Below are 125109 nucleotides of genomic sequence, written 5' to 3'. Positions count from 1 at the left end.
ATCAGTTCTCACTTTAAGGTGATTCTTAAATAATCTATGCGAATTCTGAAAGCAATGGGAAGGCGGGCTATTACTTCAAGTCCCTTAAGGGTGTTGCCTATGTTAATCAAACCAAATGCTTCTAAACTGTCTGGTGGATGTAATTTGTTGCATTTCAAGATAAAGCTATGTGTTTGCTGGATAGCCTTCATTTATATTCCCTTTGATCATGACTTACCATGGGTTACTAAAGATAAATATCTTTGATGGCACAGAAAATGAGTTTTCTTGGTGCTCATGCTGGGTTTGGAAATCAGGTTGCTAACTGCAGATCTCCCTTGAAGAATTCCAAAAAAGTTTAAATTGCTCATGTCATGTCTGGAGAATCTTTCAAACATGTGAAAACATTCAAGAAAACCATGTTCAAAAAGGACTACTGCGATGCTTAAAAAAACAAACAAACATGGTTTATGATATGTTTCTGGAGGTTAGGTCGTTTTATCCTTGTTTTCTCTCTTAATACACTGAAAAGTGAATCATTTGGACATTTATTATGGAAATCAGCTTAATGATTAGTCCATGAACACTGGTGTTCATGCTCTGTAATGAAAACAAAATTTAATAAGTGTCAGTTCAAATGCTGTCTAATGACCGTTAACGTTTAGGTGATTCTTATCTCTCCATGTAACACAATGAAATCTAAATTGAAATTTATTCCATCTCTTGATTTTAATGGAGTTAGCTGTTTTCTTTATTCTGCAGGCTATCCATACAGCCATGCTTTTGTTTTCTAATGCCCAAAAAATGAAAAGGCCTCTGTCAGATGTCAATTTAAATAAACACAGTTAGGAAGCTGAACACATCTAATGAGGGAAATTGTGCATCACATAATCCCAAGCTAACTCCAAAAGAATATTCTAAGACTATTCTTTATTATAAGGGAAAAATTAATGGAACAGGTATGCAGGTCCAACCTCAAGGTGTTGATTGTGGGAACAGGAGAGAGTGTGAGCTGGGTGGTCAGGTAGCTTTCTCTGGGTACCCCAAAGTCATGCCCCAACCTGGTCCAGCCTCTTAAAGGTCATTGGCTGAAGGAGGTTCCCCATCACCTCCTCCTTTTGTCTAAATAAGAGAGTTCCAAACCCAATACAAAACTATATATACTAGGAACAGATAACAAGTATAAATTAAAATTACAACTAGCATAAACAATATTAAGCAAGGAACATAAGCTAAATGTTTTTAATAAACATTCTATTCTAAGGAGTCTAAATCCTGTATCAGAAATGGCTTAGCTAGATCATAAGAGTACAGTAACTATGACTATCTAATCTTCAACCCCATCAAAGGCCTGAGAAGGGAGATAGTATTACTTGAGTAGAAGAAAATGCAATCAAGCAGCTTACAAAATGTGCGGTAGATGGCAGAGACAAATGGCTACTTGGGCAATCATCCTAAGTATCATCTACAATGTTGAAGTAGCCAACTTTGGCTAAGGCCTAGAGTAACTGGCAGACCATTTTCAGAGGCAGGAACGACTTTTAAAACCATCTTATTCTGTCTTGGCAAGGTTTGGCAGTCTTTTTCCTTGTGTCCTGCTTGTCCAGTCTGGACTTCAGGCACTTTGTCAGTGGTCGATGCATGGGCAGTTCCTTACCCAAAGACCAGTTCTGCCAAGAAGGAAACAAGCTCCCAGTATAGTGTCTTCGGTGCTCAACATTCTCTCAGGAATAGATCAGTGTTGCCAGGAGTAATCATGTCTCACTTCAACGGAACCTTAAGCTATTTAAATGCCATGTTCTACAGATCTTTGAAGGGGTTGAACATTACCTATCAATGTGAAATACAATCTCTATGTATCTTAACAACCTAATTAGCCTGACTATAAGAAATATAAAGACTACTGACTTTTAATACTTAATACCTATATAACATAAATGCTAAGACTTTATATCAGAATAATAAACAATCTTTAAATAACTGTGCAGTAAATAAGAACAATGAAATCAAAATGTAAACAATGTACAGTATCTTGATCAGAGGTAGAAATATATAGTGCAATATGATAAACATACCCTAAAATTGTATTAATATACAAAATGTCTTAAACGGAGGAAGAACTGTGCATGCATACAATCTGACAAAATAACTTTGTATAGGTGTACAAATATTGTAAGCAGAAACAGATGCATATTTAATATAACAAATACACATATGCACGCTATTGGCTTTTTGGTGCGAGCTAGCAGACTTTTCAGGGTTGGTTTTCTGTATTTAGTCAGATGCATGCTCAACACAAGAACAAATGAATGGACAAGAGACCACTTCATTATGAGCCACACCCAATTGCAAGCATTTTACACGCTCTACCTTTGTATTTAAGCTGGGCCATATACTTTGACGTAAGCAGTACCGTGATTCCCTTTGCCAGAAAAAATTGAGACAGATATATGTCAAGAAACTTGGTCAAAATTAAATTACTACCAGGTGGTCAAACTAGGAGCATTTAATTAATTAATTAATTCCAGTTATTTGAGACAGAATCTTGCTACATATCCAAGACTGCTCTGTCTCATACTAAGTGACTCTAGTTGGTCTGGTACTCATGAATCTACTGCCAGAAGGCATCTGAGTTCCAGAGTTACAAATGTATAGTATCACGTTCCAGTACCGAACTAGGATTTCAACCTGGTTCTTTCAAAATATTAAAAATTGGTTGCACTTATGTAGTATATGTATGTCCAACACATGCCACAGTGTTCATGTGTATGTCAGAGGACAACTTCCAGGAGTCTACTGTCTTATTCTGCCATGTGGGTACCTGGGGTAGAGCTCAGGTCATGAGGATTGTGACCCAACATCTTTGCCTGCTGAGCCATATTGCTGGCCCCTAACTCAGTTCTGTTTTACTCCAATCAATCTTAAACATTATGTTACACTGCAAGGAACCACCATTTTGGTGCCCTCATTAGACAGGGGAAATTATATTCTTTTCTATGAAGCAGATATTAACTAATAGACATGTTTTTCTGTCTTTATATTTATGTCTTGCACTGTATTATAAATTTCAGATCCTGGTTTTCCATTATTCAAGAAGGTCCAAGCTTTTGTGGGGAAAAGATTCTGACCTTACCATTAATTTTCATTTTCCATGTGTGCACAGGCCTGCTTTAACTGCTCAACATTTGTTTTCATTTAAAATGGGAAGTAGTATATGAAGCGTTGGTTTAAAAACTTTTAAGAATGAATGAATAACTAGAATATTTCACTGCTGGAAGTGCTTTCTAATTCTAAACTATTTGTAAATGATTAAGTGATTGGGTACACAATTAAAAGTACTTATATTAATTATTGGATGTTTGATAGTCACTAAAAAATGTTTCATATATTCTTTTGTTCTTGTTTTTCATTGACACAGTTTCTTTTAATCTAGACCTATTGGATAAATACAAAGTATGCTCATTTACCCCTGTCATCCTTAACCCCTCACATAGTAGTAGGCACAATTCTTTACTAAACTGGCTTGATACTGTAATATTGATTTTATTGCAAGTATGCAAAGGAACAGATACCTTAAGTGACATTTAAGTGTTATTAGTAAGCTTGTATCTATTGAATCTGCCTAAGCAACATTTCTAAAGGGAAGACGAAAAAAGAGAGATCTCATCTGGCAATGTTCCAAAAAAGGCAGGCAAAACAAAGTGAAAGAGGAAGAGGAAACATGTTGCACAATTCTGAATGAGGAAATGTACAGAGCAGAAATGGTGAGAGTGGGCGTCAGCCAAACACAAAGGAATCTCTCTCACAACCTTCTGTCTTCAGATCATAACCAAATGACTCTTAGAGACAAAAATGGAAGGTTCAAGTGAAGACTTCTTTCTTGGAAAAAGGGACTTTCAATACAAATTCTGAAGAGTTGAAGTTCCAGGCACAAGGCATCAAGAAGTGGGGAGAGGAGCCATTTAAGCAGGTGATGTCATTCTTTAACGTTTACTATCTCAGTTCAGACAGTCCTTGAGGGGTGGGAGACTGAGACCAAAGTTATCAAGTATCTTTAGATCTTTCAGTCTGAAAAGCAGAGTGGATAGAAACTATCACCTGACAGAGTTATGGAACAGAGAGCCTGTGGTGGTCAGCCCAGGGTCAGAAGTAAAGAAAACCCGAGGATATGTTTTCAAATCAGAGACAGTCAGCCAGCTGATGACTGTTCTGAGGAAGGATGCTCATATCAGAGAGAGAGAGAGGGAGAGAGAGAGAGAAAGAGAGAGAGAGAGAGAGAGAGAGAGAGAGAGAGAGAGTGCGAGCGAGCGCACTCACAACTGAGCAGTGGTGTGAAACTGCACACCCATGGCTACCAGAATCCCCTTTATCTTCAGGGTTGGCTTTGACTGTCTGATTTCAGGGCCAACAGTAGTCCACAAATGCTTAATGAAACATATTAGAAATAAGCAATTCACACGATTTAAGCAACTTTAAATGCAGCATATTGTTATAAATACTCTGTTAGCACTATTAAATATTATTGTGTTGAGTTTACAACTTAAAGAGACACTGGCCCCCTACATTTAGGAAATAGCATAAGGTGTAGGATTTTGCACAAGCCTTGATTTCAGTTATTTGATAGTGGTCTTGGAATTTTTTTTCCTGTGGATACGGGAGCAATGGCTGTAGTCTGTAAGTATGTTGGGATGATTAAAAAGAAGAAATAAAGAATGAATGGGAAAGAAAGCAGGAAATAATGATGAGAAAGTTGAGGCATTTATTATTCTTTATAACCAGGCTTATACTCTTCCCTCATATAGACATATCTTTTTCTTCATATATTTCTATTTATTTATTTATTTATTTATTTATTTATTTATTTATTTATTTTGAAATCAAGAGCCCCTATGATATTCTGGGTACCTCTTCATCTGAACCAGAAAGGTACATTGTGTTTACTTAACTCATAGCAATAGCCCATGTCTTACAGCAATAGCCTTAGTCTCCAGAGAAGTCCTAAAATAATCAACAAATATCATTTCTCTTTCACACTTTCTTGAGCAATTATAAAAAAAAGAACTTAAGGAAATTTAATTTTAGCCCAGAGGCTATCTTTAAACACTATAAATGTAGGCTAGGAGAATATAAATTTATATTGCTAGTTTCAAAAATATATTTTTATTGAGGGTAACTTAGTTGGAAATACATTATCTTTTAAACATTTTAACTCATGCCTTTTAAAACTGATTTGGTTGTGTTTTATATATAATGTATGTTACATATGTGTTAAAGAGTTTCCTAAATTTTCTTCAGTTCAATTTTCTTATATAAAACAATGATAATAATGTAACACAATTCTAATTAATATTATTAAATAAAAACCCAGAGGCAGGTAAAATCTGAGAGATCAGTGAAGAAGAGGAGGCAACCACTAGTTCTTATTTCTACAAAATCCTCAGACCGAATGGGATATCATGTCACTACAAGTCCTCAAACTGAAGTCTAACCTTAGACTGAATCCTGAGTTCCTGTCTTCTTCTACCTTCTATTCCTCTCTTTGTCCAGTCATATCACTTCCTGTCTCCACCTCCCTACTGCTGAGATTAAAGGTGTGAGCCACCACTGTTTGGCTCTGTTTCTCTTTTAGACTAATTTAGTCTCATTGTAGCCCAGGGTGGCCTTGAACTCACGGAGAGCCATACCATCTGCCTCTGTTTCCCAAGTGCTGGGTTTTAAGGTGTGTGCCACCACTGCCTGGCCTCCATGGCTAATTTCTGAGGCTAGCTCCATACTCTATTCTTCAAGTAAGCTTTGTTAAAACACAAACAAAATATTACCACATAATATTATCAGCTATATAGATTTGCTATAAAATTACATAGAGACAAAATGTTTTAAAACAGTTTTTGGTACAATATAGTGGTCTAATTCAACCCATTTAAAACAAAACCCTGATTTATCAGTATTCATTTTTTATCTATCTAAAAATACTTTAGGGTTATTTTTAAAACTTATGTTAATTTGAAAGTTATAAAACAAAGAAAGCAAAATTTCTAAAACATTTGAAATGATTCATTTTCTGTGAGTTTATGTCTCCTAGTAATGTCAGAAACTACATCCATAAAATCTCATTAACACAAGTGCCTAAGCATAAGATGACCAAAGACAACAAAAAAGATACGCTCATGTCAACAGGGAAATCTCATCCCTATACGAAAAGTACAAACAACTAAGGAATTCAGGAAGATAGAGCAACAGTCTTTAGGGAAGAGCACATCGATTAGTTATCCTATACCGAATGGTCAGCCCTAAAAACACATACACATGTAACATTATACAGACTGAGCAGGATATACTTAGAAATATATATGTATACACACATATTTATATTATAGATATTATTACAAATTATATTATACTATAAAATATATACATTATAAAATTATTATAAATATATATATATATATGTGTGTGTGTGTATGTAACAATTAATGAGAATATGCCATGAATTAGAAAGAGAGCAAGGAGGGGTCTGTAGAAGGGCTCGCGGGGAGAAAAATAAAAGGGGAGTATAAACAATAAAAGTCACAGTCTGAAAATAAAAAATAACATGAAAAACAATAATAAAACGTGAGGACACAGTTCAGTTGGTAGAGTGCTGCATTAGCAAACAGAAGCCCTGTGCTCAGTCCTTAACACTCTATGAAATTTGACCTAAGAGCTGGAGAGATGGATCAACAGTTAAGAGATCTAATTGCGTATGTTGAACCAGCCCTGCAGCTCTGGGATGAAGCCTACTTGATCATAATGGATAATTTTTCTAATGTGTTCCTGGATTCGGTTTGCCAGGATTTTATTGAGAATTTTCGCGTCGATGTTCATGAGTGAGATTGGCCTGTAATTCTCTTTCTTGGTTGTGTCTTTGTGTGGTTTTGGTATTAAGGTAACTGTAGCTTCATAAAAGGAGTTTGGCAATGACTCTTCTGTTTCTATATTATGGAATACATTAAGGAGTATAGGAATTAGCTCTTCCTGGAAGTTCTGGTAGAATTCTGCATTGAAACCATCTGGTCCTGGACTTTTTTTGGAGCACCGGCCTGAGTCCCCCAAGATCCAAATGAGGAGCATAAGGACGAAGAAAATGACGAAGGACTGCGAGGGATACTATCACCCACTGATACAAGGGGTCGGATCTAATGAGAGTTTACCAAGGGCAGTTGGACTGCGACTGAACGAGCACGTGATCCAACCAGATTCTCTGAATGTGGCCGGATTCTCTGAATGTGGCTGGCCCGGAGTCTTTCTGAGAAGCCATGGACAATGACACTGGGACTAGTTTCCTCTGCATATACTGGATTTTTGGGATCCAGTCGGTTTGGATACTCACCTTCCTGGACCTGGAGGGAGGGGGGACGAACTTGAACTTCCCACAGGGCTGGAAACCCTGACTGCCCTTAGGGGCAAAGAGGGAGGAGGAGAGGGAGGGGGGGGAGTGGGAGGGTGTTGGGAAGAGGGGCGTAAATGGAAACTTTTATAATTTAATAAAATTACTTTCAAAAAAAAAGAAAAAAAAGAGATCTAATTGCTCTTGTAAAGGACCAGGATCAGTTCCCAGTCCCCAACGAATGCTCACAGTCATCTGTAACTCCTGTTCATGGGAATCTAGTGCCCTCCTTGGGCTCTGCACACATACGGTACATATACACACATTTGGGTAAAGCATTTGTACACATAAAATTAAAATCCAATGAATGAACATACCAAAACCCTTGACCTGGTGACACATTTCGAGAATCCTGGTCTTCAGGAGGTAGAGGTAGGAGGATCAGAACTTCAAAGTCATTCTCAGACACATAGTAAATTGGAAGCTAGCCTGCACTGTATGAGTCCATATCTCAATCACCATCATCATCATCGTCATCACTATCATAATTATTACTATCATCAGCATCATCAGCATCAGCAACAACAGCAACAGCCTCAATATCTTACAAACAAGAGTCATTTTTCTCTTACAGGTTGAAGGTATAGTCTATATTTGGGTGACTTATTTTGTTTTGCTTTTTATAAAATTTCAACAAAATTCAAAGTTGAAAGCCTTATTTTCTTTTTCATGCCCCATGTGTGCTTGCTGTTCATTTGTGAAGGGTGAAGATTCAAGATTCTTGATCTACTTCAAATGGTGGCTAAAGTAAACACTCTTAAGTCAAGGAAATTGGGAAATGGTTTCTTCCAGAGCACATTTGCAAAGGTGGAAAGAACTCTCTGCAATGATCCATTGGGCAGAGAGACAGTAGCATCCAATGACACCAGTCCAGGATACTAAGTTGCAAAAGTAAGACACTGTAGTCTGCTTATCAGTCTTTCAGGATATGATTCCAATCATATGTAAGGAAAGGGCACTACTCATCAGGCTTTGGGGAAAATCTCTCTGCAGATTTGAATGCTGCAGTGTCGAGAGAGTAGCTCTAATATGCAATGCCAAGGAACCAATGATGCAATACTCATGTATTATGCTAAGGAGCTTATAAATGGAGAGACATATTACAGTCAATTTGCATATGTATGCAATTAATGCATCACTATATGCTTGTGTATTTGCATGTATGTCTGCAAGCTATAAATTTTATGTGTGCATGCATAATAAAATGTTTTCTATATGATCAATGTAAACACTGTTGATACTAGTAATGCAATTAACATAAACACAAGGGATGACTGAAGTGCTTTCTAGCAGCTGACTTTCTTAGAGATGAATCTCACCTTATTCCAAATGCAATAAATGCAATGTAGACAGTGTTATATCGCTCCACCAACCAAACCCCTATTAAAATTTCAGCTTCCCATAAGGTATTTAAAACACATGTAACTTGCATTAAAAAGGCAACCAATTGGTTAAAGAATCTTCCTCCAAGAAGATGCGACAGTTAGAAGGCCATCTGGGGTAGGTAGTAAACGTGTCTGGGAGCCTACATGTGATGCGTGATGCTTTTTAAGGGAACACGTTCGTGGGTGGTTCTTTTTTATCCTACCATTGCTTTGTGCTGGAATCCTCCCCCACATTGTTTCATTTAGTTGCACTTTAAGAAACCCAAAGTTATGAAAAGATATATATTTCTCTTTGTCCTTTGCTGAAGCAGAGCCTCTTCTTATTTTTGGACACTGTCATAAGGGAATGTTGTAGAAACACTAAGTTTTATTTGCAGAGAGGGGCATCATGTTCCTCCTAACTTTAGAAAAATATGAAGAAAATTAAATCCTACAAAACCAGAATTTCACGGTCCCTTGGAAGGGTATACTGCTGTTTCTAAGGTGATGTGGTTCTGGGTCTGTGGGTGATAACCTTTTGTAGTATCACCCAGGAGGTTTTAGCTATTCTTGGTAAATTCTCATCATCATCATCAGAGCCAGGCATAACTCTTTACAGCCCAGACTTACAACATCCTAGGAAAAAAATCCCAACGCATTCCTACTATCAAGCATTTTTCTCTTGAAAGCCATAAATTGGTGAAAAGGTGGTAGGATTATTACAAGGACTAAGCCTTTCTTCTTGTCAGAACATTGATAATGCATATAAAAGTGTTTGTCTCTTTCCAAACCTATGGTGGGCCCCATACATCACACATATCTTGAGGTCATACTTCCACAACAAACACATGTACATTTTATTACTATATTTGTCAGAAGAAAACATCAAAATTATGTATGTTTCTAGAGGTAACTACCTTTCAGAGGGAGCATTAGTTTTGAATAAAAGATGAATCACCACAGTTGGATTAGATTTAGGTATCTCATAGTATTTCAATGTTTATATTGAGTGCATCGGTCACACAAGAACAGATCTGTACATATGTACAATTTTAGAAGAACCTATATCAATGACCAAAATTTCCATTCCATTTATTTGCTTCTTTCCCTTCTACATTGCTTTCATATTCAGTTACATTTCCTGGTTCTGTTGCATACCGGGATTGCTAAAATGAGGCAAGAAAGGCAAGTTCTAGCCTTACAGGAAACATATTCAAAAGTTCCTGCAAGAAAAAAAAACCCATAAAGCTATTGTGAAATTTCTAATCCAGTTGTGCAATCTGAAAGTTTTCAGCTGGATAGATACAATACTCTTGAGACAGGTGAATTGTCAGGATTTTGAGTTCAGCCTGGGCTATAGAATGAAAACAATAAAACCTTTTCAGTTTAAACTTGCCTATGTGCCCCACAGGAATCTACAGTTGGAAGAATCTATATGTTGTTTCGTCTCCTGAAGAGATGTTCAGACCTGAGTACCAAGGGGACTGGCCACATCTCAGAGGTTTCTGTGGCCCATTTTGTTCTTTCGTGTCCCTTAGGAGAGTACTCATGCTCTGGACTCAATGATTTCGATGCTGTGACTTATTTCTGACATGTAAAATGATCAAATGCATACCATAGAATCTACTCTTTCCTTTAGAACATATACTTGTATTAAAAATTCAGATAATAAACAACTACAAAACGAATCACATTGACAGTGTTCAAAGGACCAACAGAGCCTCCTTGGACTCTGAGCCTAAATATTTACTGAAATAAAAAGAGACTCAACACATTATTTTTTTGTACTTAATTAGGCTGGCATTACAGGAAGAGAAAGGGCTATTATCTGGGATTAAAGCACTTCCATTTTAAAGCAGAATAATCAATCACTTTTTCCATCTTCTTACCCCGCACAAAACAGCACATCAGCAGTTCTCTTAATTGTAGCAATCTGTCCCTTTCCTCCTGTCTTCGGAAGATTGTGTTCTGCTCAGGAATGTTATCTTTGCAGTCTAACCGCTATAGCATTTTTGTGGAAGGTACAGTTGGGATTTTCCTTTTCTTGTTCTTTGGAAATTGCTCTTTAATGGCAAATATCTGGATAAGTTCTATGTTCCCCCAAAGGACATATTAGTTTTATATACATATATGGCTTTTTGTAAAACGTCAAATATAGCCAAAAGGACTGGGTATTTGTCTGATAGTTTCATAAACAACAAAATTTGCAATTTCAAAGCATGATTATAAAGATAGGCTGTATTAGCTAGGTTTTTTTTTAACAGTTTGAACACAGCTAAGAGTCATTTGGGATGATGGAGGGAACTTTGAATAAAGTATTGCTAACTGGTAAAGTCTATGGAGAATCTTCTTGATTAATGATGATTAGCGATAGTCTTTGATAGTATAGGAAAGCAGACTGACTAACCATAGGTAGCAATCCATTAAACAGCACTCTTCCATGACCGCTGTTCCACTTCTTAACACCAAGTTCTTGCTTTGGGTTCCTGTCCTGATTTCCCTCAGTGATCTAGGAGTTGTAAGATATAATATACCTTTAATTTTTCTAAGATGCTTTTAGTTATGGTGTTTATCATAGGAATAGAAAACAAACTAGAACACAGAGGGTCATAATTTTACACTTCATTTTACCATTCACTGCTAGATAGCATGGATACTATCAGTTTTTGTCATAGTCTTGGCCTTTAAACCCATGCATGCCTTTCAAGGGGAGTCACAGGGCAAAACTGTAAGGTCAAGGCCTGCCTGTTGTGGTTCTCTTCTATCATTACTTCTTGAAAACAAGAATATTGGGAGTCTGATTTTATTGAACTGGGGCTTTAATTTGATACATATATGCATTCACATCTTCCAGCTCTCCATATAAGCAGAAGCAGGGCACAGTCAATTAGTGCCAAAATTAAAATAGTAAATATTTTATCAGACTTATGACTGTATATATATATATATATACATATATACACATACACACACACACACACACACACACACACACACACACACATATATATATATATATATATATATATATATATATATGTTTTATAACATTAGCCTGAAAAGTCAGCAAACTATTCATATTGCTAAGTGCTTGCTGACAAAGTTATAAATAATTTGATGCTCAACCTGAAATTCAAATGACTGTGCAGGATTTTATAAGGTTTAATAGTCTAATGCAGTCAGAAGGAAACAAGTGCTTAGTAAAATGAAACTAGTTTTTGCTCTCATTTTACACATAGATTAATAGAGATCTCAACCTCATCACAGAAGTTTCTTTCTACAGGAGATGGTGATTAACACAGAGATCCAAGGTACAGAGAATAAGCCACTGCAGAATAGTTAGCCCTAAACAAAACATCTACATTACACCCACTCCTCCCAAGACAGAGGATCATTTTAGAAGAGGGGGCAGAAATCCTTCCAGAACCAAAGAAGTGAATGTGTCCCAGGAATCAGTGTCTTCTGGATACAGTAGGGAAGTTGTGCACATGAATTCATAGCAGCTGTAACAGCATGCTCAATACCTGTACAAAGTCATGCCAGACAAAATCCTACTAATAAATGGTGTGGGAGAATTGTTTGTATTCTGTCAATCATATTTTAATAAAACGCTGATTGGCCAAGCAGGCAGTATAGGCGGGAAAGCCAGACAGGAAATAGGGGTGGAGCAAAGAGACTGGGAGTATTCTGGGACACAGGAAGCTCCCTCCGTCTCTCCTGCGCAGACCACCAAAGAGGCAACATGTAAGCTGACAGCTGAAAAAGGTACCAAGCCACGTGGCTAACATAGATCAGAATAATGAGTTAATATAAGCTATAAGAGTTAACAAGTAGCCTGAGATAATGGGCCAATCAGCTTTATAACTTATAGAGATCTCTGTGTGGTTGATTTTCTCTTTGGGGCATGCCGGCTGTGGGGTACCGGGCGGGACAGATACCCCAACAAGCCGGCCCTCATGTTACAAATAAAAGTAGAGGTGGGCACAAAGTGTCACCCCTATCTACCTGAGGGGCTTTTGACACTTGATACCTGTTGGGAGCAAGCCATTTTCCTTTAAAGTATGACTCCTGGTAGGTCAACTGCCTACCAATGGAGGTCACACATCTGAGTGTGGCCCTGTGGCATCAGCTGTATGTGATGGGTTTAAAACATGAATCAAAAGAAAAGTGAAGACGCAAAGTTGGGTGGGTAGGGGTGCAGGGAGTGTATCGAGAAGGACTTGGGTGATGGATGGGTGAATATGATCAAAATGCATTATAGAAAATTTCCAATGAGCTAAGAAAAGCTGGGGGAGAAAAAGAAAACTCAGAATACTAAGTTATTTGTCCAAGGTGTGGGTGAATACACATGCAAAAGATGGGGCATACAAGGAGAGATGAGCATGGTAGAAGAAAAGCCAAAGAGCACTGTAAATAAACACTATAGATAAACACTGTAAATAGATCCTCTCTGGAAAGAGCTGAATCTCTGAGAAACCCAGGACTAGAGAGGATGCAATCATCTATAGTCTACAAAGGTTAACAGTACCTGTCTCTCTGTCTCCCTCTGTGTGCGTCTTTCATATGATTATTAATAATATTAGTATTTTTATTTTATGCCTATCGGTTTTTTGTCTGGATGTATGGTTGTGCACCACATGCATGCCTGGTGATGACTGAGGTCATAAATGGACATCTGATGCCCTAAAACTGGGGTTCACGGATGATTGTGAAACACTATGTGGATACTGGGAACTGAACCAGAGTCTTCTGCAACAGCAGTAAGGGCTCTTAACTGTAGATTCATCTCTCTAGCCCCTATTAATAGTACTTTCAAACAAAATTAATTATGCTTGCAAAATGTAATTTCAAAGTTGCTTTAAGATTTATGTGAGGAGTTTTTCTATGTGCCTAAGTGTGTCTGTGTGAGTGTATGATTGTGCATGTGTGTGTGTGTGTGTGTGTGTGTGTGTGTATTGGGTGTGGGTGTCTTGGGTGTAGGTGTGTGGGTGTGTGGGTGTGGAGGGGGTTGTAAAGATCAGGATGTTTTCGTCTACCACTCTTGACTTTATTTTGTGAAACAGAGAATCTCACTGAACCTGGAACCACTATTTATCAAGAATAGCCCCTAAAAATACTATTTTAAAACTTGATTTAATGTCCTTTAAGCATGTTGCCTTAAGGACCTTGTATATGATTAACCATTTTTTCACACACAAAAAAAACCTTGTTACTGGGGAAAGGCTTCGATGGTTCGTGGCAACTCCCAATTTTCTATGAAAGCATCTGTCCACACTTAATTCTCCCCTCAACACCCAGTCACGTGCCCCCAGCTTTACCCGTCAGTGTCTGAAAAAACTGCTTGATTCCTTCCTTCACTTCTATCATTCCACAGTTCTCTCCATTTTCTTAGCGCACGTTCTCATGTCTCAACTAAGCAGAACCCTTCATTTCGCTGCCCTTACCTATCCTTTGGTGGCTGGAATAACTTTTCTACAGATACCCAATTTATTTGTTCAAAAGCACAGGAGCTTTTTGTTGTGCTCCTACTAAGACAACCTTTACGGCTGTTCAATATTCCACAATAAACCCGTTAATACGAATCCATTTCCATTCTCCTCAGATGGATTCACGCTTTCTGCACACTTCCAGGGCAGTGGTCCTTTCTCCTGACCCTGCATTCAAGCGTCCTCTCTGTTCTACTTTGAATGTTTCTCTTTGACACATTTACCTGCCTGATTTGTTTCTTACCTTCCTGAGGATCGTAAAGGAACTTCTCAAGGACAGCCTATGGAACTTTCGTAACCCTTTTGGCAACACTATTTGAAAACAAGTGAAAGAAGCCTAGTCTTTAGGAAAAGGGTATTGCTGAAGCAGGTAAGGCAGGGCACTTTCTAATGGAATACATACACAGCACTCCAAGTTCCATCTTAAGTATTTTACTAATATTCACTCATTTAAACTTTGCAGCAGTTTGTGGGCTAGGTAGGATGCTCCCTCTGCTTAAAAGAGAGGGAGATTCGTATGTAGAGAGCTACAGCAACTTAATCAAGGTCATACATAGGCAAGGATTCAAAACTGGACCATGTAACTCCCAGCGTTATTCTCTTGATGACTTCAAAACTGTGTAGTTCTTCTTGAATGAGGGTCTAGGATGTATATGGATCCAGGGAGCTTCTGACTGGTGAGGTTATTGAAGATTGGTTGCCGAGGTATTAGGCGTATTAGTCATTAAATATGTGGAAGTTGAGTACAGTAGTCAGGAGTTTCCGTTGACCTGCAGAGTTTGCAAGAGTCACAGAGGTTTATGATCTCTTCACTCACATGATACAAAACCCAGAACACCCTGTTCCCGCTGAGCTTAGTTGCTCCCCATGTGGAGGAGATAGCCAGTCCTCGTTAAGCTTTATGAAGCTGCATGTTAAATGGGAGCCAGGTTGCTTGGAGACCAGGTATCCTTATATCTTCCCGTTGCCCAGGACATTTCCTGGGGCAGAGCTCAGAAGTTGAAAGTCCACAGCTTGAGGGTGACTTTCTCTCTTTCTGTGAAAATTGATTGAGAAGTCGTCAAGCAGGTTCTAAATATACATATATAGGCTGTACATAAATCATGACTCTTTTAGCTTTGTTTCTGTTCTGAGATGTGTTACTTCACAATGTGAGTGTGTGGATTGGTAGTTAAGAAACTAAGTCTGGGGGTCAGAATCAGAATTTGATGCAAGCTGAGTTCAATGTACTAAATAATTATTATTTTACAAATCTAAGCTAATCATTCTATTCATGTTCCAACTCTGTTCTTTTTACCTGATTATAAAATTATTATATGTCTTTCTTTTTTTAAAAAAAAAGACGTTATTCAAGAATCACAGGGAAGCAGTATGGGAGGATACATGGAAACTATTTTCTAACAAAACTATACCTACTATCAGGGGATTCTTTTCTGTCATTGTTAATTTGTATCCAAGCAAGTATTTATCACACATCTGTGAATAAAAACTTTAACAATTATATTATTTCACAAATTTGGTTTTGGTATTGCTATTTATCTGAGAACTAATTATTGATGAAAAATTCAATCCACTTAAAGAGTACTAAGTCATATACTTTCTATTAGATATGTAAATCTCATAATTTAACATATAATTTTATATTTCTGAAGGGTTGTATAATTTAGTAAATAAAACAACCAATCTTTGGCATGAAAAACGTTTCACCCTTAAGTAAGAGAAATTGCCATCTCTTTAAATAAAGGGCTTCATGTACTATTCTTGTTATGTTGGTGAGTAGTGTATGGACATTATAAATTATGCAGAGATTGCTCTGTCTTTTTATTTTAAACACATGCAGGAGTCAGCCAATTAAGCTGCATGTTGCCAAGACTCATTTACGATTCCTACCTATAGATTCAATTCTTTCTTCCTTTTCATCCAAGGAACTTTTTATCCTCTATCACCAAAATAAATCAAAGCAAGAAAATCTCTCTGAACAAACACCTAAAAATCTTTTATATAATTTCCCATTAAATTTTTATAGCCAAGAAACTCAATAATTCAAACTTGAAAAAATAGACACAAAGAGAAGAGCTGGAAAAATGAGAAAAATGATGATGGTTAAGGATAGTTGCTTTGTTCTTGGAACTTCTACAAGCCTTCACTATTACATTTGTAAATATGTTACACATACAAGAGAAATTTTTCATAAAGGATAACTGTCTCTTAATAGAAACAGAAACACTCAAACAGTATCAGGAATGGATGAACACAATAGTAAAGGTTTTCCTGATGCAGGTTTGAAGAACACAGCATCACAAAGGAGAGTTCCTTTTTTTGTTGAGTCTCTTTCCATAATTAAGTTTAGAAAGTGTCTCAGTGCATAATGTGACCAGTTATTTCAGAGATGTGCAGATTACCGAATTTAGCTATATGAAAGATTTGCATTATTATTTATTTACTTAGTTTTAGTGAATGAAAGGCTAAAGTCATGGAAAGATATCTCAAGAAAGTAATGTGTATTTATTTATTTGTTTTTGTGTTGTAGGGAATGAAACTGAGGGCCTAATGTAAGCTGGACAAGCAGTGAACTATAACACCTAAACACAGGAGTTAAGTTTCACCTATTTGTCTTCATTTTAGGACTCATTTTATGTGTATGAGTAATTGTTGGCACCTATGTATGTGCACCAAGTGCATGCCTGCTGTCCAGAAACAAGAAATGTGTATCAGAGTCTCTGGAACTGAAGTTAACGATGATTTTGAGTTGCCATGTGAGTGCTGGGGATAAAACCCTGGTCTTCTGCATAGGTAGCAAGTGCTCTTAAATTAATTTCTAACACGTTTGAGTTCAAAGAAATAAATCAATAAATTTTCCTTCATTGGATGGTATTGATGATGACTAAAACTATGACACAGTGTAGAGTGAAGCTTCTGTCCTCCCCAGGCCTAAAGAAACACCCAGAGGCTTATTTTAATCATAAATGGTTTGGCCTATTGCTCAGGCTTATTAGTAACTAGCTCTTATGACTTAAATTTACTCACAATTCTTATCTATGTTTAGCCACGTGGCTTGGTACCTTTCCTCAGTAAGGCATTCTCATCTTCCTTCCTTGTGACTATGTCTCTGCCCTTCCTCTTCCCAGAATTCTTAGTCTGCTTGCTCCACGTATACTTTCTGCCTGAAAGTGTACAAAAGCATTATCCACAACATTCAGCTATTATCGTTATGTGTATATATGTGTGTGTATATATATGTATATGTAGATATGTATAATTATGTACATGAACACACATATAAATGCCCAAACATATGCATATAATCTGCTGAGTCCATTTGATGTTGCTTTTGTATATGTTTTCAGGTCTAAAATCTTGTTATTGGATAGTCAAGTAGGCAGGTGGCATATCCCTGGGGAACATTATTTTTCCCACTCCAATTGTGATATTAAACATCTTTTGATCATTGTCAAGTACATTATACACATTATCACATTTCATCCTTACAACAACTTCATTAACATGAAACTTTCAGTTTTCTTACTTTACATATAGGGAGATGGTGACATTAAAACTATTCAAGTATTAGAGTTCTTTAGGTTGAATGTAAGGCTTTGCTTCCTAAAAAGATACAGCAGAGCATTACAGGGTGCACAGCAGTGCATAGACTGAGTTTGTAAAGACTTTGCTAATTAATGACTGTCAATCTTCTCTTACTGAGTTACCCATTTCATTGTTTGAGTATATGTGCTGCAAACTCTGAGGCTGACGGTGAAATCCTTTGTGATAATACAAATGTGATAGCAGGCATGTGGTGGTTATTGGTCACTGGCTTTGGATTTGGGCTTTCTGATCAAACACAAAGGTCACAATTTCTACACTTTGCTTTAGACAAAAGACTGAAAGGCGATTTAGGCCACAATCTTTAAGATGACAATGTCATTTGTTTTCTTTAAATGTTTACATAACTTCTATCAACAGCTCCCGACCCGACCATTGTTGCACACAGTGACAAATCCCAACTCATATTATAGAAGCCTAGCTTTGAGTCCATCTACAATGTAAGTCAATATGGAAATCTTTTAAAAAACTAAAAACAAACTAATGCATAACCTATTTATACCACTCCTGCATATGTAACCAAAGGGCACTAAGTCACCATAACACACTTTAAAATCTGTCTTTATTTTAGAACTTGTCACAAACGTGTGATGGAATTGATCTCAGTGCCTATCAATAGATGAATTTGTATAGAAAGTGATATATAAACATACGTTAACATCAGATATATGTATGTGTATATGTATATCACATATATTATATAGACATAAATTAATATCAGATATATGTATGTGGGTATGATATATATATATATATATATACATATATATATGTTTATTGTACAATTGTATTTTATTCAGCCATAAAGTACAAGTACACCATTTTCAGTGGATGCAACTGTAGATCGCTGTGTAAAACAAATTATCTCAGACACAAGATGAAAAATAATCTTTTGTCACAGTTTTGGATCCTATGTATGCACATGCAGTATGTATGCATGTGTATATAAAAAATGAATGTAGAAATAAAGGTTTAAGCTTTTCTGGAAGAAGTAAAAAACTACTGTTAAGGGGTGGGAAAGAAGGTTGTGGGATGAAGGTGGCCAAAATGCATGATGCAAATGTATGAAAATTACTTTATAAAATTATTCACTAGTTACCATAATTTTATGAATCAATAAGTTAAGACAAAACTAAAAGAGTGTGAGAAAATTTATCATGGTTGCAGATTCAATACAGAAAGCTATAGTTTGGCTTCAGAATTATTCAATCTTTCAGAATTTCATACATGCATACCATGTAGTTTTATCACATTGGAGAGAACTGCTGTGAAACAATGTCTCCTGGGCCCTTGAGAGTCACTGGCCCTGTGAACTCACCAGATGCCATTTCTGAGGTTCAGTTGGCAAAGTAACACCAAAAGGCTCTTCCCTAATAGTTACACTGCTTCATTCTATTCCTATGAAATAGCGAATATAAACCAAGGGCTGACATTTTCATGAATGATCTTATCTTTGCCTCCAATTGACCCAAGATCCTGACAACTGCAGCATTTAATTGTTGCAGCAATACCCATAGAGAGGACTTGATTATGTCAAAGTTTCTTAAGCTGTGTGGTTCCTCATAAAGTATGATCTATTTCTCCGTAGAGGGCTTTATTTATATTGTCTATAGTTTCTTGTCTATGTTCCAACTTTTGTATTTGTGTGGATGTGTATAGTTTAGTTTATTTGTTATTTATATTCCTTTCATTTTTGTATGTGTGTAAAATGCTCTTGCATGAGTGCTCATGTGTGTACAAGTGCATGTGCAAATTCATAGGGATGCCAGAGGATAATATCAACATCCTTTTTCAAGAACCATCCATTTTCTTTTTGAGACAGTGTTTTTTATTGGCCATGTGAATAGCCTGGGCTGGCTGGCCACTGGACTCCAGAGATTCAGATGTCTTTGTTTTGTAGGTAGTTGCTTGTTCATTTCCCTGCTGCCCAGATTCCCGAAATAACCACACAGAAACCATATTATTTAAATCACTGCTTGGTGAATTACTTAAACACATTTCCAGCTAATTTATATATCCTGAACTAACCCATCTCCATTAATCTGTGCATTGCCACATGGCTGTAGCTTACCAACAAAATTTCACCATGTCTGTCTCTGGCAGGGGCTCCATGGCTTCTCCTTAATCCCATCTTCTTTCTCCAAGCATTCAGTTTTGTTTTCCCTGCCTAGCTATACTCTACCTTATCACAGACCTGAAACAGCTTATTTATTAACCAATGGTATTCATAGCATACAGTGGAGAATCCCACATCACCTTCCTTTCTCTTTTTAATGATAAAGTAAGGCCTTAACTTTAACACAGCCAAATTACATATAACAAAACAGGTATCAAGAAAGAATTACAGTTACAATATTTATATATACTTTATTTTTATTATAACTAAGGAAAACTATAACTATAATTATATATGCTTCAACTCCAGAGGAATATAATATTACCTAAGTAAACAGGAAGTACATTGTAAGTGATTTCCAAAACTCTAAAATTGACAGAGATATTTCACTGCCTGGACCCAAAGTTCTTCTGTACCATTGGGATATTCATCTTCAGCCTACAAGCCTATAGTATCCATATTTTTCCATGAAGCAGGAAATTTCAAGGACAGTTCCACCTATATTGGCAGTTTTTCAGTCACTTTTTTCTGTGTCCTGCAGAATGTCTAGCAGACTCTTTCATGAAGCAGGAACCTCAAAGGACCATCTGACATTTAGGCAAGTTCAGCAGTCATTTCTCTGTGGGTTCTGCGTGTTCAGTTCATACAGCATAACATCAAGCAGTTCAGGCAAGAGCAGCTTCTTTCCAAAATGGCTAACCAACTCTATAAGGAGTCTTTTCGATGCCCATCATTCTCTTGAATTAATTGGTGCTGCCAGGAGCAGATGTGTCTCATTGTCATGAAAAGTCCTAAGCTCTTAAACATTTTAAATGCTATATTCTGAAGGTCTTTGAAAGATTTGAAGAATTCCCATCTAACTGAAATAGATCTCTACATATTTAGAAAGTCTAACTAACACGACAAAAAAGCTTGACTATTATAGATGATTATCTATTAACCTATATTTCTTCATTATACATTACATTTTAGATAAGCTGCACAAATACAATACCTTAATCAAGAGCAGATATATATATATCCAAATACACACACACACACACACACACACACACATATATATATATACATATACACATATAACAAAATTGACCTTAAATTTGTATCAATAGACCAAGATCCTTACCAATGCAAAGTATTCATCTTTATATCATCTCTCCTTCTTCAGAATGGAGATTTCCAGCTTATTATCACATCAAGCATTTTAAAACACGGTTTTGGAGATCAAAACTCAGATCCTCACATTTGCAAGGTAAGCTTTTCACTCACTAAGTCACATCTCTGGTCCCTCTATGTGTAAATTAAATGATATATTTCCCATTCCTTTTACTGTTACACAAAGTTTTTAAGGGTAGAATTTACTGTTTGGATGTATAGGTTCTTACACTTGTTATGTCATAGCTCTATATAAGTAAGCTCTCAGAACTTGCAGAATACATAAAAATTAGAATTATTACTGATTTTTGTTAACAACTTAGATTTCATTATTAGAGCCAACTGTTATTTCAAATTTTTGAAAGTCTTATTCTTGCAAAGGTAGTTTAAATTTGTATTTGTCCCACAGGTCTTGTTTTTATGAATTCATTTCTAATGGTCCCACAGTAATGGTTGCTTAGAAGGAGCATGGCAAGAATCCCTATTATATAAAAATATTGCTTGTGAGCTTGGTTTGATTTGTTTATAGTCAGTGCATCTTTATTGCAGTAGGTTAATATTTTGTTGTCAATTTCTAAGGATATTTTTTTGCAATGTGACATGAGACTTCTGGAGAGTAGATAAGTCGACTGGGATGCTGTTCTGACAACATGTGACTAAGGCTCTGTACCAGTAGTGTGGGGTCATTTTCCATGCCATCCAGCAGAAACGATTTCCAGTATGACAAGCTTCATGTGATCTCAAGGTCTTTCCTCACACAGAACAGCAAAGTAACCTTGTAAAACAAAGATGCCTATAAAATAAGCACATATTTTCTTCCTATGGTGACATCATTTTCACATGCATCTTCATCACTCGGACGCCACTAACATTATTTTCATGCTTCCTCACATTATCCGTAGCTTCGCACATCTACAAAGTCAACATTTAAATTCGGATAAGGGAAAGAGTGGGCTTGTTTGTGGCTCTTTCAATGTCTGGCGAAGGAACAAAAGAGCTTTAGGCTGAGCAGATCATAGTTACTGATAATGTATCCCATTTTTCTACTGAGGTAAGGCACGTAGAATGAAGCTTCATTTAAAGATTTTACTCATAAGGGAACAGAGAATACTCAGCCCTGGCATCAGTAAATTTCAGAGTTAATAAGGAAAGGTGCTTCGCAACACACCTTGCTAAATGTCTTCTCTAGGAAAGGTCTATAGAGCTTTAAGATAGTTGTTAAGGTTAGTACATTAATGAAAACTGGTAGCTGAATTGCTAATATACGCTGTGAGTGATTATTGGTTATTTTATTACTGAGATCTCCTTATCAGGTTTGAAACTTGCTGAGTTTGAACAAATTAATGAATTGCCCATGTACCAGTGGATCATGTCACACACATGCTCATATGGACAGCGTTAACTGGATTTAGTGGATTATGAAGATGTGAAGTTGGGAGGGAGACAAATGTTATTTTGAGAGAAAACTGGGGGGAGTGGGAAGGGGTAAGTGAATGTGGCTAAACTGTATTGTTTATATCTATTAAATTAAAAAGATTCATTGAATGAAGACAGAGCTCACTCTGATGCCTGAACAACACACACACACACACACACACACACACACACACACACACACACACACGGCATCTAAGAGATGAAAAACAACCATTGTGATAATCACCTATTTTCTGAATTATTCAGATTTAAAGTTTACTAAGTTTCTCAGATTTGTAGTTTTGGTTTTGAAGCCAGCACTATTGTCCACAACTTGATTCTGAAAATGTCTTGACAGATACTTCCTTTAGCCTGAACAAATTCTCCATATCTGAAGGTCACAACAGGTAGAATTCTTTAGGAAAGCCACCTATATGCAAGGATAAAGACGTTCACTTGACTGTAGGTCTTCAGGAAGGAAATGGAATTTAGTACTGATGTTCTTTCTCCCAATTTCAAGAAATGAAATAACAATTTTCTTTGAGAAAAGGATGTAGATATCAGGAGAGATGTTCCAGTGGGTATGTGTGTATAACCCTCTTGGCGAGGGAAGATTAGAAATCTTTTTACAGTGTCTGCCTCGGGTACCTACAACCCTCTGTAACTCCAACTCCAGAAGATGTGGTGTCCTCTTTTGGCCTCCATGTACACATGTGCCTCATATACACACATAGAAACACACATTTGTGTTTTTTTAAAATGTCTTTTTAAAGAAGAGTTTTATAGCAAAAAAAAGAATTTTCTCCGTCATTGGCAAACAGATGTGTTTTATCTATACATTTATAATAAATGAATTTTAAATGCCATGAAAACAGAGGTCCATTAATTCCTTGATGTCATCAGATATTTAAAATGGTAATGTCTCTAAATAATTCCAAGGTTCACCTGGAAAGCTGTATCATGGGCTTTGCCTGTTTGATTGAGTCACTTTCTGCAGCTGATAGTGTCCTTCCAATGTGTGAATCCATCATGCAACATGTGTTAGGTTACTTTCTCAATGTTTCTGGACAGCCTGTTCTGATTTCAGAACAGCACAGTGTTGCTTTGAACGACCAGTCTCTCTCCATGTTCATGTTCCTCTTGTGTTGCTTCAGGTGACATTCTATCCCTGGGGATTACATCACAGGTATGTGACTATGATATAGATATATCAATCTGTCAAGGTTTACCTCAGCAGTATTCAGCGACAGCTCTGTTTACTATAACAAATAAAATTTCATTTTTAACATGGTAAGGGGATGGTTTTAGTACAAACAAGTCCTTATCTGACGGGTTTTATTCTTCCAACCCATCTCTTTTAAAAAATCCCCAGAAAATGAACTTCCTCCATATCTTGCCTCCCCCTTTCTTTCTCTTTTCTCCTCTCCCCTACACTCTCCTGTGCTCTCTCCTCTCTAGAAAAAAAATCACTTTCTCTTCAATGTCTCCTTTCTTTAGGCTGTCAAATAGATACAGTAATATACCGAAAATTAAGGCTACTTACTGGCCTCTAACTTGGTCTGTTTTCTATATATATATTTCTTTTAGTATTAGAATCAAAAGACTTGTACCAGTTGCAGGGCTGTTTCTAGGTTCTATGTCAACAAATATAGTATCAACAAATCTCCTCAAGAAACTCTATTTGGGTGTCAGAGATTAAAAACTAGATAGCCCCCATCAAACAGCTAGAATTGGACATTAATTATAATTAACATTTTACAGGAAAACTCATGTTGCTCTCTGGATACTTGTCATTCTATGTATTGTGATATTTCTAATAAATCTGCAAAAAAATACTTATTTTCTTATTTATTTTAATTAATTAATTATTTTTAAAAGCCCCAATCTATTTTCATTTTACATACCAATCCCTGGTCCTACTGCTTCCCCTCCTCCCATTTCCTCCATCTCCTCTCAACTCCACCCCCTACTCACTCCTCAGAGAGGGTAATGCTTCCAATGGGGAGTCAACAAAGTCTAGCACATCTTTAAAGCAGGACCAAGGCCCTCCCCTCTATATCTAGGCTGAGCAAGGTATCCCTCCAAAGAGAATGGGTTCCAAAAACTTATTTTCTTATCCTTTAAGATTATTATGTTAAATTATTCCAAATCTATGTCAAAGACCCAGAAGTATTTATCCTTTTAACTTTAAGGCTGTGTAGATTAGACATCAGGAACTAAAGAGTATAGACTGAGGGGCCTATTCTGCTAAAAAGCATTTTATTGAAAAAAAATACTTATTCATGCATATTGTCAGTTGCTGTTGTGAGCTCCAACGCTGTGATCAAATAGTTCTGTCAGAGGTCACATGCAGCCCATGAAACCTAAAATATTTATTGGGCTCTCTTTTTAGAATAAGCGTTCAACAATGTCTGATATAGAAAATTAGCTTCTATTGATTTAACTGAATGTGAAAATATTTATTCAACAAATATTAGCAAGAATTTCCAAAGTTTCAGACACGGGAGACAGGCAAATATTTTTCTAATAAATCCAACAGTCAAGTTAAGACTGGCAAAAACATCAAGCACATTAGCTTATAGTTTTTGAAGAAAACCCTTAAATATTTCAACAATTCTTTTCAGGGAGGCATCGCAGAGATTTTTTTTTCCAATTCAGCTTACACATGAGACTTCACAACGCTGTAGTCTCTTTGAACTCTCAGATGTCCGTGTGAGTGTAAACAGCAGAATCAAAATAAGAATTTCTCCCCTCTTTGACAAAGACAAAGCAATAAGCTTATTTTTGAAAAACCGACAACCCCAAAATCCATATTTGTTTCCATAAGGCAAAAATTAATTTGGTGTTTTAGCATTACTGTTTCAATGCTGAACAGCTGTACAGATCGTTGCAATGTTTTTTGTTTTTTTTTATTAAATCATAGGGATGTGAGAGTCAGGATATGTCTGGATTGGTTTTTTTTTTATGAACAGTAAAATTATCTGTTAAATCCAATACAAGCCAGGTGATGGAAGTATTGCTGACTCTGTCCTTCATACAGCAATATCAATGCTTCCCATTCCGAGGGGCTCACAACTGTACGATAGGTCTCTTACTCACAAAAACAAACAGGCTGGAATGTAGTGCACACTAATAGTGTTAGTTTTTATGAACCAAGAATGGATGATTTGTGTTATGAAAGTATTAGCACACACGTAATTTCATGGGTAGCTCTTTTCAGTAGAAAACTAAGCTTGCAAAGATGTGAAACGTCCAGCCAAATCTTCCCCTGCTAGAGCACACATGAAGAAAAGCTTTAGTATGCACAGAAAAGATCATTAATCAGTTTAGTCATAACATGTCCCTTCTCTCCATTGCTTCATTTGAGAAGATGACATGAAGAATAATTACCACCGGTCATGCAGATTTCAGTACCCTTATAGAAGAAAGGCTTGTTAACATCGAGTCTCAAATACAAAGAAGCATTTGTAAAAGTTTGTGTCTGATGTTGAAAAGCAGGGAATGACTTTCTCAAACTCCTTAAAACATATTCAGCTATACAAATGAAGTGCAACAAGATAAAACTAGTACTAATGGAGTCTGTTCCTAAATCTATGAAAGCTGTCCAACAACAATATCATTCTCTAGTCCTAAGAGATGAAATGAAAACAATCACTAAGAACTTGGATCTTCATTTGAGTTCCTACCATTTCTAGCTATGCTCACCAACAGGAAACTTTCTGAATGAGCAACTGAAGGCTAGACAATATCACTAAATAAGGATAAACTGACCATTCTATTTTACTTTCTTTGACAGATATGGACAAACATTGAGTTTGAACTAACCCCTCAAGCCCATCAGCTTGATATAGTGGCTCTCTAAACATACAACTGACCTATTATCTTAGATCAAAGAGAAGTGCAAGCAAATCATTATCTTAGATCAAAGAGAAATACAAGCAAGCCAGTATTCAATCACTTGTAGGATCCAGGGGAAGAGTACAAAAGGGGTATGTTTAATGTGGTTAAATACAATTTTATATTTAAGTACCATGACAAATATGTCTTTTTTATGACCTGGATAGTGAGATTTGAATTCAGAATTTTGAGACTCTTTAGTGATTCTTGCTGGTGTATAGTAAGGAGAACATTGCGGTCACTGAAACCTATTTATTTAATTTTTCCTCTTTATAATCCTTAGACAAACTATGAAAGGACTTGCATGTAAACACTCACACTTGAGATACAAGGTCTTCTCTACTCCTAAGCACTGAATAGGTAGCACTAACTAGAAACAGTTGGGTTCCCACAACAGTCACTGAAGTCTTCCTCACAGGAACATCTCCAATAAACTCCTTCTATGCTGCTCCTCTTAAATATTCCCAACCTCAATGTTAAGACTTCATTCAACACATTAACTCTACCATAGGATAGAAGCATTCCTAGAAGCAAGCCAAAAGTCATTGATCAAGAAATTCCTGAATTTAGAAGCTTCAAATGCAGTGCAGAAGAAAGACAATCATTTCAGGAGGCCGTGGCTTCTTCCTCCATCCTTGCTCTATGTGCACAGTTATACACAGAGTAGCAACAGGACGGAGTCCTCTTCCGCTTAAATTTTCTCCAGGGACTGGTTTGACTTCTCAAATCTAAAGGCAGTATCTCTCAGGTTCTTTGGTAGAGATACCTCCATATCATCCCAATACATCATTCCTACTGGTCATTAAAGCGTAAAGTAGAAAACACAGCGAGAATGAAAAGGAGGTCATGAGGGATGTGGATTACAGAACAGCTTTGGGTGGATTGAAGCTCTGAATCCGCAAGAAGACATCAAATGGCCCACGCCTTTTGGAGTTATTTTGTGAGTGGTTTATTGAAGCTGTCATGGGTTTCTTGATCTAGGCCATGGTTGAAGAAAACATGGATTCATCTTTATTTGGAGTGGTGTCTCTGTCCTGTATTTTGGAAGATGATCTGGGCATGTATCTTTCTGTGAATTTTGCTCTTTGTCTTCTGTCTCTTCACACTGAAACTCTTTCTGTGAGACTGTTTACTTCAGAACAAACCTTTTCCCTTTCTTCTGTTCAGAGAGGAGCTCCCTGATGTTAGTTCTTGCCTGTCTTCACTTTCCCTGATCCTCTTGTCAATTTTGGAGCCAATACCTTCCAATTCTTCCTATTCTCATAGTTTTACTGATGACAGAGAAATGGGGAAAAGAAGTGGATAACAGTTGATAATCATCAAACTTCACAAACCCTTGCATATTTACATTATAGGTAGTAACGGAGTTTGACTGGTAGATTCCTGTTTAGCTCTCCAAATCATTTGAATAAAATATGATACACTAGGAGTCAGGAGTGGAATATGGAGTGAAGAATGAGAATTCATCATTAGCAAGAAGTTACAGAAGAATTAAATGTTAGGTTCTGTTAAATAAGCATGGACTTTGAGGACAGTTCCCAGGTGAAACTGTTTTCACCAGCTATTCCTCTTAACACATTGGGAAACGATTTCGATGATCTATCCATTTGCAAGAAACCATTTGTTTTTCTGGTTTGTATTCATTTACATTTTTGATCACACGGATTTCAAAAGTAATTAAGGGTCTGGGAACGTGACTTTGTTGGTAAAGTACAGGTAGGAGGACCTGAACTTGATACACAACTTCCATATGAAATGCTGGGCATGGTGACAGGTATTTGTAATGCAAGCACTCAGGAGCAGGAAAAGACAGAAAGATAATTGGAGCTTGCTACTCAGTCAGTCTAACCTAACTGCTTATCTCTAGGATAATGATGTAGATATCACTTGAAAAATAACTCCTGAGGATGTCCTCTGACCTCGATATGTATGGATACACATGAGTACATGTACTTGTGGGCACAGATGCACCTATGTAGAACAATCATGCGATATAAATGAATCAAATGCGTGAAGGATGATGACAAGCCAAACAAACTCATCTTAAGATAAACAAATTCATTATCCCCTAGGTTCATATATAAATTAGCACAATGAAAAATCCAAATACAATATGAATACATTAAAATTATGGGGATCATGCCCAATATTAAGCATATTAACTTGAGGTCAGAAACTATCTTTTACCTTGTATTATTCAGTAAAATAGACTATTGAGTATATCCACTTCCCTAAATTCATCCCAAAGAAATATTCTTTAATAAAAGGAAACCAGTGTTTATTACAGAACTTGCTTATACAAACTATGATTTAGGGATTTACAGGAATAGACTGTTTCCCAACCTAGGTTGTAAACCAGGTTATATTTATCCCTGAGTCATAATAAAATAAAATCTTAATCATTTTTCTGCGTTTTGCAGAACTATTTAATACTTTTTAAAGAGTTATACTGAATACAATTCATAACATTTATGATTATTAAGTGGACCTTAATCAGTGCTAAGCACTTTTAATATCCCATTAAATAATCATTGTGGTTCAGGTGCTGTGGCTATCTTTATTTAACAGGTACATACTGGGAAGATCAAAAAGTTTTGTTGACTTAGTCAAATACATTCCTTTTAAAAATGCTAAAATCATTTGAGCCTAACTCTGGATGTCTCTACGAATCAATCTGACTTTAGGACATGAGCTAGTTGAATAGACCAGTGCAATTTCTGCCACTGCAACAAAACTCTTGAGTGTAGATTTATACACAGAAAATAAATTCATTTACTTCACTGTTTGGGAATCTCAGTGTGTTGTACCTGCCTCAGTATCTACCAGGAGGACCTTGTGCACGTATCTAGCTAAGTGGATGGCATCCATGCAGAAACATATTTATGAGCAAAAATATAAAAAATAAACAAATAAAACATAGGGAGGGGAGACTTGTGTGTGTGTGTGTGTGTGTGTGTGTGTGTGTGTGTGTAAATAAACAGTCATTAGCAAGAATTAACGAGGATCCCATAAAAATCACTCAGGTCTTCTCTTAGGGAAGTATCTGCCATGACCTAGGCCTCATTTCTTAAAGGTTTCAACCTCAAGAGTTAGCCTTCAACACATGAACTCTTAGGGAGCACACTCAATCCATATGCAGAACAATATGAACCACAATTCTTGTTGTCAAAATAACATTGGATTTCTCTTTATTTCTTATTTAGGGTTTCACAGAACATCACAACCAAAGCAACTTGAAGACGAAAGGGTTTATTAGGTTTATATTTCACATGTCACAGTTCATCATCAAAAGTGATCAGGATAGGAATTCAAGCAGGGCAGGGACTTGGAGGCAGGAGCTGATGCAGAGGCCATGGAAGGAACTGCTTACTGGTTTGATTTGCATGGCTTGCTCAGGCTACTTTCTTATAGAACCCAGGACCACCAGCCCAGGGAAGACACCATCAATGATGGAAAGGTCCTCTCCTTAAATCATTAATTAAGAAAATGCCCTACAGTATTGGCTATAGCCCCAAACTTACTGAAGCATTTTCTTAAATGAGGTTCTCTCTTATAAGATGTCCTTAGCTTAGGTCAAGTTGACATGGAACTATCGGACACATCTTACTGGGATCTAGTTCTGATACCATGCCGCAGGATTGTTGCTGAGCCCTGATTGACAACCACATTCAGCATGACAGCAAACTTAAGGCTTTTTCTAGGAATTGTTAAGACTTGCTTGTTGAATTACTGTGGTTTTCATGACACAGGGTCATGCTGTTCTCTTTTGTGGTTCACCAAAATGTGGCATAAATCTATGAACAACCCCCACCCTGCAGCAGAAGCAACATTGGTTGTCTGCCTTCTCTGTCTACTCTAGGAGTATGGGATTACAACCATTCATCCACAACTTCTAACAGCATCCAAGCACTTGGACAGCACATCTGCAGACATTAAAAAAAAACATGCACAACGGAGTCAGGATATATAGATTATGATAGGCAGCAGCCCCTACTTGTAGGGTTGCATTTAATTGTCCTTTGAAGGGGTTTATCAACTTAGTAGCCAATGTTCAGGTCAGTGTCCATTCTGATGAAAACACAATCTCATCTAATTTAAGCTAAGCCTTGATAAAGTTGCACCCTCATTTCTAGAATCTTCTGCACCGGTTATTTCATTATCTCTGTATTTTATTGCCTAGGTTGGTGGTCTTGCATTTTGAAACCTGTAGTTGTTAGACATGTTACATGGGCATATCTACCTGTCTTGGAATGATTTAGGCATTTAGGTACTCTTTAGAATCACTAAGACTAGAGGCACATAACCTTTCACAAACCAAGGGAACGACACATTCTTCTATCTTATTAAAGCACATCTGTTTAATATGATCACCATAGAAAGTAATTACCTTTACTTTAATTAATTAATTAAGGTAAATTAATTAATTTACGTTAAACTAGAGAACCAATACATAAATACTAAATAATGCAATTATAGTATCCACCTACATGAAACAATATCATTTGAGATGTTTCAATGTCACCTTATTTTTCTTTAAATAAGAAGAAATTTTGCTTTGATTTACTTATTCATCTCTACTTGGTCCCTACTTATTTTCTGAAATATTATATAAATACTCCACTGTTGGCTAGAGTTGAGGAGGGTTGAATAGGACGAGTTTGTCTTATAACGCTAATGTTTTTATCAGAGGTTTGATCTCTGTATCATCTTTCTTCCACCGAGTTGCTGACACCATGCTTATCAGCGAAAATTTGCCCTGGCTGAGAGTACTGTCTGAACTGCTCACATGCATCATGTAAAGGATATGACTTTATGTGAGAAAACAGGGCAATTTCCCTTGAATGACTCCTGCGGTCCATTTGCTTGATGCTCTTGCACATGCAAGAGCATGCACCATGCGTGGACTTACCCTTAGATGCTGATCATGAACAACAAGGTATAAAGCTTTCCACCATCCTTACCAGCAAAGACTTTCTATAACACACACTACATTTCAGCAATATGAATATATTATAAAACAACGGATACTACCTATCATTTAGTTACGACAACAAAGCTGTGGACTGCTGTCCTTAGTGATACACTGAATAATCCAACCGTCTTTCCAATCATTGTACAGAATGCATCCATTTCTTCCTTCAGCACAATGTCAGCCCAGGGACTATTTAACTATCTTCCAGTTTTCAACTGTTTGTTTTAAACACTGGAATAATAGTGATATCAATCTCCCTAGAAGAATAGAGCATTTTAAAGAGACAGAGAAAAAAAAAATTAGTCAGACTGTAACTTGACATCTACAGCAACCAAGCTAGTTCTTGGCTCAAACAGAACTGATTCCAAACCTTCAGCAACCCCAGTCCTCAGCTACAAGTAGTTAAACAGAAACTAATAGACTTTAAATGTCGTGACATTTAATTTTTAAGTGGACAGTTGCTTATTTCCTCTGTAGAATTTTAAAGAGCAAAAGTAAAACAAACCAAGTCAAATAAACCAAATCTCTCCTCTCGTAAATATAATCATGGCTTCATCTCTTTCTCCAAAGACCTCACCCTTCTCATCCACAGATATCAAAAACTCAAATCACAAAACCAAGAGGCAGTAACAACACTCACCAGTGCAGTCTCTGTTAGGGGCGGTGACAGGAAGCATGCTTTACATAGGAAAATGAACATCTTAGTCATTTGCAAAGATGTGATTATGCCTTTCCTGGGAGCAGAACCTGTGGAAAGAGCTCCAGGAGAGGAATGCTTACATTTCTGATTCTCTGCCAGGGTAAAGCCTGCTGGGCCAGTTTATGGGGACTGTGCTTGAATAGGGTATTCTGCTGTAAGCAGGAGTGCCCATTTCTGGCTCAGTAGCTTCCCATTTGGCAGGTACCGTGTGTGTTATTTGCAGAGTTTATACCGCAGCAGCATAGATTAAAAAAAATGAAGAAGAAGAAGAAGGTATTGATAAGCAGGATACATCTAACGATTCCACCCTAGAAATCACTAGCATGACTAAGTGACAAACTACACCTGTAGGTGGTTTAGAAGCTCTGCTTGAGGCTGAATAGTGTCCTGAATTGTGACATCCAAAAATAAGAGAAAATTCAAACCCAAAGTGGAAATGGCCTGTGTAGTACTTTTGACTACACTCACAAGGCTACAATACTTTCATTAAAGTGTATCATGATGGAGAGATGGCCCAGTAGCTAAATGTATATACATATATACATGTAAATATATATATATATATATATATATATATATATATATATATATATACTGCTCTTACAGCCTACTTTAGCTTAAATCCCAGTATCCACATTGGGCAGCTCTTAATTGCCTGTAACAGATGAGTTTTCAGACACCTGAGTTCACACACACACACACATGCACTCACACACACCACACATCAGACACCATCTCACATAATTCAAAATAAAAATAAATTTAAAACAGAAATGTATCCCACTTGCCACCATATCGCATTCAGAATAAGCAACCTGAGCGCTTCAACTTTGTACTTGTACGACATTTGTTTCGTGTATGCTCAATGAAATGTTTCACATAGTCTCAATTCATCCACTTCTTTGGTATTTTCCCCTAACAGAAGAAACTTAGAAGATGATCTTACTTCCCATAACTTCTGTATATCAAAGAAAAAGGAAGGACGAGCTGCCTATACACCGAGTCTTAGAGAACTCTCCTCAGGATATTAGCTTTCTTAATGGAAGGACTCCCAGGTTCTCACACTGTTAAGGTAGGCATTGGCACGCTCCTTTACAGACTGTGGAGGATTCAGTCATTCAAACATTTGCTTGGATAATCTTTGACTCAGCCAGCCCATTTTCTATGCAATGTCTTCGAAAATTCCTTTTATGTGGGCAAGTTGGGGAAAGAAAATAATTGGAAGGAATAATTCCTTATCTTTACCATTAGTAAATAGGTTCAAATAGTTACTCCATGTTAAATATGTAATTTCTGGTATCCTGCTGCTTAATGCTGTAACACATCTTCTCAAACATACAGGCATCCATGCGCACACACATACATACATGTATGGTCATTATTTACCTGTATGAATGGAGAAGAACACTGGTGGGGAACGTTTCAAACAGAAGACAATTTCAACTTTGTGTATGTCTATAAAGCCCAGAGTTTCTGGTGCCAGTTTGCCTTCCAAATTAGGTTAACAATGCTCAGATGAATTTGCATGCTCTGAGTAAATCCTAGACAGGCAGAGAGATAGGAGCGGCGAGTCTGGGAGGAAGCAAAATAAATAACCTGCTAGGATTAGAGAAGCCTGTAGAGGTAAAGGGACTCTTGCTGCCCACAGAATAAATAAATCACAGAGTCAAGGGTTTATTGCTTATTTTCTGTAATAACTGTATATTCATGTTTTGATCCCATTTTATTTTTCTTGGGAGATCATTTCTTTAGGGCTGGGGAGATGATTTAATAAACAAAATGCCCGCTGTGCATGGATGGGGATGAGGTGTGGCCATTCTCTCCTGAGGAGCGGGTAAAAGGAGGATCCCTGACGCTCACTGGCCACTCAGGCAGCAAATCAGTGAGCCCTAGGTTCAGTGGGAAAGCTTGTGTTGAACACTTAAGTGAACAGTGATAGGGGAAGGAATTCCCTGAACTTTGAACTCTGGCCTACACCCACCCCTGTAACACACACATGAGAGAGAAAGAGAGAAAGAGAGAAAGAGAGAGAGAGAGACAGAGACAGAGAGACAGATGACAGACAGACAGACAGACAGACAAATAATTTCTTAAGCTTTTGAGAAAAAAATGAATACCAAACATTTGTAATGTAGTCACGTGCTCCATGATTATATGGTAACACACTGGGAACGATCAGATTCCACTCTGCCTATTGCACATACCTCCTTGTACAGAGGCAGGGTCACATTTCGGTCATTCACCAGCTTGACTCAGCAGTGAACCTGGGGATAAAAGAAACCATGTTGGCATTCTTACCTTCCGATCCGAAATTAATCCTAGGAGAAACCAGGCATGGTTATCAGCACCACAGGCTGCATCCTGGCTACACATCTATGAGAGATCAGTTAGGACCTCTTGAAGGAGGAATCCGAATAGTGTATCTCCAAACTCCCAAAAAGGATGGCCATGGTGAGAGGAAACACTGCCAGAAGCCACTCAGTCAAGGACTGGGGTTCTCTGTGGTAGTCAAAGCCTAGACGAGAAGAAAACGTAAACAAGGCACATGTAACTCTCTGCTGAACTGAATAGCAGTAGGCTACATTCCTACAGAAAACACCGTTTCATTTTCACTTTTTTTTGTATCTGCTAAAACACAATTGTTGTGGGGGGAGGGAACAGAAGAAGAGAAGGGAGGGGAAATTGCAGTCGGGATGCAAAATAAGTGGAAAAAATAATTAAAAAGAAACCACACACATTTGTTTTGTAAGTCTGCGTGCGATTTTTAGTGTTTGACAATTTTGAAAAGATTTGATTACACCTTGTGACCAAAATGAGCAATGGAGGTAAGTTATACCCACCACCTTGGAATCCCATAATTATGTGTTTAAGTAGAAGGAGTAAGGTGAGATTGGATAAGCTTTGTTTTAGGGATTTAATACAAAACACGGAGTGCGACTGAGGACATATTGTATTTCTTCATCATGAAACTTGAGGTTTATCATGCGACAGCTGCAATTTAACATGTCATATGCTAACAACTGGTCCAAACATGGAGGGGCGTGTGCAGAAGGATGGGGGCCTAGGAAGGATATCAGGAGTCCTACACCAAGGCCCTCTCCATACATACAAGACAATGCATCAGGAGAAACTGGAGAGGTTTTGTAAGTTCCATTATGATTGTAATAAGGGTCTGGAGAGATAGTTGAGTCTTGAAAGTCTAGGCTCACAACCAACAGATCAAGGACACAGCAAGATGACCAGCAGTACTTAGCTCCTTCAGCCTGATGTAAGTGTGTTCAAGTAAGAGGGCACTTTTGATCTTGAACAATAACTGTTGAGGGACAGTCCCCTCATCTAAATTTATAATCTTCACAGGGTGCTAGTGTGGCGAAGGTGATTTTGTCAGCAAATCATGAAAGTCTAAATCTGGATCCCCATTGCTCAAGTATAAGCCAAATTCAAGCGGCTCCCTTTGATATAAGCTCTGGACAGAGGAAGACAGAAGATCCCTGGGACTTGTTGACCAGGTGGTCTAGACAAACTGTTGAGGTTTAAGTTCAGAGAGAGACCCTGACTCAAAAATTAAGATGAAAAGTAGTTGAGGAGGACATTTGTTGCTGGCCTCTGTTCCCATATACATGCTCACAGATGTGCATGTGCACCTCCATGTATGCAAAATACACACACAGACACACACAGAGGTTTGTGTTTGTATAATAACACTTACAAATGAATTTTGAAACTTCTTACTTGGCTTTAGAGTGCTGGTTGAAAGTAGCTCTAAATTGCACTCGGTGGCTCTGAAAATAAAACAAACAAACTAAAAAGAAATATCCTTTAAAATCAAACCTTCTAAATAGTTGCAATTTTCATCTTTGGAACAAGAAGCAGAGAATGGTGAACCACATTTTGAAACGTGAGCCATCTTCTACTTCTGTGAGACAAAGTTCCCTTAATGGGACAAAGAAATTGTGGACCAGCTCCAGTATGACAGCTTCGTCACTATTAAATCCAGCAAGTATGTTTCTTAAGTCCACTAAAAACAGCTCAAAGAATTAAGCCATCTTGTAAAATAATGATTGTTCAGTGTCATAAAGAGAAAAAGAGCACATTTTAACACATTTTTGTTTATTCATTACGTTCTCTATAAATCTAAAAGGCCATAAAATATTTTCACTTCAAAGACAGAGAAAATATCTATAAAATTTGTCAAAATGATGTTTATGAAATTGTAGGAGAAAGGATACCACCATGTCAGTTTCTGTTTTACTGTTTTTTTGGATGAGGTCTATGATTATTATTTCAACTTCATGTCTATAATCATCTCATGCATTCTTCTTTTCTGTAATCATCTTTAAATACACGAGGAGAAGAAGATTGCAGATTTAGTAAATTGCAGAACGTGAAATCTAGCATTGATCTTTTTGTGTAATGAAGAAAAAGAGGCAGTGCTGTGTGTTCATGAGGGTGTGTGTCTATGCACACCCATGCGTGCCTGTGCATGAGAGAGGAAGGGTAAAAAACAGACAAAAATATAATACCGCAGACATATAAGAACATGGACTCCACTAAGTTTGCAGGAAGATGTGGAGATGTGGTTGAACTTTCTCTTGACTGTTGCTGTGCCTTGTGCAATAAAGACACATGCTGTAAGATACTGATTAAAGTCTGAACTGCATGGACTTGTGTGCAGCTGGCCCAAACTTCTTTTACAAAGTTATCTGTGTGAAGGCCTCCTCATGAAACTATTTTATATTTTATCTTATATTTCACCCTGTCTATGAAACATAGAAAAGGACAAAGACCAATGCATAGAAGTCAGGCGGGACAAAGTGCTAGTGTCTTTAAAAAATATGTACGTGTGTGTGTGTGAGGGGGGTGATATTAGTGATCTTGCCTGTGTGGGTGAGCATGAGTAGAAACCAGAGGTTGACATTAGAATGTCTTCTTCTATGACTTCTCCACGTTATTACTATTATCGTCATCACCATCATCATCATCATTATTATACAATTTATTCCTTGAACCTGCAGCTCATTCTTTTGACCATTTTTCTCGCCAGTGAATGCCTTTGTCCCCAAGTGCTACTTTATAGACCTATGCCTTCATACCTGGAAAATTTTATATATATATATATATATATGTGTGTGTGTGTATATATATATATATATATATATATATTCAGTTGCAATCAGGACTCACGTCTTCACACTTAAATCTACAGCAGCCATTTTACCCATTGAACACTCTCCACAGCCCTTCATGCTTCTTCATTGTTAAACCATCAAGGCTTGCAGAAAAAACTACTTTGTGAATAAATTACACTGAACTGTAAAGCTTCAGAACTAAATTTACGTATCTCCATCATTTAGTTAGTGTCCAGCCTGGAAATCATATTAGTATTAAAAAAATTGTTATAAATGCTACCAAATAGGTTGGATACCATCACTGGTAACAAAAAGAGAATTCATTATCAATTTTCTAGCAGGTATTTTTGTTATTTGCTTCTTATTAAATCAACAAAGAATACGTGGGAGAAGCATTGAAGAATATAGAAAAAGGAACCTGACTCTTTTGTTTGCAGACTTCCACATTGACTATTTCCCCCTCAGGGACATTGCACATCCAAAGCGTTCACAGTCTTCCTTCTTATTTCATATATGTTGAGAAAGCTCTTTGGTTACTTTGCTCTTTAGACAGATGAGTTTCTGAATTGTCTAAACAGATGCATATGAAAAGAGGGAAAAAAAGAAATGCTGTGCTACTGAGGTGGAAGATGTGATGTGTACAAAGGAGAGGGTAGCATGGGCCAAAAAGGACTGAAGTCCAGAAGCTAAATTATACTATATTGGTTCTTTTCCAAGGGTAACTCTAACACAGGATTTAAATGAATTGTTTACCAGATTGCACTCTTCCACTTCCTCTTTCCTCTGTTTCCCTCTGCTCCTCTGCTCCTCTGCTCTGTCTTTTCTTCTTTTTCCTTGTCCTCCTTTCCCCTCCCCTCTCGTTCCCTCCCTGTTCCTCTCCCCTTTGTTTCTCTTCTTATTTTGTGGGGTAGGTGGGTGGATAAGTGGGTTCTAAAACTCTATACTATTTGCTAGGCCAGTGCTGTATCAGTGAACCATATCCCAAGACAGTTTTCCTCTGTCCCCCTCCCTCTCTTATATCTTTTCTTCCTAGTCCTTTTCTTCCTGAAATATGAAATATAAAATGTACAAGTAACTGAACACACTTAATGTCTGATTCCAAACTTCACTGGAAACGAAAAGACAAAGCAGCATGTGGTCTCTTTCCACTCTGTCTGTCAGCTCCTCTTCCTCCAGCTTTATTGAGGAATTAACTCCTAAAAACGGATACCTGATACTACTTAAGTTTGAGGTCAATGCAAGTGCTTTTCTTATAAAAATTAATGATGCAATACAATTGAAACACCTAGAAGGTTAGGGCTCTGGCATTTTAAAGCTAAAAATCAATGCTGTGGATGTGATTTAACATTTTCAGGAAAGGAGATTCCCCCATCCTGTTTCTACTGTTTCTTGCACTGACTGGCAATAAATAGCTTCCCAGAGTACAGGTTAGGGTAAATTTAGTCATTTTCAGGATTTTCCTTTCCTCTATTGACTCTATCATTTCACGAATATTTCAATGTTTCAGATACCCTGCTTGAATTGGGACAGAACACTGGGCAGAGCCTTTGTCCTTGGCCTTAGGCTTAAGATCAACAAGGCTTTAATGTAAGGTAACACAGAACCAGCCTGAAATTCCGACTTGTGTGATATTAGTCAAAAGGCTGCTTAAGCTGCAACAGTAAATAAAAATGAGGCAAGTCTAGGGAAGAATAATGAACGAAAAGAGAAATTCTCACTTTTAGATAAATACCAAACTTTAATTTGGGGATTCACCTTGAAGATGGCAGTGTATTGAGGCATTAGAAAAAAGGGGGACAAGTGTTCCCATCCATATTTACATTAGTGTGCAAGAGGAAGTGCAGAGAAGGAAACTGTTGGAGAATCACCCACTCTGAGTTAGTGGTCCATCGAAGATGACAGGGTCGAATGTTTTGCCTTTCACTCCTGGCTTTCTCAGGTAACCACTATGAAACACAGGAAGAAATCACGTGTCCTGGTCTTTTCTCTTGTGATAATGGTACTTAGGTTATCAGCATGTCACATGGACTAAAAGAGTTATTGGATACAAAAGTACTTAAAACAATCCATACTATGAGGTATTTGCCATGGAAGGGTTAACTGTAGATAAGCTTCCCAATGGTCATGGGATCAGTTAGAAGAATGCAGGTTAAGATAAGATAAAATAGAAATAATAAAATGATTTTGAGTTATATTTCAGGAAAACCTATAAACCTTGTTAAATTCATTGGATGCAAAGATTTAGAGAGAAACAGGACACTCAGATAATCCCTGAGTGTTTGAACTTTTACCCTGAGGTGCCGTGTGGTTATATACTTTGCTGTAGGGAACACACCCACACCCACAAAAGTCCAGTAAAGGGGAGAGTTTTGGAGACTAGCTTGGAGATGTCTTCGCATTTCTCAGTAGAAATATCCAATAGGTGATTGAATATCATATTTGGAGTCAGAAGAAAGAAAATCTTGGCAGGACATATAGGATTCAGGGCCTTGTAGTACTTTAATGACGAGTGAGAGCATGGGAACTGAGGAGGTCATCCCAGGGAGTCAACTACGTGAGAAGGCCAAAGAAAGCACACTGAAAACAAGGAGCGCGAGAGTGGAAGCATAAAACCCACACCAGAAACCAAGAGGGAAAACTGAGAGGAGGGAGTGCAGCCTTGGACGGCACTCTACTTGGTGGCTCTGCCCATTGTAAACAGCCATAAACCCAGACAAAACATATGAAATTACACTTTGCAGATGTGAGATCTGGGAGCCCTAGGAGAAGAGCATTGGTGGGCAGCACTGTTGCCTTGACTTTCTTCCTGGAGGTGTTTTCTAAACTTTGGGACCCAAAGGTGTCTAGTCTGAAAATAACAGCCTTGCTGTGGTATAAAATGGTGGACTTGGTGAATACCAATGCAGCGTTACTTTGTGTAGTAGCGAGACAGAAAGTGAGGGGTTAGGGAGATGACTCAGCAGGTAAATAGATAAACTTGGGGTCCAGAGTTTATAATTCCACATCCTAAGTAAATAGTGGGCAAGTGTGTCACACATCTGTGATCTCCAAGCTTGAAGGCAGAAATGGGGGTCTCCTGGACCAGCCAAATCAGAGACCAGTGGTGTCAGTGAAATTCTGTCTCAATATAGAAGGTGGCAGGTGAGTGAAAAAGTCACCCCTGGCATCAGGCCCATGTGCACACACACGGGTGCACACACGCCTACCCCCACAATACTGATATGTAGATTCACATGTATACACACCGTGCACACATGCAAAAGAAAAAAAAGCATTACAACCACTCCAAACATCTGTAATGTAGTTGGCGGAACACTAAGTTCTTGTGTAAGATGATACTCAAGGAATCTGGGAGATGTGCAAACGTGGCGTGATAAAAATTACTGGGAAGCTATGAGCTATAATGATTACATTCAGGACTTATCTATGAACTCCAAGTCTCTACCAAGCAGAGTTAAATTCAAAAGAATCAACAACCTTCTTTTATTCTACAGGATTATATGGTTTTCTTGTGGGACTCCCAACAGTGGGAGTAGAGGCTGTATCCTTCTCTTTACTGCTTTTGGAACCACTTCCTCCTACTCACTTGCCTTCTCCAACCATACAAAGAGAGGAGGTACCTACTGCAACTAGATATGCCATGGCTGACTGAAAAACAAGGGAGGCCTGCCCTTTTCAGAAGAGAAAGGAGGACAATTGATGGTGTGGTGGAAGATTGGGGGAGGGACTAGGAGTGGAAGGAAAAGAGGGGAAACTGTGGTTGGACTGGCAAAAAGATTAATTAATGAACGAAAAATACCACGCAGAACAGTTTGAGTTGGCAGTAATTAGCTCTGTCAGGATGGCTACCTATTTAGAGAAAAGCCTATTTAGACCTTCCTTAAAAAACTCAGACATAAACCTTAAAATTATCAAACTGACTGGCATGAAAATCAATCCTTCCCCAGAACACAATTCAATAAGGAGGGGGCCAAACCTCCAGACAGTCAATAGCTCATATTCTTGATGTTCAGGAACTATCATTTGGTGAAGCGCTGTTGCAGGGTTGTTAAAAAATACAAAACAGTAATTCTAGAGGTCTTGTAGTGCCTGGGTGAAAATGAGAAGGGGGCCATAATCAAAATAACTGTGCCTGCTGAGAAACAAGTAGAAAGGACCTTAATGAACTGGAATACAACTGGACTCTGAAACCAAGCGATAGAGCTGTAAAAGGATCTATATAAAATAAATAATTCAGCTGCGCTAAAGAATTAAAGCCAAATATGAAACTGATGACTGAAGTAAACTGAGTTTTGGTACTAAAATTAAAAAATGATAAAAAATGGAAAATTAAAAATAACACAAAAACCATAATTTAACTTTTTTCACCAACATTAAAATAGTTATCATTATTATTTTTATTACTTTAAAAAAATACCAATCCAAATTCTCATTTCCTCCCCTCTTCCCACTTCCCTCCCACTCCCTCCCCACACCTTTTCCCTACTCCCCTCTAGTCTTAAAAGAGGGCAAGGCACCCTGCCCTGTGGAAAGTCCAAGGCCCTTTCTACTACATCCAGGTGGAGTAAGGTATCCATCCAAAGAGAATAGAATCCCAAAAATCCAGTACATGCAGTAGAGACAAATCCCAGTGCCATAACATAATCTAACTTACTAGGTAGATTACACAGATGAACAGATCCTAAGGAGTGACCTTGATTCTTCAGAAATGTTCCTTACAGAGTGAAGACATTTAACTTACTAATTCTTCTCTAGTTGCATACATCCGATTGGTAAAAGCAGTAATTTGAAGAAGCGTTTGTGTTCCTGGGTTGACTTCCACCTTCATCCAAACAGCAAAGTAGCCGAAGCAAGTTGACTAGTGGCTGAACGGATAATGGAAAACTGGAATACATATGTAAGAGATGTTCGTCCCCTGAAAAGAAAGATTGTCTCACGTGTGTGTGTGAAGCTTGAAGACAGTAAGCAAAGTGACATAAAGCAGTCTAAAACGAGGATAAACAGTGCAGGATTTCCATTTCCATCAGATAGCTAGGAGTCAAATCCATAAAAGTAGAAAAGAGAGCACTGGTTCTTAGGGGCTGGGAAAAATGAACACGGGAGCTCTAAAGATAGATGCTGGAGATGTTATACAATGCTGCGAGTGTACTTAGTGCCGTAGAATGTAACAGAAAATAGTAGCTTCATCTTTAAAAGAAATGATTTAATAATACCTTTACAATTATACTGTATTTATTTCCTTTTCAAAAATATGATTGAATATTAAGAAGCAAAAATAAATAAAACAACAAAACAAGCAAAAAATAAATTTCAAGGACTTTCTTCAGATTTCCATGTATATAGAATAATACTGATACAATTTCCAAATAGGTTATCATTTCAAGAAAAGATTCATCCTGAAAAGTAATACCTAGAGATGGGCAACAAATTTAAATAAATAAAAAGTGATAAAAAGTGATTGTAGAAGCAAAAAAAGAATATGACTTTACCTTGTTTAAATTTTGTATTTAAACTGTGCTAACTATTGAAAACAATGTGAACTCGTGAATAATAAAGACTAACCAGAATTAAGCAAAAGAAGAAAAATATATGGTGAGTAGTAAAAGCAAAAACAGGAACCAAAAGCTGTGAATCCTGAACCTTCTCTCTTGTTCTTCTGGTTTACTAGGCTAAAGGTTTGTCAGTTCTACAAGGAAACAGTACCTTCTGGACATTTTTATAACTAGTGTAGCTTATGTCTTGGAAACTGAACATGCGATGTCGCCCATGCCCTGTGAATATAGTCCCAACACATAGTCCCGGCTGGACATGCAGTTTGAGGAGGTTGTGATACCTTTGGGAGAAGGTGTCTTGCTGAAAAGGAGTTGGAAGGACACATGGCCGTGTTTGAGGGTGGTAGCTTGGCCCCATTTGGGTCTTAAACTCTCTCTGCTTCCTGAATCACCATGCAGTATAATCAGAATCACTTTACTCTATAGCTGTTTTAGCTGTGAGTCATTCCTAACACCATCTTGCCTTCTTGGCCTCATGATGGACTTCGTTTTCTGAAACCATGTGCCATAATAAGTCTTTTTCCCTTGAGTTTCTTGTTAAAGGTATTTTCTCACAGTATTGAGAAAATAATATGCTGGACTACAAATAGAATTTTTCTTTACATTTTCAGCAAAAGTTAGTTAGCTTGTATGATTTTGCAGCACTATATATTTTATTCTTGCTTATCTCGGTTTATAATTATGAGGTTTGCAAATATATGACCTTATATGGCTTTGTCTAACTTCAACAACAAGTATTGTTCCCTGTCCTTTTGGGTTCACTGTAGCATCACCAAGATTTACATAGATGATTATTAATAAGCATTTGGTGAATGGATTTATGAATGAAAACTATAAATTTATAGGAAGGGCAGTATTGAGTTCAAGACAGGCTGAATGACAATAAAATTATTTGATGAAATGTCCAAAGCATTTATATTTGGAGATGATCTTGGAGGAAGGGTAGAATTTATTAGACCATCACAAAGAGATAAGCATCCTGGGAGATGCCAGTTGTATGCCTCTGTATAAATATTGAAGTTTAATAGGAATATGTAGGGTCACATGTGAAAATTGGGGCTGAGGTTGATGCATAAAGTATCTGCAACTAGATAGGAGGATAAAGTAGAGAACATTGGATAGATGCTTATCTTTTTTTCTAAAGAAACACTGCATTATGAAGTAAATGGTTGGAAGTGAGAATGAGTCTTAGAATAATGGCAGACATGCTTCTAAAACCTGAGCTGACAGAAAATGTGTGAAGTTATTAGCCCCAGTCTGGAAGGCTAGAAAGACACACGACATCATCTTTTCTCTAGAACAAAGAGTGCCCAGAAGGCAGACAGTGACATGAGGATTCTGGGGGCTGGGGTGAGAAATATCAAACTTTTCTATAAGGTACAAGAAAGAAACATAATTGATTTACTCGATACTGGAAAAGAAGGTCAGATCTTCCTCCTTTATGATACCATCTCAGAGGCAGGCAATACATTTGCCTCAGTTTCATTTCTGTTGCTTTGATATGAATTAGTTTAGGAGAAGAAGGGTTTATTTTGCTTTGCAATTCTATGTTACAGTCGATAATTGTGGAGAAATCAAGGTAGGACCATGAAACAGCTAGTCACATCCAAAGTCAAGGGCAGAGGGGCAAATGGCAGCCTACTGAATGAGAAAAGATCTTCACCAGCCCCACATCAGATAGAGGACTGATCTCCAAAATATATGAAGAACTCAATAAACTAGACATCAAAATATCAAATAATCCAGTTAAAAAATGGAGTACAGATCTAAAGAGACTTCTTTCTCAACAAAAGAATCTCAAATGGCTGAAAGACACTTAAAAAATTGCTTAATATCCTTAGCCATCAAGGAAAATGCAAATTAAAACATCTCTGAGATAACATCTTACACCAGTCAGAATGGCTAAGATCAAAAACATCAATGATAGCATATGCTGGAGAGGATGCAGAGTAAGGGGAACATTCCTCTGTTGCTGGTGGGAATGCAAACTTGCACAGGCACTTGGGATATCAGTGTGGTGGTTTCTAAGAAAACTGAGGATCAACCCACCTTAAGACCCAGCAATACTACTCTTGAGCACATACCCAAAGGATGATCAATTGTACTACAAGGACATTTGCTAAACTATGTTCATAGCAGCATTATTTGTAATATCCAGGAACTGAAAACAACCTAGAATAGATAAAGAAAATGTGGTACATTTACACAATGGAGTGCTACTCAGTGGTAAAAAAGAATGACATCTTGAAATTTGCATACAAATGGATAGAACTAGAAAAAACTGTCCTGAGTGAGGTAACCCAGATCCAGAAATTCAAGCATGGTGTGCACTTACTGATAAGTGGATATTAGACATAAAGCAAGGCAAAGCTAGGCAACAAGGAGAACCCTAAAGGAAGCATACATGATTTATCCCTGGGAAGGGAAAATAGGCAAGATCTCTTGAGAAAATTGGCGGTGTAGGGATGGGGAGAGAAGGGAGGGCAGAAGGGAAGGAGGAGAGGAAAAGATGAGTTGGGGAGAACCTGAGGGATGGAATGGATGATGAGGGGGGAATTAGAGGAAGAGAGAGCAAGGAAAGAGATACCTTGATCGAGCGAGAGATTGTAGGGCTAACAAAAAACTGACACTACGGAAATTCCCAGGAATCCAAAGGCTGACCCCAGTTAAGACCCTAAGCAATAGTGGAGAGGGTACCTGAACTGGCCTTCCCCTCTAATTAGATTGATGACTGCCTTCGTTGTCATCATAGAACCTTCATTCACAAACTTCTAGAAGCATATGCAGAGATCCACAGCAAAGCACTGGCCTGAGCGCCCAAAGTACAGTCAAAGAGAGGGAAGAGCAATATGAGTAAAAGAGGTCAAGATCATGATGGGGGCACCCACTGAAACAGCTTAACTGAGGTAATGGGAGCTCACTGACTCCAGACTGACAGTGAGGGAACTAGTATAGGTTCAAACTAGACCCTCTGAGTGTGGGTGAGAGTTGTATGACTGGGTCAGCAGTTTGTAGCCGCACTGGCAATTGGACCAGGATTTATCCCTACTGCTTGTACTGGCTTTTTGGAACCCATTCTCTTTGGAGGGGTAGCTTGAGCAGTCTAGATATAGTGTTGAGTGCCTTGGTCCTGCCTCAAGTGTTGTACTTGACTTTGTTGACTCCCCATGGAAAGGCTTACCCTCTCAAAAGAGTGGATGCAGAATGGGGTGGGGTGGACGGTGGGGGAGAGAGAGGGAGGACGGAAAGGAGTGGGAACTGGAATTGATATGCAAAATGAGAAAAGGTTAACCTTTTAAAAATAAATAGTAAGTTTTTTATAAAAGAAAAATGAGCAGATGAGCAGAGAAGGTATCCATGCTTTCTTCTGAGCTCAATTTCTCCATTCTCAGACAACTGAGTACCCGAAGTCCAGAAACAACGCTGCCTATGAGGAGCTAGGTCTTCACACATAAACAAGATAATTGTCATAGACATGCCCACAGGTCAACCTGAGCTACACAATCCCTCAATGACACTCTTTTCCAAGTGATTCTAGATTGGGTGAAGATAATAATTAAAACTAGCCATCATAATCTCCACAGTGGAGTCAGCAGACAAAGCCAAGTTTCAGCCCCAATGCTGGTGTAAAGCCCTTTGGTTCCTCACAGAACCAAAGTTACTGGTCTTGCTAGTGGTAAGACCTTTCTGTTCCTGCTCAGGGAACCTGAGCTAAGGACAAAGGGACAAACTGGGTCTCTCCTGATAAAGGATATGATAAGCCTTGAGTTATGTGGAATACTCAAGGGGGAACATCTGGAATGGATCATTGAGTTGGAAACCTTTTTGAGATATATGATTCTCAGTGCCAGATAACAAAACACACCATGACACCTTATCTGCTATCTGGATAGTGATTTTGGTCCATATATACTACAAGTTAGGATTTGATTACAAAACTTGAGTTAAGTCTTTTGTTACTTATTGCTAACTATATAAATGATGCCAAGGAAGGAGTGCTGGTGAACACCTGCCCATGATGTTTGCACTGACAATTTTTATTTTCTTTATAAGAGAAATACAGCACTGGGAAGCCACTGATATATGAATATGCCTGACATATTTGTTGGCCAGAGAAACAGGATGAGTGAATAAGAATGAAAAGAGATGGAAGGAGATGTATCTATGGATATTTAAGTTTTTATTCAGTCATATAGAATCATACCCATAGTTCTGCAGAATCCTAGTAGGGCATATAATTTTTTTTTCAAAATTGTTAGTGGTAGTACGGTATGAGAGGTCCTTCTGTCTATGTGTTGTTTTTATTGGTTAATTAATAAAGAAACTGCTTTGGGCCTATAGCAGAGCTCTAGGGGAACAGAGCTAGGTAGAGAAAACTAAATGGAATGCTGGGAGAAAAGAGGCAGCGGCAGAGAGACACCATGGAGCCATAGTCAGAGACAAATGTGCTGAAACTTTTCTGGTAGGCCATGACCTTGTGATGATATACAGATTAATAGAATTGGGTTTAAATTAATATGTAAGAGTGAGCTTATAATAATAATGTGATTATTTCAGGTCTAAGCTAACTCAGTGGCTGGGAACCAACAAGTGACCTCCCTTCAACAGAGGTACTTAGAAAATGTTGTAGGAATATTAAGGAGAAGAGTCTCTTGTGGGAATGAGAAAAGTGGGGTAGATGACCAAGATAATTAGTAAGAAAGTAGCTAGACATAATCAGATTTATTGGAACATTTTGTATTTAGAGTCCATAGGATTTGCTGCACAATGTAAGAAATAGGAGAAGGAGATATTTCAAAGAAGAAACTCAAGGCATTTGGTGAGTGAATACAGGATTGAGAATTACTACAAATTAAAATAGGAGGGATATTTTTTCAATATCAGATCTGAAGTTTGCTGTCTAGACATGATTAGGTTCAGATGTTCACACTGTGTCCCATGGGAAGTTTCAGATAGCCAGCTGGAAATATAATTCTAGATATTCAGGGAGGAATCTTACTTTCCCAGGCAGCAATTATATCTGCTCTCTTCATTTCTGGAGTGAATATAGAAAAGAAATAGAGGGATACACCAAATTGTTCCTCATTGATGGATACATACTGGGGAGTGTTGTAAGGAGATTGTTAGTTTGTTTCCCTGCTGTCCGGCAGCTCAGACCCAAAATAATCACACAGAAACCATATTATATAAATCACTGCTTGACCCATTAGCTTCTTATTAGCTAACTCTTACATATTAATTTAACCCATTTCTACTAATCGACGTATCGGTACATGGCTGTGAATTACCAGCTAAAGTTCTGGTGTCTGTCTCCTGTGGGGCTACATGGCTTCTCTCTGACTCCACCCTCTTTCTCCCAGCATTCAGTCTACCTTTCCCTGCCTAGTTCTGTTTTACCCTATCAAACCAAGCCACTTTCTTTATTAACCAATGCTATTCACAGCATACAGAGTGGAATCCCACATCAGGGTAGTTGAGAAGTAACAAGAAATGGTCACTGGAAACTACCCAAAATATAGAAAAAATGATGTGACTATAATACCCTAGAAGCCCAGATGTAGGGGATAGTGAGCAGTATCTACTGAGGAAGTTGGCATGGTTGGTTTTCAGTGAATCACCAGAACAAGAATCCCTCAGTTAATCAATTGTCTCCTTGTAAGCCTTGTAAGGTTATCTGTATAAAGCTTCCTTGACTAGCTTAACTGATATGGGGGAAAACACCCCAAATATGGACAGTGTCTTTTTGCAACATCCACATAATAAAGGACCCATAAGAATGAGGATTATTTGACTTTTGCTTACATGGTTTTCCTTTTCACAACTGAGTTAATTTCTGCCGTTGGCACTGTTGTGGATTCCAATGCTGATATTATAACCTGTTTTTCTGGTCTCCCACTATGGACTGAAGACAAATGATTATCCAGGAACCCTCAAGGCATCTGGTATCAGATTGAGACTGCTGAAGCACCCAGCCTTGTTGGCTTGGTAACTACAAGGTGTCTGTGCCTTTCCATGTGACAGGCATTGTTGGACTAATCTGACTGCTGATCCATAAAGATGTAAGGACTGAGTAATTACTGGGTTCTTGGCCTCTCAGGTATGAGTGACAGAAATTGATGGACTGTTTTTACCATGTTATGTAAACTGATTGAATCAATTCTTTGTATATGTAAATACGCACATTTGTATTCATGTTTATGTTTATTTTATAGGTTCTGTTCTTCTAGAGAATTCTGACTAATACAAATTGGAAGTGATGTTTTTGGGACTGTGAATGTGTAATGTCAGTCTTTTAACAGGGTTGCCCCATCAGGTCTGAGCAAGGTCTATTCACATTCACTTGAGACTGATTACATAGTTGAAAATAGAGCTTTGGCCCCAAAGGGTCTTCGAAAGCTTCTAAAATTCTCCTTTTGTTTATTCTCCAAGATTTCCTGCTTCTCTTTCGTTTGATGAAGCTGGCACAAAACAGAAAAGAAATGAAGACACTGGCAGAATTATAGATCCCCAACTCTGCCGTTAATATCAGAACATTCAAATAAAATAAGAAAATCATCTGCATATCAACGCCAGATGAGACACAGATGACACCTTGTTTCTTTAGTCACAATTATTATCGACAGATACACACTGCTATTATTTCAGCAAGTGTGAATTATTCAGCTGCAATTTGAATTTATGCAGACACCATGTGACAAAACTTACACATTCTCCATGTAGGAAAACAGGCCCAGCAATGGCAGTGTTCAGAGCTTGGGTAATAACAAGAATTTACCTCTGGTTCTCACTTGAAGAGGAAGCAGCCCAGTGATTTTTGTTGGCCACTAATCATTTTGGTGGCATTACCAATAGAGATTGATTGTAAGAGTTCATGGAATTCTCAATCATCCATGCTGGGGTGAAAGAAGGGCTGTAGCTATCTGATGAATGGATTTCACACTCAGTGATTTTTTTGACCTCTGAAGAAGTAAAATGTGGCTTCCTTTCCAATGTAAATACTGGTCAGTTCCTATCCCATTAAGTGTTCTTATTCTTCTCCCTGAAGACATAAATCCAGGCCTATCCATCATAATAACACTCCCATTAACTCTTAAGCAATGTTTGAATAGAAAGCTTGCTCTCTCCCTCTCTCCCTCTGTCTGTTGATGATTTAGGAAGAGTAAGACTTCCAGACTTATCCTGAAAATATTTACTCAGCTTCTTTCAAGGTTTCATGTTAGCACTGGGTCACGAAGGCACATGTTTATCTACAGCAAAGGTTTTAAGGATGAGATATCCACAAAGGCTGAGAAAATCTAACATTTTAGTAGAAAGTGGCAGAGAAGATTAGAAACTGACGTTGAGGAAGTGATTTAAATTCTTTGCTCCACTCAGGGAAATCAAAGGGAAGATACAGCATGCTCATCAGGTTTTATCAAATCATCTAAGGCACAGGTTTGCCTACTTCACAAAAAATTGGCTCCTTCACCCATTTGTTTAGTCTGGTTCTTCTTTTTCTATCTTATGATGACTCTTTGAGTACTTAAATTCAACACGTGAGGTTAAAAGAACAATATGGCCGGTATAGCAATATTAGCCACATGCATGCTCTTTCTTACCAGTAGAGAAAACAAGAGAAAAAGTGATGACTTGAAGCTGACACTCTTACTTGGGGTTTCTATTGCTGTGAGGAGACACTGTGACCATGACAACTCATAAAGGAAATTATTTAACTGGGGTGACTTGCATTTTCAGAGGTTTAGTTCATTATCATCATGGAGGGACATGGTGCCTTGCAGGCAGACATGGTGCTGGAGAAGAGACTGAGAGTTCTACATCTTGATCCACAGGCAACAGTAAGAGAACTAGGATACTATGCATACTTTATGCATTGCATACCTCAAAATTCACTCCCACAGTGGCACACTTCCTCCAACAAGCCCACACCTCCTAAGAGTACCTCTCTCCTTTGGGCGCCATTTTCTTTTAAATAACCACATTGACTTAAGTGATTTTAAGTGTAGTTATTGGGAACACACTGGTGGGACATGCACAGTGGTCTTGTTAAAAGACACTTTTATGGTTATAAAATAGTTATATTATATATATATATATATATTATTGTCAAGCGATGTCTGTCCAACATGATGAGATGCTAAACTCTTTTTGAGGGGTATCTCATAGGTGTAGTATGAACAGCGGGCCGCTTCTCACCGCCTGCCCAGCTAGCTTTACCCAAAATAATTAAATGGAAACTGTATTCTTTTAAACACTGCCTGGACCATTAGTTTCAGCCTCTTATTGGCTAATTCTCACATCTTGCTTTAACCCATTTCTAATAATCTGTGTAGCACCATGGGGTGGTGCCTTACAGGGAAGGATCTTAACCTGTGTCCGTCTTGGAGAAGAGAGCTATGGCGACTGCCTCATTGCCTTCTTCCCAGCATTCTGTTCTGTCTACTCCACCCACCTATGTTCTGACCTATCAAGCCATGCAGCTTCTTTATTAATTAACCAATGAAAGCAACACCTATATCACATAGGATTATGAGTTCTGAAGCTTCAAGAATGCAAAGGCCAGAAGGTAAGGAGAAAGGATTTGAAATGATACTGAGCATGGTGAAGCTAAGACAGTCACTTCTGATCTTACAACAGCTGCAGCTATTTGCAATAGCCCTGAATAGGACTGGGCCTGTCAACAGTCCAACATGAATTGGCGAAGACCCCACTCCACCTGGCTGCATTACTGGTTTTTGTTGGATTCTGTAGTTACAGTTTTTAATTGTGTTCCCAATGTTAAACCTACTAGGATCCAGTGGGTAGTACAAATATATAGTCACAGGGACAACCGTGATTGAGTTTAGTGGGATTCAAATCAAAATAAAAACACTCGACTCTAGCTATGATAGCTAATTTTGTTGTCAACTTGATTGGGTCTGAAATGAACAAAATCACTAGCTGCTGGGCACTCCTGTGAGGAACTTTCTTGAGCACATTATTTGAAGCAAGAAGACTAACCCTAAATGTGGGCAGAGCCTTCTAGTAACAGCCCAAAGGAAAGGATATGGAGAAAGGAAACATCTCAAATGGCTTGACTACTTTCACTCTTCCTGGCAACTTAATCTATGCTGTGCCTATGGCTGTCCTTTGTTGATATTAGAATGAACTTCTTGGGGCTTTCAGTATAGACTAAAGGCCAGCAATTTCCAGGAATCTTCTAGTCTTTAGCACCATACTAGAAATACTGAGCCATCCAGCTCCATGGAGTACGGAACTACTGCATTCTTGGCCTCTCCATTGTGAATCAGTCACTGTTAGATTATCTTGTAAACTAGTCTATTAAATCTATTAAAGTATTTCTATTAACTCTCTTCCCTGACTAATACAATGGGAAATGAACTTCTGGAGGAAGGATGAGAGCCATACTAGAGAGGGAACAGGGTATTACTATAATCATCATGCACTCTTTTTATGCATAAAACTGTCAAAGAGTAAATTCAATAAAATTTATAATAAAACGAAATCTTATTATCCTTAAATGTTGAGCTATATCTCTTAATAGAAGATACTTATCACCTAAAAATATGACATATGTAGCAAACTTGTGGACCTTCACTATTGATGGATCTTTTCTTTAAAGCTGATATACTCCATGAATCATCCTGAAAACAGTGCTTTAGGTTAACACGTAAATATTTAGTATAGAAACACTGAGTGGTAGTGAGGAATTACTTTCTTAAGGAACAATGCCCTCTCAGGTAATTCAGATCACGACTTCAAAGTGGAATAACCCCCGTCTTATTGGGCACACTGTTCTTCTTATTACATGGTATTATGACAATATTATGAGAGACATTAGAGTAGCCAATTAATCCTATGATATCATGGTAGAGTTTGATTACAGGATGTAAGACTAGTATTAACATGCAGTCATAAGAAATGGGTTATTTTTCTTCACCTTTTGTTTTGTTTTTCACAGGCCAAAAGTAATAATACTGATTTATATATTAGAACAATTTCTTCAAGAATTTGAACCTTTGATTGCCCCATCAATTTTTACTGAAACACAGTCCATAATATGTAGCAGATTTGAAAGAAAGAAACAAAAACTTCCAATTCTCAAGAGTTACCTGGCCATAAACAATGAACAGAATGTACAACAAAAAGATATTTGCTTTCATGCTGAGAAAACAGTGTCAAGTCAGATTGCAGAAGAGGGATCTCTCAAAAGCAAAGAAGTGAAAAAAGCAAGAAAGGGAATGAATCAAATGATCTGTATGTGAAGATAATAGGAAAGATAAAAAAGCCAAAGAAACAGGCTTTGTCTAAACTGTAAATAAGAGTGTCATTGCTTGCAAAACACGTACTTTTAATTAATGAATGTGAAGATATAGTGTAAAGGAAACAAAGTATTATTAAGGAGAGGTGGGTAAGAGAATTCTGTAAAAATCGTGGACTGGAGAGGTGGCTAAGTGGTTGAATGTGTGCTGTTTTATCAGAGGTAGAGAATTCAGGTCCCAGCACACACTGGGAGGTTTATGACTCTGCCTGTAACTCCTCTTTGAGGGGTATCCTCTGGCATCTGTAGTCACCAACATTAATGTGCATGTCCTCAGACATAAACAGATAAACACTGTTAAAAATAATAAAATACATCTTAAAATAAGTAGACTCATCTAGTTGCTCTCCTGTGATATCTAGCTAGCAGTCTAAGTTCTCCATATTTAGTGATAGAAAGCATTCAGTTAAAGAAGAAACATTCCATGACCCAGGATTCGGGAACAAAATGCTGATCTTTCTTAATAAAAGAGAGTACCATGAGGTCTTGACTCTCAAATTCAAAATCTATTTATCAAGGTTCAGAGATTTATCTTTTGAACTGAGCAACAATACACATGTTGAGGGTGAGGGTTGGAAGACAATTAACAAAGTGCCAGTGCCTTCAAATGACAGTGCTATGTATTACCTTACATAGGATAGATGAAGCAAGGATTGATTTGGGAGTAATAAGGCTGGGTGATGGCTTAGGATCTCTCATGAGATCGCTGTCAAGCTCTCCCTGTGTCTTTAGTCACCTAGGCATCAGGCCCTGCTTGCTGCTGGCAGGAAGACACACTTTTCAGAGCCACTTAAGTATTTTCATTGCATGGTGGTTGACTTACTCCAGAGTAAGTCTTAATTCACAGTGTCTTTTATAAGGAGATTCATAATTCAAACATCAGCAGTTCACTCATTTTATAGGTGAGTCCTATTAAATGTAGTCACAAATTCTATAAAGGCATAAACCTAAAGGGTAACAATCCCCAAAGATCGGCTTCAGAGTTTGCTTATAATATTTAAAAATCAGATACTTAAAAACCCCAAATTTCATACCTGTTTTAATTTATTTTTAAAACAAAGTTATTTTCTTTTGCAAAATATTTTCTTGTTAGTTTCTTTATAATGCCCAGTGAGGTTCTAGTCTAGACAATAAAATCATGCATCTAGCCAATATTCCATATGCATAATAATTGAAGCATGTCAATATAATTTATTCTTATCAATAATCACTACGTGTCCAATTCTTTTGCTCCATGTGTTTCTCACAATACTAATGACCTCTAAACCAAAAATGGGGATGGAAAGGCTGAGAAAAGTGAATATACTCAGTTTGTCTAAGTTCACATGGAATAACAGAGAAGCGAGAGAAATGAATCCAGGCAGAACTAACAGAGTGCATATATTTGATTACAGACACTGGAATAAAGAGTGGTTAACAGACAATTTGGAAATTTGGGTGTGGGTTTCATAAAGGGATTGTTGCAAAAAAGGAGATTGTGGGTAGAACCTACAATAAAAGATCACTTCAGCACCTGAAACCATTGGTAGGAATTCACCTCTGATTTTCCTAATGGGACCATAGGGAGCACATAATGTTATTAGCATTGCCATAGTTGACATTTAATATTGTATTTCTGGAAATACCAGGTGCAGGGAAAGTTGATAATCACTTCACATTTTAAGTTTTTGTTAGTAGATACGAACTGTGCAAAATAATCATCTACACGTGCACACAATGAGCTTTAGTCGTGTTCACCCCATTACTCTTTCAATCTCTCCCAGAATTTTACATGATTACACTCATTTAACTTCCCAAATGAAACACATTTAATAAAGTTAAATAAATTATGTATCCCATACCCGGTGCCCTAGTTTGCTTTCTATTGTTGTGATAAAAACACTTTGACCCAACAGCGATTCAGTTGTGGAAAGGGTTTTTTTGTTTGTTTGTTTGTTTTTTGATTTTTGTCTTATGCTTCCAGGCCACAGTCTAACACTGAAGGAAGTTCGAAGCCATGGTGACATGTGTCTGACTGGCTCACTCAATGGCTCTAGCTCAGCTAGCTTTCTTGTACATCTCAAGCCCACTTTCTAAGGAATGGTGGCACCCATTGTGGGCTGGGTATTCCCATGTGGAACAAAACAACTTCTCATAGCTTTGGTCACAGGCCAATCTGATTTTGACAGTTCCTCCAGAGAGATTTACTCCTCCCAGGAGGCTCTTGCTTGTGTCAACTTGACAAAAAACTAAAGACCTTGCCCAGAAAATGGTAAAGATAGAATCTGAAGCTCATTATAGTTGCACTAGAGCACTGATTCTCAATCTGTGGGTCACGACCTCCTTCAGTTGCATGTGAGATATCCTGAAGATCATATATTTACATTTGATTTATAACAACAGCAGCATTGCGGTTATGAAGTACAAATAAAACAATTTTATAATTGGGGGTTACCACTGCATTAAAGGGTTGTAGCATTAGTAAGGCTGGGCACCACTGCTCTAGAGCCTGTATATTCAACCACAGTTCTTGATTGCCCCTACTTCTTCCCCTCATTCCTGTAATTCAAGTCTGAATAAATAACTCAAAGAGAATTCATGAGCACTTCTCATATTTTCGATTATCACCCTCTGCTTGATCTTTCTTTTATTTTTCCTACCTCCCAAATAGATGCTTTTTGTAAATTTGTAACTTGCTCTGTCACCAAAGAGTGTTTAAATCATCCATGATTTAAAGGTCAATTTGGAGCAAAACAGTGGGCATTCTAGAAGCAACCCCAGGCATGAATATTGACAACTGATATTTCCTGCAAGCTTCTAGGTCATTTTGGAACTAGTTTTCTTCTTTCCTATAGTCACTGGATACCAACATATTTCATAACCATGATTAGTTCAGAAACATTTTCTGACTTATACATAATTTTTTAGAACAATGTAAAGGATTGAAATGTCTGAAAGATGAGAAAGTATGTCTGTGTCATTAACTCTCTACACAGTTCATTGACACAAACTTGCATAAAATGTTGAGAGAATAATCTCTTCCTTGAAAGTCTATAAGCTGCAGAAGTCCCATGTGTTTGAAGATGCCCACAGTAGACATATCTATATTTGGCCTTAGTCATCTTGTATTACATTTTGTCATTAGCTTGGTTCTGAATCTTTCTCTAGGAGAGAGGGGTAAAAAGTCATCTGTATCCATGGTACCACATCTCATTTTTTTCTTTTTATAGATCCAAATCCAATTTCAAGTTTCACAATGATTCAGACTGGTGTCTATACTACGCCAACACAACTCGTTAAAATAGGGGGAAAATTCAGTGTAATAATGGTGTAGCTTAGTTGACAAAATTTTAAATAAAGTAAAATTCTACCTATTTAGGACTTTCTAGGACTGAGACATTATAGAACCTTCTGTTTTTCTTTTTAAGTTATAACATTAGGCATCACTACTTCAAAAATAATTCCTAACTATCCTTAGAAATCCTTCTCAAATGCTTGCTAGAATTGTATTTTATTGTCAGTGCACACTAGATCTAAATACATTTTATCATGGTACTTCTTGATATTCAAGGTAAAATGAGAGAAATATCCTTAAAAATCAAACAATGAAAGTTGGAAAACCTAGAATAGGCTGACACTTTTAGAGGGTACTAAGGACCCTGGTGTAAGGAATACACTTGAAAAAAAAAAGAGAAGGCCTTAGGCATGTGCAAGGTGAAATGTTGTATGTAACAACATCAGACAAAATTAGGGCCTTTGAAGGATTACCATTATAATAACAGAGGCCATCAGAGAAAGTCCACACACAGTAGAGATGATAGAATGCCTTGGATTTTTAAAGAGGGAATGCCATGGAGAGTTTGTAACTGTATTCCATACCTAATGAGATTTCACACACTGGTCCACACTACTCTGTGGTCTTAAAAAAACAATAAATCATTATTATATGTATATGTGAATATACAAGGAAGAATCCCAGTTCACAATTTCTAACCTCAACCTATAGCTCTGGTGTCACAGTAGATTAGAAGTACTATAAATAATGATTTCACAATTAAATAATTCACAAGGAACCTATGAATATTTAAAGTCAAAGAGAACATCTTCCAAACAGCAAGAGATGATAGGCAGGTTACTTATAGAGGAACACCTACTGTATAAAGAGACATTTGTTTATAAGAAAAAATAACTGACCAAGGAAAGCATACTATCTCTCAAATGAAAGAAGAAACAAACAAAACTACCAGTGCCCTCAGATTCTCATAGTCAAATGTTCTATCGTTTTGTTCTTATGCTGTCATAAAGTACTCTGACCATAAGCAATTAACAGGAGGAAATGATTTATTTGGCTTATATTTCCACGTCATAGTCCATCACTCTGGGAAGTCAGGGCAAGGACTCAAGCAAGAAATGAAGTAGAAACCTTGAAGGAACACTGCCTGTTGGTTTTTTGGCTCATGCTCAGTCAGCTTCTTCCTTCCTTCCTTCCTTCCTTCCTTCCTTCCTTCCTTCCTTCCTGCCTGCCTGCCTGCCTGCCTGCCTTCCTGCCTTCCTGCCTTCCTGCTTGCCTTCCTGCCTTCTTGCCTTCCTGCCTCCCTGCCTTCCTACCTTCCTGCCTTCCTTCTTCCTTCCTTCTGCTCTCCTTCCCTCCCTTCCTCCCTTCCTCCCTCCCTCCCTCCCTCCCTCCCTCCCTCCCTCCCTCCCTCCCTCCATCTCTCTCTCACTCTCTCTCCTTTCTCTCTCTCTCTCTCTCTCTCTCTCTCTCTCTCTCTCTCTCTCTCTCTCTCTCCTTTTTCTCTCTCTTGCTTTCTGAGACAAGGTTTCTCTGTGTAGCCTTGGTAATCCTGGAACTTTCTGTGTAGATTAGGCTGACCTCTAACTCTAAGATCCACCTGCCTCAGACTTCTGAGCTCTGGGAATAAAGGTGTCCACCATCACTGCCTGGCTATCTTTCTTATACAGCCCAGACCTACCTAGAGACGATTCTCCCCACAGTGGCTTGTGGGGGTCGCTCCATGCCACAGGGTCAGCATCACCACCCAACTCCCATGAGTTCTATATTGTCCTAGGGGTTAAAACACAAGACGTACATGGCACAGACAGAGAGTTCGAGTCATCCTCAAGAAGAGAATGTCCAATTTATTCAGCTTAATCTGGGGTTAATATACCCTTTTGCTCCAGTAAAGAAAAACTCCTCCCATCCAGAGGGGGCTGGGGAAGCTGGCGCCTGAGAGAGCTTCTCTGCAGGCAGGTAGGTGGTCAGGGTTCAAGGCAGTGTCAGACAGGGTAGATGGACCTTGGCGCCTGGGCTCTTCCAGGCAGGTTGAGAAATTACCATTTTAAAGTGATATAGAGCCCTAGGCTATTATACCAGGCTAGAGCAGAAGCAAGCACAGAACTTAGCAGGAAGCTTAGCTGGTTAGTGTAAACATTTCTTGCATCCTGTGCTTTGACCTCGAGGAACAGGGAAGACAGGGCCTCACCGTGGGTTGTATTCTTCTCTACCAATCACCAACCAAGGCAATTTCTCATTGTCATTATTACTGGTCAATCCAATCTGGGAAGTCTCTCAATTGATACTTCCAACCCCAGCTTGTATGAGGCTGATAGTCAAGTAGAACACCCATTCAATGATGACTTCAAGATAAATATACTATTTTTTTCAGTTATAACAGTCTGACACTTTTCATTGGCAGCGTTTTAAACTAAAGGAATTTCAAACCTTGCTGCAAGGGGTTTAACTTGGGCCAGAACCAGCAACAAAGAGATTATTTAGTTAGTTCTGGGGACATAGCATCTCATGTCACACTGAGAACTTTGTAGGATCTTCGTAGGAACTTTGTAGACTTAAATGCATTTGTGAGTCATGTAGTGATCTCATAAATGTGCAGTTCTGAATTTAAGAGATGTAGGAGATTTAACAGTTCCATCAGACTTCAAGCTATTAAAACAACTGCCACATTTTGAGTAGAAAGACTAATTAGGAAGAAGAAACTGCATCTCTGAGCAGAATTAGCTAAGAAGAGGTCATGTTGAGCAATGACGTTGTAAAGTGTGAGAAAATTTAACTAAATGTGCTTATCAAATGATGAAAACAGCAGCTAATTTGATAGGTTAAAGAAAGAAGTGTGAAGAGCCCAGGCTGTAGTTCAAATTGTAGAATACTTGCCTACCATGCATAAAATTTAATACTTATTACTGTGTGAATGGAGTACGGTGCCTTGTAATCTCAACACTTGCAAGATGGAGGCAGGAGGATCAAAAGTTCAGAAGTTCAAGGCTATCCTTGGCTACGTAGGAATTCCAGGACAGCTTGTGCTGTAGTGACTAGGGGTGGGAAGAAGGAGCAGGAGGGAAAGAAAACGAAATACTGGAAAATGAATGACACAGAAAGTTCATAAGGACATGGAAGTGTAAGATCCTCAAACAATAAAAGATAAACTTTTTAGGTATTTATATTGCACATATAATTCTGCAGAGGAAAATAAAATTGGTTCTATTTACACCATAGAAGATAAATGTTCATATATGCTTTTTTGAGGATTGAGTATTAGTAATATCATACTCCGTCCTACAATGTTCTTGTTATTAAATAATTTTCCTGAAAGGATCCTTGAGGTCCTTGTTATGCTTCTATGCTTTCTCTTCTGTGCTCTTCTGCTGTGGGACAATGGTCTTTTATCCTGTCACTTACATTATTTTTAATAAAAGGCTAATTGGCCAGTAGCCAGGCAGAAGTATAGGCGAGGTGGCCAGGCAGGAAGTAGAGGCAGAGCAAACGAGAATTCTGAGAAGAGGAAGTTTCAGTCTTCAGTCGTGACCCAGATGTAGAAGACACAAGATGAGACTGCCTTACCGAAAAAGGCACCAAGCCATGTGGCTAACACAGACAAGAAGTATGGGCTAATATAAGTTATAAGAGTTAATAAGAAACCTGAGATACTAGGCCAATCAGTTTATAATTAATGTAGATCTCTGTGTGGTTTTTTTTTTTTTTTTTTAAGGACTTAATGACTGTGGAAACCGGGCAGGACAGAAACCTCAGTCAATGCTCTTCCTTTTCACCTTTTATGATAGTTGGTCTGGGGATTAGAGTGATGGATTAGGGATTAAGAATGTCATCTACTCTTTCAAAGGAGCTGAGTTTGATTCCTAGCTCCCACACAGTTTACCACCACTACCCCCTGTTCCAGCTTTTTCGGAACTGACTGTTCCAATTGTATTCGTGATGCACTTACATGCATGTAGGCTAACACTCTTGCAGAAAAAAGTTAAATAATTTTTACACAGTAGCTTTTTAAAAATACAAGTTTCTACAGCTCCATGAAAAGCACTGATATAATATCTCTGGAATTGGAAATGGAGAGATGGTTTAGTGATTAAATGCATTTACTGCTCTTGTATAGTACCAGGTTCAGCTCTCAGCATCCACAAGGCAGCACCATACTCTGTAACTCTAATTCTGGGGGATCAGATGCCCTCTTATGGCCTCTGTGGGCTCCGTGTGCATGTGAGGCATGTATATACATATATGCAGGCAAAACACTAATACAAATCAAATAAATAAATAAATCTAAAAAAAATAAGATTTCTGCCATTGTGGGCCACAAAAAGGTGATCACTATTTCTAGTCTTACTACTTTCTCAATTCACTTCATTAAATGGTTTCCATTAATTTAGAAAAGAATCACTTAAATATTTTTCTTAAAAGCAGATCCATGAATGCCCTCACTGTGAGTCTAACAAGACTAGGTAGTTTGGGACCAAGGATAATTTCTTTTCAAAGATACAACCTGCATTGCATTCAGGTATGTACAATGCAGTGGACATCCATTTATTTGACATACAGCTGCATAGTTTTTTTTTTAACTCTTCCCTTTTCCATTAACCTTTGTAACCTACATATACAATACCTACCAAATATCATCACTTGAAAAAAGTAAAACTATGTCTTCTCTCACACTGCAACGCAAGGCACACCAGCAATTTGGCCTCTTCCCCTGGATGGCTCTACTGTCTCACTATAGTTTCCTCCTGATCATGGGACATAGTTATGCACAATGAACACATGCACCCACTCTATTATAAGACTGTTCAAATAGTTAAAAACAGTGCAAGGAATGCTCGGAAATAGGACCTATGTTCCATTTTCCATGCCTCTTTCCAAGACTGTAAAACTTTTTAAACGGATAGACTTTAGTAGTGGTCAGTACCATCTTAGCAACAGAGGTTCAACGTCTCAGCCTCTTCCATCATCTCTGCGCTCTCACACGCCCGCATCAAGGTCTTTGCTAAGTCTTGTTGCATCTGTCTCCAAAATTGCTCTTCCAACCCCCTACTCAAACATAGTTCACTGGCAGTAGTTAGTCATGACCACCAGTTCTCTTTTACACTCTTTGCCCTGTAGACCTTCACTTTTCTCATTGGCTCTTTTGCACTGTACAAATATTACCTAGTAATTACAGAACACTAATTAAATGCTAAGCACCATGATGAGTGTTATACCTATAGAGAATGTTATGATCTGCCTTTTGTTTTTCTCATGAATGGACGGACAAGCCTTTAGGATAAAGTAATTTTCCCTGACTGTCAGATGAAAAGCAAAGGAATCACTTCATGTCATCTGTGTATGTGCTAAATCCGAGTCCTTATATTTATGGAAATAAACCCAAGTTAATACATTTTCCTTTATAACTTGCCCAATTTCGGTATTAGTCCTATGCAGTTGTGTTTAGGGCTGCCTGCTTAAGATTTTAAATCTACTGGGGGCTTGTCTCTGGTGATGACTCACTGTGTCTTTTAGCAGCCACTGAATGATTATAGCACCACGTCTTGGGGTGAGATATTTCGACGTTTTCCCTATCCCTGATGACATGGTGTTATAATAAGTTAAACCTAGTTGGAAATATTGTTTTTCTTCTAAAGACCCCATTTTTATTGAGTCTTTATTTATGATAAATAATATCACACACACACACACACATATATATATATATATATAATCCATCTAGTGTATATATGTGTGCATATATGTAGGTACATATAAACATATGTATGCACATATATGTATCTATAGACATGCATGTGTATGTATATTCACATGATAGAGTGAATTTTTCTGATCTTGAATCCTGCAGTTTCTGTTATTTATTTACATATTTCTCATAACAAACAAAAATTTTTGTAAATCAAACTATTTATACTGCCATAAACTCTTCTTTTGAACATTTGTCATTCTTTATGAATAAGTTCCTCATTCTATTCCCACTAGCAATAAGCCTGCTGCCCAACTTTTACCAGATAGTGTGCCAGGAATTGCAGTTCTTTAAGTTTACAGGATAAAGTAAACATTCCTTTTGCCTTTTAAAGTATCACTGAGTTTGGATTTGACAATTTTAGATCTTATCCCAATAGTTCAGGTCCCAGCTTCTTCAATTCCATATCCTCTTATCACTACTCTACCTGCCCCTAAATTAAGTGTGGATTATGTACTATGAGCCCCTAAACATTTATTCTGCTTATTTCTGTAATGGTTCCTTTCTTCTTATTATTTTGTGTTTGTGAGATATTGTGGTTACATAAAGTTCACATCCAAACGTTTGCCATGTTTTCAAATAGTGAGTGTCATTTCTTTTATTAATTATCTTGTTCTATTCATGAGTTCTCTGTTCAGCGTTTCCATGCAGTTAAAGCCTGCCATTCAGTTTGTCACAGCACATTCTACACCTTACTCTTCCTAAACATGTACATCAATTTTGTTTTTTCTTGTGTCTTCAAATCTTTACCGTGCTTTCCAACTATTCAAATGTATTAACCAAGACATCCACTCTCTGAATTTTCAAAACAATTCAACAATTTCTAATCTGCATTGAATCTCACTTACTATACGGAGCATGTTTCTCATGTATTTCCTCATGATGATAGATTAATGCCATAACAATTTTATTCTACATTGAGTAAAATATTTTCATAATTTCTCTATGGAAAATTATTAATGATCAGACTTTCAATCAGAAAATAGGATTTATAGAATGAATAACATATAAAAGAAATCAATCATGGTTATCTATTAGTATGAAAGAAGTGAAAAAGTCAGTTAAACGGGAGCCACGACTGTTATCACATTGTGTTTATGACACAGCCAAATAATCTTTCTTAATTAAACTACTTTGAATTTTCTAAAAAGAAAAGAAAGTCAAGATAAAGATGGAGAGAGAAGAAAAGAAAAGAGAAAAAAGAAAAAAGGAACAGGAAGAGGAAAGGAAAGGAGGGAGGACACAAAGGAAGGAAAAGAGTGAGAGAGAAAGAAGTGGACATGTCACTGCATGTGTCATGTTACAATTCCACACTCATCAATAGAGTTCATAATAGCCGGACCAAAGAACTTGGCAAATGTTGAGCAACAGCATTTTAAAGGTTGGCTGTTTGACAATGAATTGGTGAGCTTTTCCTCAGGAAAGACTATTTCAGCATTCTATAGCTGCCCATAGCCCTTTGTTGTTGTTTGTTGTTTGGGTTGAGGCATCTTGAGCTTTTCACCATCCATGTTAGCATATCTATTGTTGGTATCCTTGCAGGAACATTATGTAGACTGAGCCAGTTGTACTGGTGCATCTGGGATATATGCACATACTTCATATAGATGCATATAACAACAGTTAATGAAATAAGTGGTTGTGAACTTGAAGGAGAGTAAGACAGAGTATGTGGGTGGGTTTGGATGGAGAAATGGAAATGGGTAAATAGAGTATTTATATTATGATCTCATAATCCAGGATAAATGATTTTAGAAAGAAAAATATGTAGTATTTATTATCATTTATACTCAAGAAAATAATGATGAGACCGTTAATAGTGAAAATTAAAGTTAAATACAAGTAATCATTGTAGTATCCACTATGGGTAACATAATACATTGGTAAATGCTTTCTAATCTTAACGTGATTATCTCAGTAGTCACCTTAAAAATAAAGTTCTCACGTACATTCAAGTTTATATGTAGAGAAGTGAACTGATTGTGGAGATATGAAGTTACTATTTACCAAATGGGCTGGATAATATCATATGGCGCTTACCAAAGTGTGATCCTCCTCTCTTCATTCTTAGAGTTTTCTTGGTTATCAGCGTGAATTGTCTTATACTTGGAAGATTAGATTTGAATCCTAACTACTTCATTTACTAACTCTGATGCCTTGCAAAAATATTCTTTATTTCTTAAGTGTATTAAAAAAGGTATTTGTCAAGGAAGGATTCTATTTTCACCTAAATTGCCCTGTGCATGCTTGCTGAGTAGAGTTTGCTGTGCTGAAGTCAGACAGACTACAGGAATGGCTTTTTAGCATTGCAATTGTTGCTTTGTTCTCATTTTGTTTGGCATAAGTCTTATAAGCATACTGTTAAAAGGATAAACACATCGTATATGTGTCAAATGGGCTTGTGTGTAAGAGGCATTTGGCTCTAGAGACACAGTGATGAATAACACATGGAGAGATCTGATTTCCAAGAACACTAATATTCTGAGCAAAGGAAGTAGATATTCAATTAATAAAACATCAACCAAGATAATGCAGTAAGTAAGTAGTTATTAAGTGACAACATGACATTTCAAATGTTATAGTACTCTGTTAGGAAACATCTCTCTAAATAAGTGAATTGTAGGACAAAATTTGAGTGGTTATGTGACCCACAGAATAATAACTCCATACCCCAGTTCAAAATGGGTACACCGTCTTACTCTGGAATCTGATCTTGCTTCAGAAGAGCAAAAGAAGACTGTAGATAAAAACCAAACTAGAGGAATAGATCAGGGAAATTATCTTGGGTGTCTGGATTGTCTCAATCTAATCACATTCATTCTTAAAATCACTGGTCTTCTTTGTTCCCTTGGTGACAGAAAGAAACAACATCAATGGCATTGGAGACAGGAAGAAGTATGCAAACTTCTTCCTTTAGAAGTTGCAAAAAGTAAGAATGTGGGTTCTCCTGCCACAGGTTTTATAAGGACTACCCCAAAGTCTAGATTGTGTCCTAGAAAACTGTGTCAACCTTTTAGTGTACAGAAGCAGCCAATAAATTTGTATCATTTTACAATGTTGACTTTGGATTTTTACAGCTAAAGTCGCTCAAATAGAGGTGCAAATGATGAGAACAAAAATGTTAATAAAAAGTAAAAGCACAGTATTTGCAGTGGTAACAACCCGGAACAAATCACAGCAACTGTAGACAATATTAAGAGAGAGGTGATGTTAGTCAGATGTGTCCACCGGGCAATAGTGGCATGGTTGTTTACAAAGTAACCAAATGCTTTATGATTGTATTTGATGCCTGGTCTTTTTGGAAGTAATATATCACTGGTATTCTAAATCAGATTAATAACCTATGGCTAAAAGATGTCACAGGTCCAAGTGGGGGAATTTACTATTTAGATTAAGCTAAATGGATATGTACCCAACTTTCCTTCTAAATACTTACATTCAGGCTCTTAGACTAGTTTTTTCTCAATATTGACCAGAAATGCTTCTTTTTGCTGGGACCTATGGTGAGTAAAAAGACTCATAACTGGTCAAAGTTTTGAACTTTAAGTGACCGTTGATTATTCAGTCCTAAATAGGATGTTTATATAATCCCCCACAGGGTCCAGGGGACATGATGGAAATGAAGGAACAAAGACTGTCATTGCCAGAGGATGGGAAGCGTGCCCTGAAACACTGTCTTCTGAATATGAACTAACTGATGTCATCATGAACACAGTGTCTATGACTGCCTGTACAAGACCTGAATGGACAAGAAAACATCAAAGTAAAGGAGGGGGAAGTTAATACAAAGAGGGTTGTTAGAAGTTGGAGGGAGATAGAGGATAATGGAAGTGAGTACATTCACCAAATATGTGGATGAAATTTCCAAAATTCAAATTGTGATGTTAAAATGCTGATTTAAAAGAAAGGGAGTTATTGCCTTTGAAGCACATTGGACAACAGAAAACCTAAAGAGGAGCCATGTCATTCAAGGCCTCGATAAGTAAGAATATTATTCTAAATGTATAGGAAAGCTTTGTCAGGCCATGATCATATTTGTTTCAATAGCAGTTGTTGTGTAACTAGAACATGGATGCCAAGAGGCAGACACATTAGTTACAAGATTACAGGAAGGACATAGACATCCTCTTTAAAAATGTATTAGGTCCTTATGACTTGGTATGGGGGAGTCATCCAAGCTGGAATAGAAAGAAAAGAATTGTAATCGTCATTAAAAATAAAAGCCCCTCAGCTGTAGGAGTTCTTTGGTAGAGTTTTTGGGGTCGCTTATGTACACTATCATATCGTCAGCAAATAACGAAAGTTTAACTTCATCCTTTCCAATTCGAATCCCCTTGATCCCCTTATGTTGTCTTATTGCTATTGCTAGAACTTCAAGCACTATATTGAAGAGGTATGGAGAGAGTGGACAGCCTTGCCGTGTTCCTGATTTTAGTGGAAAGGCTTTGAGTTTCTCTCCATTCAATTTGATGTTAGCTGTCGGCTTGCTGTATATTGCTTTTATTATATTTAGGTATGATCCTTGTATCCCCAGTCTCTCCAACACCTTTATCATAAATGGGTGTTGAATTTTGTCAAACGCTTTTTCAGCATCCAATGAAATGATCATATGATTTTTTTCTTTCAGTTTATTTATATGATGGATTACATTGATAGATTTACGTATGTTGAACCATCCCTGCATCTCTGGGATGAAGCCTACTTTATCATAATGGATGATTTTTCTAATGTGTTCTTGGATTCGGTTTGCCAGTATTTTATTGAGAATTTTCGCATCGATGTTCATGAGTGAGATTGGCCTGTAATTCTCTTTCTTGGTTGTGTCTTTGTGTGGTTTTGGTATTAGGGTAACTGTAGCTTCATAAAAGGAGTTTGGCAGTGACTTTTCTTTTTCTATATTGTGGAATACATTAAGGAGTATAGGTATTAGCTCTTCCTGGAAGTTCTGGTAGAATTCTGCATTGAAACCATCTGGTCCTGGGCTTTTTTTGGTAGGAAGATTTTTGATAACAGCTTCTAGTTCTTCACGACTAACAGGTCTATTTAGATTGTTCACCTGGTCTTGGTTCAACTTTGGTATATGGTACTTATCTAAAAAAATGTCCATTTCTTTTACATTTTCCAACTTTGTGGCATATAAACTTTTGTAGTAAGATCTAATGATTCTCTGTATTTCCTCTGTGTCTGTGGTTATGTCCCCCTTTTCATTTCTGATCCTATTAATTTGCAAGTTCTCTCTCTGCCGTTTGATTAGTTTAGTAACGTGGCAGGATACAAGATCAACTCCAAAAAATCAGTGGCACTCCTATACACAAAGGATAAAGAAATGGAGAGGGAAATCAGAGAAACATCACCTTTCACGATAGCCACAAACACCATAAAATATCTTGGGGTTACTCTAACCAAGGAAGTGAAAGACCTATTTGACAAGAACTTTAAGCCTTTGAAAAGAGAAATTGAGGAGGATACCAGAAAATGGAAAGACCTCCCTTGCTCTTGGATTGGGAGAATCAACATAGTAAAAATGGCAATTCTACCAAAAGCAATCTATAGATTCAATGCAATCCCCATCAAAATCCCATCAAACTTCTTCACAGACCTTGAGAGAGCAATAATCAAGTTTATATGGAAAAACAAAAAACCCAGGATAGCCAAAACAATCTTATACAATAAAGGAACTTCTGGAGGCATTACTATCCCTGACTTCAAACTCTATTACAGAGCTACAGTATTGAAAACAGCTTGGTATTGGCATAAGAACAGAGAAGTCGACCTATGGAATCGAATAGAAGACCCAGATACTAACCCTCAAACCTATGAACACCTAATTTTTGACAAGGGAGCTAAAGGTATACAATGGAAGAAGGAAAGTGTCTTTAACAAATGGTGCTGGCATAACTGGATGTCAACCTGTAGAAGAATGAAAATAGATCCATATCTATCACCATGCACAAAACTCAAGTCCAAATGGATTAAAGACATCAACATCAATCTGTCCACTTTGAACCTGATAGAAGAGAAAGTGGGAAGTAGTCTACAAGATATAGGCACAGGAGTCCACTTCCTAAGTAGGACCCCAGTAGCACAGACAATAAGAGAAACAATGAATAAATGGGACCTGCTGAAACTGAGAAGCTTCTGTAAAGCAAAGGACACTGTCAGTAAGACAAAAAGGCTGCCTTCTGACTGGGAGAAGATCTTCACCAACCCCTCATCAGACAAAGGTCTGATCTCCAGAATATACAAAGAACTCAAGAAACTAGACACTAAAACTCTAATTAACCCAATTAAAAAATGGGGTACTGATCTGAACAGAGAATTCACAACAGATGAACTTCGAATGGCCAGAAGACACTTAAGGTCATGCTCAACCTCCTTAGCGATCAGGGAAATGCAAATCAAAACCACTTTGAGATACCATCTTACACCTGTCAGAATAGCTAAAGTTAAAAACACCAATGATAGCCTATGCTGGAGAGGATGTGGAATGAGGGGAACACTCATCCATTGTTGGTGGGAATGCAAACTTGTGCAGCCACTTTGGAAATCAGTGTGGCGGTTTCTCAGGAAACTGGGAGTCAACCTCCCTCAGGACCCAGCAATTCCTCTCTTGGGAATATACCCTAGAGATGCCCAAACATACTACAAAAGCATTTGTTCAACTATGTTCATAGCAGCACTATTTGTAATAGCCAGAACCTGGAAACAGCCTAGGTGCCCCTCAATAGAAGAATGGTTAAAAAAGGTGTGGAACATATACACATTAGAGTTTTACTCAGCGGTAAAAAATAATGACATCTTGAATTTTGCATGCAAATGGATGGACATAGAAAACGCTTTACTGAGTGAGGTAAGCCAGACCCAAAAAGAGGAATATGGTATGTATTCACTCATAAGTGGAGTCTAACCATAGTTAAAGGTCTTTGAGCCTATTATTCGTGATCCTAGAGAAGCTAAATAAGAAGACGAACCTGATGAAGATTTTTTAGCTATCCGCCAGGAGGTAGGAAATAGTCAAGAGTCCCAGGTAACCTTGGGTGCATGGGAGGGGGGGTGGGAGGGTTGTTGGAAGGGAAGAGGGTTAGAGAGAAGGGAGTAGGGGAGGAATGGAGAAAGCTCTGTTGACCGGGATGGGGGGAAGGGAGGAAGGATGAATGTGGGATCAGGGAAGAATATATTTCAACTAAGGGAGTCATATTAGAGTTTACAGGAAACTTGATTATATATGGGATCCCAGGTCCAAGGAGAGATCCCCAGATTATTCTCTGGACAGAGGAGGGGGTGCCTGAACCGGCCTTGGCCCGTGACCATACTGATGAATATTTTGCTTATCACCATAGATCCCTCATCTGGCGTTGGATGACGATACAGATGGAGGCCCGCGTTGGAGCACGGAACTGAGCCCCCCAAGATCCAAATGGAAGGAAGAAAATGACGAAGGACTGCGAGGGATACTATCACCCACTGATACAAGGGGTCGGATCTAATGAGAGTTTACCAAGGCCAGATGGACCGTGACTGAACGAGCATGTGATCCAACCAGATTCTCTGAATGTGGCCGGATTTTCTGAATGTGGCTGGCCTGCAGTCTTACTGAGAAGCCATTGACAATGACACTGGGACTGGTTTCCTCTGCATATACTGGATTTTTGGGATCCAATCTCTTTGGATGCTCACCTTCCTGGACCTGGAGGGAGGGGGGAGGAACTTGGACTTCCCACAGGGGACAAAGAGGGAGGAGAAGAGGGAGGGGGGGAGTGGGAGGGCGTTGGGAGGAGGGGCGTAAATGGAAACTCTTTATAATTTAATAAAATTACTTTCAAAAAAAAAATAAAAGCCCCTCTACATCTCAAAGCAGTCCCTGGAGCACATGGCCCCCAAGGTGGGCAGATGCTTCTGGAGAGAAGCTTGTTCTCTGATGGGTAAATTACTGGTCTTTACACCGTGCAAAGTTTATGCTTAGCATAACCTGTTGTCTGGTTCAACTTATAGTCCTGTGGTTAACTGTAATTAGTTATATGAGAGCCTAACCTTATAAAAACTACGACACTGATCAGTTCCTCCATTTTCTTCACACGTGGAAGCTTGTTTTTTGCCTATGCTTGAAGATGAAAATAAAATAGAATCTTGCTGTCAAAGTATGGTGTTCTAAATAAAAATGGCTATCCATACCAATGTAAATAGCAAGCATTTTGCTTAATATCAAGCATTTTGCCTAATCTTAAGTCATTACCAATTAATTAACTCATTATGAGCTAGTGGTTACTGCAAATGAATTTGATTTATATGTATATAAATATAAAATATGTCTATGTACACAGTAACATTCAGATTTAAGTCTTAAAAAATAAGGCTGGTGTGATGGCTTTGTGGCCTCCTATGAAGCCATAAAATAACCAGACAACATAAAATGCAGCTCAACCCTTCTGTGAAAGACCTCAGTAACTGCTTGTTTTGAAGTTGGGGGTTGTTTCGATTGTTTCTCTACCATTTCCTCATGATTCCTGCTCACTTTGGTGATATAAAACTTCTCTCAAGCTTGTCCTTGTGTCTGAGATAGGCTGTTCTTAGTACCTTTGGCTGGCCACAAGGGTGTCATGTAGAATCCCTTGAATTTTCCCTGACAGCATTAGATTTAAGAGTATTCAACAAACACTGTTACTCACTTTAGTCTAAAAAAGATTGACAATGAATCTGGATGAGACTTTGAAAGGCTGATTTCATTTACTTTTCTACACCGAAGCTACAACACCTAGCCCAGGACACATTTTCACCAAACCAAACAAAACAAACAAAAACGTTCACCCACTGTACTTGGGTAAGTTTATTCAGGTTTATGAATTTTCCTAGAATACAGGAAGTAGCTGCTTCATGAGCGGTGATCAAGGTTTCTGAGTCTTAGGGGATATTGTAGGACACCATGCATACAGCCTTCCTCGTTTCTTATTGATTCTTTGGCCAGATCTCTCTATCTGAGAATGATTCTCAAGCAGAACCACTTGGTACAGTTTAGTCATACAACCTCTTTGTGTAATTTTGTTGTTTTACAAATAAAAAGATATTTTTGGGGCCTTAGTGGAAGTATTAATTTCTAAATACTAAAATCTAATTAAATAATATCACAGAAACTGTTTCATATCAATTTCTGCCTCCTCTAGATAGCTTAGACACCTTTAAAAATTACAATTATCCCATATACCCTTGAATATTATATAGCTTTAACCAGGTTTACTTAAGCAAATGACCACGGTTTTGAATGTTTTTATTATGTCATGATGTCATATGCAATCTATTCTTTTTCTGTTGTATAGTGGGAATGAGAAATCTTTCCCATTTATGTTGTTGAAGCATATCTGCTTCTGTACTAAAACAGATTCTAGAAACAGTGACGTAGCTCAGCAAAGCATTATGACAATCACATGAACATCACCTGTTAAGAGAGGTTTCTGTCCCACAAGGTCCCACAGCCATTTAGTCCCAAATAAACACACAGAGGTCTACATTAATCATAAACTAGCTGGCCTAGTAGTTCAGGCTTCTTATTAATTAATTCTTATATCTTACATTGATCCATTATTCTTGTCTGTGTTAGCCACGTGGCTTGGTACCTTTGTCAGCGAGGCATTCTCATCTTGCTTCCTCTGTGGCTGGGTGACTACTGCAAACTGACATTTCTTCTTCCTAGAATTCTCCTGTTCTTGTTGCCCCACTTCTACTTCCTGCCTGGCTTCTGGCCAATCAGTGTTTTATTAAAAATAATACAAGTGACAGTTTGCATCCCCACCAGCAATGCAGAAGTGTTCCCTTTTCCCCACAACTTCTCCAGCATCAATTGTCATCAGTGGTTTTGATCTTGGTCATTCTTACAGGTGTAAGATGGAATCTCAGATTTGTTTTGATTTGCATTTCTCTGATGACTAAGGATGTTGAACATTTCATTAAGTGTCTTTCATTTTAGATTTCTCTGTTGAGAGTTCTATGTTTAGGCCTGTACTCCATATTTTTATTGGATTATTTGTCAGTGTGGTGATTTCTCAGAAAATTAGGAAACAACCTTCCTCAAGACCCAGTAATACCACTTTTATTTGTCATATCCAGAACCTGGAAATAAGGAAACAACCTAAATGCCTCTTGACCAAAGAATGGATAAGGAAAATGTAGCATATTTACACAATGGAGTATTACACATCAGAAAAAAATAGCAACACCTTGAACTTTGCAGGAAAATGGATGGAGCTAGAAAACATTATTTTGAGTGAGGTAACCCAGACACAGAAAGACAATTATCACATGTACTCATTCTAGGTGTTTTATAAACATAAAGCAAAAAGAAAACAGCCTACAAAACACAATCCCAGAGGATTTAGACAACAATGAGGACACTAAGAGACACTTACATAGGTCTAATCTACATTGGAAGTAGAAAACGACAAGATTTCCTGAGTAAATTGGGAGCATGGGGACCTTGGGGGAGGGCTGAAGTGGGGAGGGGAGAGGCAGGGAGGGGAGCAGAAAAATGTAGAGCTCAATAAAAATCAACTTAAAAAAGAAAAATAATAATACAAGTGACAAGACAAGAGACCATTGTCCCACAGAACTCCCCCCCCTTTAAAAAAAACTCTGAATCTATTGCCCTTTGTTTAGCTTTTCTCCTGACCATCACCCATAACAACTTGTAACCAACATTTTAATCAAAGGCAAACATCCATCATCCATTTTTGGGGAATGAGGTCATAGTTTTCCAGGATACTTTCTGCTGTCTGGGGGCTCTGATAATCTTATGGGGACTTAAAGAAAATTTTGAATTATGGTCAAGTTCTGAATGGAATATTCTGTGAGGCTTGATTATCTGAGTCAGCAGTCTTGAAACTGTTCTGAATGCAGAACTCAAAAGAAACTTCAACAGAGGTTCTCTGAAATGTTGGATCATCCAGACCATCTGCTCCTATTGGAGATCCTTTAGGGGCTCTTCCTTGATCAAATCTTATTTTTCTTAGCCTAGAATGAATCCACAGCTTCATAAATCTGTACACTGAGCCTGTTTTCAGAAGCAACAAACATGATGATACTCTTTCAGCGGAGCTTGAGACACCTTGATTGAGACAAATCACAACTGTGACTTGTAAGGGCTCCTTCAAAAAGAGAGAAGAAATTGAGAGTTGATGGCTTTTTCCCCCATAAAGTGTACAGTATCTAGAAAATAACACTCAGATTTTCCTGACAAAATCAACTCATCCACTATCCAGTTTGATCTGACAGCTTTTTCCAGCAAACCAGTTTTCATGTTAGGGTTAAACAGAAAAAGCAGCATACCACAGTGGTATCAAGCCTTTTCCTACCATTTCTCTTTGGTTGACATGGTTTCACTATGTAGCACAGTCTTATTTCAAACTGCCCATGTAGCCTGACAAGCTGGCAGCCTCAGCTTTCCATGTGCTGGGATCATAGGACTGCACCATTTTGTCACGCAACTTCTACAATGTTCTACAATATTAATCTAATAGTCAATCATTATGATATGCCAACCACTGTCATCACCATAAAATCATGAATTTTAAGTGTCAAAGATGTCCTGATCCTGGATCTCATTGCCTGGTGCACCTCATAAGAAGACAAATCTGTGAATTTGGAGTTGGATATTTGGATATGATGTGCTCCTGGGCTCACCAAATTAAATTGAAATGTTTAAAAACTGCCAAGTGAAAGTATGATTATAAGGAATTTTCACATTTTCTCATGAAAAGAGATTTATCCTTTTATTTTTTTCATGCGTTCCACAAGCAAAGACCACCAAGTGAACACAAACCACAGGTTTTTATGGTAAGATAAAGGATCTCTACTGTCTGGCAGATCACATGGAAATAAACAACCAGTTTTTCACAACTCACTGTTAAGATAATATAGGAATATTTCTCTTTATAACTGGGTAAAGTAATTTGAATTTGCTACAGTACAGAATTTGGCAGTAAACGATTAAACAACTATTGCTTATTTAGGTGCTCTAATTATAACTAGCCAATTTTGTCAGAAATTAACACATGTTATTATCTCTTCATTCTCAGTATTTTCAGATGTTACAAACTCTGGCAAAAAAAATATTACTCACCTGCACCTTTGTAACTTTTGATACTTATTCCTATTTTATGACTCACTGTCTTTCATGTTCTAGATCAACCACCTATTTACACAGAGTAATAAAACATTTATGCCTTGCACATTGATAAACTAAAACCATCCGGTCACCCTGCTGTGTGTTCACCATTCTCTGCTGTCATTGTCTCAGCACAGATTCATGTTCTGTAATTTATTAATCATTATATTCAGTCAAGGTAATCAACTCTTGCTTCCCAGAAAAAAAAAAACTGAGGTAGGTAGTTTCTACTGACTCTTCTCTTCAAGTACTTAGAAGTGATGTTTGGTGTTGAGGCATCTTTGTCAAGAGAGACACTACAAAATATGTGGCTAGAACAGTTGCATGTTTGTTTTCTTCAGAGTATGGCCACAAGTACCTCAGAGAAAACAGAAAATACAGAGGGGGGGATTTGAGAAAACTAATCATTGCCATGGGATTTCTATTGCTGTGATGAACATCACAACCAAAATCAACTTCAGGAAGGAAGGGTTTATTTCATCTGACAGCTATAGCCCATCATCTAGGAACATCAGGGCAGGAAATCAAGGCAGGAACCCAGGGGCAGGAACCAATGCAGAGGCCATGAAAGAATGATGCTTACTGGCTTGCTCCTTGTGGTTCATTCTGCTTGCCATCTTACAGCACCCTAGACCTCCAGTCCAGGGGAGGTATTACCCACAATTAGTTGGGGCCCATCCACATCAATCATCAACCAAGAAAATGTACTATGGGCTTATCCACAGGTCAATCTGCTGGGAACATTTTTTTCAACTTCAAGCAGGTTCCCTCTTCCAAAACGATTTTTATCTTGTGTAAGGTTCATAAAACTAGCCAGATTACTCATAAAATTTAACAAGAGTGGATAGGCACTGATGTTATAATTTATTTATAATACTGTGAATCTACATAATAATGTAAAGATGGTAAGTAAAAAAGAAAAAGCCTCTTCTCTCCTAAACATACATATTCCATTGTTCATTAATGAAAAGATCTCTATGTCTATGTGCAGAATTCAATGTGGATCCCACCACCATTTTTAAAATTTAATATTAATTTTAGAAAGCATCACACATGTGTATAATATATTTTGATCTCACTCACCCCATCTACCTCATTCCAATGATCCCCAAACTTCACTCAAAGTCTATCTCTTTTGATTATTATTGTTGTTGTTGTTGTTATTATTGTTGTTATTAGAGTGTCTCTTAGTTTGTTTTTATTTTAAAATGTTTAAATGAGTTATTGTGTCTTAAGAAGATAAACAGGGCCAAGATCAGCAGGTTATGTCAGAGTACATTAAGAAAAAAATCTGAGATGTCCATCATGTGTGAAGAACCTTAGAATTTAGAAAATGCAAGGATCAGAGTTTAAACCACAAACATGCAATTTTCTAGTTGTGTGATCTTAGGCTAACACTTAATCTAAATGTCTTCAAAATGTGGGATTCAACATGTCAATTTAGTTAGTTAGGTTTGATTAGCATTTTAGAATATGGAATTGGACATTTTCACATGGAATTTTTAAACAGCAGAAGGGAGTTCTTTGTTTATATGAAAAATAGTAATGTCTCGTAAAATTTTGCTTCATGAGATACACTATCATGTCTAGATGGATTCTGTGATATGTATTGGTAATTACATAACATAGACACATTAGTTACTCTTCTGCTGCTGTGATAAAAGGCAATGACCAAATCAGCTTATAAAAGGAGTATATTTGGGCTCAAGAGAATCTATCTTGGTGGGACACTGTGGCAGCAGGCCACAGACATTGAAGAATGGACATCTGATTCGCACATCCTAGACCTCCAGTAGGAACTAGAGAAAACAAAGTGGAAATGATGTGAGCTTCCCTGAAGGGAAAGCAAGGCTATGTTACTAGGAGGGAAAATTAAACTTTTGTAAAAATCATAAAAGATATCCACCATACTATTTCATCAGGTTTCCCCCAATTTTCTAACAGTAGCTGATTTGGCATAAATTTACTAAAACCATAAGAAACAAACAATTTTACTCACTAGTAGCGTTTGTTCTGGATAAAATAATACGTATTTAGGAAGTAGGAAGTATATTCTTTAAAGGTCATTAACTCATGCAAACATATAGTGATACTTCTCTGTCACTCTTTAATGAGGAAACCCTAAAGAAAAACACTGCAAAGATGCAAAGATATGCTGGTTTAAGATGAGACTAGGAGAGCCCAATGAGTGCACCCTGAGTGGAAGGAAAAAGTGAATTGAGAATGAAGAATTAGATGCACAAGTGAGAAACACAAGAAGAAGAATATAATTACAATTGAAGCTATGTTTCTGAGAAACGGCTCAGAGCATCAAGGGGCCTGCTGACAAGCCTGAAGACCTGAGCTCTATCCTTGGGACCCACTAGTGGAAAGAGAGAACCAGTTCCCAGATACTTTCCTCTTGCCTCCACATTCATGCAATGGCACAGGAACGTTCTTAATACATCATACATGTATATACAAATTGTAAAATGTAATAAAATGAGGTATATTTATCTTTACGAGTTCATATTTAGCTCTATAGAATCTGTATTGTAAATAAAGAATATTTCAAATACAAATATGTTTCATACAAAAACAGACATCTAGGCAGGCTGTTGATGCTCTTTCTTTAACTTGTTTTGGCTTGAATTTCAGTGTTTCTTGACAGGGGCTCATGTAGCCCAAGTTAGTCTTGAACTGTCCAAGTAACTGAGGATGACCTTGATCTCCTAGTTGCTCCCTACATGCTGGGATTATAAGCATATTCTGTCAAGCTTGCCTTTCTCATGTGAAAATATGACATTTTATTATGTTCAAAATCATAATTTTGGACAATTTTTCATAATGATTTGAATCCTCTGGAAATCATGGGCAATCATTAAAGTGTTGGAAACACTAGTGCCCTGACATATCAGCCTGAGTTATAGGACATCCCACAATGATGTCTCCTTACCTCCTCTTTCTATGCATACTACACAGCACTCCGCATTTACCGTCCTCAAATATTATTCCTGTGTGCTTTTATGATTCCTATTATAGAGCTAAACACATTGAGGAATCCCCTTCAACGCCTTTGAACTATCTGCACAGTGCTTTCTAATTTTCTTAGATTAAATTGCTTCTTTAAGGTAAAACTCCAGGTCAGAATGAGCCCTAACCATCTAATAATTTTCCATAATGTTCTATTCTATTATGCAGACTTTAAAATTAAATTATAATATCCTAAGTCATAAATGTAAGAATATGCAAATTATGCATGTACTACATCATACATTCCAATAAAATGAATAAAGCGTCCTAATATTTTTACTAATACCCCAACAAAGACCTCTGATTAAGTAACAAATGACCTGTATCTCATATGAAATACCTTGCTTACTAATTGACACTTTCACCATAATGGCAGTGTTAATGTGATCTATAATCCTGACCAGTCCTGTGTGACAGGCGTGTGTTGCTTGCCCACCCTCCCTCTTGCTGGTCAGAGTCAGGGTGGAAGGGGGAGACATGAGCAAACTTTCAAATCATCAGACTTACATCTAAGATTCTGAATTAATGTTCTGTGTGTGTCTGTAGCTTAAAAATGAAAACAAATAGTTCTAAGGCCACTCCAAATATGAGGTTGCAAGTGCCCAGCATTTGCTTTATTTTAAGAAATCTCCTGTGTCTTACCTACATCCAACTTAGTGCTTCTTTGAAACAATGATTTTAGGTAATATTTTCCCAGTTTCCACATGAAGGAACTAAAGTAATGGCTCTATTACACCTGAACGACCCTCAGCAAAATGATGTCCTTCAAGAATACTGTCCTATGTAGAACGTCTGTGAATGCTTTTCTTATGCCAAGCAAGGATTTAATGCAAGTGCTTCATTCCAGGACAAACCTAAAGAAAACCATGCCACTCATTAATTCATCATAACAATTAATAGCAACCCCACGTGAGGGGCAGAAGAAGCCGCATGCTTGACTTCTCAGAAGCAGCATTTTTCTTAGGAGGACAATTTCTCTCAGAGTCTAACAGCCTATTTCTGTTTCGATTGCTGCCATAGTTATAGCCACATACTTGATGGTTTCAAAACACAGTCTTTTCTCTCTCAGGTCCGGACTAGAGATTTGAAGTCAAAGTTTCAGTGGAGATAACTTCTTTTTTAATTAATTATTTTTTCATTTATTTTTCATCCCGACTGCGGTTTCCCCTCCCTCCTCTCCTTCAGTTCTCTCTTCAGTTCTTCCTGCCCTCCTCTGTGCCTTCTCCATCCCAGCCCTCCTCCATCTCTGTACAGAAAGGGGCAGGCATGCCATGAGAACCAACAAAGCATGGCACATCAAGTTGAGGCAGGACCAAGCTCCTCTCTCTGCACTAAGACTGGTCAAGGCAACCCAAATTAGGGAGTAGTTCACAAAAGACAGCTTAGGTGCCAGGGGCAGGCCCAGATCCCACTGTTAGGAGACCCCCCCAAACAGATCAAGCTATACAACTGTCACACACATGCAGAGGGTATAGGTTGGCCCCATGCAGGCTCCCTAGTTGTTGGTTCAGAACCTGTGAGCTCACATGAGGTCAGGTCAGCTATCTTTGTGGGTTTCTCCATCATGACCTTGACCCTCCTGGCTCATATAATCCCTCCTATATCTCTCCTACAGGTCTCCATAGCTTGGTCCAGTGCTTGGCTGTGAATCTCTTCATCTGCTTCCATCAGTTATTGGATGAAGGCTGTCTGATGAGAATTAGGGTAGTCACTAATCTGTTTACAGGAGATGGTCAGTTCAGGCACCATCTCCACTATTGCTAGGAATCTTAGCTGGGGTCATTAATAGCAGCATTATTCGTAATAGCCAGAACCTGGAAACAGTCTAGATTGCCCTCAAATAAAGAGAAGATAAAGAAATGTGGTACATTTACACAATGGAGTTTTACTCAGCTGAAAAAAACAATGACATCATAAAGTTTGCAGGAAAATAGATGGAACTAGAAAAAAATCTCCCTGAGTGAGGTAACACAGATGCAAAAAGACAAACATGGTATGTACTTACTAATAAGTGGATATTAGCTGTAACATAAAAGATAACCAGGCTACAATCCACAGCCTCAGAGAGCCATAGTAACAAGGAGGGCCCAAAGAACGATGCATGAATTTTCCTGGGAATGGGAAATAGAAGAGATCTTCTGGGTAAACTGGGGGTGGAGGAGGGTAGGTGGTAGTGTGTGGTGGGGTGGAAACATGAGGGATAGGTTGGGTGGATTGGGGACAGGATGGAGGATGAGAGTAGTGAAGATGGCTTAATGGGGGGCATTTCAGGGTTAGGGAGAAACCTAGTGCCAGGGAACCTCCAAGGGGATAGTTTCTTCTAAGTCAACCTCATCTTAACTCACAGATGGTCACTATCTCACTGAATCTTTTCCTGATTGTTTATTGGTCCTTTTTTTCTTCTCCCTGAACCCATACAATCAATTCTAATAAGGACAAAAAATGTATTGGAGTAGTTCTACCTCACTCACTTCATTTAATCTTAAATATCTCTATTTAAAGACCCTATTTTCAAATTAAGTTCCCTCCATAGAAACTGAGTTTTGAGATTTTAGTACAAGAGTTTCAGGGAGTATGGGCATTCACACTTCAGTCCTTACATCTCCCTACTGTCCCACTCATATGATTGACTTCAAGACTTTAAATTTCATATTCACTCTGGGGTTGTCTGACTCACCCCACTGTGTTACTGAAATGGAGACAGTACGTACATCAAATGATGAACATTTCTGGGAACTCTGGTTCAAGGGACATGCTCCTTTCAGGTACCTAAGCATACAGTGAATGAGTGGGAAATATGAATCTGGAAAATCTGAAACAAACTCTTTTGTGCTGAATTAGAGTCCTGGGGTTCATGTCAGCCAGGCTCACCAGAACCAAAGCTAATTTGGGGAACTCTTCACAGTATGAAGATCCAGACGAGTGGTTCTGCCCACTGTGCCTTCCACAGAAAACCATGAATGCCCCAAGCCTCTCCCTCTTCTTCTTAGGCCCAAAACAGAAATGTATTTACTTTCATAAGCAGTTCTGCCTTGTTCTAAAATTTGTTTCTTCTGGGGACAGAAAAATCTAAGCTTCAAACTCTTCCTCTTTCATTTCACCCGACGTAGCAGCTTCCCCCGGCTAGCTGTTTCTAAGCTCCTCTGAACCTATTTATTTTCACCCGGGGGAAAAGAAGAAATTTCACTGCTTCATTATTTTTTTTTCTTTTGTTTTTAATTTTAAAGAAATGTAAGAGAGAGATCAGGCTTTAGGTCACACCAAAAAAAAATCATTAAACAAAGCAGGCAAAGAAGCTCTGAAACTAATAAAGTTATCTGGGCTACAGCAGAGCAAGTTTGCAAATGGATGGTTACAGCTCGGAACTGGCTAAAGAGTTACATAACACAGCAGGTAGGTCCACAAGGCACCAATAAATCAATCTTAACTAAACATAGGGTGAGAGGTGGTGAAGTTGAAGAAGAAAAGGAAGCCGCTGAAATGTGCACATGAAATTTCCACATTAAAAACCCATTCCTCTTCCCCAGCCCTGATGTAATTTGAAAGGAAGCAGACAGATCTATAATCTTCGCCAAAATATTTATGGTACAGTGTAGTATACAAGTTCACCCCAACACTCTCCCCTAGTTCTTTTATAAAATCAGCATTCCTTGCTCCAGAGAATACATTTATTCTCAACTCACTCAAGAACATTCTAAACACATGCACACACTCATGCACACTCACACACACACACAACAAAACAAAACCAAAAATCATAAATGCAGACCATAAATGTTTCTACCCATGGCTTCCCTATCTTAGACTGGATGTTCTTCCCTATTCTTTTTATTCTAAGCTGTATAAAGAATCTATACCTGGTATAGATAGCCTGAGAATCAGAGCTAGTTTGGTCAGCAAATGCAAAGTAAAAAACCCAGGTTGTAACTATAGAAAAAAAAAAGTGAAGACTCAAATTGAAAGCATGGCAATCAGAAACCTCTGTCAATTCTAACATTTAAGTATCAAACATGCTTGGAATTTGTATGAAGTCTACAGAATGAATGTATAAAGAAACTACTGTTATATCACATCATTGTAAGAACTGGATCACCAAGGAAAAACGTGTGAAAAGTTGAATTCATTTATTATTCCATTTATTCCAACCTTAGTTATGAGTATTTAACACCAGGCAGAGACAGTGATCAGGTTTAGTCTCTAGTTGTAAGAATGGCAGGATACAGAGAGGGAAGGGATAAGAAGGACATGGTCACTGGAGAGTTTGCTACTGCTAGGATTGGGGGTCACACCTGATGTGATTAAACAGGCAAAATAACTACTAATCGGTGACAGCAAACAAACTGACACTATGAAACGTGACTCATTCTAATCATCAAATATTATAGAAGATAGATTTTTGCTAGAGGAGAAGTGCAAGGTTAATTTTCCTTGGACTTTTTTTCTTCAAGTGTGCATACTTTCCTACTTGTGTAGGAGGACATCTCTGGCTAAGCTGAAAAGAAGGAATGTCTCTGTATGTTGGTTGCTTTTAAGATGGCTTTGATTTTATTTCAAACTCTGGTGTTCAGATCCCTTGAGCAGCCCCCCCACCATTTCTCCATGTTGGTGGGTGGAGCCTGTGATTTGCCTCTAACCTAAGGAATACAAAAGAAGTTGATGAGATCTCATGCCCGTGATTACAGTGTGTGAGATTATAACTTGTCTTGCTGAAAACCAGTATCTATGTCTAGCTTTGATAACAACAGGCTACCTGTTGTAACCTGCCCTCTTGAGAGGTTTGCAAGGCACAGAAGAAAATGTGTTCTCTGGTCCATAGTCTGGGGGGAAAAGGCTGACAGTCGACTTGCCTGCCACAGAGACGTGAACCTGATGGACAATGTATGCATAAGAGTAGCTTCTTCTCCATCTGAGATTTAAGATTAAAGAAAAGTTCCAGCCAGAACTTTTGTTTTTAACTGAGTATCTACACATACACATGTATGTAAGACCAGGTGTGTGGGTGGGTGCAAGTGCATGTCTGTGTGTGGATGGGGGCAGTCAGAGGCCAATCTCTGGAGTTATTCATCAGGAGTTGTCTACTTTGTGTTTTAAGACTGGGTCTCTCACTGGGACTTGAGGCTCACTTATTTTAATAGCCTGGCAGGTCAGCAAGCTCCAGAAATCCTCCTGTCTCTTCCTCTCCAGCACCAGGATTGCATGCACACACCCCAGACCCAGTTTATTTTACACTGGGGCTGAGCACCCACCTTAGATCCTCATGCTTGCATAGCAAGTGCTTCAACGACTATGCCGTCTCTCCCACCCCAAAGCCAGCAGGCTGACAGGAACCTTAAGATACCCCAGCTATGTGACACAGAAATTTCTTATTTACCAGAGACTGATATCATAAACGAAAACTACCTTAGTAGCTAAATTATGAGAGTTATATAGCATGAGACAACACTAAACGTGTATAGGATATATCATAGAATAAAGTAAGAGAAGGATCTTTGGTTTTCTCCTGCATGGACAGAATTGAAGTCACTGCAAGCTAAGTTAACATCAGTTAAGCAGTACAGCTTTTGTCTGGGAAATGAATGCATTATAAAGAGAGATAACCAGACCACTATTGCTTAATGTGGGGGAAGATGTTGTCAAAATTTTCAGAGAAAAGACACTGTGCTTTCACAATGTAGGTGTGAGCACCTTCTCTCCATCTTGCCCCTAGGTATCTCCATAGGACATTCCTGGATGCAGAATTCGATTCTTCTCCAGAGACACCAAGGAAGATGAGAAGTTCCCACAACTGATGCTGTGCTCCAATTACAAGGATTTTCCTGGTTCTTAACTCTCCTATTTTTGAGAGACATGGGACATAAGTAGTTAAATAGGTGAGATTATGAACCTGCGACTTCCAAACCAGATATGTAAAGAGCCAAGGTAATTATTAGTTTTGTGTCACTGTGATTGCTCGAAGCGATACCCAAGTAGCCACTTACATGGGCGAGGAAGAGGAGATTGCCATTTAAATTTATAGACTTGAGTAAAGAAAATGTCCCCATGGTATGGATGTAGGTGATGCACCATCATGAGTGAGTACAGGGTGAAAGGACACAGGGAGATATAAATTAGCTTCTTCTTTACCTGAGGATGCATCTTCCTGTCTTTTGATATCAGCACTCTCATTTATCAGCTTTGTGATGTAGACATTGACAGCTCCCTTCAGCTCCCGTGGGGATCCTGTGTTGGAGCAAGAACTAAATTGCTACTCTGTCTTTTCTACTGGCCCTGGCTTTCCTGGACCACCAGCTTGCACAGGACACAATCCATTAAGATCTCTTTCTTCCCTCTCCTTCTGTCCCCATCCCATCTCCTTTCCTCTCTCTTTTTTCTCCCCATTCTATCATTGATATATCTACTATTTGTTTCCTAAAAGACCTTGACTCGTAGAGCACAGTTGCAAACAGTCTTCAGGTTGTGGCTCAGAGTCTGTGTTTTAACTGTGTATCTCCATTTTCATGGTGGAAGACAGTCCTGGGAATGATAGGAACAATTAAATATTGCTTCAGAAAAACTAAATTTTTCATACTTCTAGATCTGATTTTCACATGATACTCATACATTAAGAAATCTCTTTAATAAGATGCACTTAAAATATGAAAAATACATCCTGAAAGTAACTTAGTTGGTGAAATGCTTACCTAGCATGTAGGAAGCCCCAGGTTTGGTATTCAGCATTGCATAAACCAGGCTTGGCAGCCCACACTGTAGCCTGTAATCCCAGCACTCTTAGGTGGTAGAAGCAAGATTATTAGGGGTTCGAGGCCATCTTCAGTTGCGTAACAAGTTCAAGGAGTTCAAGGCTGCCTGCAATGCAGGAGACTGTCAAGACAAAACAGAAACAAAAAAATAAGAACATAACCAACATCCAAACTCTCCACTCTTTTTTTTTTGATTCATACAAGCACAGAAGGTGGCTGAGTTTGGGCTTCTGGCACCAGTTTGCAGATAGCTATTCAAAACAAGTATTAAGTTTGGTGTAGGGTAATCCCAGTGATTATATTGTTAATAGTGTTTTCAAAATTCAGTTAATTTGATTCACTTGTTTTAAAAGTTATCAGGGAAGGAACAAAATGTACTAGGAGATGTCAGGAGGCAGTCAGGAAGTAGGGAAGGGAGGATACAGGAAGGGGGTGTTATTCAGTAGCCAACAAACACAAATGAGGCATTGCCAACATTTTTAAAGGATATACATATTACTTTGTCATTATTAGAGATGAAGAGAAATATTAGACTTTATAAAAAATTACATCACTGTGGCCATCTCATTTATGCATACTCTATTTCTTTTTATAGACATGTTTCTAGATGTAAATACTTCTGGGTACCTTGAGAATTGTAACAGGGATTGAGATTGAAGTGATAGGTACATGTTAGCGTTAGCCAGGCATATAAACTAGCTAGACCCTTGGGTTTCATATGTTGGGCATTTGGCCCTATCTTCCCTCCCCAGCATGTTCCATCAGCTATAATCAGGCAGAGTAGGAGACAACTATGGACCTGCACAGCTTCTGACAAGACATGATACTCCGATATTTGGAAGGTAACAGTTTTGGAAACTGGAAATGTGCTCTAATATTGTGTGAAAAGACCTGTTCCACTTGCTAAAGAAACACTTTATTTTGCTTTCAATCTGTACTTTCTTCTCTCTCTCTCTCTCTCTCTCTCTCTCTCTCTCTCTCTCTCTCTCTCTCTCTCTCTCTCTCTGTCCTAAATCAGTTCCTTAGCTTTAGGCGCTCTCTTATATAAAAAGAAGAAATTGAAGGGCAGAAGAACAAACGAGGCATCTCTTCAGCTGCTCCTTCAACAAAGGATCTGCTTGGTCCCAAAGCTCCTTCAGCTGCAGTAATGGAGCTGTTTTCCTTTCTCAATTAGAATAAGCTGACTCCAGAGCTGGCTTCCCTCTTTGAGCATGCCTAAGGCTCAGGCTATGCTTTCTGAGCACTCCTTAAGAGGTACACTGTCCTCCTTTTGTGAAGAAGCATCTGCAGTGTCTTGAACTCTGGGCAGCCATCCAGTAATGGCACCCATCCAATAAGGGGTGCACCTAGAGCAAAAGATTTTAAACAACTTCCGAAAACACTGAAGTGACAGCATCTCACATTTCCCAAGGGCCCACAGTCTTCCTTTAAGCAGTTATAATTAAGTGAAACAATAATGTGTTTGGTGTGTGTGCGTGTGCATGTGTATATAACATATGTGTGTTTTGGAAGGTTGACTCAGCATTTTAAACACACCAGCACATTGGGGTGTGTGTGTGTGTGTGTGTGTGTGTGTGTGTGTGTGTGTCCTGTTGCCTTCCCAGCATTGACTTTGTATAGGAGTGCCAGGGATACAAACTCAAATTCTCCTGCTTGTACCACAAACAATGTTCTTACTGATCCATCTTCTAGCCCAACAAAGGTTTCTTTTAAAGCAATGGAAATTAATGAATATCTACTGCAGGGTAGTGGTAGTGATGGGGGAATTCCCTACCAGTCATCACATTTCTCTACATTCTCCATAGAGCCTCATTCAAGCATCAGCTCCTAAAACAGGGGCGGATCTCACTGAGAATAGTGTCATTCTGGGAATCAGGATGCTTTTTCTCAGGACTGTTTCAAATTTCTCCCCCCTGCATGTTTTCACCACAAATACATAGGTTGACATTAGCAATAGAAACTTCACTTTGAATGCAAGCGCCCTCATCTTTCCTTTAAGAAGGTCTGAATATGATGTGCTCTTGACAGGAATTATTTTTGTCTACAGCTGCAGGGTAAAAAGACCTGGATTAGAAGCAGCACACTAGGACATGGTTACAAAAATTTAAAAAGACATGAAAGGGACTTAGGTGAACTTAAAGGAAGATCATTCATCTTAGAAATGACAATCTAGAATGTCCTGGTGACTGGCTCTAGAACATTCGACTAGTTAGTTAATATGTTTATTAGATTGAGATTTTCTTCAGATTAAATAAGGAGGTCAATCAAATTTCCATTAAACTACATGATATTTTTTTGTTCAATGACCACAGACTCCCAGGTTAAAAATAAAACAAAATAATTAATATTGCCTGTTTCCCCCTGACCCATGGAAGAGGATGGAAAGCAATGAGGAGAAGAAAGGACCTGAGCTCTTCTTGTGCATCTGCTTTGAATACAGTTTGGCAATGACAGAGGAAGGAAGGAACTTTCTGGAACCTCATAGACTCCTAGAAACTGAATATGGATTTATCTTGTTAATAGAGCGATGGAATTCAACAGATCGGGTGGGACTTCACTGGCAAAGAACACACACGAGCTTTGTCTTTTTTCTCAGGCAGTTTCAAGAAGGGTGTGTTGAATGTTGGTGTTGGATAGGCATCTTCCAAGCTCCTACGGAGAGAGGCAGGGCATTTAATCTGGATTGGTTGAATCCAAGTGAACCACAAATATTTTACAAGTAGGTATTCTAAAATATTGCATTCTGTATTCAGTATATCATTTCTACAAAACAACCTGTTTTTATTATGGTGCATCTATATATATATAACCTTTCATATACTTAAATTTTGCAATTTTAAGGAACAAAGGAGAACATTTTACTAACAGGGTAGCAGATGGGAAGAATCTCAGAAGCCAGAAACTCCAAACTTTATGTTGCTGAAGATGGGGCATGTCCTTAGCTACCTATACCTGCTAATTAAGTGATCTTACAAGATTAAAATAAATCAAACTACGTGTGTTAAAGTGGATTCAGTTACTGACCATTATCCCTTCTTAGTTTTATTCCACAGAACAAGCAAACCACAACAGTAGATGCTAAGGGTGAAAAATGTGCGGAAAATAGTTGAAAATAATAGTAACTCATAAAATAGAGAAACCACGCCCATTAATACTGATAGACATGAGGCATAGACCTTGTTCTAAGTTTTGGAGTAGCTTTTACATAATCGGCATATAATGTACAGCCCTGAAAGGCATGTGCGCATATTTACAGGTAAATGTGTATGAACACGTGTGACTCTGGGAGTATTTAGTGTGTTTAATGATAGCAGATGTATGCACGAGTGAGGAAATAAATTTTTGAGTGAGTTGCCAAATTCTCATGTATGAATACCTTCATAGTTACCAGTCTATTGCTGTGAAGAAACACCATGACCAAGGCAACATATAAAAGAAAGCATTCAATTTGGGGTGCTCTGTTCTAGAGAGTATAGAGTCCATGGCCAGCCTGACAGAAAGCATGAGGGGAGCAGGTAGACATGGTGCTAGAGCAATAAATGAGAGCTTATGTCTGACCCACAAACACCAAGCAGAGCAAGACAGATAACTGGAAATGGAATGGTGTGGGCTTTCATGCCTCCACTAACAAGGCCATAGTCTCTAATCCTTCCTGAAAGTTCCATCAGTGCGGACCAATCATTCAACTATATTAGACTATGGAGGGGGACATTCTCATTCAAACCCCACATATGTTTATATATATACTAAGTAAATGCAATCTCTCCCACATTTAAGAAACAAACTAGTTATTTTTGATTAGTTCAGAAATTGTGTATGGCTAATCGTTTTCATTTAGGAAATCTGGGGGTAGGGGGCTGCAGAGAACACAAAACCGGCACTTCAATAAAATCTTAAGATTTAAAGCTTAAAATGTCAAATAACTCAATTTTAAATAGTTGTATCATTAAAAAATCTTGATTGTATTACTGAGATATGAATTTTTCTAAGATTAAAATAAAATTCATTTCTGTCAGCATACCCTCATCAGGATAGGTAAGACAATAGTACCTAAGCTGGCAGTGGCTCAGCAGATACAGGCACTTGCTATTGAGCCTTGAGGACATGAGCTCCATCCCTGGAACTCCATGGTGGAGGCAAACAACTGATTTCTCCGAGTCATCTTCTGACATCTACACATGTTATGGCCTACCCCATCTCCCCTACATGCATATGCACACATAATAAAATGGAGAGGAAAATAACACAACACAGAATTTTAAAAGCAGTGAAGGCTACCTAAGTAGCCTACAACCTTCCTTAAAGATGATTCTGCTAGAGGCAATGCTTCCTTGACCGTCTGTTGATGCAACAGCGTAAGGACCTCAGTAGTCAAGATCCCTATTTATTTTATCTTGAGATAAATTTCCTCATATCAAAAAACACAAGAGTTTGCATCTATGGTATCTTTCTGTTGAAAGCCATCAATGATTCCATATTGTTATTGCTTTACACGTCAATGCCAGGAAGCCTTTGAACTTGATATTTGGTTATTTTGTCTCCCACCTTACTGAGAAGTTAAATGGTGAACAGAATATCAGTATTAACTGTCGTTTTTATTGTTTAAGGGGCAAAATCAGACAGTCATAGCCAGGCACTGTCATGGGAAATTGCCATGCGCTTTCATTAGTCTAGAATCAATGCCTAAAATAACTTAGTTTCATTCCCCCATTGACTCTGCAGTAACAGTTACATTGTGCTCTTCCAAAAAAAGGGATGGGTTATATAATTCATCAAATCCATCCTATTAATATATAATTTGAATTCAGCATTTAAATCGAGGGTGATAACACCTGGGAGTCTGTTAAATCCATATTCTTCCGCTGTGATCCGTACCAGAGACTGTCAGCAAGGAACTAGAATGCAAAGAGAAATAAAGAGGCCTGAAAATGTGAGGGAGTGAGCGAATGTGAGAGGGTCGGAGAAACAGCACTTAGCTGCTTAGGAAAGCAGAAGTCATGAGTAGCTTCAGAAAGGGCAGTTTCTCCCACGATGTGTTAGGAAGCAGCAAAACAGAAGTAGGAAGTGCAGTGACCTGTGGGAGCTCAGCAGACATTCCCATTTCTGCTTTAGGTACTTTTGTTTTTGCTCAGTTTCTTTATTTCACTCTTTAATCAAGGAGAACTGATAGCTAGTTGGTAAGATGTGATATAAAATGACTCATTTGAAATGCTTTTTTTAAAAAAAAAATAACAAAATGGAGATAGCTGAAATTTTTCGTCAATTAAGTGTCAGCAATGTATTTAACACTTGGAACAGTTTGCTTTCATCTAGATGAGGAAGAAAGCATGGTAACCTAAAAGCTCAGTTCGTGTGGCTTTATCTCCACTTTGTCCTAACTCCAACCAGCAACCCTGTCTCCTTAGTGTGGTGGTAGTGCTGGGGACACACAGAGGCACCACGATAAACGTTCCTGAATTCTCCAGGACTCCTCTTGTCAAGGTGGTGAAAACGTTTGCTCCGTTTTGCCAACTTACCTTTCTCCTCCATATCTCTCTGGGAATATTTATCTTTTATGAGTTACAAAAAAGAGTCTTGGCCTTAGAGGAAAGATAGATGAGCAAATTAACCCCTAAGGGATTGTGTTGGCTGCTTCTGGTCATGCTGTCTTGTTTGACTTCTCTTCTCCTTTCCCCTCGTATCCTCCTGTACGGAATGCGATCTAGTGAGGAAAACCATCATTAGTACAATATTTATGGAGAAACCCAGAGGTCAGCACTGTTCTTCCCTTTTCTCTGATTACTAGATTAAAATAAATAAAGCTTGGGAAGCGTCATCGTGTTGTGTTTGGGACTGACTTGCACACTGAGATGTTCCTCATGATTCCTGGCATAGCTTCTGTTGACTTTATGTCTGGCTTGAGTGTTAATCATATACTTCAAATTAAAGCTGGAATAGTTGAAGATTTATGACAGCGTGGGTTTTGTCATGCTGTGTGGATCAGATAACTCTTACACACGACTGAAGATGATAGAGTAGAGATTATTATATTTAAGATACATGCACTCACTACTCTGCAGGATTAGGATTGCAGGAGAAAAAAAAAGACAACAATGTGATGAAAAATCTGTGCTAAAAAGGAAGTTTCTGACTTGAACTTGGTGTCTGATGGAAATTCTGCAATGTAAGACTTCTACTGAAGGCTGGGGCGGTAGCTCAAATGGAGAAATGCTTGCCTTGTAAGTCTAAGGAGCTGAGATTGGTCTTCCAGAATATACAAAAACAAGTTGGGCATACACTCGCAATCCCAACATTCAGAAGGTGGAGTATACTGGCCAGCCATCTCCCACCAGTCGGACCAAGTCAGCCTGTCTCAAAAATCCTGTGGTTGTGGCTGGAGAGACAGTACAAACCTTAGAAAGCACTTGTCGCTCTTGCAGAGGAAGTAGGTTTTGTTCCCAGCACCCACATGATGGCTCATAACAATCTGTAATTCCAGTTCTAGTGTATCCAAGGCTCTCTCTTGATCTCTGCAGGTATCAGGCACACACTTGATATCAATACATACATGCACAAACACTCATTCACATTAAGAGAGAAATAAAATTTAAAATATACTAAAAAATTAGAGTATATGGGGTCATACAAAAAACACCTAATAACCTGAGGTTCTTGAGCTTGTTCATGGGGATGAGGTAGGGAGAGAGAGGAGAGATGGAGGAGAGAGAGAGAGAGAGAGAGAGAGAGAGAGAGAGAGAGAGAGGAGAGAGAGAATGAGAGAGAGAGAGAGAGAGAGAGAGAGAGAGAGAGAGAGAGAGAATGAGAGAGAGAGAGAACGCACTAAAGTCCTTACTGAGTGACATATAGTGTTTGGGGGTATAAAGAAACATTGAAGAAAGAACTGAGCTGATGTCAGATGGTACCTGGAGGATGAGTACCCAGAGTGAGGGCAGCTGATACAGTTAGAGGGCACCCAATCAGAATGTGCTGTGGCAGGTACTCTGAAGTAGGATCCTGGAGGAAACAGTTGCTCTACAAGCAGCTTTCTTTTGTTGATGTTCTTGTACCATGAAAAGGGAAAGATGTTGAATTCTATGTGCCAAGGCAGTTGAGAGGTAAAGCACTCCAGGCATTAATTACAGTTGGAGTCTGAATGTATCTCAACAAATTAGCAAGTCTTGTCAATCTTCTAGAGCAGACGTTGCTTTCATTGTCTGCTATGCACTATGTTCAGACATCACACAGTTCAAGACTTCTCTCTGTGGGGTGGATTTTGTTGTTGTTGTTGTTGAATCCAAAACTCTTCAGTGTTTTCACCCAGAAATTACAAGGGTGTTTGTTGTTGTTGTTGTTGTTGTTGTTACTGTGATAGACATTATGATTTAAAGCAAATTGGGGAGGAAAGGTTTTTAATTTTCAGTTGACAGGTTATAGTCCATCATTAAAGTATATATAACAGGAGATTGGGGCAGGAACAAGAATCAAAAATACTGTGGAAGAATTCTGCTTCCTGACTTTTTCCTGGGATAGTTTTCAACTGCCTTCCTGATATTTTCCAGGCCCACCTACCTAGGAATGGTACTTTCCACTTTGATCTGGGTCCAATGACATCCATTAGCCATTAGAAAATGCCCCACAGGCATGATCCAATCTGATAGAATCAGTGTTTTTAGCTGATGAAATTGCTTTCTGGGAGAGTCAAGTAGACAACAACAAGATAGACATAACGATGCCTTGCTAGTTTACTGAAAAGGTAATTAACGTTCTTAGGACTTAAAATTTTCACAAGTGAAATATCACTAATTTGAAAAAAAATTACTTGTCTTTTATTGGCATATTAGCTACAAATATTAGAAACAAATTAATATCCATAAAAGATGCTATGAAAGAATTATTACATACATATAGCCTCTCCTCCCTATCATACCATACAATATAAATTAGGGACTCATAATTGCTGTGACTAAATTTAGATATATCATCTGTGTTCAATGTAATATTACAGGGCTACTTACTGTTAGAGTAACACTAGTAGTAAAAATTAGATTAAAGGCAAGCTGGTGCTCACTGGTATAATAATTGCAATGCTGTTTGGGGGTAATTATCTGCACTGTTTGGATGAGATACCTACTCTACTGAGGAAAATGCCTTGCCTGGTAGTGTCATTCTGGTCAAAAGTCCAGAACTGCTGAAGTTATATGCAATATTGTAGAACCCCCTATTGTTATTTTACTTAATGTTCATGTGGTTAAATTATCCTGTAAATAGTTATGTTTATGTACACAGATCACAGCTGTAACAAACCTTAGTTATAGAAGCTTCTTCTTGCACTACGCAGCATTCAAAACCTCACTTATTGGTCAAAGTGCAAGGGATTGCTGTGTTGGCTCAGCTGTAGATGGGACATTCTTATACCATCACTCCCTACCAACAAGGGGGCTATCAGAAGGAAAGGATGCAGAAAGAAGTGGAGAAGTATCATGAACTGTCTTCAGAACATGACATAACTGTTAACACACAAGGATTCATAGCAGTTTTGGCTACCTGGACGAGACTTATACACGACCAGGCCAACCAAAATCTTGACATGGATGTAAAAATTCACTTCAGGCCCCATTCATTGATGAGAAGTTATTAGCAGTTGATAACCACTGGGTTAGGGAAAATCTTTATTTTCGGACATTGGTAGGTTGCCCATGCACCAGAGAAAGCCTCTATACTTATGTATGCATTGGGAACACTAATCAGACACAGTGAGTTACCCATAAGAAGAAGGAGAAAGAGGAGGAGGAGGAAGAGGAAGACATGAAATTGGGAGCCGAAATGTTGGAGGATCTGTGAGAGTGAGAAGATGGAACTAGAGACTGTACACACTCATAGTTCATTCCATACATGCTTGCAGTTCTCAAAGAATAAAAACTCTATAGTTAAAAAGCTATGTGCACACTAGTTGTCAGTTGATTGTGCACAATACAACACAACTATTTAAACAAATAAAATTTGGGCCATTGAGTGTGGCAAAGACAGCTGTAGAATAATATACGACATCGATGGAGATATTAAATGTGGCTCTGCAAACCTATGAAAGGATGCATACCAAACCAGGGAGGGTGACGAGCGATGCTTCCTGTGGGAGTCGAGTGGGTTACAGGCAGGCTCCTCATTTCTCCTTTATATCTACATTTAAAATTATAATGCGTATTTTTCACATGGTGAAAGCTAAGAATAAGAAGGAACGGAGTAGAAAACAGTTGGCTGGAGCTGGGTGTCATGGGGTATAGGAAGCTATTGGCATTTATTGCTCTTAGTGCAGGACTCTATTTCTGCCTGAGACTCACTATAATAGATGAGAGAACATCTGCGTATTGACCAGCTTACCAATAGCATTAACACAGTCCACTAATTCGAATCAATGGTATTCTTTGTCAAGCGTGAGTCAAGGATCAAGTCTGTCATACATTGTCATATCAATGAGAGCAGGAATAAAGTTAAATAAGATTATTTCGTGTGTCCTTGAACTTTAATGCACAGGGGAAATTGGGGGTCACTTAATGCACAGAAAACATTTTTATTACCTAAGTTTATCTTTGGATCAGTTCCTTTTTCTATTTCCTGTATTTCAATGTCTTTTGTTTGGCTCCTTTGGTCTTACATCTAGGACTTTAATTCTCAATGGGACATCTCTCCAAATCCCGAACAAAAATATCCCTGTTCTTGAGTTTGGGAAAGTGTGACATTATGAATTTACTGATTTTTCCCCTTCAATTTTAATTTTGGATGGAGCTGTATAAACATGCCCTGCTGTTGGTAGCAAGTGCTTAAAGGCCAACAAAGTGTTTATGAGCAAGGAGTGAGTTTGCGCAATGCTAGTTGCATTGTCCTTCACACACTGATAGATCTTAATCTCCTCCGTGGACAGGAATTCTGGCCTTTGTTGCATTGAAACTTCTCATAAACTCTGCTGAGGAAATGTGAGCCACGGCCATGTGCAAGCATCCTTCAGGGAGGAAAAACAAGTTTCCTAGGACCTTGCTAAGGTCTCTGTGAGCAATGCCTCGCTCTCCAGAGACCCAGGCAGGAAGATCCATCACTATCACAAATTGCATCCAAGACCATCACTGCTAGAAAACCCCTACTGTTCCCAGCATGGGGACAGGCATCTGACCAACTACAGGGGTGACACATTCTGGTTCTCAGGGTAGGAACAGGGCTTGGCCATAATATTTCATCCTTGAGAAAAGATGGTAGAGAGTCAAAATATATCGCCAGAACAGACGTCATATTCAGTCCTAGTCTTATTTGCTATGTTGCTTACTGAAGAATTTTTAAAAAATCAAATCTGTCTGAGTTTTATCCATCCTGTTTTCAATTGGGATTAATAATTTCCAAAAGGTTCTGTAATATTAAAAATACAGATCTAAGGGAGGACTGGCAAAGTGTGCAGTGTGAGTTTTCATTTGTAAAACAATGACAACTGAAATAGTGACAAATAACATATATAAAATGCAACATTGTTTTCATAATAAAATAAAGTCCTAGACACATGAAAATACTGTGAAGATAATGAATATGGGTGGTATATGTGGTGTTGAGTGCAATACATGATAAGCCTCGTTTTATTTGTATTATATTTATTCATTTGTTTATGTGTATGCTTGTGTCTGTGTGTGCATGTGCATGCCAAGGTGTGTATGTTTAGGCCAGAGAATAACTTGGGGAAGCAAAATCTCCCTTGCCACTACGTGGGTCCCTGGGGGTCAAACTCAAGCGATTAGGCTAGCTCCTTTGCTTGTGTAGCCTTTCTGTCTGCCTGCCACAGGCCTTTTTATTTAGTATTTAGCAGCCTGTGAAAATGAAAGCAAATGACTCCCTTTGGAATGCTGCCTGTAACTCCGATTTATCAAGTTACTGTTGGATTTTTCTAAAATCCTCACCAATCTACCTGCATCTACCACAGAAGTAATTTCAATTTATGACTCAAATTGTATTTTACTTAGTCCCTAATGGAGAACGGAGAGCATGGACTACAACCCAAATATTTTACTAGGAGATGGGGAGCTAAAGAGAAATGAATGGCATTTACTTGTTAAAATATGTACTATGCACGTTTATATGCATATTTAAGGAAAAAGAATACTGTCGGTACATACATACGCATATCTTAATGTGTAATGGTAAAACTAGAATCATCGACATTTCAACTTCTTTAACAGTATCATTTCTCTGCATTTAGAACCTTCAAAGTCTTTTTCTCTGCTATTGAGAAGCATCAAATTAACGACTAAATTCAGCCTCCTGTGCTACAGAATGAAAACTACTTTCCCCTCTCTGGCTGTGTTTTTTAGTCCCGTCTGACCTCTTCCTCCTAGCATGTACTGACTACTATTCATTATACTCTCTGTTTCTATCCTATCAGCTTCCTTAGGGTCTTATAGCACCTTATTTTGAAGAAAATTGTAATTTTAGAAAACAAAAGGGCTAAATTTATCAACCATATTTATCAGCCAGTGCTCAGAGACCCATACCATTTAAAATTGGAATACAAATGTTTCACTGAGAAGAATAGGGAGGGATCTGTACAGGAATAAAGGCAGTAGAATGAATCTATATGTTGAAAAGGCAAACAGGTTAGGTGCCTGATACTCTTAACAATGGAAACAATGCAAACCAGAGAAGCTGAAAGCCTGGTAATTAATCAGTCCACAGAGTTGGATACCTCAGTGATTCAGCCCTGAAGGCCTGGAGATTTCCTAGAAAGTCTCTTTTCTTCAGACCACTTTGAAGGGCAAAGATGTGGGTGTCTGATGCTAGTGGAGGACATTATGGACCCAGCAGCAGCAAGAAAAACAGACACGGTCACCAGAAAGACGTCAAGGCAGGTGTGCAAGCATCTCTTCTTTCTCCTCTGTCCTCCTTATATCAGGGATACTATTAGCAAGATGCTGCTCATTCTGGGGACAGATGTTCTCCCCTCAATCAGTCCTCCTTGAAAAAATGCCTTCACAGACCTGACCAGAGGTGTTGATACCAGAGCCCATTGAGTCAACAACCAAGACTAACCATCGCAGCTTGTAATATTCAACTTTGGTTTTTTCACACCATAGGTTGCTCATAGACAACCTTTCCTCAACTCAGATTTCACACCCTTAGCCAATAGGAAGACGGGATAGACATAAGGGCACAGCAGCACATGAGGTCTATGCGATGTGATTAATGAAGAGCACTTGACTTGAAACAATGCAATATGAATTTATACTTAGTAATATTAGGTATAGTTTAAGATCAGCTCTGTTTCCTGTGATTTCCAACTGTGTCAAGGGCAAAATACCTTGGTCAGTACTTTATTTACAGCTTTTCTTCCACTTTCATTTTTAAAATGCCATATTCTGCTTTAGATTAAAGAAATAAGACAGGGATCCGAAGTGACATTGAGAGATACGTACTTGCCATTGCTTTTTTTCATAGGGGCTTATTAAGTTACTGAAAATGAGTTAATTAACTGCCTCCCAAATTTCTCTTTTTTTGAAGTAATAATAGAGACAGGTTTGGCTAGTATTACCAGTAACCTGGGCACGTGTAATTCTAGCACGAAGAAGTCTGAGCACCATGAGGTAGCGATCAGCCTAGGCTTACAGTGAGATCTTGTCTCAAAGTGTCAGGGTGTTCATAAGAAGCCAGTTTATTAAAGCTTGTTTCTTTTTATATATCCCACCTAGCAATAATTCTCATTGTAAACACACACACACACACACACACACACACACTACACACACAAACACACACACACACACACACACACACACACACACGGGGTAAATGGTAGACAGAAAGAAGAAAGAAGTTAAAGAGGCTCCAGGTGAATCCAGCCAGTGCATAATCATAAATCTACACCAGTTTCATTCTCTTTTCTAATTAAGAGCCCTTTTCATCTGTCTCCAGCTTGGAGAGCTGTTCTAGCCTCACTTCTCACGGCTGTGTGGGAGAACAGTCGACTGTATTGAGCATGAATCAGCTGCTAAAATAAGTCACAGAGTAACTGGGGTATGTCATTCAACCTTCAAATTAATTTTCGCTCATCCTTCTCTTTTTTTTCCTCTCTCTCTCTCTTCCCCCTCTGCCTCTCTTTAATATGCATTTGCTAAACAAACAAAAAGCCAGTGTACCACTGAAAATACTGTTAATGATCCATTCCTCTTGGGTCTCTAAAAACAGGACTTTATGAAATGCATGGTAATTTATTGCCTTTCTTGGAGCATAAGTACAATTTTCAAAATAAACACATTTGAAAAAGTTCCCTCCCCATCTTGGGGAGCATCACAGTCTGGCACTGTTCTAGTCAGATGTTGCTGTGATTTCAATAGTGTGAAAATTGCAGAGCAATATGTATATTTTGTTTAGTGTCTTGAAGATATTTTAAAATATATGTACTTTAAATCACATAAACAGCTTACTTTAGTCAAAACAGTCTATATGTGTTTTAAAATGCTACTAAATTCTTTATTGTAAATGCTTTAGGATCCTTTTGTGGAACAGAACAAAGAAAGTACAAAAGGAAGTCAAAGTTATATTTTAAAATATTATAAGGGCAATGATGCTATAGGTTTGGGACATGACTTTAGAGTCTACTCGTTCTATGGTAAAAAGGCTCTCCTGCAGCTCTTTAAACCTTCTAGGCTGTAGTTTAACACACGGAAGTTTAGAATAAGAGCAGAAGTGGGCGAGGGGTGAGAAAGCCTGAAAGAGGTGGGAGAAGACGGACAGGTCATCCACAGCAACAGCAATGGTACCTGGAGGATAACTCACAACATGGTGGACAAATTGTCCACAGCAAGAGAAATGGGGGCACCTGCCAGAGAGATTCTTCTTCGTCTGGAGATGCAGTCTGTGTCATAAACACAGTGAGTGGAGATTGAAGGAGACGAAGAGGAGAAATAAATTAAGAAGAGAAAGGAGAAGAAGGAGGAAAGGAGGAAAAGGAAAATATTCTGGCCTTATGTAAATACAGTCAACACCACTGAAAATATATCAGTTTGTGCCTTTCCTGGACTGTGTCTTTTTGAAGACATTTATCCCTGAAATTGGAGAGTTACATTTGACATTCTGGCTCACAGGGGTGTTGTAATTTGCTTTCTCTGTGACCTGATGGATTGAGGTGCAGATACTGGCATTTATCACACAGATAGGGAAGACACTGGCCTTTTTCTTTCCAGTTTGTCTTTCATTTGCTTGCACAAACAAAGGAATTTGGTGACTATACCATACAGAGGAAGGAAAATTAAAGTAAAAGAGAAATTAAAATCCAGGCTCTTTGAATTCACCCTATAAAGAGCAGCTAGATATATTTCCCACATCACACACCCAAATCCCCACAATGATAGGAAAAACACATCCATCTTCGGAGTTGTTAATAGATCTCTAAAGATGGCAGACCCGCTCTTTCTCCCTGCATTTTGACAAAACATTACTAGCTTAGTAAACTCTGGGGTTGTATGATCCAATATATTTTTATTTTCAATTGCACATTCACAAATGAAACCACAGCTGCAGGCCAGAAAAGCCTGATCTGCCCAGGGAGGCATAGGAAAAGTCAATTGTTTTTTCCACTCTCTGGGGCCAGATAGACAATTAAGTTTACAGAGCAGGTGGGAGGGGGCAGATTTGTCATTATTTTGTGGGACTTCACAGACAGGATCAAGAAGTTCGTGTGAATCAGTCTATCTAAAATGTTTTCCAAAGGAGCTTTAATGTTTTTTCTCTGGGCATGACATTCTCAGGAATCAGATCAGGTAACGAATGCCATTTTGTCACCCCAGCACTGCACAGGCTACTGTTTTTGTCATAGATTCTTACATGTTGGTTGAAGGGATTTCCGACTGACCAAATGCAATTTCACTCTTCAGGAATACAGCTAACCACAGCCCCGTTCCCACTTCCTCTAAGGAATCCTGCTCTGGATACTCACTCCCCAGGTTCAGATCACACTGCCCTACCTTGGAGGTAACAGAGAGCTGTAAGGGTAGCAGATGTCTGCTTGGCAACCCCACTGCCTCCTCCTTTTGTGAATGCTGCCACAAAACAGTGGGAAAGTTCAAAAATTAGATGAATCATTGCTTAATTTTTGTCACACGATCTGCCTACCTGCTGGAAAGGAGAAAGTAAGCGTTTCAAATTTTAACTCTTCCAAAATAAACAGATAGCCCAGTAGCTAACTATGCTTAGTTCATGTCCTATTTAGTTTTTATTGTCATTTTGAAACAACCACCTCACCTGGGAAGAGGGAAATTCACTTGAAGAATTGCCTGCATCAGACTGGACTCTGGAAATGTCTGTCAGGCATTTTTTTGAGAGCTAATTAATGTAGTAGTCTCAACTCATGGTAAATCGTACCATCCTTAGCAAATGGTCTGTAGTAACGATCCTGCTTGTTGGTTCCCAGCTGCCCAGAATTAGAATAATCACACAGAAACTACATTAATTAAATTACTGCTTGACCCGTTAGCTTTAGCTGTTTATTGGCTAATTCTTACATATTAATTTAACCCATTTCTAGTCATCTGTGTATTGCTGCACAGCTGTGGCTTAATGGGTTAAGTTCCATCTGTCTCCAGCAGGGCTACATGGCTTCTCTCTGACTCTGCCTCCTTTCTCCCTCCCAGCATTCAGTTTAGTTTTCCCCACCTAACTAAGTTCTGCCATGCTATAGGTCCAAAGCAGTTTCTTTATTCATTAATGGTAATCTCAGCACACAGAGGAAAATTCCACATCAATGTTCCTCAACTGTAAAATAAGATGGCAGAAAACCAACTTAGGAGCAAATCAGAGAGTGAGACAGCAACCAATAGGCTTCCATGGTTGAGTTCTTTTTTTGAGTTCATTCTGTGAGTTGCCACAGTACTGGTATGTGACCTGGAAGTACAAACCAATAAATCCTTTCCTGCCCAGAATTCTTTAGGTCAAAGTGTTTCAGGATATCACAGCCACTGAGAAGCCAACTGGAAAAAACAGAAAACGATGGGGAGCAGAGCTCAGATCCCAGCACCCATTTTTCAAGCCATTTGTGGTCTTGTGAGTTCCGGTGACACTAGTGTTTTGGGAGGGTTGCTGCGGCTTGATGACTGTCAGCCTAACTGAAGAATACCAGCTATAGTTTCTAGAAGAAACCCTACCTGAAATAAACAAGACAGAAAGTGATAGAAAGCACCCAGTCTGAAAGTTTCAGTCGTTGTATTTTAAGGTACCTCCATGTTGTTTCTCACAATTGTTTATACTAATTTTCTTAGGTCAAAATTCAGCTAGGGAAGTGAAAGTTCACTATGCTAAAAATGAGGAAACACAGACAAAAATGATGACAATACAAATAAACGAAATTCATCTTATATCCGTAAAGTGACAGCAAAAATTTTGTGAAATTGTGTTATAAAAAGCAATTGATACATCAATTTAATATGATCTCCATGAAAATTTCAGCATGTCATTTTTCACATACTTCAAATCTTTGCATTTAGATAAAACCACAATAGACTCTACAGTAGCTGAAATTCTCTTGAATAAACATAATATTCTTGAAATCATACCACCTGATTTTAAAATACTTTGTAAAGCCATCATAACATACACAGCATACCGACGGCATTAGAAGAGAAGGCTATCAACAAATCAAACTGGTTAGAGCCATAAATACAGCCACATCTTTACATATAGCCAATTCATTTCTAAGAGTACAAAGATCTCACAAAGGGCACATTCTTCAGTAAAGCACTACCAAGAACACTGTGCCTCCAAGTGTGGTTATGTCTCATATCTTCTATAAAACTCAGCTCGAAGTGGCTTGGAGACTGAAGCTGAAGTTCCTGGGGCTATAAAACCCCCAGACGAAAAAACAGAATGAAAGGCCCAACACATTTTATTTTGAACAGTGGATTTTTTCTTAACTTGAAAATAGAGACCCACAACTGTAGTAAAAACAAAGGTAAAGGCATAAAATGATATCAAACAAAATATTTGTGTACAGCTAAAAAAAAATATTTAACAAAATGACAAGTCAGTACGTAGAACGAGAGAAGATATTACCGATTCAGACATCTGGGGCAGGGTTGCCATGTAATACGTGCAGATAAGCCAAACTGAACTCCAGTCCCTTGCAAGAGCAGCATGTGCCCCTAACTGCTGAGCCACCACTCAGCCCTCCTTTGCCATTCACCTAATCATTGACATACAAGCTTACCCATTCACTGTGGGCATCGTTGATTCTGTTTTAATGAACATGGCTTCCATTTCCCAATCTTCATGGCATTCTGTCCCCACCTGTCTTCTTTCACACCTTTTTTTTTCTTTTTACTTTTTCAGCAAACTTTACATACAACCATTTGACCCATACATATTTCCAGAACTCCCTGGCCATTATTAAATTCCAGTTCAATACTGTCATTTTTAAAGCTATACTTTTCTGTTTTGATTTGATTTTGCTTTTCATTTCCCTCCCCTGATGGGTACTAGGAATCTTGTCTTTTACTGTTGGAGCTTCACTGGGGTTCATTTTCTTACAACTGGATTCTGAATGCCCTAAAAGCAGGTGATGTATTTTTAAATGTTTCTCTGAGTCAGCGTTTTGTATTATCTTATTTATAAAGTAGGAATTTGATAATTACTAGGGAAATTGCATTGCATTGGACTGCCCTTGTGGAGCTCTTAATCTAATTGAGAAAAAAGTGCATATTAAGCACAACTAAAGTGTGGCAAACCATCAGATTTAAAACTGCAGAAAAAATTGGTTAAAATGAATGCTTGAACCAATGGAAAATATGTCTCAAAGAAACAGTTTAAAATGAGTACGGCCAATGAGAAAGCAAAACAGGAAAAACAAGTGCTTTAAGAGGTTGTATTATTTGTTTGTCTCTACGATACAAAACCAGTTTGTCCTGCTTTACAAAAGCAAAATAATTTTGCTAAAGATAAGAGGAGAAGAAAAAATCTTTCATGCAGCTTAGAAAAATATAAATTGGTGTCATTTTCTGTACACTCATTTTCATCTTGTGGGGAAACTTTTCGATAATCTATAATGCCACACGAGTCATTTCAAGCAGTTTCTTCTAAATACATGAATAAATGTTGGAATGAAGAGCTATATGCAAAGGTGTTGTTGCACCTCCTCTTTTTCTTTTGGCCAGAGGCTCACACTCCTGGCTGCTTCCAGGCCCTTGCATGCCTATCTCCTCTGTCTGTAGGGCTTTATCCACACCTTCTTTTCCCTCCTTTCTTCTCTTAGCTACGATACTCCCTTTCAGGACTACCCTTTTCTTTCATAAAAGAGTAAATTCTTGGCTCCCGTATAGAATCCTTGCTCTATGCCCACATATGATGAGGAAGCTCAACCAATCACATCTGGTTAGGGTGTGGCCAACTGGAGCCCAGGTAGAAAAATCAGGGTAGGTAGGTGCGTGCTCGCTACGCTGTGCTCGCCGGACCATTTCCGATTTCAGACCTCTCACTCTAGTAGCGTGAGTTTCCCCCTTTTTCAATTATTAAAAATGTAACTGTTGTTCTTGAGCTGGTCTGGTTATTTATCGTACCGACCGAATATGCCAATACACATATATTTTATTTCAAATATATCAGTGTTTTGCTGAATGTACGTATGTTCAGCACATGTGTGCCTGGTGCCCATGGAGACCATAAGAGGATGACAATAGAATAGAATTCGAGTTGTGGACTACTGTGAGTTATCGCGTGGGTGCTGGGAACCGAACCCGGGTCCTTTTCAAGAGGAGCAGGTGCTCTTAACTGCTGAGGATCTCTTTGCCCCTCTTCTTAATGCGGATTGACAGAGGTTGAGAGTCTGTCTTCCCTCTCTGATGAATACCAAGGGTCTGGGAAGCATGACTGTCTTGCTCTTTAAACATCTAAATGCCAAGTGTCATGGTTGTGGCAGAGTGGGCAGAGGCAGGAAGGAGCTCGGTAAGTGGCTCAGAAGAAAACATGTAAAGCAGAAGATGTGTGTGATGGACATATCTAGAGACCTGGTACTCAGCATGGGGACAGTAATAATAAATTTGTACTGTCCTTAGAATTCGTGTTAAGTGACTAGATTTTTACCTCTTCCTGCTTCCAAAGCAAACAAAAAAGTCACTGTGTGAATTATGTACGAATAAATTATCTTTCTAAGATGCATTTTTTAATTTTATTTATACTGGACACTTGCCTGCATTTGTGTCTGCGCCCCATGTATGTACCTGATACCTACACAGGCCAGAAGAAGATATCAGATCCCCTGGAACTAGATGGTTATGAGTTGTCACGTGGGTGCTGGAAATACAAATCTGCTTCTTAGGAAGAACAGCCAGGGCGCCTAGCCACTGAATCGTCTCTCCAGCCCCAACTTGGTTTTCTTGACTACAACCATCTCATGACTAACTGTATCCCAAAGCCTCTTACTCTCTTCATTAAATAAACACAACAAGGCTTATTTTAAAATGTGTTAAATAACTGTGAAAGTGACTTTTTAACGCAAAAGGTCAAAAGAAAAATAAAACCAAAAAGGTAGGAAATGGTTTATAAATGATGATGTCTGTGATAATAGGAAGCATATGATATAATTATTAGGAAAATGTCAGTGCAATTGATAATCACATACAGATTGCATTATAGGTGTCTCTTAATTATGAAAGTCTCTAAATTATCTTCGATATTTAAGAGATGACAATTGTTTATGTGAAGCAATGTGTCACAAAATTATTGGCACTGATTATTGCAACTGGTAGCGGCTGTAGCTGCTTTACTGTATTGAACAAAAGTAGTGGATTTATTAGGATCTGGGAATTGCAGTGAATGAGAAAAGTGTAAGTTTGCGATATTCTGAAAATTGCATATCCACATGAGGTTGTTAAGAAGTGAGTAACTGGGACCTGGAGAGATGGCTCCAAAGTCAATCCTTATTATTGTTTTTCCAAGGATTTAAGATTGCTTCCCTGTACCCATGTCACACAGGTCACAACCTTCTGTAGCTCCAGATCTAAGAGATATAAAGTCTTTGGCAGCTGCATGCAGCTGCAGTCAGGTGCACCGGGCCCCATGTAGATGCATACAGTTATACATAATTCAAGATAATAAAAATAAATGAATAGGTTTGTAGAGATGGTTCAGGGCTTAAGTCCACTAGCTGCTCTGAGAAAGAACCTGATTTTAGATTCCAAAATCTACATGGAGACTCACAGCTCTTTGTAACTTCAGGTGCAGAAGATCCAGTGCCTCTTCTGCTGACCTCTGTGGTAAACAGTCACATACATCATACACAGGCATACATGCAGGCAAAATGCCCACACAGAGTATGTAAAATAATAAGAATTTCTAATACTGGATCATCTTTTTCAACCTAAATAAAAGGGATGTGCTTAGTCTTACTGCAACTTGATATGCCATGCTTTGATGATTATCTATGGGAAGCCTGTCCTTACTGAATAGAAACAGAAGAGGAGTGGATGTGGGGGTGGAGGGAAGGCAGGAGATGAAGTGGGAGGGAGAAAGGGAGGGGAAACTGTGGTCAGGATGTAAAATAAATAAATTAAATTAAAAAATATAAAAAACCCTTAGAACAAGATTTCAAAATACTTATTGTGAGGAAACAGAAGAATCAAGAGCATATCTACTGCAGGGTAGCCTGTGCAGATCAAGCCACTACATCAGACAGACTGTAAAAACAAGATGAAGTGATGTTTACAAAAGGCTCCCTTGCATAAGCCCAGCTTTGTTGTCTGGGTAGAACAGTGTGGTGATAGTCTCAGCCTCTATAAGGAACATTCTGTACAAACACAAACAGGGAAGAGAAATCTCGAGGCAGGGCAGGAGAGCAGTTAACTGAACACTTGGATGTGTCTCTTCTGAAGCCACTCAAATCTCAGAAATACTGTAAATTAGTTGTCATTTAGGATGCATTATGTATCATAGAATTACTAATAAAAATTCATGACAATAAAGTGTATACAGCGATGAGAGTAATATGTCACATTTTCTTTCTCTCTCTCACTCTCTCTCTCTGTATATATATATATATATATATATATATATATACACTTGTGTGTGTATTTGAATAGATATAAATGATACAGTTACTGTCATCTCACATTTTTATTTAACATATGATAAACATCGTTTTTGGGTCTCATATCCTCCTTACTGACGTTATTATTAAAGGCTATGTCATATTCTTCTTGAACTGTATTTATTTATTAACACTTTTATTTAGTGTGTGTATGTGTCTCTATGTATGTACTGTGTCTCTGTGTGTGTCCCTGTGTGTGTCTCAACGTGTGTGTGTCTAGCTTATAGAAGTCAGTTCTTTTCCTTGTTACATGGACTCAAGTCATTGGTTTGTTGTTGACCATGTGTGGCTCCTAAGCAATATCACTCTGCTGTGTGGCATTTTTATTATCAATACTGTGAATAAAGAAGTTTTCAGCTCATCAAAGTAAATAGAAATAAAATACCTTTTATGGAAACATGATTTGCATGATCGAGCTTAATGGAACAACTTTTTAGAGAGCTAGAGGTACCTGAATGACTTAACTGTCCATTTTCCAAAGGACTTATCATCCATTCCAATACATACTATATCATAAAGCAAATGGCATTCTAAAATGTCATAATTGTACTTGATATTAATGCTTGTTAACCCTTATTAGGACATCTTAAAATGAATGAATAAATGAATCAAGGTTTAGCTGAGAAAACAAGGAACAATATCATAAATATATATTTTGATATACTGTGTATAATATATTATATATACATATTGTTGATGGAGTCTGCTTGTTTGTTTCCTGACTGCTCAGCCCCAAAATAATCACTCAAAAACCATGTTATTTAAATCACTATTTGGCCCATTAGCTCTAGCTTCTTATTGGCTAACTCTTACATATTAATTTAACCTATTTCTAGTAATCTGTATATTGCCACATGGCTGTGGCTTAATGGGTAAAGTTCCATCTGGCTCCAGCAGGGCTGCATGGATTCTCTCTTACTCTGCCTCCTTTCTCCCAGCATTCAGTTTGGTTTTCTCAGCCTACCTCTATCTTTTTGCCCTATCACAGGCCAAGACAGTTTGTTTATTAACCAATGCTATTCACAGCATTCAGAGGGGAATCCTACATCAACATATCATCTACATTTATGCAGTATTATGTACACAGCTCATAACACATATATGTGAAGAAACTATATAGCGCGAAGTTGTGAGAGATGATTTTGAGGTTTCAAAATTATTCTAGTTTCCTCAGTTCTTAATGTTTTATGACTCATTGATTAAGAGGACACTCTTAATATATTTTGCAAATGATTGAGTAAACAAACAAATCAAATGCACATATTGTCCCTTGAGGAAAGAAACCAATGAGAAGTCAGATTTATTACTGTCCTCATACGACTGAAAGAGAGAAATGCAGAGATTTTTAAAACACAGATCATGGGACTACAAAACAAACAAACAAGGGCAGTGATTAGAATGAATTTTGGAGGTGATCTGGTTTAATAATTCTATCGTTTATAATCAAAATCACCCTCATGACTCTGCATGTATGCCTCAAAAACAGGGCTACATTCACGGTTTCTTATTTGTTTTTGCAATCATTTGTTTCTTTGTTACTTCTGTTTACAAGTAGATTTCAGCTTGGATGTCATTAATTCTTTGATATTAATTGAGAGAATGATCTCCAATAAATAAAAAGTGATTACCCTTAAGCAGAGCTGAGTCTTGATTCTCAAACACCGTGATACGCGGGCTCGTAATGCATTGTGTGTGGGGGTACATCTTGTTACTACATGGACATGCATATCTTTGACTTCTCTCCTTTAAAAACTCAAGTCTTTTCTGAATATAATAAAAATATGTCTCCTACATGCTGTCAACCCATGAGCTGAGGAGTAATTCACCTACAATGCTTTAAAGATTTCTATTGTAAAGGGAACTTTGTATTTTACCATTCATAGCTAAGACACAGAGCGATGAAATACTGAATCGTAATGACTGTCATATTTTTTTTCTGATCCCCTTGTAAACATGTTCACACAATTCGGTGATTCCTTGTTCTTTGCTCTGATTGACTAAGGTTAAGGTTGAACGTAACAGGACTGGATCCTGCCTTTCTGATATCCTTTATTATCATTTCTTTTCAGGAGTGTCTACCATGTATTTCTCACCTTGTTGAGAATATTGAATACACACCAACACATCTTTCTGTCTCTCCAAACAAATCCCTTCCCTTACATGATTTGTAAAGACAGAATGTGAAATCTTGAAGTTCAGAAAATTGGACCAAGGGACCTGTATCCTCTTCTACAGACTAGTGGAACACCTTGTAGCAAGCTAATTCTTCCTTTAAATTCTTATTTTGCCAATCTATAAAGTGAGGCTGTGTTAGACAGCTTTCAATGAAGAAAATGAAATACTGAAAGCAATGAACTAACAAAGATAAAAGATTCACCTATCTCACCACGGAAGGTTGAAATACAAGATTAGGTAGGCATTTTTTTTGACCCATGATGGGGGTTGAGATAACAAGGTCAGGAATGAGTCCACAGAAACAAACCATTCACATCAGGACCTAGGTATCAGATTTAGAATACAGAGTAGGATCCCCATTGTTTTGGAGAATATACCTCCATTGATCTAAGGAACTCCCACAAGATTACTTCTAAAAGGTCCACAAATACTCTCATTACTGCAACTTTGGGGACTAAGTGCTTAACACAGTGATTTTTTTGGAGGTCCATTCAAAGCACAGCAGTATCTCAAAATCCACAATGCCGGAGAGAACTTAGCTGTTTACATGACATTGCTATTTATCAAAAGAAGTTATTTTTCCCCCAAAGGTCAACATTTTGTTTTACACAGAAATTTAGCACTTGATACATATCTTGCATGGTGCTTTCTATGGCTGAGTTTTAGCAGAAATACTTTTCTTGCCATAATTCTTCTTTTCATTAATGTGGGAATCCTAATCAACTTCCTGTCTAATTTGGAAGGTTAATAGTATTCACTATTGACTCAACAGAGTGAAAGCCTGTTTTGTAGTCTAGGGAAGAAAGACAGTTATAATTTTTCATTCTTTCCTAAGTTATATGTTTTAATTACTGATATTAATAATATATTTGTATTTGGTAGAAACAAAGGTTGAAAGAAGAGAGGGTTATTTTTACTTATCACAGTTGAAATACAGAGAGGTTCCCATTGCCCTTAATCTTCCATACGTTAGGTGCCAAAATTCAACTTCATTCTAAAATTTCTAATCCATTGCTTAGATACACAGAGTGTACAGAGAGACCACAGCTGATTGAGTTTTATAGTGGCAAAATATGATGGAAAAGACTGGGCTTTTCATTCAAAAAAGCCATCTGTGCCAGGGTGACTGTCTGTGGAAGGGAAAAAATAAATCACTTTCAAAAACCCCACTGCTCCAGAATCCGGTCCAAGGCCACCATTGTAAGAGCCAAGTATTATACCTGGCAATATCAAGCTATGGAAAAGCACAAAGACAATTTATCCAATTGGCCTGGGCAGAAAGTTTATTCTTCAATTATTTTTCAGGACTCTTTCCTAAGAGTGGGGTTCAGACGGTACTACATCACTAGCATAGACTATTTGGAGTTCAAGTCGGTGGAAACAGAAACCAGGATGGGCAATCACATCCATTTCTCAAGTTTAATCCTTTCCTTTATTGTTTGATCTTGGAGAGGCTACTTCCAAAAAGGAAATCCCTACTAAAAGCATAGAATTTCAAAGATAAAGTTTTATATATGATTTAATCAAATGATGTTATATAAAGTACGTTGATGGTGATGATTAAAAAACATACTCTGTCATTATCACACAGAAGCCTTATAAACTTATAATCACAACATCGAATGGAGTTGCAGAAAAGAGTGTAATTAACTGGTAACTTCCTTATCTTTTTTGTTTCTTATTACTTTCTGGAATAACTTTGATTTCAAAATGAGTCTACCTCTTTTTTTTCTAGTTTCCCTGGAAACCAACAAATTCCATGTTTTATTGGTTTGGGTGAGGAGACACATTCGTTGGGAAAAATGCCATTTAGGAAATTAAAATTATAAAGCCCCAAAGAAGGTTATTTTCCAACAGCAATCAATTTAGTGTGTGTGTGTGTGTGTGTGTGTGTGTGTGTGTGTGTGTGTCATTCAGAGAGATTTCTAGAAATTTGCTTCAGAACAGCTGAGTCAGTGTTGTGTCATTTCAGAGCCGGGACACTTAGTGCTGTGGAGAGTTCAACCAGCAATCCTTCTGAACTTGCTTTCTCCGACTTGTTCACTTCTACAAGAAAAAAAAATGCACATTCCATACTCCAGTGACATAAATCATTTGTTAAAATAAAAAGTATTTTGCCAGCCACAATGGTTTTCTTTTTTATCAAGAATTCAAATAATCTGCTTAGTTTTCACTCCTGTCTTGGAAAGCATGTTGCTGGTGAGACAAGTCTCCTCTCTGAAACATAATCACATGCCAAGAGAAAATCACATGAAGGACCTGCTTATAAGAAATTCTTCAGTAAATTATATTTGGGTCTTATTTTGCTTATTTAGGAAATAAATATAATTACTCAATAGAAGTATAGATCATGATTATGGAATTATAGAGTAGAAATTATTCTATTAAAGACAAACTCTTAGTTCGGTTTGATGAATCACTTTGTCTGAATTATTATATACATCTATTCCATCATTAATGCATTGATTTTATTTTCAGTTTTATTAAATAAACGAGTGTGTTGGTTATTAATCAATAGTTGAATATAAGCTCTCAGCCAAAGCCAAGTAGAATGCTACAAAAAGTTCACCATTTTTTTTCTGAGAAAGATGCATATAAATTAATATTTGAAAAATTTAAAATAGAGTTACATAGTTAAAATTACATAGAATATAGACCCACGGGTATTGATAGAACTTCAAAACTATCTGATGCACTTTCCAATCAGCATTGATGCCAGCCCCACAAGATGAATCTCTTATTTGAAACCATTACTGGGGCCAAGAACCTATGACTACTCACGTCATAGTTCCAAGGGGAAACCAACCAATATAATTCTGCTAAATAAACAGACTGTTTCACAGACTCTTGATGAATGATTGTTATAGTCTTAGATTAGAGCATCTTCAACCGTCATCAGAGAAGCTTCTTTATACAATACACAGAAGTTAGCACAAAGTTCCTACAACTCATCAAGGTGTAGAGAACAAGAGACTGCCACCTCTAAATGTGACATTTATATCGCGCCCTTCCTCTAAAGATTTGGGACCATTATAGAAGAATGAGTATATTTAAGATTCTTAGGTAGTGGGTGACTTCAAGGAAAATGTCCTCTGGACTCAACAAGACAGTTGCGTGTTTGAACTCACAGTGGTTGTGTCTGAGTGTACAAGAGAAGTGCAAGCTTAAGAAACAAAATCACAGCATGGAGCACATGGATATGTCACCCTTAGCTAGGAACACATTGGCAGGGTAAAATGATAGGTGATAGGCTCTAGTGGGGGAAGGATAAGTGCTTGAAGGAAGGGATGGAGAGAGAGACAGAGAGAGAGAGAGAGAGAGAGAGAGAGAGAGAGAGAGAGAGATTGATTGATTGATTGATTTAAGACTATACAAGGCTACACATACACACCCAAGTGTATTTCAGCAACATAAATTGTATTTGATTTTTTTTTCTGAAAAGGGACATAGAGTTGATTGGGTCTGGAAGGGGGTTGTATATGGGAAGATTTGGGGAGGGACTGTAGATGATCAAAAGACATTTTGTGATATTTTCAAACAATTACTGAAAACAAATGGAAATTGAGAAAGTAAGAAATGGAAAGTTCAAGCACTTCTATATGAAGACAGGAGGGTGCAGAAGATACTAACCTGTAGGGGGGCAATGAACTTGTGAGAATACATAAATGACTAAATATGATGGAGTAAGAAAGAGGATGTGTCCTTAGCAAAACAGAAATTAAAAGGACTTTTGGTGGTAGACAGAACATTTGAATTTAAATGTCTAGATAATAGAAGAATATTAAAAAGGGAACTGCTAGTATTTTGCCTGCATGGTTTAAAGAAGTAAAGCAATTAGAGCTGAGAGAAGCCTTGTTATGTACTCAGAGTTTACAGATCCAGGGGTAACATGGAAGGTTCAGGGACCACGCTGGAAAGGGTAATGAAGACACTGTAAGAGACAGAGAACTTCAAGTTGTGGGAAATACGGTACTGGAGGAATAGAGAGGAGGAATGGGAGTATGAATGCAATCAAGATACATCATACGAAGTTCTCTAAGGATTAATAACAATCTATTGTTTTCAAAAGACATTTAGAGAAGAAAAGCACAGATAGCAAAATAATAAAACATATATTATGTACTTGAGAATGAGGATTGAGACCTAAATTAAATTGTGGGCAGATGGGATTGAGAGAAAAATACTATGCATTGGTGAATACTGGATTGCAAAGTGAGCCAGAATGGATCTACCATGTTTCCAAGACAGGTGCTGTTTAAGATGCTTTGCTGTTGTCAGAACTTGAATAGAGAAGTATTCCGCAATCTGTGTTTTGCCTTCTCGTCCATACTGACTCCCTGTGACTTAGCGGCTTTATTAACATTTCTGTATTTACTTAAGATAGAGTTGTTGTTATATGTAACTAGGAGAAGTGAGTGGCCTATCTTTTCATCTAGAACCTCCTAAATTTCTCACTGGTAAATTTGACTTGTTCTGTATCTGTATCTTAAAAGTAATGCTTACTTTTAAGTTGGTGTTTCATATTCTGTATTTATTCTCTTAGATATCAAAATTCCAGTATTGAGAAATTATTTGAAATTACTGTGCTTTACATTTTACATTGTCTATGGATTCTAACATGAGCATTCTGGTGAAAAGGCACATGGCTGAGCATGTGCGTTTAAGCTGGAGATCAATGATGGATGTCTTCTCAGAGAGTTCTCCACTAATTTTGGAGACAACATCTTCCACTAAATTTGGAGCTCACTGATTCGTCTTGACTGGTGGGCCAATGGCTTACTGGGAACTATCTGCTTCTTCAGGGATTACAGAAATGTGCTGTTCTACCCAGCATTTAGGTGGGTTATGGGTATCTGGACTCTGATTTTCATGCCAATACTACGGACACTGTACTACTGACTGAGCTGTCTCTGTGACTGAATGCTGTGTTTAAAAAAACATAAATGAAGTAAAAGATGTTTACCCTGAACTTTATGCTGACTGCAGTCTTGTGATGACTTCTTTAATTAACTGGCTAGAGTTCAATATAATAGCAAGCCACCTACTAAGTATGTGGCTCACTATGGATCTAGCTGGATAATATCTGCTCATTTACATAAGGATTAAGAATCTCAAATTTAGTGAGGGCTATAATGGTTTCTTGAAATTTTTTCTTTAAATTTCTTTTATTTTCTTTTTTAAAAGAAAACAAACTATCTTTTTTTCATTTTACTTACCAATCCAAGTTCCCACTCTCTTTCCTCCTCCCATCCTCTCCAACTCCACCCATCCCACATCATACAACTGTCACTCACATTCAAAGGGACTAGTTTGGAGCTATGCTGTTTCCTTCCTGTCTGGCTGGAGTTGGTGAGCTCCCGTTAGCTCAGGTAGACTGTTTCAGTGGTTGTACCCATCATGGTTTTGACCTCTTGCTCATATTCTCACTCCTCCCACTCTTCAACTGGACTTTGGAGCCTCAACCCACTGCTCCACTCTATTCTCTGCCTTTGTTTTCTTTAGTTTCTGGATGAAGGTTCTATGGTGATATTTAAGACATTCATCAGTCTGACTAAAAGACAAGGCCAGTTCAGGCACAATCTCCTCTATTGTTTAGGATCTTAGCTAGGGGTCATCCGTGTGAATCCCTGGGAATTTCTCAAAGAACAATAATCAACTTCATAGGAAAACACAAACACCAAGAATAGCCAAAACAATCCTGTACAATACAGGAACTTTCAGAGGTATCACCATCTCTGACATCAAGGTCTGTGATAGAGCTACAGTAATGAAAACAGGTTGGTACTGACATAAAAACAGACAGGTTGATCAATGGAATCGAATCAAAGACCCAGATATTAATCCACACACCTGTGAACACCTGATTTTTGACAAAGAAGCTAAAATTATACAATGTACAAAAAAGCATCATCAACAAATGGTGTTGGCATAACTGGATGTCAACACGTAGAAGAGTGAAAATAGATCCATTTCTTGATTTTTTAGATTTTTTTAAAGACAGATAAGTCTACATTTGATTCAAGAACTATTTCTTCTCAGAACTTTGAACATTTTATTAAATTACACAGCATATATTAATTCATCAAACCAATAAACAATATTTATGTTTTGAACTTCCAACTATAAGAAACTTACGGGTTCAGCAAATAAAACACCTACGGTCAAGCCTGATGTGTTGTCTTCAACACCTGTGTCTATGTAGTAGAAGGAGAGAACTGCCTCTACCAGGAGTCCTCTGGCCTCCAAATGCACTGTGGCATACACACCTTCACACATGCAAGGTCATGTCGCTGGAAGACTTTTCTCTGTCCCATTCGGTACTGCTGGAGCAGTTTCTCTCCTGCCTGCCGGTCCCCATAGTCACTTAACTCAGAGGCTTAATATTAATTATAATTGTGTGACTGATATCTCAGGCTTCTTATTGGTTAGTTCTACATATAAATTAACTCATTTGTAATAATTGATATATAGCCACATGCCCTACGGGGTACCGGTAGTGCTTTGACATCTTACTCCTCCAGTAGGTTCTGGCATCTTCTAGATTCTACCTTCTTTATTCCTGTCTCTCTACTTGGATTTCCTGCCTAGCTATAGACCCTGCCCTGCATTACGCCAAAACAGCTTCTTTATTAATCAATGGTAATAAAACATATTCACAGCATACAGAAGTACATCCTACATCAGGGTCACACACAGAATAAAGGGAAAAATCATCAATATTTGAAAAAGCTTGAAACTTTGCCCAAAGTTCTATATTTTATAAATATAGTGTTGCTTTCTAAAAGCACATTTGTGGCAGAGGTGCTCCCAACTATACGAGTGCAAATGGAAAACTTGTTCAGTTGAACCCTTTCTTTAGAGGTAATTCTTTATTTGTTCTCAGTTTAGTTTCCATATCCACTCTGTTAAGGCCTTGAAAGTCTAACATTTCACAATATTATCCTAAATACATTGTAGGTATTGTTCCTTTAGGTTGCAACATCATAGAGTTTTTGCTTCTCAGTTGTTACCCTTCTGTCTCCTTGAGAAGTTCCTGTGTGTGGTCAAGCAGCTTCTAGCAGCTAACTGATGAAATGTCCAGGACTTGAGTTGAATATTTTAAGCTATTCCTTGCCATATAATGTACACAAATGTATTTATACTTAAGTAAAAATTACAATTTCCTAAGCCAAAAATTATTCAAGTCTTCTGCATATGTATTTTCCATGACTGCTTTACTCTCCATTTGATTTTCTTTCCTTTTACTCGGTATCCGTGAAACCACATCTCAAAGTACAACAGTTACTTCCTACTTCTCCGAGAAGATATTTTCTTCTGTTGAAGTGAGGAAAAGACCACAGGATATTTTACAATTTCCAGCTTTTCTTGTAAAGGGAGAGCTTAAAAGAAGCATTCTCCACCACTGTGCACCAGAGAGGAAATAATGTTGAGAAATGGCAAGCATTTGCGGCATTTAGCAATGACCTCTACAGTAGAAAAGAAAAGAAGAATATGAAAAAGACTTCTTGGGAATTGAAATGTGCTAGGAAATGTATCAAAGAAGATAAAGGAAAAAGAAAGTCAATTATATAAAGTACATTAAGATTTAGAGAAAAACCTTTGGCCTGTCCAATCTTCATGAACGAAAAACAGTAAGGCTCCATGGAACTTTTGCCTTCATGGTACTTATAATAAACAAACAGGATTATACAAAAAGAAAAGGAGGTGGGGGAGAAGAAGAAGAAAGCTGACGAAGGAAAAGGCAGTTATGCCCAAGCCTGATGACCTAATTTTGATCCTGGGGAGCCATATGGTAAAAAGTGAGACTAGACTCCCACAAGTCATACTCTGACCTTACATTTGTGCTGCGGTATGTACACACACACACACACACACACACACACACACACACACACACGCACGCACACACACCTCCGAAAATAAGTACATCAGTAAACCTAGATGACTGGTAATGAGCAGCATTTCAGGGGTGAGGCAGAAGCCAGTGCAATGGAAACTCCCTGGGAGCTTTGACCCTAGCAGAAGACCTTTTGTAATGGGGTTGCAGAGCCTGAGGACTCCTAGTAATGCAGGACACAGAGCCCTAACCCACCCTCTTCTGTAATGACATAAGCCTTCCAATGGAGGGACTGGGATGCCAACCCAGCCACGAAATCTTTGATCTAAGATTTGTCCTGCCTACAAGATGTGCTTAGTTAAGATGGGGCAGATCTTGTGGGAATGGCCAACCAGTAACTAACCCAATTTGAGACCCATGCCACAAGAGTGGGCCCGTGTCTGGCACTGCCTGAATGACCAGGATTCAGAGACTGGATATCCCAAAGACCTAGGATTGAAAAAAACTAAAAAGTGTCAATGAAATGATTCCTAATAATATCCTGCTATAGTCATAGACTGGATCCTAACATAATTGCTATCAGAGAAGCTATCCATAAACGGGAGCAGATACAAAGACTCACAGGAAAATATTAAGCAGAACTCAGGAAATCACAGAGAAGAGAGAAATGAAGGATTGTAGAAGCCAGAGAAGTAAAGGACACCACAAGAACACAGTTCACTGAATAAACTAGCCAGGGCTCATAGGAGCTCACAGATACTAGAATGACTATCACTGAGCCTGTAGTGGTATGGCTTGGCTCTTCTCTCTCTCTCTCTCTCTCTCTCTCTCTCTCTCTCTCTCTCTCTCTATCTATCTATATATATATATATAGTTGTGTAGCTTAGTGCTCTTGTCTAACAGTGGAGGTGGGGGATGCCTCTGACATTTTTACCTGTTTGGGGGACCCTTTACCTCCTACTGGGTTGCCTCACCCAGTTTGGGTATGAGGGTATGTGCCTAGTCTTTTTGTAACTTGCTATGCTGTGTTCTATTGATATCCCTTGGAGGCCTGCTCTTTTCTGAAGGGAAATGGAGGAGGAGACAGGAGGTGGGAGGGAGGGACTGAGAGGAAAAGACAGAAGGGAAATTGCAGATAGGATGTAATATAAAATAGAAGAATAAATAAATAAACATTTTTTAAAAAAATGATAGACTATAAGGCTTAGTTGATTTTCGACACCTTTGATTGAGTTTGATGCCCTTAGTTTGACAGCTGAGTCCCACGTGATAGAAGGAAGGGTACCAGCTATCGGATGCTGTCTTCCTCTTTCCGCATGTGATGGTTTGACCCATGCAGAGGCCCCCAGTAAAAAATAAATAATTATAATTTAAAAATAAAATGATAATAGTAAATAATTTAAAAGATGGGCGGTCAGTCTTCTGCTCCTGCTTGCCTCTGCTCTCCTTGCTTGCACCTGCTATCAGTTAGTGGTCTCTCCAGTGTGGCATGAAGGACACTGCAGTTGCTCTGGCTGGGGCTAGGCAAAGCTATGCATCATCTGGAACTTGGAGCCAGGTCTCTGCTTCCAGCAGAGTTTCCCTACAAGTCTTTGCCTTTGCAATTGTCTTTCTAAAGCACATTCAGCCTTAGAGTACCTCCTCTCTGGGCTCTGCTCACAGAATATGGTTTTGTGAAATAGTCCTCTAACTTGGAAAAGGGAAGTGAGAGCAAATGAAACATGCCATAGAATGTTATCCTCTCTTACTGAAGTGCCATGTCTCCAAAGATCACAGAAGTGAGGAAAGTTCCATAACCCTGTTTCAAAGGAGGATAGAATTGGTTCTTAGAGGCAGGGACGGAGGGATAAATTAACATTTCTGGTGAGGTACCAGAGGGTCATTTAGAAACCCTGCTTTAAATTATGAAGCCAGGTTCTCATTATGCCAGGGACCCTTCACCTTAAGTTCCCACCTATGAAACAGTGTGTGTCAATGACCTCTAGCCTGAGCTGTCCACTAGATTCATGCAAACTTGTGCACGTTACATCCATCACACATATACAGATATGCACATACAGGCACATATGCATATACATAAATTTACATGCACCAATGTTCAGGCTGCCTTCAAAGGGTGAGTCTTAAGCTGAGCAAATAATGCCATAACATAAATCACTGTATGTGAAAATGAAAACACAACCAGAAAGAAAGAAACAACTCGAATGACTCCAAAAAGTAGGTAGCCAAGGCTTGAAAACCACTGCTACTTACATAATAATTATCATTGTGACAGCAAAACAACACACCATATTTCCACAAAACAGGTAATAACTTCTAAGTTTTCCCATTTCTAGCTACTGAAAGTCAAGTTTTAGAAATTTTAGACTTTCTGAATCTATGAAAAATGAAGCATATAAAAGAACTGAAAGTGGAGGTGGGGGTTGGGATGCTAGATTCCTCAGGTATGGATTCTTATAACGTAATAAATTACGCATAACACTCTTGACAATAGAAGCAGGGACTGTCCCTGTGCCTTGGTTGACTCTTGGGAACCTATTCCTCATGTTGGATTGTCTTGCCCTACCTAAATACAAGGGGAGGTGCTTAGTCTTATGGCAGCTTGATATGCCACGCTGTGCTGATGCCCATGGAAGGCCTGCTCCTTTCTGAGCAGATACAGAGGAGATGAGGCTTGAGGGGGATGGGAGACCATGAAAGGAGGGAGTGGGAGAAGAGAGAGGTGAGGTTAGGGTCAGGATGTAAAATAAATCAATTAAATAAATAAAAACAAATAAAGAAACTATAATAGTGCAAGCAAAACGCAGCATTATCCTTGATTCACAGTAGTTAATAACCAAATATGTAGACATGAAGAAAACCAAGTTACTCATAATAGTTTATATAAGGAGATGGAAAGCAACCCAAAATAAAATTGAGTGCATACAAGAGGTTTGCATGCAGAGCCACAAGGACATATAAAAAGGGGTTAATCCAACCAGGCAGTGGTGGTGCACACCTTTAATCCCAGCACTGGGGAGGCAGAGGCAGGCAGATGTCTGTGAGTTCAAGGCCAGCCTGGCCTATAAGAGCTAGTTCCTAGACAGGCATCAAAGCTACAGAGAAACCTTGTCTAAAAAAAAGAAATACCAACCAAATAAAGAAACAAACAAACAAACAAAAAAACCCGAGCCACCACTGGAGGCAGACACTCTGAAACTTTGCTGGTAAGCCATGACCTCATGGTGATGCAAAGATTAATGGATAAATTAAGATGTAAGATGTAAGAGTTAGCCAATAAGAAGCTAGAACTAATGGGCCAAGCAGTGATTTAATTAATACAGTTTCTGTGTTATTATTTCAGTTCTGGGCAGCCAAAATGAACAAGTAGCTCCTTTCAACACCTCACTTGGGATTTTTTTTCTAGCTCCATCCATTTACCTGTAAATTTTATACTTTTATTTTTTTAAACAGCTGAGTATTATTCCATTGTGTAAATATACTACATTTTTATCCATTCTTTCATTTATAGACATCTAATCTGTTTCTAATTTCTGACAAGTATAACAAGTATAAATAGAATAGAAATAAACATGATGCTGGTCTTTTCAGGTGCTGGTATCTGCACAGTTTGTTGGGTGAATGTTCCATCCTTTGCTTTCTGTTTCCCTCTCTGGCTCACAGAAGAGTGTGGTAGCTGTGGATTCCTGCATAGTGAGCATTTCTGAGTCCCTGCTAGGTATGGCCACTGGTGTTCCTAGGTAGAACTAGTTTCCAGGTATTGGGAAATGACAAAAAGAGATGAGGATTGTCTAGAAGAGCAGGGACTGAGAGAATCTACAGGTCATGTGAATCCTTGAAGTCCCTGGGAACTTTAAGAAAGAAGGAAAGAGAAGTCCCTGTAAATTACTACAAAGCTAGAGAAAGACTGGGGAACTATTGGAGAATGGGGAGAAAAGGGAAATGATTCTTCTATCCAATTCCCAGGCCAGAGCAACAGCTGAGACAAAGGGATGGTGAGGGAAGAATGGTGTCAGAGAAGACCAAGGAATGGGGCAGAGAGTACAAAGTACCAGAACAGGTAGTCTTTTACTATCCTGGGGACAACATTAAGGGGTTGAAACTAGAGGACAGGAAGGAGAATGAAGAATGCTTACCTGATTCCCTGGCCAGTATGAACAGTGCATTTCCAGATAGAGTACAGATTAAAATTCTGATCACTAAAAATTAGTCTGGGGAATTTATTTTTAATGCCTTTTAGGAGATTGTCATTTTCAGTCACATAAGTATTTATATATGTGGCACATAAAGGATATTCTATGGATGAATAAAATGAATGTATTTAACACGTGGCTCATTAGCTCTAACTTCTTATTGGATAATTCTTACATCCATTTCTATTAATCTGTATATCACCACATAACTGTGGCTTACTGGCAAGATTCTAACCAGTGTCCGTTTCAGGCAGGAGATCCATGGCATCTGCCACTCTGCCCTTTTCCCCAGCATTCAGTTCTGTCTACTCCGCCTACCTAAGTTTTGTTCTATCAACTAGGCCAAGGCAGTTTCTTTATTCATTATCCAATGAAAGCAACACAAAACAGAAGGAACTCCTACAGTACCTATGCTTTATGGGCCACCCAGCATGGGTTCTGGGAACTGAGCTTAGGTCCTCTGAAAGAGCAGCAAACACTCTTAACTGCTAAGTAATCTCTCCAGTCTCCACCTGGTGTAGGAGGTCCTTCTGTCTATGTGTTGCTTTTATTGGTTAATGAATAACGAAACTGCCTTGGTCTGATGATAAGGCAAAACATAGGCTGGCAGGGAACACAGAAGTGAATGCTGAGAGGAAGAAGGCAGAGGCAGAGAGACGCTATTGAGATGCCAACAGAGTCAGACATGCTGAAACTTTGCCGGTAAGCCATCATCATGTGGTGATACATAGACTAATAGAAATGGGTTAAATTAATATAAAAGTTAGCCAATAAGAAGCTAGAGCTAAAGGGTCAAGCAGTGATTTAATTAATACAGTTTCTGTGTGTTTATTTCAGGTCTAAGCTAGCCACGTGGCAGGTACAAACTAGGCTCCTACTCTTACAGATTGGTACCCTAATATAGATATGAATAATTTGCATTGGTATGGCTCTTGGTTTATTGATACAAATTTAAGGTCATTTCTGTTATATGTATGTGTATTTCTGATCTTGAATAAGGTATTGTGTTTGTGTAGCTCATTTAAAAATATAATGTATAATTAAGAACTATAAGTTAATAGATACTCATCTATAATAGTCAAGCTTATAGTCATGTTAGTTAGATTTTCTAGAGATATAGAGATATATTTCAGTTAGATAGGTACTCTTTAAATCTTTTAGAGATCTTCAGAATATGACATTTAAAATGTTTTAAGAACTTAGGACTTTTCATGACAGTGAGATACATCTGCTCCTGGCAGAACCAGCTACTTCAAGAGGAAGATGGGCATCAAAGAGGTTCTTTATGGAGTTTGCTAGCCATTTGAGCAAGAAAATGTTCCTGCTTTGACTGTTGAACTGGACATGCAGGACCCACAGAGAAAAGACTGCTGAACTTGCCTAAAGGTGAGATGATCCTTGGGGTTCCTGCTTCATGAAAGTGTCTGCTAGACGTTCTTTAGGATACAGAAGAAAATGACTGACAAACTGCTAATATAGGCAGACATGTCTTTAAAATTTCCTGCTTCATAGAAAAGTCTGCTGGATACTATGGGCCTGTAGGCTGAAGATGGATGCCCCAACAATACAGAAAAACTTTGGGTGACTGTCCAGGCAGTGAGATGTTTCTGTCAATTCTAGAGTTTTGAAAGTTGCTTACAATGTACTTCCTGTTTACTTAGTTAATTTTATATCTGTTTGGAGTCTTTTATGAAGTTGAAGAATTTATAGTTTTCCTTAGTTATGATAAAAGATCAAGTAGATATAAATATTGTAACTGTAATTCTTGCTTGGTAACGGTTTTTTGTATGTAATTTTACTATGTTAAAATTAAAACATTCCTTTTTGTTTAAACAGAAAAGGGAAAGTGATGTGAGAGCTCCTTCTGTCTATGTGTTGCCTTTATTGGTTAATGACTAAAGAAACTGCCTTGACATGTTGATAGGGCAGAACTTAAGTAGGTGGGGAAAACTGTACTGAATACTGCAAGAAAGAAGTTGGAGAGAGAGAGACGCCATGGATCCGCTGCTAGAAATAGACTTGCTGAACCTTTGCTGGTAGGCCATGACCTCGTGATGATACACAGATTAATGGAGATGGGTTAAATTAAAAGGTAGTAGTTAGCCAATAAGAAATTAGAGCTAATTAACCAAGCAGCGATTCAATTAATACAGTTTCTGTGTGATTATATTGGGTCTAAGCTAGCCAGGTGGCTGGGAACAAACAAGTGACTTACTCCCTCTAACACCTGTCACACAATCTTTAATTTCTAACTTACATGTCATTTTGTTTTTCCTATTTCAATAAAAGTAGTTTTCTTTATCTATATTGCCAAATGTTTAGCTTGTTATATTGTGCATTTGTTGCATTACAAGAAGTTTATTTTTTTCTTAGAATGTCTCTCACAATAGAGTTTTTAAATACTTTAACTTCTTGAGTTTTAGGTTTCTAGTAACAGAACACAGAGGAAATTTTACTGAATTAACTTAATGTACAAGTAAGAGAGGAAAAATGAGTGTGTTTTCACTTTCAAATAAAGGAATGCATATATGAGGTTAGAATAAGGAGTATGTGTGTTTTGAGTCATGTCAAATACAAAGAGACAAAAAATAAATGAAATATTGTGATTGAAATTTGAGTTTTCTAAGCAAGAAAATGATTAGATTTTAGGTTTGTTCTGGAAAGAAAATTAAGAGGTAATATATGTTCAAGGGTGATCAACAATAATCTTCTTAGAAAAACTATAAGAGTCATGGAAACAGAATGCCAGACACTATTTGTTAGACACTACAGGGATACTATACCCCCGAAATATCAATAATATGATTAGGTGGATAAGACCTACAAAATGGCAACATCAGTTGACAAGTCAATTTCTGTAGGGGAAATTCCATACAGCAATACCTCTAGATAAAGATTTACAGACAATTAAGAAACAGAGAATCAATTTTCTTTAGAGAGAAGCCATCAGATATGTTTCCCAATCATTAGTGGTCAGTCTTAAATACTTGTACATATGAACAATGCTAAATATATACATATACATGATTATGGATATATGTGTGTGTACACACATATGCATGAATGTGTATAAGTATGTATGTATTTATGTATGTGTTTAGCAATAATAATGAAGAGGTTATGAATAAAAATTATGAGAACCAGAGTGATGGATAATATCAAGAAAACTTTGATTTGAATATAATAGTTGCACTTACCACATCATAGTGATTGTCAGTACAAGGTCAAACCAGACAGAATCCCAGCAAAAATGGAGGAAGGACACAAACTCCACCACTCACTGAGGATCTATTGGCATTTGATAGGGAAAGTCCATTTTCTTTATTAATGTGATTTCTGGTTGGTAGACCATTCCAAAGAGTCGTTGGGCAACACAAACTAGACTCAGTAGGGGAGAAATTATAATAAGAATGAAAATAAGGTATAAGGGGAGGATTAAAAGAGAAGGAGGAGGAAGAGGAAGATAACTCAAAGTTGAAGAGGTATAGAAAGTTGAGGGTGGAGAGTTTATATGGAGGGGTGAATAGAATCAAAATACACTGGAAGAAAATCACAAAAATTAATAAAATATCAAAAAATAAAAAAATTTCTTTGACAGTGTAAAGTCTTCTGATTAAGAATAGATGAGTTTGCCTTCTATATGTGTATGTTGGGAAAATCATGGTGCCTATTAGCAAGATAAAATGGTAATAACTCAATAGGAAAAAATTAGCATGTGAAGCTTTTAAAGTTGAATATTATAATAATCTGTCAACATTTTCTGAAGAAATATGAAAAAGAACCTACTCTTCCCAGACAGTGCAACCATAAAACAACAAATAGAATTTTACTGAAGTCCAACGTGTAGAACTATTAAATTAATTTTGGCTCAGTTACCAAGCATAGGTGAGAGGATGCTTACATGAGAAATTGAGTAATGAAAAATTCTCACCTTAGGATAGATGATGACTTCCCCATAGCTGCACAGATGGATTCTCTCCTTTAGCTAATCCTCCATTTTCTATTATCGTACTACCTTACAAACACAAAAAAAGGATATAACATGTAGTTGGAGCAGAGTTACATAGACCTGCTGTGTGGTGCAAGACACTGTATTTCTGTGATGATGTTGACAGTCAATAGACCATTTGCTAAGAACCTCTTCACAAGTAGTCACAGGTAGGTTCAGATAATGCCTGTTATGATTAGATGATAGCAGTCTACAATATTATTTAATTGAAGCTCAGAAAATAGAGCACCCACTTAACAGTGTTCTCTGGATACTGCAATTGTGGAAATATGGGCTCAATCTTATGCAGAACTTTGCAGCTGGATTTGAGGATTTGAGAGTGGCTAACAAGACTATGGCTGAAGATAGAGAAACCTTAAGAAAGAACTTGAATCAAAATAAACCCATAGCTAAGCACCTAGGGACAGATGGGAAGGATAATGAGACATCAGGAAATGATGTGGAGAAAGAGAAGTCCACAAAGAAGAAGAGAAACAGAAAAAAATGCATTAGAAACTGTGAGGAAAAGTGTTTCAAGCCATAAGTGTAGAAAGTTCTGCCAGTTTTCTGAGAAATTATGGAAAATAGTTCTGAGCAAATGCAGGCTTCAGGTTGGGCAGAAATAAAGTTTCAAGATACCCCTGTGCTTTGGTCTGGGTATAAATGTTTCAAAGGCTCCTATTTTTGAATAATTTGACCCTAACAAGATACAGTGTTTTGGAAGGTGGTGTGTTTGGGATGTGGAATCTAGCTGGTCCACCAGAGAAGATGTAGTATTTTTATTTATCCCTGATTCTTGCATTCACTGGTTTCTGGTCACTAAGATGTGAACAGATGCGGCTTATATTCCCACAGTGTTGTGATGTGGATAGGTGGGCTGCATTCCCGCCACCCGGCTCCTGACTGCCTGGCTAGGTTATACCCTGAAATAACAACACACAAATTGTAATCATTTAAACACTGCCTGGCCCATTATTTCTAGCTTCTTATTGGCTAAGTCTCACATATTGTTTCAACCCATTTCTAATAATCTGTATCGCCACTTGACTGTGATTTACCAGCATGGTCTAATCAGCATCTGTCTTGGAGAGAAGAGCCATGGGGTCTTCCTGACTCTGCTTTCTTTCTCCCAGCATTCTGTTCAGTCTACCCCACCTATCTAAATTCTGCCCTATCAAAACGCCAAGGCAGTTTCTTTATTTGACCAATGAAAGCAACACGTAGAAAGAAGACCCTCCTATACCACCACAGTTCCATGGTCTTGTTGCCATGCATAATAGACTATGACAGGCTGAAACCAGGATCCAAAATAAATCTCTCTTTGAAGGTGTTCTCTCAAGGCATCTTTATAACATAGATGAAAAGCATAATACATGCATAGGGAAAGTGGACTCTTCCCTAAAGAAGTCTATCTTTCCTACTCTTAGCATCACTTGACTAGCTGTATCTCTTTGTGTTGAGTGGATGTCCTATGGTCTTTACCCAGTACGTCATTATGATATCTATTTTGGCGGTCATAGTTTAGCTTATGTAAGGAAATTTTGGAAGACTTTATGGGTGTGGCTTCTAAAGTACCTAAGAGACATGGTATCAAAGCATATTCCCTGATCTTTAACTTTTACAATCTTTCTGTTCTCTCTTCTACAATGTTACCTGAGCCTTAGATGCAGGAATGTTTTGTAGATGTATCCATTGGGACTGGGCTTGATAATTTTGCATTCTGTTTGGATGAAGTTTTCTGTAGTGGTCTCTGTCTATCGCAAAAAGTTTCTTATTATATCTGTCAGTTTCTATAAAACAGGTAGACAGGAAT

General features: G+C 38.1%; 1 long non-coding RNA gene across 2 annotated transcripts; it reads left to right on the top strand.

Moving 5' to 3' along the window:
- Positions 1 to 3737: 3737 nt before the first annotated feature.
- Positions 3738 to 66350, top strand: LOC125408064 (uncharacterized). Of its 2 annotated transcripts, XR_007234355.3 has the most exons (4): positions 3738 to 3949; positions 21143 to 21226; positions 33037 to 33186; positions 65726 to 66350. It is a non-coding gene; the product is annotated as an uncharacterized LOC125408064 (long non-coding RNA). The 2 variants fall into 2 exon arrangements; XR_015003877.2 differs by lacking the exon at positions 21143 to 21226.
- Positions 66351 to 125109: the final 58759 nt, after the last annotated feature.

This window comes from Myodes glareolus, chromosome 9, assembly GCF_982192425.1.
Source record: "Myodes glareolus chromosome 9, mMyoGla1.1, whole genome shotgun sequence".
Classification (NCBI taxonomy): domain Eukaryota; kingdom Metazoa; phylum Chordata; class Mammalia; order Rodentia; family Cricetidae; genus Myodes; species Myodes glareolus.
Note: the sequence above shows the minus strand (reverse complement) of the source record. Positions and strands in the feature narration are given on the sequence as shown.